The sequence below is a fragment of the Crinia signifera genome, chromosome 4, assembly GCF_055691185.1.
Source record: "Crinia signifera chromosome 4, ASM5569118v1, whole genome shotgun sequence".
Classification (NCBI taxonomy): domain Eukaryota; kingdom Metazoa; phylum Chordata; class Amphibia; order Anura; family Myobatrachidae; genus Crinia; species Crinia signifera.
The window spans coordinates 153,825,144-153,969,322 of record NC_139220.1 but is presented as its reverse complement, the minus strand read 5'-3'; the positions used below and the strand labels follow the sequence as shown (position 1 = coordinate 153,969,322).

The window sequence follows — 144,179 nt, the reverse complement described above, 5'->3', positions numbered from 1 at the left end:
TGAATGTGCTTGCTGTACAAATGGATGTGTACGGCTAGACAGCCATTCGCTGCTGTGCTTCAGGAATCGCAGCACATACACACAAGTCAATTACTGGCACTGTGGTGTATGCTGAGCCAGAATCGGATGATGGCATCATAAGCAATCACTGGCATGATGTCCTTGAATCACCACCACTGTCACCCCAGGGGTATCTGGCGTTCTCCGTTAATTCCATGCTGTATGGGTGCCGCCCTGACACCTGAAATCAGCTGATTTTCAAACACCTATTCATGGCCACTCAGGAGTTGTCATGTGATCCAGGCCTTTTCCCAGCAAGACAACCCCATTTGTCCAATCGGTAGTCCTGATAAAGTCACGTTCACCAGCAACCAATCAGCAGCCACTGGGTGGGATAAAAACAGTAAGTGCAGAAGCCTCCAGTGCCTTGTACTAATGCTGGTTTCTTTAGTGTATCTCCAGCGACTGCATTCTAGGCTCCAGGAATAGCTTTTGCTTCCTGTGTTACCGATGTCCTGCTACTTACCCTGGTCTCCTTCTGCTGCCAGAATCTCCGCTGCTGTTTTCCATCTCCAGTATCTCTGTTGGAAATATCTATGCTGAGTCCAGGAAGTGCCAGCAAGGATTACCATTGGCAAGAAATCTTTGCCATCGGTTCCCAGACCTATAGTTACCATCATTGGCTTCCAGGCCAGAAAACCTTGTTATCGGTTCCCTTTTCCAATAGTTACCATAATCGGCTCCCAGACCAGAAAACCTTACCATCGGTTTCCAGACCAATAGGTACCATCATTGGCTCCAAGGCCAGAAAACCTTGCCATCGGTTTCAAGACCGAAAGTTAATATCATCAGCTCCTAGGCCAGGAGACCACGCCATCGGTTCCCAGACCGATAATTACCATCATCTGTTCCCGGGCCAGAGAACTTCTTAATCGATTGCCAGATGGATAGTAATCACCATTGTCGGAAGACCTCCTCATCGGTTTCCAGAATGACAGTTACACCATTGGCTCCCAAATCAAAACTGACATCAGAGATTTTCATTAATAACCCTGACAAGACTGCCGGTTTCCACCCCCAGATGCCTATTTCTTGTCAATCACCTTGCGAACAGAGTGCAAATAGAAAAAAGTAGCAGACTTTCATTGCAGCACGACCTCACGCAAGCATACTATGAACCGTTCACTTGCTTAGTGTATCGATAATCACCTGCCGGGTGAATTCGCAGCCATCCGGTCTGGATCGGGCTTTTAGTACTGTAGTAATGCAAAAAAAGAGAGCAAGTCACTGTTCAACATGACAAAACCATGTTGCAGTGCAGGTGTGACAGATGAAAAATGTGCAGCATGCAGCGGTGGCTGTGAAACACGTAATGCTGCTGATTCCCAGGGTTAAGGTCCAACTGGTCTGCAGGGCAAGTCGGACACGATTTCCCTTGAACTCCGCCAGCATGTAAAAGGATTCCCGAGGAGCTGCTGGGGGAGTTCAAGGGAAATAGAATGCAATACATGAAAGTGCTAAAAAGCACCTGCTAGGTGTCACTGATGGGTCCAGTTTCGATTTACCCTATGTTCTATCCATTGGATCCAATCAGATGTCAAACATCTGCGATTTAGCCATTGTTTAACCAATTTCTTGGACCGATCCCTAGGAATCGAATGAAAACAGGCCAAATGGCACTAGTGTATGGGGGCCTCAAGGCAGCCAGTACATATAAATTACATACAACCTTACATGTATGTTTATATGTGTTAACTGGCTCGTTCCCCCATATAACATGTGATCGGTGCTGCAGCGCACGGGCAGCAGCTGCTTCAACTTTAAACTGGAAAATTGTCAAACTTACCTGGAAGATTCAGGTGCAGCATTCCTGCATTAAGAGCAAGCAACTGAACTGGTTACAGAACCTAGGGTTAAGTTGACTAAAGGTTGATTTCAAATTCATTTTAAACTGATGAAAATCGATGTTGTGTTTCAGGTGCTAAGTCACACATTAACTAACATTTAATAAAAAAATATCAAAAATCGTTTTTTAGTAAATGTGGGTTTTAGCCCCTGAAACATAACATCATTTTAGATCGATTTCAAATGTATTAACATTGATCTTTAGTGAATTCACCCCCTGGTGTGCTAGTTGCTATAGAGATCAGTGATTTTGTTAGGATGCTGGGTGCATGCACTGCAAGAGCTGTCAAACCATAAAGAAGCACAAGGTACATCCCAGCAAACACAAGATAAAGGTATTGCCTTAATCCAAACCATGGTCAGATACATTAAAATTAATTACTGTATCAAGTTTGGCAGAAGCTGAAGAATTGGCCAAACTTGTTTTCTATTGAAGATTGCCTTATGTATTATAAGAGAACAAATGCAAAAAATATTGGCAATATGAAATTACAGCTTGTTACAGAGAAGATGCAGGAATGGTGATGTATGAGCACATTTATTCAGGAATGCAGTTGTCTAAAGAAGAGTTTTATAAAGTAAGAGACTATCCTGAAGTTGTGGCAAAGACTTGTTTATTTATGTCCAAGAACATATAAGCAGTTAAGAAAATGGAGAATACTGGGTTTTCTATGCTTCATGCCCTTCACTGGCTGTACGTTTGATTCAGTAAAGTAATACATGCATAGGGGGGTCACATATATGTATACAAAATTAGATTGTAGGCAAAACCATGTACAGAGGTTGTTCGATGTTTAGCAAGTTGCTCAGCACCACCAGCTTCCTGGATGAATGTCCGTGCCCCCCGTCGCCGAATCCCCTTGGTAACTTGCAGGGAGATGTACGCGAACAGATTCCCTCGCATGCGGCCGAAGGGGAGAGAAATCATTCGATGGTCACCGGCTCAGTGGATGTTAAATGTTGGCCCCGGAATGATACCGCTACATACTATACAGATGGAGCACCTCACACACCAGGGGCGAAATGTAATAGGGTGCGATTTTTGGACGAGTTCCAAACTCGCCAGAAATCGCACCTTTAAAAATCGCATTTTTTGACGCTAAATCGCATATGTAATGAGATGCGAATTAGCGGCAAAAAAATGCGATTTGCCGCGATTTCGGTCGATTTTTAGTCCTGAAAATGTGCGCATTTTCAGTCCTGAAAATGTGCGCATTTTCATATATGCGATTTTGGTTTAAAAAAACAAAAAAAAAAACGGCGTGCGGTCCCCCCCCTAAGCATAACCAGCCCCGGGCTCAAAAAGCCGGTGCTGGTATCATAAAATCAAAGGAACAATCAAGTTGGGGTTCCCTGGATTTTATAAAACCAGCACCAGGCTCAAGGTCCGGCACTGGTTCCCAAAATACGGGGGACAAAATGACTAGGGGTCCCCCGTATTTTAAGAACCAGCACCGGACACAACCAGCCAGCAGGGTAATGCCACAGCCGGGGGAAACTTATTATATAAGCTCCCGCGGCCAAAGCATTAACCCCCTGGCTGGTCAGCATGGGCAGGGGTCCTGGGGAAGTGGGGACCCCCCCAATGAAGGGGTCCCCCCCCTCCAGGACTTACCAGCCCATGCTGATAGTTCGGGGCTGTCCCCGATGCCCCTGGCCGGTGGGCATCGGGCTGATGACTTGTGTAAAAAAAAGAAAGAAAACTATTGTTTTACACTGGCGAACTATGAGTCCCAGCAAGCCTACCCCGCATGCTGGGACTTGGGGAACCACAAGTCCCAGCATGCGGGGCATTAAAGGGCCCGCTGGCACTTGTAGTTCTGCAGAGAAAAAAATTGTGCACAAAATCCCACTGACACCCTGTAAAATAAAACTTTAATACACACAAAACACACACACACTGATACTTACCTACCTTGAGCCCGTAGGTCGGTCCCTGGATCCTTGGTCCGTCCTCCGGGGCTCCAGGGCAGATGAGTCCGGTTCCGGGGCCTTGGTCCTGGTTCCGGGGCTGGTCCTGGGGTTCCGGGGCTCCTGGCGTGAAGAATCCGGGGTCCGGGATCCGTGGTAGTCCCCAGGGGTACCTAAGGAGGCAAATCCTACTCACCTGCTCCCCGGCGGCGACCTCCGGTGACAGCGCTGCTCCAGACTGGTACCCGGCTTGCAGGACTTTGCCCGGCGCTGAGATGTTTCCTCCTCGCCGTCTCTGCACAGAATGATTTCTCGGCCAATCAGGAGCCGAGAAAGTCGGCTCCTGATTGGCCAGAAATCATTCTAACTAGAGACGCAGACGAAGTAACATCTCTGCTCTAGATGCGCTGAGATGTTACTTCGTCTGGGGACTACCACGGATCCCGGACCCCGGATTCTTCACGCCAGGAGCCCCGGAACCCCAGGACCAGCCCCGGAACCAGGACCAAGGCCCCGGAACCGGACTCTTCTGCCCTGGAGCCCCGGAGGACGGACCCAGGATCCAGGGACCGACCTACGGGCTCAAGGTAGGTAAGTATCAGTGTGTGTGTGTTTTGTGTGTATTAAAGTTTTATTTTACAGGGTGTCAGTGAGATTTTGTGCACTATTTTTTTCACTGCAGAACTACAAGTGCCAGCGGGCCCTTTAATGCCCTGCATGCTGGGACTTGTGGTTCCCCAAGTACCAGCATGCGGGGTAGGCTTGCTGGGACTCATAGTTCGCCAGTGTAAAACAATAGTTTTCATTCTTTTTTTTACACAAGTCATCAGCCCGATGCCCACCGGCCAGGGGCATCGGGGACAGCCCCGGACTATCAGCATGGGCTGGTAAGTCCTGGAGGGGGGGGACCCCTTCATTGGGGGGGTCCCCACTTCCCCAGGACCCCTGCCCATGCTGACCAGCCAGGGGGTTAATGCTTTGGCCGCGGGAGCTTATATAATAAGTTTCCCCCGGCTGTGGCATTACCCTGCTGGCTGGTTGTGTCCGGTGCTGGTTCTTAAAATACGGGGGACCCCTAGTCATTTTGTCCCCCGTATTTTGGGAACCAGCGCCGGACCTTGAGCCTGGTGCTGGTTTTATAAAATCCAGGGAACCCCAACTTGATTGTTCCTTTGATTTTATGATACCAGCACCGGCTTTTTGAGCCCGGGGCTGGTTATGCTTAGGGGGGGGACCGCACGCCGTTTTTTTTTATTTAATTTTTGTTTTTAACTATTTTTTTTACAACAGAAGCATGCACAGATCTCAATGATCTGTGCATGTTTCTGTAAAAATCGCCAGCAAGAAGCTGGTCTATTTTTTTTGCGCTTTTCGGTAAGGTCCCATATGTGACTTTAGAACTCGCATCCTATTACATATGCGAGTTCTATAGTTTCCTATGGGAAAACATCTGGATGCGATTTTCAGTGTGACTGAAAATCGCATCTTTTAAATGTGCAAATTCACGGGAAAAAATGCGCTTTTTCCCGCGAATCGCACCCTATTACATGTGGGATTTTTAGAGAAATTGCGATTTTGGCCGTTTTGGACCAAATATCGCAAAAGTCTAAAAATCCCACCCTATTACATTTCGCCCCAGGTTTCTTTGTATTCAACCAGCTATTGTCCTTTCTTGATGGCTGTCACACCAGAAGCATCAAAAGTTGTCTCAGGATATTTCCACTTCTATATACCATAATAAATGGCCACTGCCGGGTATCCCCGAATGCAAGAATATCTTTACATAGCAATAATGTTTATATAGATAAGCAAATCGTGCTCAATTTTGCTTTTAATGCAATGTACTAATTAGAAATGGTAAAATACTCTCATATCAATCTATTATTATAATGGATTTTTTTATTTATTGGGACCAAAATAAAAAAATATATTTAAAAATCACACAGGTGCCATAGTTGTTGTTGTCTCCATCACCATACATGCAGCATATTAATAGATCTGCACCATCTTGTTGGTGGTATATCAATTCAACCCAGTGGTGACATTGTGTTGGTTATTATCCCATGTTTGCTCTAAACAATTCAGCTCCATCTTTATGCTTATATTAGATGCAATTGTATAATTTGGTGCCTTTCAAGGGAGCTTATGAAACAATCTGTATTTTTATTGTGAATGTTGCATCTAACGCATAAAGATAACTTATAGAAAAATTGACATACATATTTCACCAATTCATTAAATTACTTCCTGTTTACAGAATTAATATCAATACAATTGATGATGTGATAAGAATCATTCAGGGAATATTCATCCAACTACTGGGTAATTGAACATTATACAGAAATAAAGGCAGTAGTCTTCAGTGAGACTAAAAGGGACCAATACGTAAAAATTTCTGGATCCAAAAAGTTTATATCTCGCAAATTTGTTTAAAAATATATCCTTTTTTCTCATCTGAAACCACATGAGCAAAATGTTATCAACTTTGAGATTTGACAGTCTACAAAATATCTTGGGAAACAATGGGGTACTTGTGTAGTTTCACGGCCGTGCGTCTGAGTCCCCCTTCGCTTGCCCACGCTGCGGGCTCGGTGGCTCGCTACGCTCGCCACGCTATTTAAAATCAACTCCATGCCAACATGGATAGTGGAGGTATGAACTATCCATGTTGGCATGGAGTTAAGTTACTTTTTTTAACATAGTTTGTGGCGAGCGTAGAACCCGGAAGTAGCACGGCGCCATGCTGGCGCTGTGAAACTACACAAGTACCACAATGGTTCTTGACTTTATTTAGAATATGATGCATTTGTTCTAAAGATGGAAGCTTAAGCTGTCTGTTATTATTGTTAATAAATTTCTTGCCACAATGGCATTCAATAATGTATATAACAAATATAGGGGGTGTATTCAATATATATATATATATATATATATATATATAGATAGATAGATATATATATATATATATAGATATATATATATATAGGAACAATAATTTGCGTCACTCAAAGGGTCTTTTATCTTACGATGTTATATTTTGAGTAAACTTAAAATATAACATCATAAGAAAAAAGACCCTTTGAGTGCCGCAAATTATTGTTCCTATATTCATCATCCTTGGAGGCACCTGGCCAAATACATTAGATATAGAGGAGTGCCGGATCACACAAGAATCCTATATATATATATATATATTGTATATAATGTGATGTTTGGTGCTTATACATTAAAATATGTCCTCTTAATTATCTGCAACCTGTACTTACAGGAAAGTTTACACAATAACAAGGAATGGCTATGTAAAGGTAGAAAATATTATTAATTCTGAGAATGTGTTTAAAAAATGGATATTTATACAGCATTCAAAAAAAGTTTTGGAAACAAACATACAACTTTTGAACATAATAAACCTAAAAACTTGTTATGAAGAATATAGTCGCCTTTTAAAAAAAAAAAAAAACATTGTGGGAAGGATTGCTGCAATGGTGGCCTAGATTTGTTCAGCACTACCGTCATGCTCCCCATCATAATCTGCTGTATCACTTTGAATGCCCACCACCACACACACACACACACACACACACACACACACCTCAGTGTCCTGCACATTGCACTCCGGAAGGAAGTGGTAATTTTGAAGTTCACAAATGTTATGCAGCAATTTGCTACTACATGGGGCATAACCAACAGTGGCGTAACTATAGCACCGCAGCCCCCGCCACCGCGGGGGGGCGCTGTGCATGTGGGGGCGCGGGGGGCTGCGGTGCTATAGTTACCCCCCCCCCCAATCCTCCGCAGACTTACCTATCTCGCTGGTCCCGGCTGCTCCGTTCTTCTGCTGAGGACCACCACAAAATGGCCGCCCCCATATAGCACACAGTTCTCTGAAACTGTCTGCTGTATGGGGGCGGCCATTTTGTGGTGGTCCTCAGCAGAAGAAGAACGGAGCCGCCGGGACCAGCGCAATAGGTAATGCTGCAGGGGATTGGGGGGGGATTGGGGGTGCTTGGCGGGGCGGCGGCGCCCCCCCTAATGGCGGGGGGCGCCCAAAACTTAGTTACGCCACTGAGCGCCACTGTCTTTTTAAATAGCCAAAAGCATTTTCCACTGCAATCTGAGCTGAATTTAGGGTGTGGGTGTAGCTGACCTTTTCCAAGGACAACTCTACATGATGGATGTAACGCTTCATAAGCCAATGTTGTAAGGCAGGGGTTCTCAAACTATCTTGCTCTTGGACCCTTTCAGACAATAAACATTATTACAGGACCCCAGCAAGTTACCACAGAATGGCCACCACATGTGTGGTCAGTGAAGTGAAGTGACCGCTATTGTGACAGGGAGGGAGCGGGTAATGAGGGGATGGAAAAGGGGGGAAGGAGGGGATAGAAGAGGGAAGCAGATGGTGTTTACTTAATGAGTTACCCCCTGTCCCCCCTCAACAAACACATTAGTCTGATGGTCAGCAACATGGAGTCGTGACCCTATTCTGAGGTGGTCAGGTGTAAGGGGTATGCCACATTGCTGATGATGTGGACTGGGATCTCCACCTCATCTACGGTCACTGAGTTCTATAAAAAATGATGAGATTTTCTCTATAAATACAGAGAGGCAAAAGTGTATATTTACATTGGGGTGAAGATGAGCAAAATGTCACATGTAAATTACGGCAGAATATTTGTGTTAGCAAATAATACCTGGGTCTATCAGAGTTCTAAGGAGAATGTTTACAATATATTTTTAGCTCTCTAGGGAAATGCCAGCCAAGCTGCTTGTCCTCTGCAATGTGGTACAGTTCAGAGTTAGCGAAGCCTCTGGAGTCATGTGCCCAACCAGGCCACCCTATAAAGACATCTATAAAACTTTTTTTTTTTTTTTAATAGATTTTTTTAGCTAACAATCTAACCTAAAATAACAAACAGTGGATATGAAACAATCAGTATTGGTGGTCCACATACTCATTATAATAATCCACAGGGTTGTCATGGGGAGCAATAATGGGGATGCGGATCCCATCTATAGCACATTGCCGATAACCACACCTCAGGAAGCCTTGACTGGTTTCATTCTGTCCTTCTGGCAAGCAGATGAACCATTGGTACAAGGTATGCACAAAAGTCTGCGTCACCCGGTAGATTATCTTACAGACCATATCAATCAAAACTCCAAATAAACAGTAGAGTGTGCTGTACTCTATGGGGGTAGCATACTACCAATGGGCAATGGCTAATCTCTGGTTTGGGGCAATGGGCTGCCAGTAGTTGGTGGTCTGCATTGTCAGTGTTGGTGCCAGTAGATCCAGTATGTAGTAGAAGGTAGCACGTGAAATCCTGAAGTGGGCAATCCACTGCTCCTTCTGAAGAGCTTCCACGGCCTGCATGAAAGCCGCTGACCCACATCCTGCGATCTAGCATGGTGGTCAATCTCAAAATAGAGGTGATGCTGTATAATATCAGTACTCTCCTCCGGCACAATTATTGGCGTGGAGATCTAGTCCTCTCAGCCAAGAATTGGCTTCTCCTCCTCCAAATCTGCAGTAGGTAGCACGTGTTAGAAGCTGCTTCAAGCTCTCTGTTCTCTGCTCGCTGGATAGAACAGCCTGAACTGAAACACAGCTAATCCATTGGCCATAATTTCTGCAATGCTGGGAGCAGACCCCACCCCTCCCTTTTGTTACCTTTATGACCTCATCTTTATCAGCCCAAAAAGGTAATTTTTAATGACATCCACAGGGAAAAGCAGAGCTGACCCAGGTTCAGTGTAAACAGCGCTGACCCAGGAATAACCTGGGTTGAAGTGCAGTGTAAATGGGGGGACTGAAGCTGTGTCCAATCCGGGAAACTCTGTGTCGATATCGCAGCTCAGACTCTGGGTTTTGGTTTAAAATGGCTATAAGTATAGAATGTAGTGAATAGTAGTCTAAAGATCAGAAATGCATTGAAGTTAGTGTGTTCCTTTTTTATGTAGTGCCCCAATATAGGAAAACTGGAAAAATATAACAGATATCTTATTGGAGAAAGACACTGAACTGAAGTTGCCTACCTGACCCTCTCCATGACGGAGAAAATGCTCTGCTCCTGGACTTTCCTGGTAATGTACTGTATGATTGCCAGCAGCTGTGGTGAAACACCTTTACCTAGCTCACCACAGGTGATAGCAATCATACATTACCTGGGAAGTCCAGAAACAGAGCATTTTCTCCCGCATGGAGAGGGTCAGGTAGGCAAGTATGTCTCACAAGTGTATTTCTAGTGGATTTTGGCCTTACATCCTCTGTGTATAATTCCCCCATCATTGTTTGTGCTGCCTTTAACTTCCCAATTATTATCTAGAAATAGAAAAAATTCTAGCTGCAAGAAGAAGAGACAGAGAAATAAATGGGATGTCACTGTTACTAAGTTATAACTGATGTTATATGCTTCTTCTTTTAACAATATGTAACACTAACAGTGTGTGTGTGTGTGTGTGTGTGTGTGTGTGTGTGTGTGTGTGTGTGTGTGTGTGTGTGTGTGTGTGTGTGTGTGTGTGTGTGTGTGTGTGTCCTTGTGAGTAAGTATACATGAACAATGAATGCTTGCCTTGAAAAGAACAGAATTTAATGTCAGTACATTGTGCTCTGGGGATTTAAGGTGACTTCAGATCATGTTATATTTCAGTAATAACTATCTAAAGCCCTGCAATGATAAATATTTGGTACAAGAGTGACACCATCAGACCAATAGCTAGTAATACATTTCAGTTCAATCTGAATACTTATTTGATACATAGGGTGAGATTTAATGGGATGAGAGATTCAGAAAGTGAGAGATGTGGTAAGAAATATCCAGGTTTTTTTTTTAAAGCAGCAATTATTTACACTGTAAAACCAGTTTGATTTTGCAGTGTAAATGGTTGCCACTTAAAAAAAACCATGGAGATTTCTTACCAAATCTCTCACTTTCTGAATCTCTCATCCTATTAAATCTCACCCATACTGTACGGGCTTATTTCTAAAGCATTGGATTCTAAAGAGGACTATACACTGGGAGATTTGATGAGCGTTCTGAGAGATGTATATCGCTCAGAACGCTCAGCAACATTGCTCAGCACACAGTGATCAGTCAGGGTCAGTGTTCTCCACTGAGAACACTGGCCCTGACCGATTAATATCCAGCATGCTGGATATTAATCATCAGGCGATAGTGACGTGCTGGGCAGCGCATCGCTATCTCTATGGCCCCTAAACTCATTGGATGCTAAAATGATCAATCATGTTTACACCCGAAATATAAAAAGGCAGTACTTTCACTAGCCATGGTTTTTTTTTTTTTTTATATACATAGAAAAAATTACAAACATCACAAACGTACATGTGGTAATGATGGTTACTTGCATACTATAAATAAATAAGATACATATATTAATAAAATTTGTGTGGCACTGCGCGTGTCTCCCAGCCTGATTTTACACGGTTGTGGGGGGCGGTGGCTATCTTCTGTGTCGCATTAACTATCGTATAGGACTCATACTTCGTAGGTTCTCCGTGCCCATATTGACACTTGTCTATGCCACAATGGCTATCTTGATTTTGCATCCTGCTGCATGTCTTGATACAGGGAGACAGATACGTGGTCGGAAATGGTTTCCCCGCGCTTCATGGTTGGAATAACACATTTATTTTTATTTTATTATTATCCCTTTTTTTTATTTATTTTTTATAATACCATACACAAAATAGTGAGAGGTTAAATAATTAAGTATAAGTGCATACATTTGTATATATAGTGCTGTAACTCTACGTGTACTATGTGCACTGTGTGACACAGCCTGGGAGGTGTATCTATTTATGTGACGTTGTTTGTTGTGGAAAGAGGCGGTAGATAGGATCTATGCAGTATGTAGAGTTGCGTCTGTTGGACACGGAGCGCATTTGTGGCATGGTTTTTTAGTGGTAAAATAATTGTCCTATTATATTTTGGGCATAAACAAATACAATAATAACTGCAAATCCAATATAAATATGTTAAGCATATATAAAAACTAGTGTTTGAATTAGGCCCAGACAGACAAATGGACAGACAATGTCTATTTTGTCTCCATCGTTCATAATCTGTCCATAGAAGTGTAATTCTTAATAATCTATGGCTTAAATATTTTATTATGTCTATAAACATAGGGTACGGCTCACACCTGGGTTTCACCTTCCAATGCAGCTGCCTCTATCAGCAAGTGATGCTACCGTCAAGAAATGAAAAGAGATGCCCACCAGAGCTACCGTAATCCATTCACAATTGCATGCGCATTCACAAGAACGGGAATCATTGACCACTGGGTAGGTCTATGGCTGCACCATACCTCCCAACAGTCCTGATTTTATCGGGGCAGTCCCGATTGTCAGGGCCTGTCCCGCTGTCCCACCCGCGGGCGGCAGTGTCCCGCGGTGTGGGGGGGCTGTTGGAAGTGCCCCCTGTCAGCTGCTAAACAGCGGGGAATAAACGCTGTGCGCATGCGCACAGCGTTTATTCCCGCAGCCAGGGGGCTGGGGGCATGGCTAGAGGCTCACAGAGCCTCTGGGTCATGCCCCCATAGCGGCAAAATGGGGGCGTGGCCTCGCGGAAGAGCCGTGAGCATAGGCCACGCCCCCAAATTAGGCCATGCTCAGATGCAAAAGTTGGGAGGTATGCTGCACATAGACACAGCAATAGTCATGCAGGTGCCATGTTTTTGTACAAAGCATACGTGCACCTAAAATGGCTATGACATGCTTGCATTTTAACAATAACTTTCCGCTTACACTGTGCTAACACCCAAAATGGTCACTTATTGTCACTTTGTGGAAGCATCCATATTGTGTGCAGTTATGCAGCGGTATCTTGATGCATGCATAATGGGAACACAGAACATGCGCAACCAGCCGATAATCTCTCAATTACGTGGAACATTAGTTACTGAGGAGGAGCCCGCTGTGCAGAGAGAGTCTCTGGGGGCAGTCCAGCATCTACCAGAATTTTGAGGTGATATGAAAAATATATTATAATTGATGGCATAGCATAGATATGGTATGGCATAGTAAGTTTTTTTTTCCCTGTGTAATAACATAGCTTTTAAATGACAAGAATCATAGAATAATATACATTCTCCTGGGTTATGCTAAATCACTAGTTCATTCATCAATTATTGTGTCTTCACCAAGCAAATTCACTTTATGCCACACGGTGACAGAATGAGACAAAATTCCCACGTAATGAGCCAAAAATCACATTATGCCACACAGTATGAGCCAAAAATAATATTATTCCACAGTATGAGCCAAAATACAGAGACAGAGAGGGACAGAGAGAGGGATGGCAGGCAGGGCCGGTGCTAGGGTGTCCGGCGCCCTCCTGCAAACCATACATTTTGCGCCCTTTCACATTGCCATTGCAACAAGCTGCAGCCCGATTGTTGGAGTGTATGCAACATGGGATCCTATGGAGGATCTCGGGTGCATGTACATGTATGCATATACCATCTCAGTGCTGTATCCGCAAAATGTTGCAGGCACTAAAGGTGCCCATACACGCTGCAAGAATCGCATACGTTATGGGCTAGATCGCATCACACGGCATGCATGCAATGTGTGTGCGATGCGATCCGAAAGCAGTACAAAAAGTATGTGCAGCACTCATGACTGAGGGGGAAAAGAGGGGAGAGAAGGAGAAGATGGAAGAAGAGGGGAGGAGATAGAGGGGGTGGAGTGTTGAGGACTGGCAGCGGCACAGCACACTGAGAAGAGGGAAGGAAGGGGAGGGGGCGCTGCTGCCTGTTCGTCATTTGATTGACAGCTGACAGGCGCAGGGAGCGGATCCGGACATGACATGTCATCCAGGCATTCACAGACAGCGCTACATGCCTCAGCGCAAGTGTCCGTGAGGAAGAGGGTCAGGTCACAGGAGGAGGACAGTGTGTGCGCGGTGCAGGGTGCTGCTCAGCCTCTCCATACTGCCGCCCGCTGTCAGACAGGCGCTGCAGGCAGGGTGCAGGAGGCAGTGACAGTGAGGGCTGAGGCAGCTTTAGCAGAGCAGGGAGGGAGACAGCGCCTTTTCAGCATGGCGCCTCCCTGCTTTGCAGGAGCTGCTGAGTGGGTAGCGCCGGCCCTGATGGCAGGGACAGAGAGAGTGACAGGGACAGTGTCACACCAGGGGGCTTAGTCGACAAGACTGAGACCTCTGGTGGGGACCTGGACCGGTACCTGAACCGGGGAGGTTGGAGAGGACCCTTGCGCATGGACTGCGCGACAGTGCACCCAGAGCCAATAAGCAGTCAGAGGTAAAATACAACCGGAGTTTATTTGCAGATGGTTGTAATAATGACAGACAGTAAAGTATGCAGGGATAATGACAGTTCATGCAGATTGCAAGACTTTACAGATATGATGAATGGTATCGATGGTGGAACATCGGATCCGGATATTGGATATGGAGATGACTGTGGGTCCGGAATGACGGACGGGAGATGACTGTGGGTCCGGAATGACGGACGGGAGATGACTGTGGGTCCGGAATGACGGACGGAAGCAGGAGATCCGGAATATCGGATTAGCGATGAAACATCGATGGTGGATGATGCTGGAGCATCGGAAGGACCAGAGTCCCGGAGCTAGGCTTGGTCGCTGGGCTGAGAGGCAGGATCACAGGCGGTGGAATAACCTGGACTTCACAGGAGATGGAACAACCTGGAACACACTGCAGCATGGAAAACAACACCAGCAGAGAAATACACTTGCACGGAGACAAGGACAGCTGACCATACACTGGAGACAACTGAAGCACTAGCAATGGTTCTGAGAGCTCCCAGCATACTTATCCCCACTGGGTGGCCAGGATTGGCTGAGGAAGTATGACAGGGAGATCAGAACCAACAGGATTGGACAGCACAGACATGTGACTGGGAAGAACATGGCAGCCCCCATGTCTGCTATGGCGGGAAAGTGTGTTTGTGCACACCATGCTGGATACTGGGAGCAATGGCGGCGGACAGGTGGATTGCCGTGCACTGGGGACTGTCACTGAGAGACAGGACGCCGGCAGGGATGACGTCTGGACCGCAAGCTGAACCTGCGGAGGCACTTAGCCGGTAGGAAAGTCTGTCTGACAGCTCGGATCGTGACAGACAGTGATAGCAGGGACAGATACAAAGAGTGATAACGGGGACAAAGAGAGTGAAAGCAAGGACATAGGCCCTTATTCTGGTTGGTGCGGTAATGTCTGCGTGCGTTCATGCCGCCGATGTTTTGTGTCTGCGCATGTGCAGAGGCGTCTCTGCGCTTGTGCGAATGGAACGCACGTCCAAATTCCGCATGAAATGTGTACACTACGAACAGGGGGTGGAGAGGGGCGTGAAGGGCTGTTTGGGCTCATTACCATATGTTTACACCCCGCGTTTCATGGGCGTTCCCATGAAAATGCTGGGCGTACTTATGGTAATGCGGCCGTGACGCACGTGTAGGGGGCGGACATATGACATTGCCGGATGTCAGCTGCCCGCCCAGATCCCTGCTTTTGCACGGAGAAATGCCCGTGTGGTCTGAGGTTGCGGGAGCTGGAGGACCACTCGGTCCTGCATTCAATGGTCTGCGACCATCGAATGATGGGGGAGGTTCCAAGAGATGGAGGAGGTGTATCCGTGAGAAATCCACTCGTGCTCCGTGCGGTCAGCGGCTTACCGCATTCGGACGGAGTGAGCGATCCGTACGAAAGGCGGGGTTTAGGACGCACGGTCCTGCCCGCATATTCGGCTCCGTCCGCACCGACCAGAATAAGGCCCATAGAGACAGCAGGGAAAGAGTGACAGCAGGGATAAAGAGTGTAACAGCAGGGACAGAAATAAGATTACCTAAGGAGGAGGCTCTGGTCGGTGGCAGCAACAGTGCAAAGTAGGCTCTGGGCATCAGCGGCTCTGGTCAGTGGCAACAGCGGTGGCTCTGGATGGTGGCAGCAGTGGTGAGGAGGAGGCTCTGGCTGTGAAGCCCCCTGTGTACAGTCGGCATATGGCCGATGTAATTTCAAATCTGCCAGCGGACCAGCAGCCAGTTAGGAGTGGCCGTGCAGTTATTTATGATTGGCTACTGGTTTGAGAGCTCCAATTGGCACACGAATTGTGCCAAATTTTAAATGATGGGGCCAGGGTTTTTCAGTCAGTGCTCAAAGTGACGACATGCCATAGCGGCACTGATTGTAATTTAATCTCCTCAGTTCTGGTAGTCTGGTTCTGATTATGAGCATATAAACAATTGCATACTGTAAAAGCAGTAGTATTCCAGACTGCTGGGGGAGGGGTGATGAGGACACAGCTGCAGGGTCTAGGTGTCTGAAAGGGGGGGGGGGGGGGATGCATCAGCTGCTGGATGCTGGATGAGGGGGTAGGCAAAGCATTAGCCTGACTGCGTGAGCGTGTATGGGGAGGGGGGGCAGCCGCTGGGTCAGGGTACCTGAGCGGGTATGGGGAGGAGGGGACACAGCCGCCGGGTCAGGGTGCGGGTATGGGGAGGGGGGGGGGGACACAGCCACTGGGTCCGGGTGCCTGAGTGGATATAGGGAGGGGGGGGGGGGTGCGGAGCACAAAAAACTTGCCTTTTTTTGTGCCTGAGCAGGGCAGAGGGAGAGTATAGCAGATGCCTGAGTGGGGCGAGTGGAACCATGCCTTGAAGGTAGGAGAGCTGGGGAGGAGGACAGCTGAGGGGCACCTCCCCCATCATCTTCCAGGTCATGGTGCCTGATGGTGGGAACTAGCTGATAGTACCGGTGCCTCAGCCTGGAAGGGGAGGAGGGTTAATACTGCTGCCGGGTCGGGTGTCTGAACAGCGGGCAGGGGTGTGCGGAGCGAACTCACCTTCTGTGTTGCTGAGCCTCTGCTCCCCCCCAGCTGCAGGCGGAAAGCACATCAGCCCCCCTCCTCTCCACGCTGCACCTGGGAGGGAGATGGGACACACTGCACTTGGGAGGAAGATGGGACACACTGCACCCGGGTGGGAGATGGGATGCTCTGCACTTGGGAGTAGACACATGGCTGTTGTATCAGCCCGGGTTTCTGCTGCTCCTGTGTCTTCCTGTCTGCGCAGCAAGCATCCCGGACCCAGCGCTCCCCGCAAATTCCGGCACCGCTGGCTCCCCCAAGCAGCCGCGGGGTCTGCTGACCCTTTGTTACACCACTGATAGGGACCCCTTGCAAGAGTCTATTATGGTGGCATTACCTGTATGCTACTGCCTGTAGCCACGCTTGCCTTTGGAATTTATCTGTTATGCTGTGACAGTCATTGAAAAATAAAGAACAAAGTCTTCATATGAGTCCCCGTTTGCCATGCTGCCTGGTTAAAAGTGACCTTCTTTTTGTTGCAAACCTGGTGAGTGATTCCATTACCCTTGGATTCTATTATTTCTGGACTATTATTGGTCAGGTATTGGACTGTCACCCCAGCATGAAATCCTGCAAATATGAGTGCAAGCCGATTGGACTATATATATATAAGCGAAAACATTGGACTATATCTGACACAAAGTATTGACACAAAGATTTGTACAAACCCAAGTCAATACACACAGTATTGACACAAAGATTTGTACAAACCCGAGTGTCACTGTTTGTTTTTTTCACCGCAACGCTAAGTCGACGCCACTGCAATGCCACGTCGCCACACTGTCAACATTCGTATCACCTCTTAGACTGTGGTCTCATTTTAAACTGCAGTTTAAGTGCTCCTACATACGCTCTTCCAAGTGCGTGCATACGCAGAAGTGCGGAAATCGCCAAGTATCCATTTTCTCATTTTACCGTCTGAGGCTGAATGAGCCCCATAGACCATTAATGATATTGAATCATCGATTGTCGATGGCCATCCCTATTGTTATGTTCCACAACCTGCAAAACTGATTTATGCTGAGTGCCACACACTGCATATATGGGGGTTTTTTTTAATATAGAAAATTACATGATGCAAATCTCATTGTTGCTGAGTATCACAGGTCACCACTTGTTGTGTGTCACAGACTGCAGAGCTTATTTTTGCTGAGTGTCACACTTGGTAAAGCTGATTACTGCTAAGTGTCATATGCTGCAGATTTGATTACTGCTGAGTGCTTGGTTAGGTTACTATGGTAATTTGGTTTGTTACTATGCTTGGTTTGTTTACATTGCACTAAGGCCCTTATTCTGTTTAACTCGCAAAGATAAATTCCTTCTCAAATGGATAAACCATATGCACTGCAGGTGGGGCAGATGTAACATGTGCAGAGAGATTTGGGTGGGGTTTTACTTCAAAGTGAGATCTATATTGCAGTGTAAAAATAAAGCAGCCAGTATTTTCCCTGCACAGAAACAAAATAACTCACTCAAATATAATTCTCTCTGCACGTTACATCTGCCCCACCTGCAGTTCACATGGTTTTGTATATCTAAGAAGGATTTTGTCAGACAGAGTGAACTAGAATAAGGCCCATGGTTTTGTCCATTTGAGAAGGAATTTGCATTTGCGTGTGTACCAGAATAACCCCCTAAGTCTGTGTTATTTGAGTGATGTAGTTACCATTGTAAAATCTGTCAGTTATCTGGTGATTCTAGGGTCCAAGGCTTGGGGGATATTTGGAGGTTGAGTGTGTGTTTATTTGCTGAAGGTTTTCCTTTTTTTTTCAGATCGTGTTTATGCTCAAAATTTAAACAAATGTATTTTGCTAGTAAAATCATAGCTTTTTAAAATTTTAGATATGCATATATAAGCAAATATATCCCCTGAGCAACAGAGGAGAGTTTGGGCGCTAATTGACCATACAAATTAAATAATTGAGAAAATAAAAAAACTTTGTATATAAGTAGGTAGAGCTGCAGTTCTCTAAAAATGCACTAGTGTTAGCGCAAATAAAAATGTACACACCCACACGTCAGACTGGTATACCTCTGAATGTGGAAATATACAAAAAATGACACTTAATTCCAAAGGGAAAGGGAGACTGCGCTAATTTAATATACTATGATAGACTCTCTTATGCCATGGATGAGTTCAAATAATCAGACACAATGGAGACTGTTTATATTTCAATAGTAAAAAATTCTTAGCAATTTATTAAATACAACAATAATATTATAATAGGCGGCCACCTATAACAATATAAGTACTAGTACATTTATGTCAATTTGTGTAAAATAACACGTTTGAAAAAATATATATAAATACACAAAATGAAAAATATATATAAAAAATGTATATAATAAAAAACACAATAAAAAGCACACACTGGCCTTTGAAACAATTGTGGGAGGCCACGTAGTTTCCAATGGGTATTTGTATAATCCTCTAATGGGTATTTTGTATATTATCAGAGGAGACGACTTTAGCCCGTTATTTGTGAAGGAAAATCAAATGCCCACAGGCAATTAGATTATAGGGGATTCGGCCCTCGCGAAAGGAAGAGTCACTTTCTTACAGGGTTGTATATAATTGTGTGCATTTAGCTCATGAATCTCACCCGTGTTCCGATGGTGACAACGGCGTTGGATTATCCCGCTGGTAGTTGGCGTGGAGTGTCCCGCTGGGAGGAGAGAAGGGGAGAGCAGCGTGTTGGTCCGTGCGATGGTGGTGGCAGTCGGGTCTCTCACACCCGCTGCTGCTTGCTGATGGACAGACGCTGATGGCAGTACGCCGTATCTCTACCTCCCGGTGTTCTCCAGAAGCTGGGTGCTGCGGCTTGAAGTCAGCGTGATATGGTGGGAAGTGATCGGTGGATAGCGCGGCCTGGATGGATGTGTCCACAATTGCATCAAAGTACTCAGGCTGTATCGGCACTGTGTCGGCACTTCCAAAGAATTCCCTGGGTCCAATTCTAACGCGTTTCGCCCAACACGGGGGCTTTTTCTTTGAATTTTTTATTTTTTCTTATTTATTTTGTACCTTCTAGAAGACTAGTATATGATTGGTTGCCCATGGCAACATCCCATCTGAAATGGAACTCCAATCATAGTACATCTCCCCCCCCCCACAGTCTAGGATTCACTGCACATCGTGATATTTCTCATTGCATACCTGCCAGAGACTGCACATGGGCCTCCTTCTCTTTGATGCACCCCCTGATTGCTTTCTAAACTTTCTATTTATTTGGTACTTGTTTAGTTTCACGGCAGCACTTCCCAGCAGATTTTATGTAAATTGCATGCAAATAGCATGCAATATTTGCATACACTTTGCATACGATTCAATCTGTGATGCGATTTAACACACCCCCACTATCCACATCAGCCCGAAGCGTGGTGAGCGCAATGTGCCCCGTGGGGGGACACGGTATGCATACTCCTGACCTGTTCATACCCCCACTATCCACATCAGCATGGAGTTGATTTTATAAAGTGTGGCGACCTCAGCGAGCCACCGAGCCCGAAGCGTGGCGAGCATCCGCTTAAAACTAGCCTGAAGAGTGGCGAGGGGCCGCGGAATACACATCAAGCAATTCATGTGCGCTCACCACGCTTCAGGCTCGTTTTCCACAGCCCCTCGTGGGGCTCACTGCGCTTGCCACGCATCGCGGATCGAATCGTATGCAAATTGCATGCAAATCGTATGCAAATCGTGTGCGATTCAATCTGCGATGCGATTTAACACACCCCCACTATCCACGTCAGTCCGAAGCGTGGCGAGCGCAGTGTGCCCCGTGAGGGGACACGGTACAAATATTCCCGACCTGTTCATACCCCCACTATCCACATGGCGTGAAGTCGATTTTATAAAGTGTGGCGAGCGCAGCAAGCCACCGAGCCTGAAGTGTGGCGAGCATCCGCTTAAAATGAGCCCGAAGTGTGGATACACTTCAAGTAATCCATGTTCGTTCGCCACGCTTTGGGCTCATTTTCCGCGGCCCCTCATGGTATAAAAGTACTCAATAATATCCCTTTTACTTGAAAAAGCTGTGTTTTTGCACATGAACACACATCATCCGAGGCTTTTTTTTCATTGTAAATTATGTTTAACCCTTTATTGCATAAAGTTGCAAATTTGCTACATACCCAAACATCTCACTATAAAACACTTGAATACACTTGAAACTTAGAGTCAACCTTTTACATGTTGTGGACTATTTGCTACAAAGCAATACTATGCGATTAGTTCACAAAACAGCCAGATTTTTTTTCATTATTTTTCCTTGTCAGTACAATACAGAATAAGCATGAAAATATAACAAAAAAAAATCATACAACGAAGGATTGCCTACCCTCCTGCATTCTGTAGGAGTCTCCCTGAAATAACAGCAATCTCCCTCTCTCCCTCATTAGTCTACCAATCTCCCTCATTTCACCTAGTCCACATTACACTGTTACATTTTTTGGGAAAAAATTAATGAGATACAGATACAGTTACATGGAATCATCAGCACCATTTCCCAGAACTTTACCAAGTATAGTAGCTCTTACTAACTGCTTTGGGGCTCATCTACATTTGTACATTTGGATATAAGTCATTTTACAAGATCCCTCTCAGTACATATGTAGCAGTACACACCCACGCTTCTAGGTGCAACGTTCACAATCTCTTTTCACAATCTCTCCATATATGGAACTAGACACGCCCTTTGGGTGAAGCATGACACGCTCCCACAATGGGGCGCTGTGCAAAATTCTATTATCGACTATAATCTTCCTGAAACTAGTTTTCAAAAGTAGGCAAGTATGACTTAAGCAAAGATCGCTCAGCGCACATCAGCGCACACAAGTGATGCACCCACAATGTGTGCTGAGCAGTGTTTTGCAATGCAAAATACTGTGATCTAGAAGTGATAGACATTTTATCGCTATCACTATGAGGCATACACACAGGGCGATCCAGGCTTAATTTCTAAGCGATCTAGTCAAACCGCATAGAAATGGGGCTTAAATCACCATGTGGGTGTGCCCCATTAGTAGTCACACCCAGGATTAGTCACATTGGCAGCTGACACCTTACTCTTAACTCTATTTTAAATGATTATTAAAAGTTAAATTTTACAATTATTTCTTGTTAAATATCTTTTTGACAATTTAAAAGAGTGCCCCCCCCCCAAAAAAATGGGAATACTTTTTCTCCTCTACTTTTGTACTGTATATCTACTCTCGGATCCGATACGTAATGCCGGCGTTTGGAATCCCGGCGATTGGAATCCCGACACTGGAATCCCGACCGCCGAAATCCCGACATGGGGGGGACGTGGATCGCCCCCCCCCCCTTGCGGGCTCGCTACGCTCGCCACGCAGCGGACCCGGTGCCTCGCTACGCTCGGCACGCTATTTTATTCTCCCTCTATGGGTGTTGTGGACACCCACGGAGGGAGAACGTTTCGGGATTTCGGCGGTCGGGATTCCAGTGTCGGGATTCTGAACACCGGGATCCCGACCGCCGGCAAATTGACCACATCCCCTACTCTCAGGGGAGAACCGCCACGTCATTACCTACCATACTATAGGTGGACTATTTAACTCAATTGTGGTCATTACATATATTCAGAACCTATGCATGTATATTTGTAAAACATCTCTGTGTCACTTGTGCTCAGGTCACATCCCCTCCCAAATTCCCCTCCCATCCCCCTTTCCCCTCAAAAATACCTTAGTTATAGAGCTAATATTTGTTATTTGGTGCTATTAAGAAGTTTCTGTGCAAGGACAGTAATTGAGCTGCTGCTATTGAGCTGTGACTTTATTTTTATTTAGGGTTAGGGTTAATTTATTTATTTTTGGCTGTGAATTTATTTTTTATATTAATCTTTCTTTAGTTAAACATAGTTGTTTAATTAGATTATCTGGTGCGATTATTGCGAAAATGGTATGAAACCCAGCACATCCAATATATATATATATATATATATATATATATATATATATATATATATATATATATATATACAGAAAAGGAACAGAGTGCGCTTAAAGGTGAAGGTACACAACTTATTTTCCTCAGTTATAAAATTTATTACATAAAAAGCCAACACTTCGGCTTATATAGTATACACAATACATATAGTCATTTTAACAGTTGACATAATGTATAATTTTTCCAATACAACAGCAGGCCCAACGCGTTTCGTCAGCTACGTGACTTCATCAGGGGCATTCGATGATATAGTTGACAAAGATACAGTTGCACTGTAAATAGTCAAAATATGTCAAAAAACAATATGTATCGCATTTTTAAACAATGACAAAGAGTAAGAGAAGGTTGGAGAGGACAATGGAGAGAGGCAAAATCCAATAGTCTATTTTTTTTAAAAACCATTGAGAAAAAATATACAAATATTTATAATTAATAATTAAAAATCTTACTAGATTCTAGCGAGTTACCAGCTCATAAAAACAAAAAAACTGAACTGAATATAAGGAGAACAAGGTCCTAAGTCCTACACTTATTGGAGACAATGAGGTCCCCAAATGGATTAAAAAAAGACCAACACATTGTTAACCATTTTTACATATATATATATCACGTTTTTACGCCAATTAATAACATATAAATATACTAACCAAACCAAGGCTATGATAAATTAACAAAAAAAATAAGAGTACCTTTATGTAGTATCTCAAAATAAAGGGGGTACAAAGAATGCTTTTTGCAGGAATAGATCTAAATGGAGAAATTTAACAATGTCCGGAAGTTAGGGTTTTATTCCCCATTCAAATGACACCGTCACCAGCACCCGTCATAAGTGGACTACCAAAAATAGGTATAGCGAGACTTACGTTTTACCAGTAACCAGCGCTCTTGTTTAAACTGGCCCATACAAATAAACAGTATAATGTCCCAATAATACTGAGTACACCCACTCAGTAGCAGATAACATCCAGGTCGGCTTTAAATATAAACATAAAGACCTAATCAGTCAAAATACATAGCAAATAAAATTATATAGGAAAGTGATTACAAGCAGGAGCATTATAAGTCCAAAATAATAGTAATGCCAAAAAGTACTTACATAAGGCTGTGTATCCAGGAAGTAACCTCAAGTGTATCCAAAAGCTGAATGACAGCCTATACCTAAGGGAGGCTATATATAGGACTAGAGTTCAGACGTCACTTCCTGTATTAATTAAGATATATAAATATTCCCCTACCGCTTTATAGTGCTATACCACCAACTTGTAATTTACCCGTTTAATGGAACCATAAGTTTACCCACCGCTGACGTTATTTTGGGGGCTTGCAATACAATAAGAATCGCTGCCGCTGACTTAAAAGAGTCAAGCGGCATTCACGCTATGCGTTCCATATAGCCGCCATTTTAGGACCCCTGGAACGCATTCGACGCGTCATACGCGTCATACTTCCGCTCAGCGGAGTTTTTTGCGTTCCAAATGGACGCCATTTGTATATAATGAAGCGCTAGCGCTTCCTGACTCGTTTCTATTGTAGACCTAAGAAAAAAACTTTCTCTTCACAAGATTCTATTACTTACACATTTAAAAGTGATAATATTATTAACCTGGTAACGTAAGCGGAGCGCATCAAGCTTCCATTCTACAAATTTCAATTATGCGTTCCAAATGGACGCCATTTTTTATTAATATGAAACGCAAGCAAACACAAACTGTCTATCTATACCTAATATAAATAACACCTAAGTGTTATACCGCCCACAACTAAGATCATGGGCTTCCAGAACCATAAACTACCTTTATTTTTTGGGGAAAATATTTTAGGGCTCTATGTCAATAAACACCACATGTGTTAATTTAAGGTGAAACCTACATTTTTAGCTATTTAGGAGAAAATATTTTAGGGCTCTATGTCGCCATATATGTTAATTTAAAGTAAACCTCCATTTTAGTTAGAGATTATTAAAGAGTGTATACCTTAATCGGAATGTTTTATAATTTAATATCACCCCATTAGTGCGTATGATTAAATAATTATTATTAAACTATTTTATCTATTATTACTATTATTATTTTATTTATTTATTTATTTATACTAATATAAAGGACCTTCTAAAGGACCCTTCCAAAGTGGTGCATTTAATATACTTAATCTAATTTGCCCCAATTATGTGAATGTGCATCTTAAAATAATATAATATAATATAACTTCAGCAGTCATAACAGACTGGAAAAAAATTCCATTGAAATCCGGACACAAACGGCGATCTCGAAAACCCGAATGCGGGCTCAAAAAAAATCTAGAAAAATGCTCCTGCTAGTACATCACTCACCCATTTCCATCGAGATATCATCTAAAAAAATAACAATAACAAATAAATATTCATCTAGCAGTTTAGTACAATAATAATTAATAAGCCTTACAACAATAATTCATAAAAAAGAAGAAAAAAAGAAGAAAAGAAGAAAGCTGAGTGGATAGAGGAGGGGAAAAGAGCTATAGGAATGCTACTATGTCTACGCCTTCATTTAATCCATTCGGTGTAAGGGAATTTAAGGAGTAGATCCAGAAGCTTTCCTTCTTAATTAATTCTTGGCCCCTATTACCTCCTCTAGGATTGGCTGGTACGCGCTCCAAAATAGTAAATTTAAAATTCTCTTTGGTGACTGAAGAATTGTGTTTCTCCAAATAATGCCTAGGGAGACTGTGTACCTTGACCTTGTTCTTGATGTTACGCATATGTTCTTGTATCCTCAATTTAGTTTGTCTAATAGTTTTCCCGACGTAAATTAAGTTACAACTACAGGTAATCTTGTAGATCACATGATCAGAATTACAGGTCACTGCGTCTTTGATTGTATACTCCCTGCCATTCTCCATCACATGGTGAAAGGGAGCTTTCTCAAGGAAAGGGCAACAAATGCACTTGTTGCATGGTAGAGTTCCAGGTTTTTTGGTTAGAAAATGAACTCCTTTTGAGATAGGTAGAGATTGAGATTTCATTCTGCTCGGTGCCAGAATCGATTTCAGATTCCTGGCTCGGCGGAAGACCAGGTTCGGCCTAGCAGGTAGATGTTGACCGAGAATTGGGTCACGCAAAAGGATAGACCAGTGCTTCTCTAGCACCTTTCTAATTTGATGGTTCTCGCAATTAAATTGCGTTACGAATGGTCTGCTCTTAAATTCTTTAGACGTCTTCTCGGAATTGGAGAGTAATTCATCCCTTCCATGTGAAAAGGCTTTCAATCTGGCTTCTTCAATAAACTCTACTTTATAGCCCCTTTCCACAAAGCGATCGAATAAGAGTTGTGATTGGACACTATCAACACTACAATTACGCCTTATTCTCAGAAACTGCGCATATGGAACACTATTCTTCCATGCTGGAAAATGGCAACTCGTTGCTGGGATAAAGCTGTTAGCATCCACAGACTTAAAATGTGTATGGGTAATTATTTCGTTGCCTGATGTACCCTCCAATTCCAAATCCCAAAACTCGATCTTAGTGGGGTTGGATTTAAACGTAAATTTGAGGTTGAGGTCGTTGTTATGAATATGCGACATGAAGTCAGTAATACTGGACTCGTCACCTTGCCAGATCAAGAGCAGATCGTCTATGTATCTCCTATATAGAATTATATTGGTTTCAAACCGGGACCCATAGACGAACTGCTCCTCCCAGGCCCGCATATGTAAGTTCGCATATGCTGGGGCGAACTTCGTCCCCATAGCCGTGCCTTGTTGTTGAACGTAGAATTCGTCATTAAATTCAAACAGGTTATGGGACAGGATGAATTTCATGCTATTAACGAGAAAAGAAATTTCCGAATCCGACTTCTCTGGATCACTCCGGAGAATTTTCTCAACCGACTCCACCCCCTTGTTATGAGGGATTGAGGAATAGAGGCCCTGCACATCGATAGTTAACCAGCAGAAATCCATAGACCAGATTTTTCCTTTGAGTAGCTGCAACACAGACGAGCTGTCCTTCAAATGAGAGGCGTTCTGTATTACATATGGTTGCAACTTCAGGTCTAGGAAATGGGAAAGATTAGCGGTTAATGAATTTACCCCCGCTATTATGGGGCGCCCCGGTGGCTGGTCCTTGTCCTTATGGACCTTTGGGATGTGATAGAAGATGGGGAGGACTGGAAACTTCACATTGATGTAATCGTATTCCTCCTTACATAAAACCCCATCTCTTAGGCCAGAGAGTAACAATAGCTCCAACTCACCCTGAAACACCAAAGTCGGGTCTTCAGAAATTTTCTTATAGGTGGACTCATCGCTCAAGATTTTATTTGCTTCTGTAAGGTAATAAGCCTTATCCTGGAGCACGACGGCCCCACCTTTATCCGCACACTTTATGATCGTACTTTCATCCTTCTTCAGTGTTTTTAGAGCCCTACACTCTTGCGGATTTAAATTTCTAACCTGACGTTGTTTAGGTTTGATGGTCCTAAATTCTTCGCGAACCATTTCATAGAAAATATTCAGGTGACTACCTCTTGACTCTACCGGGTAGAAATGGGAAACTGGGGCTACCAAGGGCTTCTCCTTGATGGCTTTGATTTCATTGGTCTGGGTTTTTAAAAAATGGCGTTGGACTGTGAGATTCCTGATGTATTTATTCAGGTCTATAAACAGATTGAAGTTATTAACATGGCTGTCTGGCGCAAATTTAAGGCCTTTATCTAGTAACGTGCTCTCTTCAGCAGATAGTTCTTTCGCTGAGTTGTTGATGATTGCAGTCCCTGAAGAGGTGGTATATAGTGTCCACAAGATGCAGACAGTCCATTGTTCACAATAAAATAATATCTAATACACTGAAACACCTACCTACTACAATATACTGTATGCATATGGATGCATTTACACAAGATCAAATTGCATTTGGAATGTATTAAATAGACTACATACACATTAATGAAGTATATTGTGCTGGCTGAGAAAATATATCAGCAAATAAAACAGAAACTTCCCAAAATATTTTGTTACTAATGTTAAATACAAATATTTTGCAACAACCTTTTAAGCATAGACACATTTTTATGGAGCTAAACACACCCTTTGGGAAAAGTATGACACGCTCATTTATGGTGCACGGTGAATGTCCCTGATTCTAGTTTTCCAAAGTGGTACCTATATTTTTCTACACTCTTCTGACTCCGAGCCTTAAAGTGGTACCTATATTTTTCTACACTCTTCTGACTCCGAGCCTACCTACATCTATACCAAAGTACAATCAATGGGAATTGCCGAAACTCTCAGCAGTCTACAACAAAATGTCGCCTGTCTCGCAGACAGGAAGTTACCGCTGTTTTTCAGGACTTGTTGCATAAACTGCTTAATGCTGCGAGCAACGTAAGTGGCTTGTGCCCGTAGTAACGGAGCTAGGAGTGGGGGTGGGCTTAGCACAACGGCCGGCCAGGCTGCTGTGCTGTGTTATGATGCACCGGGTTGGGCGCAGAGAGATCGTCTACATGGGATCTACCTAGTTCTGCTCCGGTCTCGTCCTGCTGTGTCACTGCACGCTCGCTGTACCGGATAGCACAGTATGAGCGCATCGTAACCGCGGCTGCTGCCTGCCCCGTCCAGGGACCTATTCGGAGATGAAGAAGATCTTCGGCTTCGGGAAGAAGAAAAAGAGCGGCCCTTCCCTGAGCGCCTCGGATGCCGGCAGTGCACACTCGGTGGGCTATGAGCTGAAGGATAAGGACCTGAGCAAGGTGCATCGCGCTGCCTCCTGCGGGGATGTGGCCAAGCTCCGGCAGCTGCTGCCCAAGCAGGACGTCAACCAGCTGGACAAGGAGAACCGGTGAGAGGGGGCAGAGGGTGCTGGCAGGTCATCCTTCCTTTATTTACAGGAGATACTGACTGTACTGCAGCGCGCCTATAGTCATCTGCACGGGCATAGCCAGCTTGGGCAGCGTGTTCCAGCACCTGTGCATTCAGGACCAGTGTGCCCTGAAAGCTCCTGGGGTGTTGCGGGCAGGGAGGGCATGCTTGGCACTGTAGTTTCACTGCAGTTGGTGAGCCACAGGTTGCCCACCTTGGTCTGTTCATGCAATGGGAGCTATTCACACTGGTACCAGTTAGCCGCTCCCAGGACACTCTCTAGGATGTGACAAGTGGAAGCTAATGCTACAGTTACACTATGATGGGCATTAGGCAGACTCCTCCAGGCCTCTAAGCTGTCCCTTGCAGCACCAGATCCTCTTTGGTTTGATGTTACATGTATTTGTTTGAAGATAACATGCCTGCTGAGAGGCAATATACATATAGGTGTCTATTTCATCTATTAAAAGTGTTGATTTCATTTACTATTGAGATTAGTGTTCAGCATTTTTTATTTTATTTTTGACAACTAGATGGCTATCAAATGCTGCCACCAAGGTTTATCTGGTAACCTGTCACTTTGTTTTAAGAACAGCAACTGTTCATACCTTCTAATAAGTACATTTTGGAAAAACATTATATGGGACGATTCAGAGGTCTGTTCATAAAAATTGTGTGACAGTAACTTTCACGACACATAACATCATATTGATGCAATATGTTACCAATGAGCCAATGTATCATTAAAAGCATGTGTAGTGCGATCGGTACTCTTTACCTAGAACGGCGACCATCGAATGCACTAAAAAACGGGTGCGATGCGATGGCCGCGATTTCCCATAGGGATCAATGTTAAAAGTGAGATTGGACGCGATTTTAGTGTTCAATGCCTCAATGCCCGCGATTTTTACATAGGAAACAATGTTAAATGGGCCACAGAGCCCAAATAGTCACCGTGAAGTCTGAAATGGCCCCCACAATTGTTAACGCCACCCCACGATCAACGTCAACCCGAAGCATGGCGAGCGCAGCGGTACGCGTCCTCCGACCTTTTCATACCCCTACTATCCACGTCGGCGTGGAGTTGAGAATAGAATAGTGTGGCGAGAGCACCGAGCCCGAAGCGTGGCGAGCGCAGCGAGCCCCGCGGATACCTTCAGTTATACGCGTCCCCTCGCGGGCTTCCCAGGTGTCCATGGCAACGTGGACACCTGTGAAGCCCGCGAAGGGACGCGTTTACCTGTGAAGGTATCCGCGTCCCCTTCCCAGGTGTCCATGGCGACGCGGACACCTGTGAAGCCCGCGAAGGGACGCGTTTACCTGTGAAGGTATCCGCGTCGCCTCGCGGGGCTCGCCACGCTTCGGGCTCGGTGGCTCGCTGCGCTCGCCACGCTATTCTATTCTCAACTCCACGCCGACGTGGATAGTGGGGGTATGAAAAGGTCGGAGGACACGTACCGCCGCCCCTCGCTGGCTCGCTGCGCTCGCCACGCTTCGGGTTGACGTTGATCGTGGGGTGGCGTGAACAATTGTGGGGGCCATTTCACAGTTCAAGGGCACTATTAGGGCGCTCTGGCCCATTTAACATTGTTTCCTATGGCCAAATCGCGGGCATTGAGGCATTTAACAGTAAAATCGCGGGCATTGAGGCATTTAACAGTAGAATCGCGTCCAATCACAGTTTTAACATTGATCCCTATTGGAAAATCGTGGGCATCGTGTCGCACCCGTTTTTTATGTGCCCGCGATTTTTTGCCCTCGATGCCAATCGCGGGCGCCGTTCTAGGTAAAGAGTACCGTGCGATCTTCTGGGCGCAATATTAACCCTCAGGATCGTATTGAGATCAATTAGATTAAATGTATTGCTCGACACGGGCAAGGATAGGGGAGTCATTCCCTGCAATGTAGCCACAAAACAGTTGGATAAATGGGCCTCAAACAATTCTCGCCTGTCTTGCTACTGTATGTACAACAATATATGCCCTTCTCAGTGAAGATATGGATCAACGTGTTTTCTTTTTAAATACTGCATATATCCAGATCCTCAGTGAAGTTCTCTATGGCTCTTCTGAGCACCGTCCTCGCGCTGTCACTGGCCACTGCACTTAGCTAAGAAATAGATGCCAGAGCCCCTTAGGTGCATTCAGGGCAGAAACTAGCAGGGCTGGGAATGTATTGAGTCTCTGGCTGTCAGATTGGAATGTTCCTGAGGACAGAGGTTGTTAGGACAGATTGAGTTAACAATATTTGAGATCTTTGTTACCCATTGATAAATGGCAGAGCAACATGGACGTTAAAGGGGGTGGAGCTACTGGAAAGTTACTGGCTGGTTTCGCTGATGCCCCTTTCACATTGCACCTTGGACCTGGGTTGGTGACGTATGGACCTGGGTCGAGGTGCTGCGTAAAAACACCACAGCTTATATTCTGGGTCAACCAACCTGGCAATTCGACCTGGGTTATAAGAAGGGTTAAACCTGGGTCACCCTCTATTTAATGAGTGACCTGGATTTAATGGAAAAACACCAGACCTGGGTCTGAGCTGGATCAATCTAGCTTTTCTATGTGAAAGGAGTATAGAGGGGTGGGAGTAGCCCGTGAGAAGGCTGAGAGACTGCAGTCTCCACTGTGTTTCTCCCAACACCTTCCTCCTTAGGCCATCCTGCGATGGCAAATGCTTTTTAAGAAGCAATATCTACCCTTATTAGTGGTACAACACTAGAGAAATGTGTGATTTCTCCGCTGTAACCTCTTGTATGAATATGATGAAGCAGGTAAAAGCTCCGTTATCACTAATAAAGGGCTTTTCACGGCTTCATAAATAGACCCCATAACCCTCTGTAGGGATTTAGCTTTCGTCTAAAACACATGGGAGCTAGTCCAATGATTTGAGTGAACAGGGCCAAGGCTGCTTTATCATGAGTTACAGCTCACACTGGGGGTTATTTTGGTTCACTCTTTCTGACAAATTCCTTCTTCAATGGACAAAACCATTTGCACTGCAGGGGGGCAGATGTCACGTGTGAAGAGAGAATTCGATTTTGGTGAGTTATTTTGTTTCTGTGCAGGGAAAATACTGACTGCTTTATTTCTACACTGCAATATAGATTTCACTTTGAAGAAAAACCCCACCCAAATCGAACTCTCTGCACGAGTAACATCTACCCCACCTGCAGTGCACATGGTTTTGTCCATCTTATACCCCTTTTACACCAAAATCCCTGGTCGGACCCTGGTCTTTGAACATGGGAGTTTCCAGGGTTGGACCCAGCTTCATACCCCATTTACACAGCACTGTGACCCAGGTCGGACCCAGGTCTGCACCGTTTACACTGAACCTGGGTCAGCACTGCTTTTCCCTATGGATGACATTAAAAATGTCCATTTTAGGATAAACTGCCATCCAACTTTCCCTCAATGATTTAAAATAAAAATTAAAAGACATGACAAGTTAGCACTGAAAAATGTTTTTTTGGTACTTATGTAGTATCTGGGCTGCCGATTTTGTGATTGTATGCCTTACCTTAAGGCATACAATCAGATGCGATGCGATGCGATTCGATACGATTTTGCATAGGATTAAATGTTAAGAAGGTCCTGTTCATTTCCCCACTATCCAAGTGGGCATAGAGTTGATTTTATATAGCGTGGCGAGCCCGAAGCGTGGCGAGCGAAGCGAGCCCCACGAGGGGACGCATATTTCTTAAAAAGTATTCTGTGTCCCCTCGCGGGGCTCGCTACGCTCGCCACGCTTCGGGCTCGGTGGCTCGCTACGCTCGCCACAGGTTTATATCCAACTCCATGCCCACTTGGATAGTGGGGAAAGGAAAAGGACCCCTTTTTCCCATTAAATTCTATGTTAAAATGGACTCAGACCATTTTAACATTGAATCCTATGGAAAAATCTTGACCATCGCATCGCATACGATTTGGTCGCATGCGATGCGATACGATGCGATCCGATCCGATTTCTAAATCGGCAGCCCAGATACTACATAAGTACCGTTTTTTTTTTTTTATTTAGTAAAATATTTTTCAAAAAGTTTTATTCACTGCTCAAGCATACATAGCGGTATAAAAGTGCAGCATCACCCATGTGCTCTCCCCAGCCCCTTCCACTGCAGCAGACCGAATCTCCCATGTGCTCCCCCCCCCCCCCCCCAAAAAAAAAATATAATAATAATATAAATTATACTGCATCCAATTATGATTTCTGTGTGCACTGCCCGTATCCTTCCTGGCTGCTGTCTTTTGCCACTGCAGTGCACTGTGGAAAGGCGTCCAGCACTTCTGGTATCCTTTCAGCACTACCCAGATGTCCCAACCTGGGTTGGTACCATTTACACCGCCCACGACCCAGGTCCAACCAGTGTTCAACCCTGGTCAGGACCTGGGTAGGAGACCAGTGTTACTGGACCTGGGTTGACCCCTTTTACACCAACGCTGACCTGGGTCCGACCTGGGTCCGACCTGGGTTATTTCTTGGTGTAAAAGGGGTATTAGAAGGAGTTTGTCAGAAAGAGTGAACCAAAATAACCCCCACTGTCTTGAGGTGTGAGCAGGAATCTGCTACAAGTAATGCTTTGAGGCTAGTCGCGAGTGCTGACCGCGTCCAGAAGTTAGCAAGCTGAAGCTACTTAATGTATATTGAATTTCTCCCATGTGCCCTAACTGTGCACATAATAATGCTATAGTAAGTTATTAGCTTGGTACTAAATCATAGGTTACTGGCTCTCTAGAGAAACATATATGTGATGTTCTTTGGTGAAGACATTAGTAGTCGGGTAAAACTGCCTTTACATCAATCACTACTAGGCTGAAAATAGGTCCTACTGAATTGTAATCTGATTACTTTATTATCCCGTCTTCTGTGGTTGTGCGTTAAGGCTTTTTGCTGTTCTTACAGTTTGTTCTCGGTGTCATTGCTGTTAAGTATGTCAACCAATAAATTCCTTTACAGTTACCCTATGTTAATGGAAGATCTTCAAAGTACACTCTGCCATGGTAACCCATACTGCCTCTTTTGTTATCTACAGTATGCTAGGTGGTAATTTATCTTCATTGTTTGACACGTCTTGTCAACAAACAAACCTAATCAGTTGTTTTGTGTGATCACATTCCAGTGTAACACATTCTAAGTACTCCCCTTTGCTACTGATCTTCTCCCCCCCCCCCCCCAATCAATTATTGGGGGTAAATATACCTTTGCAAGTCTAGGTACAGAAAAGTGTTGCTTATTATTAAAACCCTTAATTTAGATTTTATTGTGACTTGTGTATGGCTGCACTTTGTTTAGACAAAGATTACATTTGAATTATCCTATTAGGTCCTGTAAGCGAATGTGTGTCCTACTTTCTGTATTGTATATGGTGTATATACCTATCGTGGCATTATTATTATTATCATGGATGAACAGAAGTAGCATCAGATGTTTGTGATCGTGGTGTAATCTGGTGCATACCAAAAACCAACACTACCACTCTCTACACAATTATGATTATTAACCAGGGTGCACACTACGCAATAGGTTCTGCTAAGCCAATAAACTGTCTTATCCAATTGAGCTGTTATAGAATTGTTGTGCACCCTTTTGACCCCATAAATCTGCAATGGACTGGGGCAATTCCCAGATTGTCTGTCTGAAAACTGAGTAATTTTAAATTCTTTGATTTACCAATCCTTAACACAAAAAAAAATTGGATGGGGTGTTAATCATGTAAAGGCCTCCATACACCAGAACGAGATTGTACCCTTGGATACAATCTCGAGGGGGTTGTAAAATGGATTGCATGCAGATTGTGTGCACACAATCATGCGATGTGTGGTCCCTCGGGTCGAGTGGTTGGTCCTCTAATCAGACATGCTATATGTCTGATCAGTTGTGATTGGGACCAGATTGCATGAGCTTTTAAACCGCCGCCCGCTGCCACTGCCTTCCCCTGCCTGCTGCTGCCGCCACCTTCCTCCACACACCTCTGCCTAAGTGGAGATCGACCTCTAGCATCCGACAGGGAACACAGTGCTATGCGCTCCCGGTACTTTCCGGGTAACACTGCAGTGCTGTGCTACCTTTCAGATGCTAGAGGTCAAATATGACCTCTATTGTCTGTCTCCTCCAAGACCCCCTTGGCAACGAGCACTGACCCCTTGGTTGTATGCAGCAGCTGAATTGTACAATGGATTGTGTGCCTATTGTGGGAACATTCTGTGTCAAAACCAACCAATTCTGGTTTTGAAGGGAAAGCTGGACACAATCATGATTGCGAGTTCTTTCTGATGTATGGCCTTATCGAGGCTAATTAGATCAGCGCTTGTGGGTAATAGAATACTGACGCTAGCCCTTAATCAAGTGATGTTTAAAAATTGTGTGTTTACTGTGTAATTGGTAACATTCAAATTTTAATCCCTTTCAGGACACCTTTGCATCTTTCTTGTGCAAATGGACACCTAGATGCAGTAAAGTTGTTAGTAGAGAACAAGGCCAAGTTAAATCTTTGCGACAATGATAATCGTTCTCCTCTAATGAAGGTATGTTTTAATGACAATTGTTTGATTGGACAATAAAAATGTACAATCAATACCTGTGGGTTTAATGGTTTTATTTAAAATGTATTGTTAGGCTATACAATGTCAACATGAACACTGTGCTGCAATTCTACTAGAACATGAAGCTGATCCTAATGTGGCAGATATTAATGGGAATGCTGCGCTCCATCTTGCTGCTCTTATCCCATCTATGTCCATAGCAGGTCAGCTGCTCGAACATGGAGCTAATCTAGATGCTGTGAATAAGGTGAGCAATGCTATGTTGTAATGAAGTGCGATACAAGTCTTTCAAGACCATGGACTTTTATACGCCTGAGTGAAATTTATTTGAACTTGCTGCTTCTATATCAGTTTCTGTTGCAATGTAACCCTTGTGCTTTCTTACTTTTCTACTTGCTAGATTATAGCAGACCCCTTGCCAAGGGATTAAAAATGTAATTATTTTTAGTTATTAGTTTTTTTTCTCCAGCAGGTTGTGAGCAGTGGAAATGTGTGCTTCTAAAACTAATAATAAACAAAGGGCTGATTACTGCAACAATCTGCATCTATCTTCCAGGGCAACTCACACGATATATATATATATATCTCCAGAAGATAGGATCACACTCTCCACCAATACAGAAAGACAACTGCCGGGGTGTCAGGTCCACCCAAAATATAGAGTGAAATAAACGAGGCCACTCACTGGACTTTGGGGCAGATATATTAAGCCTTAACAAGAGATAAATGCAAGGGTGATAAGGGAAGATAAACATCCAGCCAATCACCTGCTAACTGCCATGTTACAGCCTGTGTTTGAAAAAAGCCAGTTAGCAGGTGATTGGCTGGACATTTATTTCTCTTTATCACCCTTGCATTTATCTCTTGTTAAGGCTTAATACATCTGCCCCAGTGTTTGCAAATTAAGTATTTAAAGGATCATTCCTCCATATCAATCAACATTAAAGTGCTCTGTGCACGACAGGGGGCAATGGGCCACTGTTATGCACAGAGCACTTTAATGTTGGTTGACATGGAGGAATGATCCTTTAAATACTTCATTTGCAAACCAAGTCCAGTGAATGGCCTCATCTATTTCTCTCTATATTTTGGATGGACCTGTGAGTGGCCTCATTTATTTCACTATATAATTATTTTTTGATGAAAGTATATTGGTTACTAAAATATCCTTTGAAGCACATGAATATTCCATACATATATAAATTGATTGGACGCCAAAAACTATTCTGCCTAGCACAAAAACACACACAAGGCTCATAGCATAGAAACATTCATAGGAGACTGAAGACTAATAATTCTTCCAGTCCTAAGAATCTCTTATGCATCATTTATTTGTGCATCATAGACTTCTATATATCCTGGATAGATTCAGTTACAGTGAGCTCAGCTTGAGTCTGCAGTATAAATTATAGATTTATGTTACAGTCCAGATACAGCCTGGTTACTAAGAACACAAAGTGTTTAATTATGACTATATTTAATCTATAAAAAAATTATAATTATTGTATTCGGCATATATTTACATCTGTATCACCATCTAAAAACAAGCCTTGTGTGTTAATGGTAGAATGAAGAGAAATGTGAACTTAAATGTATAGTTATTCACACTAAGGGGGGGTATGCAATCTGGCTCCGCTATTTACGACATGGGAAATAGCGGCGGCTCCCTATTCAATGCTGTCATTAACGACAGCATTGATGTGGGATCACGGCAGAATGGGCCCAACTTCAGAAGCTGTCGGGCGCGTTCTGGCGATAACGGCTGTGTATTGTCGTTATAAGGGCCGCAGATCGACAATCCACGGCTGTTTTCGCGGCCACGCCCCCTTTGCGCCCATCGGCAGGCAGGACATTGAATCCCGTCTGTCATTATACGGTCGATCTGGCCGCAAACGGGCCTGGATCACGGCTGTCTGCGGGTATCGACAGCCGTGATCCCACATTGCATACCCCCCTATGCCTCAACATTGTAGTTATAGCTTTGTCTTCAATTAGTATGAAAGCCAGATGTTAAAATGGTTATTAATATATAAAATGCAAATATGCATGTGTAGATCTTGGGTTACTATCTTAAAGGCCCATACACACTGGGCGACGTTGAGCTGAAAGCCGCTCAAAACAGCCTGTTTGAGCAGCTTTCAGCTCAAAGCTGCCCAGTGTGTATGCCCCAGTGATGAGCGGTGAGCACTGGGGGGGGGGGGAGGGCGGGGGCAGTGGCAGTTGTGGGGAGCCAGAGACAACCCCTGCACTGCTGGGGATCGCTGAAGAGATGCCTGTGCATTGCATCTCTGCAGTGGAGCCCAGTTGCTAGGGAAGTGCTGGGTGGCATGCCCCTGTAAATAATAAAATCGGGGGTGGCGGAGCTAGGCCATGCCCCCTTTACTTGTGACCACTCCCTTCGCGCCCCTTAGCTCTGCCCCTTTTTCGGGCAGGTCCCAATTTGGGCATTAACAAAGTTGGGAGGTATGCAAATGCACAAATTTACATGTCTAAAATCCAAGTCAATTATTCAATTACATTCACAACTCTGTTTTAGCTGTACTGCACTTTGTCTTCGTAAGGTGTGTGCCTTCTTAGTTGCTCATTACCCCAAGAAATAAATGCATCAGCTAATGCTCACTGTATGTCAGAAATGTATGCTACCCAAATAAATTACATTTCCTTGTTTAGAAATGTTCTTGGATGTTCATTATACTTATGGCAGTGATTTAGTAACTACAGGTGTGGTATAGCACACCGATGCTTACCACCTATTCTATTCTCCCTCTATGGGGTCGTGGACCACCATGAGGGAGAATAGCCGCTGGCCATCAGGATCCAGAGTGTCTGGGTTTTAACAGTCGGGTTTCCGACATTGGTGTATTGATTGTCGGAAACCCGACCCGTAATTACAGCATGAATAGTCTCTCAGAATAAAGAAGACTAAGGTGTTGCTTATGCTTAAACTCTGTAATCATAAAGAAAATGCCTTCCCTAGATCTCAGATGGTGGTCTTGCCTATATTGTGGCCATCTCCCTAAAATGACAGTATCCATTGTTTGCGAACATGTAGTAAGTTGGATACGCAACCTCTAAAGAACATTAGGTTTTTGCAGCTAGCTGTAAAATGAACCATTTCTATCATTGAGTGCAGTTTCTACTTTTGTCCTTTCTTTGGTCAATACAAATTGCTTTAATAATAATAACACTATATAATATTTTTTTAGGAGGGCTGTACTCCACTTATTCTTGCAGTTATCGAAAATCATCAAACAATGGTTGAGTTTTTAATTAAAGAAGGAGCCAATGTAAATTCACAGGACAAGCAGGAAAGGTAAAACAGAAGGAAAATTGTACTGTCATTGTATTATCCAATAAAAAGTGTTCCGTTCTATGATTGGACATTATAAGTGCTAAATTTAAAAGCCGGAATCTGTGCAATTCTGACATGATAATCACAAGCTTTAAAGCGGGAATTATTTTCAGGCAAAACAAACAAACCTGGTCTTGCTTTTACAATAAACTGAAGAAACATTGTGAGCAAAAAAAAAATGATGTCTCCCAAATCTCTGTAATGTATTTTTTTTATTTTTTAGAGGGTACTTGTTTAGTTTCACGGCGGCAGCATGCACCACTCTGTGCTTAAATCTTGGCAGCTTGCAAAACTGCCTTACTTCTGTGATCTATGTTATCAGCCTCTGTAAACACGTACCACGTAGTCAGTCAGAAGTAACGTAGAGTAGGCAGTACTGTTCTCGTGACTAGCGTAGTCATCACATTAACTGAAAAGCGTCTAGTTCCACGTAGTCAGAATTAGCGTCCCTGTCAGAAACGGCATCTAGTTCTCGCGGCTGTCAGTCAGCTGGTAGATTAAGCGGTATGCAGGTAGCGCAGTCAGTCAGCTGTGTGATTCCGTGAGAGACACACGTATAGTACAGTCATGGAGAAGCTGACCATCTTTAATCTGCCTTAGACTGAGGAGGAGGCGGTGGCTTTTATACAGGGCCACAATGTCCTACCTGAGACCCAGACCTGCCCCAATGGACACCCAATGAGGCTCAGTCTGAGGGAGTGGATGTGGTGCTGTCATATCCGCAGCTGTGCCAAGAAGGTCAGTCTGAGGGCAGCACAGTGGTTCAGAGGGTGCCACCTGACCCTCGTCACCTTCATACGATTTGTATTCTGCTGGACAGAGGAGATGACCAGCATCAAGTTTTACCAGCGCCATCTCTCCATATCCCAGGCAACCACTGTCCAGTACAGTAATTAACTGCAGGAGGCCTGCACCATCGACCTTCTGTCACAGCCTCACCAGCAAATTGACTGTCCTGGCACCATAGTAGAGGTTGACGAACGCCTCTTCGTCAAGCGCAAGAGCAACGTTGGCCGCATGCTGCCCCAGCAGTGGGTTTTCGGGGGCATCTCTAGAGAGACTGGAGAGTGTTTTCTGATGGCTGCTGAGAGGCGTGATGCCAGCACCCTCATGGCTGCCATTGAAAGGCACATGAAGCCCGGGACCACCATATATTCTGACTGCAGGAGAGCATACCATACAGAGCAGCTGGAGCAGGCTGGGTACCACCGCGCCAGAGTGAACCACCGCTACCACTTTGTGGAGAGTGGGGTTCACACTCAAAATATAGAAAGGCTGCGGGGATCCTGTAAGCAGCAAAGGGGCACTGCACAACATCAACTGGACTCCTACCTCCGGGAGTTTATTTGGAGAAAGACACTGGGTGCAGAAGACCCCTTCCTGCACGTGCTGACCCTGCTCCCCCAGACAGACAAAGTTGTCTCCGCAGAGCCAGAGGCAACAGCGTCGACTTCAACGGCTGAGTATAGCACTTCTTTCTAAAAAAATTGTGTCTTCTTCAAATGAATTGTATTGTTATTTAATTATTTTGGTACTTGTTTCCTTGCACGGCGCCCATCGAATCGCATACTATAAGGTATGCAATGCGATGGCAGCCGATGTTATACAATTTTAAATTGTATGCCATTGTATACAATGGTATACGATTTAAAGTTGTATAAGCACCCTAATGGGTGTTTTCAATGTTAAATGTGCCCCTATAAGATAATTAATTGTATAAGCACCGTAATGGGTGCTTATAATGTTAAAAGCACCCCCACTATCAACGCCAACCCGAAGCATGGCGAGTGCAGCGGTACGCGTCCTCCGACCTTTTCATACCCCCACAATCCACGTCGGCGTGGAGTTTATTTTAGATAGTGTGGCAAGTGCAGCGAGCCACCGAGCCTGAAGCGTGGCGAGCGCGTCCCCTCGCGGGGCTCACCACGCTTTGGGCTCGGTGGCTCGCTGCGCTCGCCACACTATATAAAATCAACTCCACGCCGATGTGGATAGTGGGGGTATGAAAAGGTCAGAGGACGCGTACCGCAGCCCCTTGCGGGCTCACTGCGCTCGCCACGCTTCAGGTTTGCGTTGATAGTGGGGGTGGTGTGGGGGTGCATTTAACATTAGGGTGCTTATACAATTAAAAATCATATAGGGGCTTATACAATTTAAAATCGCATGGCATGCGATGCAATGTCATACAACTTAATATCGTGGGTGCCGTGCTAGAAAACAAGTACCATTATTTTTTCTTCATTCATCTTCTTTATTATTCACAAAAAAACAGTTACCAGTTAACACATGTCGTCATTACTGTCTCAGGTGTATGATATGGCAGGTGTGAATGTGTTCCTGAAACAACCCCACTATCCACGCCAGCCCGAAGCGTGGCAAGCGGACGTTGTACCCGTCCTACCAACCTTTCCATACTCCCACTATTCACGTCAGCGTGGAGTTGATTTTATAAAGTGTGGCGAGGGGACGCGGATAACTTCACATGTATTCCGCATCCCCTCGCGGGGCTCGCTGCGCTCGCCACACTATATAGGATCAACTCCACGCCAACGTGGATAGTGGGGGTATGAAAAGGTTGGTAGGACGCTGTGCTCACCACGCTTTCGGCTGGCGTGGATAGTGGAATAAACAAGGTCGACAGCTGTCATTGTTAACAGGTTTAATAGGTTTTTGCACACTATGTACCCCTATACCCAACAAAATTTAGACACTATAGCGTCTAAATTTAGATACACCCTTTGTTAGCGTCTAATTTAGGACTCTACAGCATCTAAATTTTGACGACCCCATTGTTAACGCGGTTTGCCAGGGTTCCTACTTTAGACGCGCATTTTGTTAGCGGTGTGCCGGGCTGTTTATTTCTCTGTGGAACTAAAAGTGCCACAATGACCTGTCAGTGTTGGGCTACCGCGGAGTCAGCGTAGGATGTTGATAACGTAGATTACAGAAGCTGCCAGAATTCAAACCGGCGCTGCGCTGATAACGTAGCTTAGAGAAGTAAGGCAGTTTGGCAAGCTGCCAAGATTCAAGCACAGAGTGGCGCGCGCTGCCGCCTTGAAACTAAACAAGTACCTTTTTTAGAGGTGTCAAATTTGGTTGACCGGGGGAAAAAAAAAAACTTCTTAAATCACATAGGTTCAGTGAAACCTGTGTTTTTTTTTCCCCTGGCAGCAATCCTGTTTTCAAAAGCAAACTGCAGCTTTCTGGTATTCTTGGGGCAGAAGAAACATAATCCCTGATGAGACGGTTTATCTAGATCAGGGGTGGCCAAACCGGTCCTCGAGATCTACCAACGGTCCAAGTTTTCTAGGTTACCTAGCTGGTGCACAGCTGTAGTCATTACTAACTGTCACATTTTAAAACCTGCTGAATTCATTCCTACTATAGATCCACAGGTTGCCTGGAAAACATGCACCGGTGGTAGATCTTGATAGGTTTGGCCACCCCTGATCTAGATGATTTTACATTCGCTATTGTACGTATTGTACAGCCACCACTTGTATCTCCTTTAGTACAGTAGATTCTTAATCTGGCATTAAATTGCTTGCATCATTACTTTTGAGCCATTGGATTCAGTAGAATTTAAATTTCCTTTAAACCTTAATCCACTGTTGAATTAGTTCCTTATATATGCTCACAACAATGGGTAAAATGCTTCAGAATCTGTAATGAAAATCGAAAGATTGACTCTCCATTTATTTGTGTATGTGTGTGTGTATATATAATTATATAATATTGTATATATCACTTGTACCTGCCTCTTGAGAAAGGGGAACTATCCCCGAAACGAGCCGTTGGGGCTATGTTACAATAAAATCCTTTTGACTTGGATACATGCTGCAGTGACGTGTCTGTCTCCTGGATTCTACCTGGGATACACAGCTCTCTAATTATATAATATATATAATTTTATTTAAACATTTCTGTTTCAGGACATCTCTAATAGTTGCTGCATCCAGTGGTAATACCAGTTTAGTGAAACATTTACTACAAAATAATGCTGACATTTCCATAAAAGATCAGACTGGCTTGAGTGCTGAAGATTATGCGGTTATGAATGGCCATCATGCGTGAGTATTTTTTTTTCTTCATTTGTAGATATTTGTTTTTCTGCATCTTTAGCCAAAAGTGTTTATACTGGTCATTAGCAACATAGGGCCTAATTCAGACCTGATCGCAGGACAAATTCTTTCTCAAAATGGGCAAAACTATGTGTACTAGAGGAGGGGAAAATGTAACCTGTGCTGAGTTAGATTTAGGTGCGTTGTTGTGATTCTGTGCTGGGTAAATACTGGCTGCTTTATTCTACCACCACCCAAATCTAACTCTCTGCGCATGCTACATTTGCCCCACCTGCAGTACACATGGTTTTTCTTATTTTGAGAACTAATTTTCCCTAAAATCAAGTATGAATTATGCCCATAATTTGTTGTGTACATAACCACACTGTTTTCTGGCACTTCTAAACCAGTGTACTGTAAAGACCAGCATTCCCTTCCAGCTAATGATCCCACATATGCTTCAGAGATAATCCTGTTCCAGTGTACAAAGCTGACATTATTATTACGTCAGTTTGAAGAGCTGGTGACTAGTGATACGTAAAATGGAAGTTGCTTAAATCAATGTATAATTAGCAGCAGGTGCTAATTATGGGGATATATTATATAGAAAATAAATGTTCATACACTTAAATCCCCCCTGCACACTATCAACCAGATTAGAGCTAATCGGAATGAATAGGCGAAAGCAAAATGACAAGTTTTTCAGATGGAAAAACACAGGGGGGGGAATTTACTAAAGGAAATTTGTAAAAAATAGGTGTATTTGTATCCAGAAATACACTTATTTTTGACATTCACTATCCTGAAAATACGACAATTCGTATTCGTATTGATAGCACATCAATATGAATACGAATTGCCGTATTTTCGGGATAGTAAATGTCAAAAATAAATGTATTTCTGGATACAAATACACCTATTTTTTTTTACAAATTTCCTTTAGTAAATTTCCCCCAGGATCTTGATAAATTTAAGATTTCAACTGGGATTGAATACGCCCATAAAGGTTATCCTTTTTTTAGTTTTACAGTATTTGCTTCTTTTTATTTACCTTGGTGACAATGAAATGATTGATACAGTACATTGATGATAATATAGTGGACAGTGTAATTTAGAACGCATGCCTGTATGGACATAAATACACATTCATATGTTTAAACATTGTGAGCAGTGAGTGTACAGCACTATATATTATGTTAGCATTGTCTAAATCAGCGGTTCTCAAACTGCGGGTCCAGACCTTCTCAGCATGGGGTTGCGACTCCATGTTGCTGACCATTAGGCTGATGACTTTTCTAATCTCAGTCAGTGATACAAGGAGCCTGAAAAGTCTGTTGAATTGTCTGTTATTTTTGACCCCTCACATCTTGTAGTGCCTCCACAATGCTGCCATTTTTATTGTCTGATGGGGTCCCAAAGCAAAATAGTTTGAGGACCCCTGGTCTAAAAAAAGGAAAAAATAAAATATAAACAGTACCTCCCTTGAAGATGAAGGAAACATTACACAGGAAATGTACATACTCTGTCATACAAGCTTGCTGCCATTACATAGGTTGTTTTATATTGGTTATTTGTTATTAATTTATATATTTTCATATTTGATTTTTTATTTAAAATATATATATATTTTTTTGCAGTTGTTCCCATTTAATTATTGAGCATGGTGAACGGAATAAGCATAATGCCTCTCCTTTTTTCGGAGTGGTTAAAAAGAAAGGTGCCTCCATGTTTAGCAGTCCTGGCAGATTAAAGGAAGGTGGCTTTACCTTGGGCAGTCCAGCTTTAGACAAAGCAGGTAAGGGGTTTAACACTTGCATCTAACTTAGTGTTCCTGCTAGGCTGTTTTAGCGGGGAGCAGCGCCCCGCTAAAACAGCCTGCCTCCTACTCCTATGGTGGTACCAGGGAAGCCCAGCGCTGCAGTAGATAGCCTTGCCTGGCAATGCAGAGCCTTCGGGGCGGCCGGGCCCACCCCTTCGGTGACGACGGCGGACGGGCCTGCCCCTCTTTTTGGACGGCACTGGCCAGGCCCACCCCTTTTTGTCACTGCACAGCCCGGGCACACCCCTTTTGTGACGTCGGCGGCCTGGGACCGCCCAGAACAGTGACGTCTGTGTCGGTCCACCCCCTTCACGCTGGCCCTGTGCAGCATCGCCCTGCCCGCCCCTGTTCCTAGAAGGAACACTATAACTTACGTTACGGTCAATCTAGATGCTGTCGACTATATTTAGGCGTCTAACTAGATGGATTCGACTAAGCATGGTTGACCATGACATGGTTGATCTAGACACCGTCATTTTGCTATACTATAACCAGTATTCTGTGGCAGAGCCATTGTAACGGCATTTATGCTCTGGAGGCTGTATGATTCGGAATCCTTGTTTACTATGTGTGCATCTACCATGGAACATGGGGCTTTTTACTAGGACAATGCTCATTCACTAATACAATTTTTTTAAATGACAAACTCATTGTATGGGCGAGGTTGAGGACTAACTGCAAGTAGCAATCTCATTTCCTCACTTCTCTCTCCCCTCCATATTATTTCATAGTCTATTATCCTTCAGAAATTGATTGATACTCAATGGGTTTTGGCCGTTTGGCTGGTTTTTGGACATCAATTATATAGTTATCATTTTGTACAGTTTTGTTCTAGTTTCCATTTGTACATCTACAGTTTAGTTTTTTTATAATGAACTTTTCATGTATTTATGATCAATTTTTACATTTATGATACTGATGAAATACACTTTAGTAATCTCCAGTTAAGCAAGTACCAACCTGTTTTTGATTATTACTTTGTACCTTTTTCTATGTGGATATAGAGTTGCAAATGACTTCAAAGCAGACATCAAGAACAAGAGATTCAGAGAAAGGTATTCTTTGTGTAATTGATCGCGTTTTTAAGTGCAAAGTGACCTTCTAATCCAGTGGTTCCCAACCCTGGTCCTCAGGTACCCCCAACAGTGCACGTTTTGCAGGTCTCCACACAGAATCAGTGAAATAATTAGCTCCACCTGTGGATCTTTTAAAATGTGCCTGAATGATCTGTGCACCTGCTGGGTGACCTGGAAAACGTGTACTGTTGGGGGTACTTGAGGACCAGGGTTGGGAACCACTGTTCTAATCATAAAATGCTATATGAGAACTTGTTGATTATAAGGTTATTAAGCACTTTACACTCATCTTGCTAAATTACCATTGCAGAGTCTCAATGACAAGTTTTCTTTAGCTTAGTTTGCTTTAGCTCTTCCACAGTTGTCTGGTCATGCTGTATGTGGTCACAGCAGCTAAACAGAGGAGAAAAGGATATTTTGTACATCCACAAGTACCAAACAACACGGCTAAGCAGTAGTTTGGCAATGTAGTTACAGTGTGGTGTGTAGTATAGAATAGTCCTTTTTCTTGTATTTATATACCTTGTCATTGAAAGGTATATTATTCGCTGTTTATCATGTTACCCAGTGGTAATATACTTGACATTTCTTTACACTTTGAGTCTCATTGATGAAGAGCACTGGATGAGAATGGTAAATCCATCTGGTTTTGCACTGGTTCATCTATATACTCCACCCTACTTTCTGGACATTGGAGGCACTTCTGCAAATCAGAAATGTTCTGTAACAAATTATCAATGTCATAAGTTTGAAAGAATTGTGGCACTCACACCAGAAATAAAATGGACCCCCAAACCCTTTTAATTGGCAAGTTTAAATATAAACAAAATATAAACTGCTTTATATAAAAGTACTAGGGTGGCCAATCCCGGGATCGGGATCGGCGGGATCCCGGGATTTGGCCCCCAAAACGCCGGGATTTCAATCCCGGGATTGGAATTTCCAATCCCGGGATTTCGGGATTAAACTGCGCATGCGCAGTTTAATGCCGGGCAGCGTCTGAGCACTCAGACGCTGCCCGGCTTCTCCCAATCCCCGCAGTGCGCAGCGTGACGAGGTCACGCTGCGAGGTCACGCTGCGCAGGGCACAGCCGCACGTCCACGGCTGCCCGCCCGCCCGTCCAGCGCTCCCGGCCACCTGCCCGCCCACCCGCCCAGCGCTGACGGCCGGCAGCACTCACGGCCGGCCACCCGCCCGCTCACCCACCCAGCGCTCACGGGGACCCAGCGGCAGCGGTCCCTGCCACCCGCCCTCCCACCCAGCGCTCCCTGCCACACACCCGCCCCCCCACCCAGCGCTCCCTGCCACACACCCGCCCTCCCACCCAGCGCTCCCTGCCACACACCCGCCCTCCCACCCAGCGCTCCCTGCCACCCAGCGGTCCCTGACACCCAGCGGTCCCTGCCACCCACCCGCCCAGCGCTTGGGCGGCCAGGGTGTTTTTTATTATTAGGGAAGCCAATCCCGGGAATCCCGGGATTGAGCATTTTTCAATCCCGAATCCCGGGATTGAAAAAATGCCCCGGGATTGGCATCCCTAAAAAGTACCTATGCTATCTGTATCAGCTTGTTACCACAGGAATATTACAGGAACACAAGTAGTACCAACTATTTCTAGTTGATCGTGTAGACTGTTATAAGGTAATCAATGCTTATATAAATGTCTAAGAATTTTCAAACATTAACTTTTGTTGTTTCTCTAGTGGCTCTAGTGGTTTCTCTAGAGTTGCAAAATCTTGAGATTACCTGGATGCACATATGACAATGCATTATTGCAGTTTTCAAAGAGAATACATATATCTTTAAGGGTAGACCTATGCATTTATGATGATTATATATGCACGTGTTAGGCAAAACATGAAAAAGTTTCCCTATAATGGGCCAGATGTATCAAGCTTAAAAAGTGATAAAATGGAGTTTTATCACTTTTCCATCCTCCTCTTCACTACATCCGGACTCTGTATTGCATGGCGTCATTCTAAAATTACTAACTACCATAATGAATATCCTTTAGTTATTTTTTTTTTACTCACAGGTTATGCCTTATTCACATTGAAAGCATAATTACATAATTAACAGCATTATGGGTTTTTTTTTTTTGGTTGCTTAATTGACCTTAATTGAACTGATGATTGATTTTCTTCCAAACATTTAAATTAATAGTTCCCTTCTGGTAGGCCTTTTTTTTTTTTTTTTTTTTTCTATCGAACCTCTAGTGCTTAGTGCACTGATGGCTGTCCCGTTTCTAACAACACAGGGATATAGATTTAAAGTATAAAGTGTTACTTTGAACAAATTGAACTTAATGTAAAGTCCACATTTAATATTAACCAGTGCACTGATTGCCAAACTGGGGCAATGTAGGATTACTATTTTTTGGTCGTCTAGGACTAAATCAAATTATTTATGGTCAAAGTAAAAGGCAAAACCAGAGCTTGAAATATGAGAACAAATAGAAGCATAAACCAGTCCACTACCACATAACTGAACCTGAGATTCACAGGCAATACAATTTACTTAATTTAATGTTTGGCGACTTAAGGGGAGATGGCCAAAAAGTGTCCCCAAAGTGTTTTTGCATGTTTTTACGTCCTTTTTTTTACCGATGCATTTTACCCCCTTTTTTTGTCAAAACTTCATCAAATTAATTGGCTACAAAACCTGGCCAAAATGCTATTTTGCCATTTTGGCGAACACATGTGGTTTGGTCAGTAGTTTGCCAATCCATGTGTTTTTTGACCTTGCTTAATTTTTCTCCTTGAAAAATCGTAACTGTGACCTTTTTAGGTCAAATGTTTATTCAACCATTTTCAGTTAAAGTGCCTAGGCGAAAAAATTTGGCACCAATATGAGAAACTTTTGGCAAACAATTCTGAATCTCTATGGCACTGTTATTCCAGAACGTTTTACCACATTTCGTTAATGTTCTACAACTACTATATAGAGAGGTTAGAAAAGTAATCCCTCAAGAAATAAGGACATAAAGGGACAGAAATATTAAGATACACGCTACTTGTGCAGTAACAACTTGGCCAAAGAAGGACTCCAGTACAGATGATGGCAATACAGCAGGTTTATGGTCTTTTCAAACGCTTCTACCCATTATTTTTGGGATACATGATCCTCTACTAACTATTTTTTTTAGACCTCTCTGTACTTCCTCTTAAAGGTTTAATTAATCAACATATGTGACATTTCTCCCTATTGTATGTGTAGTTCCCATTGTAAGAGTTGTCCTATAGCAGGGGTGGCTAAACCGGTCCGCATTCATTCCCAACTGACACACTATAGATCCACAGTTGGCCTGGAAAACATGAGCTGTTGGTAAATCTCAAGGACCGGGTTGGCCGCCCCGTTCTATAAAACTGAAGAAGAAAGTGACAAATTATAATTACTGATTGAGTTGGCAGTAGTATGGAGTCTTCCCACCCATATTATTTACTCTTGGGAAGAACCTCAAAGACACAGGGGGAAAGGAGCAGCTGCATTATATACTATTGGGGGCATATTTTTTGTTTGACAAGCATTGGAATAGGAATATTTGCCATAGAAAAGCTAAAAATATACACATTACTGTATAAATATAATACAAAATTCATGTTCCCTGATTGCAACTTTACCAAATAAATGATTAACTTAGGAAAGAGTTGCTAACCAACAGGACTGGCCATGGGGCTAGTAAAAGCAAAGGAAAAATGGTAACTATTTCCCAGTTATCTTTAAAGATTTTAAGATCACTTAATTTAATATTCCTTTGTTAAATGTAATTATTATTAAATTGCTCACATTATATGGGCTTAGGTTTTCTGGAGCTATCACTGTTATTTAATTCATAAGATACTGATTAAGGGCTATGTTTTTTGTTGAAACTACTGGTCATTTACTAGAATAAATCTACCACAACTTGGGAAATATTTGGGTAACAGTCTAGCTGTAGACTTTTATATATTTACATTTTGCAATATGCGGGGTTGGGTGTCCCATATAGCTGGGTTTTTATGAGTACCTACCCGTTTTGCGAGATGCCTGGCACAATTCTCATGCTCCTTTTTGAAAGGTAAACCGAAAAGCAAAATATGAGTGGTTTTCACTTTGTCGCTTAACAGTGGAAAGATAGAGGAGTGGAAATATTGTGTTTAATGTATCATGATTGTAAACATCAGGACCTACTTTTCTTTGGTTATTAAGCATTTTCTGTAAGTGATACCAAATTTAGATGATTTATATAAATCGTTTCATTGAATAAACATATTGTTTCATTGTTGCTTATTTTGTTGTGTATTATTTATATTTGTTTAGTATTCCATAGAATTTAGCAGTGTGGAAAATCTACAGATGTGATGAAAAATTATGGAAGTGTCCACTGCTCCAACATCACAATATCCTATACATTTTTTTATGTTAAAGGACTCTGGTTGATCTTAATGAAAAATAGTAAAGCAATTATTGTTTTATATTGCAATATCATAAACAGGCTTGTGTGTTATGAACATAAACACTATATCCTAAATTTCTATACTAATAGACTAAAATTAGTAAAAAGCTTAAAGGTTCCCATACACTGTAGCTAGATCGCATCATATCTAGTTGAAAACATCCGATGTGCTAAAGCACTGTGCATTTTAAACTAGATAGGATGACAGGGAATAAATACACCTAAGTTGGGGGTGGGTAGTACAGGGTGGGGGGTCTTCTGGGTGGTTTGCTTTGGGTTTTTTGGGATTTTGTTTTGCTAGTTGAGGATAGATTAGAGTTAGACCATTTACTGGCTGGATGTCTAATACTCATTCGTATTTTGAGGTTTTTGTGCTATAAGAATTTTCTCACAATTATATATTGGCTGCGAGACGGTCGTATGTGCCAACTGTAAAACATGGGACATTGTCGCTATATTCCCTCCTTGTAATTGTCTGCCCGAATGGCGCCTTCGGGTACTGACTTTACCTCTATATTGTATGCAATACACCATGTTCTACTGATTAATCCTGCTAACGTACACTTTTGATCTGTATTGGCTATCATATGCGAAACTTTAATGTCCGATTTATTTTTTTCATATATACACACTGTCATAACTAATGCGTTCAGCCGCTCTGTCTATGTTTATTGGTATGTCAAAACTTTCAATAAAAATTACTGAATTTAAAAAAAACTAGATAGGATGTGATCTAGTTCAAAATGTACCTGCAGCACATAATTTTTGGGCTGTACAATGTGATGTGCACAGGAGCGCGTATCACATAGGCACCACAATACGCTCAGGCACCTTAAGACATCTGTGTGTGTGTGTGTGTGTGTGTGTGTGTGTGTGGTGTTCTTCAGTCTATTAATGATTCTAGAGTTTATTTATTAAATGGCATCTTGATAAACAAACATTTTTTTTTCTTCTTCTTAAAAGGTGGAATTTGTTTTTAAAAAGAACAATGTACTTCATGTATTAACTGCTGCCGACAATTGGTGGCTATTAAATGACTATACCACAATAATAGATTAAGGGTGTTATCTTATGCTTACCAGTACAATATGTGGGGGTCATTTTGGATAACTTTTTCCGGTACTTGTGAGTTATCCGGGCTGCCGATTTTGTCCTTAAGTTTAGTTAACTTAAGGACACCCGACCGACGCGATGCCCGCGATTTAGCCCCAAATCGGGGGCATCGCGTCGGTCGTGGCCGTTATAAGGGGCCGCGACGCGATGCCCACGATTTCCCATAGACAGTAATGTTAAAAGACACGATGGACCCGATTTCCCATAGACAGCAATGTTAAAATAAAATGACAATGTGAAATTGGCCAATATGGGCATTTCACATTGGATATGTTTTTAAAAAAAATGTTTCGTGGCCCCCCACCACCGTTAACGCCACCCCGCTATTGACGCCAACCCGAAGCGTGGCGAGCGTAGCGAGCCCGCGAGGGGCGGCGGTACGCGTCCTCCGACCTTTTCATACCCCTACTATCCACTAGGGCGTGGAGTGAGAATAGAATAGTGTGGCGAGCGGACGCGGATACCTTTACAGGTATCCGCGTGCCCTTGCGGGCTTCACAGGTGTCCGCGTCCCCTCGCGGGGCTCGCTGCGCTCGCCACGCTTCGGGCTCGGTGGCTCGCTGCGCTCGCCACACTATTCTATTCTCACTCCACGCCCTAGTGGATAGTAGGGGTATGAAAAGGTCGGAGGACGCGTACCGCCGACCCTCGCGGGCTCGCCACGCTTCGGGTTGGCGTCAATAGCGGGGTGGCGTTAACGGTGGTGGGGGGCCATGAAACATTTTTTTTTAAAACATATCCAATGTGAAATGCCCATATTGGCCAATTTCACATTGTCATTTTATTTTAACATTGCTGTCTATGGGAAATCGGGTCCATCGCGTCTTTTAACATTACTGTCTATGGGAAATCGGGTCCATCGTGTCTTTTAACATTACTGTCTATGGGAAATCGTGGGCATCGCGTCGCGGCTCCTTATAACGGCCACGACCGACGCGATGCCCACGATTTCGGGCGCTATGAAAAAATCGGCAGCCCGGATAACTCACAAGTACCCTTTTTCCTAATAAAACATATGGTATAGTATCAAGTTGAGCAGTTATGTCCATTTTGTAACTGATGTAGAAACAATAATTTATGATCTACTTGGTAACTATAAACTTTTTTGCTTCACTATCTATATATTTTGTTGGGTACTTGTTTCCTAGCACGGCGCCCGTCGGGTCCCATCGCATACCTTAACTTAAGGTATGCGATGGGACCCAACCGACCCGATTTTCGGGCTTTAAAGACATTTTTAACACACTTTGAAAATCGGTCGCATCGCATGCCATTATAATGGCATGCGATGCGACCGACACGATTTTAAATTGGATCCAATGTTAAATGCCCCCCAGACCCAATTTTTAATTGTAAACCCACCCTGATGGTCAATTATGTCAAATGCCCCCCCATTGTTAACGCAACGCCACCCCGAAGTGTGGCGAGTGCAGCGGTACGCGTCCTCCGACCTTTTCATACCCCCACTATCCACGTCGGCGTGGAGTTGATTTTATATAGTGTGGCGAGCCCGAAGCGTGGGGAGCGGACGCGTAATACGTCGGAAGTAATGCTGCGCTCGCCACACTTCGGGCTCAGTGGCTCGCTACGCTCGCCACACTATATAAGATCAACTCCACGCCGACGTGGATAGTGGGGGTATGAAAAGGTCGGCGGACACGTACCGCCGCCCCTCTCGGGTTTGCCACGCTTCGGGTTGAACGTGGCGTTAACAATGGGGGGGGCATACAATGAAAAATGTGGTCTGGGGGGCATTTAACATTGGGGCCAATGTAAAATCGGGTCTCAGGCACCATTTAACATTGGTTCCAATTTAAAAATCGGGTCGATCTGGTTGCATGCAATGCGATCGACCCGATTTCCTACAATTAAAATCGGTGGCGCCGTGCTAGGAAACAATTACCTTTTTGTTGATTTGTTTTTTGCCCAGTGTTGATTTTAACTCATTTCCTTGACAGAGACTGAGGACCATTCTCAAATTGAATGTGAATCCTGGTAAGAGATTTCAAAAATTCTCTTTTTTCTATTTTCCTCTGTTGTTTATACATTTCCTTATTTGATTCTTTCATTTCTAATATTTTCTTTTGTCAAGTCAGGTTAATCTGTTTGTAATTTGCAGAGTAGCTTTATAGGTAAAATTCTCTCACTGCAACTCATTTTTATTGTACAGAGCTGGTAAATTAGTGTTATGGTTGAAACAAAACAAAGTAAAGAGAAAAACCACTAGATGTAGCGCAAAAAAAATTAATCTGTTTGGCTATTTATTTATTTTTTTAATCCTAAATTTGCCCAAGGGCACATATGTTTCAATCATAGTGCATTGATCTGGTAAAAGATGACATTTGCGAAGAACCAGGTGGTACTTGTTTGCTAGCATGGCGCCCAATAAGCTATTTGCTTAATGGGCTATTCTGCGTAGTGAAATCGCATCGCATGGGCCATTTTAGGGCGATGCGATTTTCATATGTAATTTATTCACTGCTCTCTCAGCCCCGAGACATCGCATCTGCTGCAAAATCGCATGCAATCGCATGTGATTTTATAGGGTGTGTGATGCCATGACAGTAGGTATACAATAATGATTGTATGTCCCAAAAATAGGTTTAACGCACCCCTCCCCCCACTATCCACGCCACCCCGAAGCGTGGCGAGTGGCAGCGGAATGCGTTGACTTTTTCATTACCCCACTATCCACGTCGGTGTGGAGTTGATTTTATATAGTGTGGCAAGCCACCAAGCCCGAAGCGTGGCGAGCGGACGCGGAATACATGTAAAGTAATCCGTGGCCCCTCGCGGGGCTCACTGCACTTGCCACACTATATAAAATCATCTCCGTGCCAACGTGGATAGTGGGGTAATGAAAAAGTCGGAGGACGTGTTCCGCATCGCATGCAGCTATAATGGCCCATGCGATGCGATTTCCCTACGGTGCCGTACGTAGAAAATCTGGGAAATAAGTACCAACCAGGTATTTGTACTAGGTAATAGGAAGAGTTTTGAGGAAAATGATAGCTCATTATATTGCATAGTTGGTGTCCATATTCACCTACTTGATGTTGAACAGTACACAATGGATATTTCAATTTGTGGAGCGAGATTATTGAAATCCTAGATTATTGGAGACACCAGTAGCTCTAATTTTCCCTCACCCTCATGGTGATTTAAAGTAATTACTGAATGTAAACTAATCAGTATTTAGGGAAAAATCTTAAATCTAATGTGTAGCAAGTTGTAGGTAATTTGCATATTATTATTATAGTACATTTAATTGGTTATAAAAAATTTTATTAGCTATGTAATTTTGTTCCTTTACTCTTTGTAATGTGGGACTACCTAGTGTAAGTATGAAGCCCCTACCAGTTAATACTTCCACTGATTTAACCACTTGGTATTTAATATACAGTAGTATTAAGCCCCAGAAAACTATCCACAATTGGTGTCAGTGGGATGTTTATCTAGGAACTACGAAGGCTCCAAACATGGGATACCTGTAAAACTTGGCCTTTTGGATGTAGATGAAGTAATCTTTAAATAATGCAACAGTTCTTTATTTATTTATTTATATTATTTTAGTCTTTTTGCAATGATCCATAATAAACCTTTGCCATTTTTTTTTAGTTTGAACACTTCTTGTGTTCTTTTTCTTGCTTTACTTTAAAAAATTTACTTTTTTTCTCACAATGTGTTTTTCCCTTCTCTTCTTGCAGTGCCTCTGGAGAAGCAAATTCTTGGCCCTCTTCTGATGAAGATGACTTGGACTTTAGTCCAAAGGTATTATTACTATTATCCTGCTTAGATTTGGTCATCATTTATTAGTACTTTATTTCTCTTATATGTTTTTCTGTTGGGGTGGGGGGAGGGGCAGGGTTTTTTGTATTAAAAATGGAAATCTGTGGAAACAGCATTGGCTTTGATTAAGTGTTCTATTCATGAAGCAGTGAAAAAAGAAAAGCGATCCAGTGGAAACAACTTTAAAGTAACTTTTTATCAAGTGGTTTCTATAAAATATACATAGCAGCTGATTGGTTACAATGGGACTGCTCCACTCTTTTTACTGCTTTATGAATTTGTATTTTACTTGTAATCACTTGTATTTTACTTTGGTTGTTGCTTTTTATTGTTATTATTGTTATTATTTTGTGTGCATTAAAAATGTATGGCTATTTATATTAGTATATCTTTTTTATTTATTTTTGTATGGTTAGTTTACTTCATCAACTGATACAAAAAATATTTTAAGACTGCCTGATCATTTTTGCATAAATGTAGGTAAGATATTCCCTTGAAAAACAAGAAATCTATTTAGTTTATGATTCTTTTGCAGAAGACTTCCAAACCCAGTTTGACACAACTACTGCACGCAAAGAAAAATGGTTGGTGTATAAATAATGTAACCAGTTGTCATGTGGCCTGATTTGTTATTTGAAATATGTAACTGACTGACTTTTGTTTCTTTTGATATAGTTAATGAAAAAGATAGTTTTACTACAGCACAGCCTAGAGGCTTTGCTCTGCAGAGTAAATCAGATAGTGATGAAGATTCTGTTCCTAATAGTGAAGATGAAGATGTGAATATCCAGTCCCCTGCTAAGCCTTTTGCACCAGCCCATTCTTTTCCTCACCCTGTGTATTTTACACCTGGTTCCTTTACAAAACCCTCCCAGCTGGCTTCTGCTTCCCTCCTCAACATAAAAAAGGTAAAATGTTTGTTAGTCAATGTCTCATTTTGTTTTATTAATTGATTTAATTTTTTTATTTGTCCTTGGGGTATTGATACTACAAAATGAAAGGCAAAGCAGAACAACTAGCCTGTACAAGTAAATTGACAGACATTGAAGATACTTGCTGTACTGATAGACAAGAGGAAAATGATGATGAAGAAGAAGAAGAAGAAGAGGAGGATGAGGAAGAGTGCGAAGAAGAAGATGAACAATGCGAAGAGGATGAATCTGAAGATCTGGAGGAAGAATGTGAAGATGAGGATGCTGTGACTGAAGATAGTGAGGAGTGTTCAGAAAAAGAAAGTGAGGATGATGTAAGCAAAGAGCAAGAAGAATGTTCAAAAAAAGAAAGTGATGATGATGTAACAAAAAATCACATAGATTGTTCAGAAGAAGAAAGCGAAGAGGACTCTAAAGTTGGGGAAGCATGTGAAAAAGCAGAGACTGAAAATGAAGTAGTTGAAATTTCAGATGTTATTGAAAGTATTGGATTAGAGAATGGAGAAATTGTACAATGTAAGCAAGAAACCGATCATGATAATGGATTTCCAAATCACAACTGCATGGAAGAACCCATTCAAAATTTAGAGGATGCTCAAGCTATTCCAGATAGCGGTGAAGTTCCAGTGTCTCTAATATTTGGGTTACTTGAAAACCCTGATGAACATGACAGTGAAGTAACCTCATTGCCAAGCAGGGTGCAGTCACTGAACCAAGCTGACCAACCAATTAGTATTACCAAAGACCATGATCACAATCCAAGCCATTGTACTGCCGTTAAAGTTCTAACAAATAATGAAGAGATATATGTTAAAGAAGAAAATATTGACCATCCTTGTTTACATGAGTTGAATGCCCAGGTAGATTCAGATTTCAAAGTGTATGGTATAAATGCTAGTAACTACAAAAACCATGTGAGTAAACTTCTTGCATCAACAGCAGTTTTTGCAATAATTATTTCAAGTGGTAAAATATTTAGAATGTAATATAATATTATCATGCTGTCAGTTTGTCTGCCACACACAGTGGGTCTACTATCCTCCGTTTAAAATAAAGGAGGTATAAAAAAAATTTGGTACTGCTTTCCTAGCACGGCGCCCACGATCTAGATTGTATGTGTGGGGCTGATATCTCAAGCATCTCATGCATCTTATGTGTTTGTGCGGCATAAGATGCATGAGATGATGCAATCGACGCGGTCGACGAGATTGACGAGATTTTTACATTGCAAGCATCTTATGTGTTTGTGCGGCATAAGATGCATGAGATGATGCAATCAACGAGATTTTTACATTGGAATCAATGTAAAAAGGCCCCAAAACCCCAATTTTAATTGCTAACCCCCCTCATGGGTGAAATGCCCCCCCCCCCCCCCCCCATTGTTAACGCCACCCCACTATTGACGCCAACCCGAAGCGTGGCGAGCCCGCGTGGGGCAGCGGTACGCGTCCTCCGACCTTTTCATACCCCCACTATCCACGTCGGCGTGGAGTTGATTTTATATAGTGTGGCGAGCGCAGCGAGGCGAGCGGACGCGGAATACATGTAAAGTAGTCCGCGTCCCTTCGCGGGGCTCGCTTCGCTCGCCACGCTTCGGGCTCGGTGGCTCGCTGCACTCGCCACACTAGTGTTCACTCTAGGAGTGACACTGGGCAGGGCGCTGGGGGGCGGTCCGGGCACGCCGACATCACAGCTGGGGGCGTGCCCGGGCCGCGATGTCATGAAAGGGGCGTGCCCGGGCCGCCGACGTCATGAAGGGGGCGTGCCCGGGCTGCCGCCGTAATGAGAGGCGTGCTTGGGCCGCCGATGTCATCAAAGGGGGCGGGCCCAGCCGCCACAGTCATCAAAGGGGGCGGGCCCAGCCCCTCCGAATCCACTGTGCTGCCGGGGAAGCGCCAGGCATCGCCGTCAACGGCGACGCCTGTTTTAGCGGGGCGCTGCGAGACGGGCAGGGCGCATTTTGCCCTTTAAAAATCGGGCAGGGCGCAGCCTAGCGGGAACACTACCACACTATATAAAATCAACTCCACGCCGACGTGGATAGTGGGGTATGAAAAGGTCGGAGGACGCGTACCGCTGCGCTCGCCACGCTTCAGATTGGCGTTGATAGTGCTGGTGGCGTTAACAATGGTTATTGGGGGCTCACGATTATTTATCTCATGCATCTTATGGATGCATAAGATCCATGAGATTAAAAAATCGGGTCCATCACGTTGATTGTATGCCTTAAGTACCTTTAAACTTAAGGCATACAATCAATGAGACGGGCGCCGTGCTAGGAAAGCAGTACCAAAAATTCTCCCCACTATTGGCATCTGTACAGTTTTGGGAATTTTACTTGTGCTTTTAGGAATTCTTGAGCTGTAAGCTTTACCCATGGGAAGTCATGATGGCCATTAAATGACAATTGGGAGTGTTTTTGAAGGTGGTGTTTAATGCTTGAGGGGAGAGGTGGGCATCACCTTCTGCCCATCTCTTATCATCCTAAAGGATGATTAGACTCTGCAGCACAGAGCCTTTGATCTTCCTTCACTCATTTTATGTGGTACACTTTTATGTAAACCTTTGTGGTCTGTCAATTTTGAGGGTCTTTTTCTTAAATTTACATGTAAAAACAATTAGGGAAAATATATATTGTCAGTCTGCCATAAAGGGGGGGGGGGTATTATTCCTCCACACCCCCCCCCCCCCCCCATCCCAACTACTCTATCTTTCCTAAGATTGTCTTCGATGATAATAGAGTTTGGGTTTGCACCCTAATAAGGTTTATAGTTAATGTCATTTCAGCTTCAACAGAAATATAATATAATTTTGTTTCTACTTTTTGAATGCCCTAGGCAGGTCTGACCAGTCCATTCCAAATCTCTATTGTCATATAAAATCTACAGAGTTGTACATTGCCAGTGCTCTAACTTGTGTTTTAGGTCCCTGTACCTGATTATTTCTTGAAAGACCATTCTCTTAGCTTTTTAGGCACTTCACTGGCAACCTTTTCCCCAAAACTTCTCAGAAATTGTCTTATTTTTGATTGAATTAGGCAGAGTATTGATTTAAAAAATATCCCAAACTATTTAAAAAAAAATCACATTCTTCCGGTGTCTGTTCTTCTGTAGCCACTTTGTATACACAGGAAAGGTGAGGGCTGCTTTTTTTTTTCTTTAATTACTCAGCAGTTATGGCATACCAGGCTGCCTGATCAGCTAAACCGTGTCACTGAAAGAGGTTACCAGGAACCAGAGTCACTGGGATATTTCTCTGAGATTGGCTTTTGGAAGTAGCTGATCTTCCAAAAGCCAAACAGAGGGTGTTTCTGATAGGCCTCATCAGATGCGACCATGTCAGGGAAAGCCCTGCTTGGTATGGTCACATCTGCTGTGACCACACCAAGCAATTGCTTAACAGAAAGATTAAATCCATGAATTAACTTTTTTGATGCATAGAACTCATTTCTGTAAATTGCACATATGCATTACCTGAAACATGTCCTGAATATAATATGAAAATAGCCAAAGCAGTTATAAATAATGCTCTGCTGTGCTTGAAGCATGTTGTTTATTAACTTTTTGTTTATTGCTATCCCTTGTTTCAGGAAGACTTGTCGTCTTCTGATGAAAGTGACACGGATGATGTAGATGCTGGACATTCAGTTGGAACAGACATTACTGGGCCAGGAAAAGTACAACCTGGTGGCGAAAGTGTTGGCAGAAAAGGTGTGACTATATTTAGATGGATTATAGTTATGCAATAATTGCTAATGATCATTATTTATTTGTAAAGGGAAATGTTCACTTAAAATATTTGTTTCTCTTCTCCATTGCTGCAAAGCAAGAACTCTGTATAATTGTACTTGGATAACAAAACATGTCTGAGTAGTATTGCAATTTTTTTTTTAATTGTAAGAAACCTGAAAAGTAAAAAATAAAATAATCTGCAATCCTATATTAAATGTAAACAGGACCCTCTCACATGTTTACATGCATTTAGTTTAGGTTTTTATTTGTTGCTTTAAATTAATTATTTTAAGTTACTAAAAGTATAAATACTATGGGGGTATATTCAATGCGGGCGGCAAGCCCTTGACTGTGAGCTATATGATGAGCAGTGCCGATACCTCGCTGTCAAAGTATTCAACGGCTTCCCCTTGACTCGCTGTTTCCACCTTGCCTGTTCCCTGAAACAGGTGAAAACGGTGGTGCTCGCTCCAAAATTCAACAGTCTCACTGCATTTACGGTGAACCTCGCCGTGTAAGGGAATCCTTGCAGTCCTCTGATGGTGAGGATTTTTGCAAAACATTGAATACGGCCAGGGGGGTTGGACGGCGAGGATAGATTTTCCTCGCCAAAAAAGCTATCCTTGCCATACAAACTTCCCTCGCCGACTGCATTGAATGCACTTGTTAGAGTTTTATTGCAGTTTTTTCTTGCGGTTTTCCTTCAGTTTAAAAACTTGTTTGTTTTTTTTTCAGTTTCAAATATTCAGTTTTTGGGCATGAATGCATAGAATCCATTATAAAATCATCTATTTTCTTGAACACAATCACAAAAATGGGGCTAATTATCAGATTTCTTTTATTGTGAATCCCTGAGATGTGTGGCCGCTCTTCGGGGACATTTCAATAGCGCCGAGGTGGTCAATTAGCCATGGTAAATTACCACGGCTACTTATATATAAGAGCCTGATTCAGGTAAACTCCTCCCACTGAACGTCCGCTGCCCAAATCCGCTCACTAGCATGTGAGGGGATGCTTTCACATGCGGCCGCACGGGAGAAAATCATTTGATGGTCGCTCACAATTGAATTACTTTTCTCCCCTTTGCTAATAAGTCAGGCAATGCACCTGTGTTTGCATGGGTATGCCCAGCATTTCTATGGGAGCTCCCACCGTTTTTGTGGAAACGCCTATAAAACGCCGAGTGGTCCCCTGCATCCAAACATCAGTTCATCCCTCACCGAGCGAGTCTAAATCACCCCTTGGTCCAGAGGCAATTTTGCATAACCTTGCAGTCCCATAAGCCCTGTTTATAGGTACTTGTCATGGAGAACAATCTGTAGCTCCTGCCTCTTAAGGCCCCCTTACATTATGCGATTTGGGCACGATTTTGCCCGATTCGGATGAATCGGGCCGTGAAATCGTCCCAAATCGCATATGGTGACATCCCCTCCGACCCGATGCGCGGCCCCGTGCGCATCGGATCGGAGATGGGAGGTCGGACGGGCTGCACATAAGATTTGCTAAATCTTATGTGCTGCCCGGAGCCGTGCTCCCCCACAACAGGGGACCTACCAGAGTCAGGCGCAGGGAGCCGGGCAGCATCAGCGGGAGCAGGGGGGGCGGCGCAGAGTACCAGGGAGTCGGGCAGGAGAAGACGCTGCAGCAGCAGCAGCACTTCAAAAAAAAAAGGGCCATACAAACGCATAGGAAGCCATTCATTGGCTGAGACCTCTCTCAGCCAATGAGCGATTGGCTGAGACCTCTCTCAGCCAATCGCTCATTGGCTGAGAGAGGTCTCAGCCAATCAATGGCTTCCTATTCGTTTGTATGGGGTTTTTCTTTTTTTTTGGAAGTGCTGCTGCTGCATCGTGTTCTCCTGCCCGGCTCCCTGGTACTCTGCGCCGCCGCCCCCCCTGCTCCCTGCCCAGCGGCTTCCTGCCCGGCTCCCTGCACCCCGACCCCCCCCCCCCCCCTGCCCACTCTCTGTTTGCGGGCATATTCCTGCTGCTGTCCCCGCTCCCATTGTCCCTGCAGCTCCCCGGGAGTGGCATGTGATAAATCGCATGCGATTTATCACATGCAAAACTTGGCACATGAAGTGCCATCGCATGTGATCCCTCCCGGCGAGCTGCTGGGACAATCGGGTCCGACTTGTCGTTATGACAAGTCGGACAAATGTAAGGGGGCCTTTAGAGAGCCTTCATACTAAATTGTCCATCTCTTTCTTTGGATAAATAATAATCCTAATGTTAAGCCCTGGGACAGACTGGAGCATGTGTAAATGCCGAAAGGCAAAGTTGCTTTGAATGGCAATAGCATAGCGTGCAATTGATAACTATTTAATTGTTCTACTGTCCTATGTAAATAAATAATATTTTTCTTTTTTTTTTTTCTTTCATTTATTAGTTCTAATGTCTGAACTGGGATTTGAGGAGGATGATGTGGAATCACCTTGGGATTCTGAGGTAGGATTAACAACTTATTGTAAATACATACATATATAGTGATGCATTTGTACGAATATACATTTTGCAGTAATTTGAACATGGATGTTACTTTCATGTGGTGGTAAAGGTTTTCTTCTAGGTTTTCCTTATTTATTTATTTACAGTTTCTTATATAGCTCACACATATTCCGCAGCGCTTTACAGAGAATATTTGAACATTCAAATCAGTCCCTGCCCCAGTGGAGCTTACAATCTGTATTCCCTACCACAGTGGTTCTTAAACTGTGGGTCATGACAATCTCTGTATGGGGTCGCGACTCCATGTTGTTAACCATCAGGTTGATGACTTCTCTAATCTCTCATCCAAGTAGTTTGAAAAATCAGTTGAATTGTTACTTCAGACTTCTCATCATTTAGTGCCTCCACCATAATGTCATGTATGTGCTGTCTGCTGACCACACATGTGTGTGACCATTCTGTGGTAACTTGCTGGGGTCCCGTAATAATTTTTATTGTCTGACAGGGGGCCCAGAGCAAAATAGTTTGAGGACCGCTGCCCTACCACATACACGCGCACACATTCATTCTAGAGATAATTGTGTTATGAGCTAAATAACCTACCAGTTTATTTTTGGAATATGGGAGGAAACCTGAGTACCCGGAGTAAACCCATGCAAGTACGGGGAGAATATAAAAACTTATTATAGATTTCATAGCAGTTATAATAATATTGTGAGTCCTATTCATCTCCTCATTTACATATGCCTTCTAAGGATGGCAATAGTAAAACTGCCCATTGATTGTGTTAAAATCAATGGTCATCCATTGCATAGTTTTTTACCTATCGATGGTAATCCATTTTTTGACTGATTGGCTTTTAGGACAATCAAAACATGGGGGTGGGGCTTTATAGGTGTGGGGGCGGAGCTATGCTTCGTATCACGGCACTTTGAAGGGGAAAAAAGCTAAATATTGATTTCGCTGTGCCATCGATGGAGGGAAACCATCAGGTTCTCCTCCATCGATGGCAAAAGTATTCGATATCAGCCATAAACCATCGATGATTTCAAACAGTCGATGGCCATCCCTAATGCCTCCTAAATCATGTCTTTTTTTGGGGGTTTAATGAAGTACCGTGGCTGTTACTGATTTATTGTTAAAAGGATGAGTGTAAACGGACAAAAAAAAGAGGTTATCTGATGGCCTGCTGGCCAAAAGTAAACAGGCGCCTGTGTTGTCAAGCTGCTCCTACTAGGGGGTGTCAAACCCCTATAACCATAAAATATACAAGAAACAAAAGGTGGAGCGATTAAAAAATTGGATCAATCGATTAATTTATGAGAAGTAATATACACTATTTATTAGAAAATTAAATTCAATTAACAAGGTATAAAAAACATATACGACAATTAAAGATAATACAGAATACAATTAATACTGTTAAAAGGTGTAAGGGTGTTATACTTATTGGTGTGGAGTCCCGTTTGCAGTCCTTATGGAGGTATTATTTTCTTTGGGTTAAGCCATCTTGAAGCGGAGTAACAAAGGGATCCATAAACCTTGCCTGATATTGTTGAATAAAGCTGGAGGATATCTGCAGGCCCCGAATGAATTGGGGGTGTCCTCAACAATAATGCGAAATTGTAATCCACAGTATCCCAAAAAGTAGTTGAATGAAGATGGAGCTTATTTCAGCTGGTTTTCCAAAGATGTAAATTTCAAAGTCAGTCTCTAACACGGGAAGTCCAATAACAACGAAAACTACCCAATATAATAAAATCAGCAGGTGCTCCCTAGGGAGCTACTTTTGGGATACCACCACCTGCATACTGAGGATTACAATTTTGCATTATTGTTGAGGACACCCCCAATTAATTCGGGGCCTGCAGATATCCACCAGCGTTATTCAACAATATCCGGCAAGGTTTATGGATCCCTTTGTTACTCCGCTTCAAGATGGCTTAACCCAAAGAAAATAATATCTCCATAAGGACTGCAAACGGGACTCCACACCAATAAGTATAACACCCTTACACCTTTTAACAGTATTAATTGTATTCTGTATTATCTTTAATTGTCGTATATGTTTTTTATACCTTATTAATTGAATTTAATTTTCTAATAAATAGTGTATATTCTCATAAATGAATAGATTGATCCAATTTTTAAGCGCTCCACCTTTTGTTTCTTGTAAAAGGATGTGTGTGTGTGTGTGTGTGTGTGTGTGTGTGTGTGTTAGGAGATCACTTCTCATTTATCATTTTCTGTGTAGGTGTTATTCCCAGTGCTCTCAATGTATTACATGTTCTTGTTTATCTATTATTCTAAAACAATGTGTATATTAGGTGTTCCATTCTTCTTTCTTTTCACTATTTTTTTTCATATTATTATTATTATTTTGCAAACTAGTCTGCCTCAGAAAGCCCAAGAAAACAGTCTTCTAGTGACCTTCCTCAGCCTGTGGCACAGGCCCCCATGCAGTGTATTTCGGAAGAATCTAACGAAGGTAATGGAGACACTAAATTAACTGATAATAAATAGTGGAGATTTTGTTCATGAATTGATCAATGCATTTTAAGCCTGCAGCCCCCTTCACGGGACCCCAATTTTCTGCAGGTCCTAACACTATCGCTCAAAATGGCTACAATACACATAGCTATCACATCAATGTTTGATTCCAGGCATGCTATCTGATCTAAAGCTCACAGCAGACTATGCTTTTATAGGTGAGCAGTTAACAACACACCTGTCACTAATCATCTAGGGAACTGGTTAACATAAGCTATGCACTATAGGTTAATACAGGGTGCATGAGAGAATGTGACCACAATAAGACTAATTTAAAAAATTAATCTAATAAACAATATATACACTAAACATCGGCACTCACCTTTCCTAGTTTTGGGGTGCCCTATGGCTTGTGACCACATTGTTTAAACAGACATTGTAGGGGCTCTGCACACACTAAATTAACTGATAATAAATAGTGGAGATTTGGTTCATTAATTGATCAATGCATTTAAGCCTGCAGCCCCCTTCACGGGACCCCACTTTTCTGCAGGTCCTAATACTATCGCTTTTCTGTCACTATTCTGTTATATTTATTTAAAAAGAAGGTACTTATATGTTGGGCGCCCACTAAAGTTAGTACGCTCATACCCCCACTATCCATGTCTGCGTGGAGTTGATTTGGTACTTGTTTCCTAGCACGGCGCCCGTCGTATTTGATTGCATACCTTAAGGTATGTGATCAATGCGATGGACGCGATTTTCTTTTAATTACCGGGCTTAATTGCCGGCAATAAGAAAATCGTGTTGATCGGGTCCATCGCATGTCATTATAATGGCATGCGATGCGATCAACGCGATTTTACATAGGGAACAATGGGAAATGGGGCAATGTGCCCCATTTCTCATTGTATATGCCCACTATTGCTTTTGAACTATGTTAAATGCCCTCCCCCCCCCCCCATTGTTAACGCCACCCCACTATTGAAGTGAACCCGAAGCATGGCGAGCGCAGCGAGCCCGCTAGGGGCGGCGGTACACGTCCTCTGACCTTTTCATACCCCTACTATCCACGTCGGCGTGGAGTTGATTTTATAAAGTGTGGCGAGCCACCGAGCCCGAAGCGTGGCGAGGGGATGCGCATACCTGTGAAGTTATGCGCGTCCCCTCGTTGCGCTCGCTGCACTCACCAGACTTTGTAAAATCAACTCCATGCCGACGTGGGTAGTGGGGGTTAGAAAAGGTCGGAGGACGCGTACCGCCGCCCCTCGCGGGCTCGCTGCGCTCGCCACGCTTCGGGTTGGCGTCAATAGTGGGGTGGCATTAACAATCGGGGGCCATTTAAACCATGAGGGAGGGTTTGCTATTAAATTTGGGGTTTTGGGGGGTTTTTACATTGGAATCAATGTAAAATTGGGTCTCAGGGACCATTGCAATGTAAAAAATCGCGTCCATCGCATGCGATTTGGTTGCATGCGATGCGATCGATGCAATTTTTTCACCCGCGATCAATACAATCAAAATCGCGGGCACCGTGCTAGGAAACAAGTACCGTTGATTTTATATAGTGTGGCGAGCGGACACGTAAAACTAAGCATATAAGTACCAAAAAGAAAAAGCAATGATTTAACAAATTGAAAAACTAGTGCTAAAAGGTTCTCGAGTTTTAAACTATTTTGGGTATGGATAGGTAGATTTAATGATTGTCTTGCCGGCATGGTATGATGAAAGTAAATCTGTTGTAACAACTTTTTTCCCCTCAGAAGTGTCTGAGAAAATTACTGCTCAGAAAACAAATAAGGTATCTATTTATCTTTGACTCCTAAAAGTGCCATGTAATTGAATAAGAATTACTGTAATATATATGTATTTATTTTTTTATCCACAGAGTATAGTTTTGCAATTTAACAATGGATCCTCTACCAATTCATTGGCTAAATCATTTGAGAACAATAACAAACAAGGTAATGGAATGTATAATAAATTACTTTTCTGATTATTAAATATCTAAGAATAGTCTTAATCATTGCAAATTATCTTTTGTAGATTTAATGGCAGATTTGGGACTAGATGATGCGGATGATATTGAAGGTAATGTATTTGAACAATATACAGTAAAACAGGGCTCGACAAATATCTTTAAAATCTAGGAGCCAGGATGAAAGTGTAGGAGAACAGACAAACTACAAGTTGGGACAGTTTGCGCCCAAAATTTACAACGTAATGCCTATTACACATGTCACACACCCATTCCATAGTATACCACAGGCCATAATGAGCTGCCTCTTTCGGGAAGGGCATATAGTGTATATACTCAAAATCCTATGTATTTCGGATCATCCTTTAGTTTCCACTATTGCTGTTTGTAAAATCAGTCAGGTGCGTAGCTAGCATTAGAAAGGTCCACAAATGCTAAACCCTATAAGATACATGTTATGCTCCATATACAGGTGACCTGGTAAGTGTATCAGTAAGTAATGAGTACACCTGTGTGTCTGCCCAGTAACGTGGGAAGTATGTCAGTGAGTAATGAGTACACCTGTGTGTCTCCCTGGTGATCTGGGAAGTGTCAGTGAGTGCACCTGGGAACTGTGTCCACATGTGTGTCTGTTCGGTGACCTGGGAAGTGTGTCATTGAGTACACCTGTGTACCTGGGAAGTGTGTCAGTAAGTACACCTGTGTACCTGGGAAGTGTGTCAGTGAGTACACCTTTCGGGTGACCTGGCTCATATAACCTGTTTATAGCATCAGCGTAAGGAGGACCCCCCATGTGCATGGCCCAGATGTCACTATCACTCAAAAGGAGGACCCCCCATGTGCATGGCCCAGATGTCACTATCACTCACCCAATCAACTAGTCGTTGTAGTTCCTACACTTCCAGGGGGTGCCGCTGTAGGAGCCCCCAGCGTTGCCATCCTCTGAGCAGGCCTGCAGTATGCTGTAGTTAAGGCCAGAGATGTGATTTTGGAGTGGTCTGGTCCCTTCCTCCAGCCCCAGGGGCTCTGGCTGAGCGGCTCCTGGTCACCAGGGGAAGGAAGTCTCCCTGCTCTGACAGCGGCTGGGGGTTAGTGGTGGCAGCTTCCGGATAAATTGTGGCCTCGTAGCCAGGGCCATGTGCTGGGGTGGCCGGGCTACTGCTGCTGGGGGGTGGCTGGGCTGCTGGGGCCGTGTGTGGGGGAGAGGGGGGGGTGGTGGCTGGGATGCTGCGGCTTTGAGGGAGGGGTGACCGAGCTGCTACAGCTTTGAGCAAGGGATAGTCGTGGCGGTGTGCGGGAGGCCAGGACTGCTGGGGCGGTGAGGGTGGGGTGGCTGGGCTGCTGCGGCTGAAGTGCTGGTTAGCAATTCCGGCTACTCTTTTGAAATAGCAGCAGCGGACCTGCTCTGGGTTGTCCACTGCTCTGACCAGATTCTGCTTCCTCCACTTAAAAAATATGATCGCCAGGAAGCAGAATCTGGTTGCCTGGGATTTGATTCGAGCACTGCAGTTAAAGGAATTCTAAAATGCTAATTCCTGTGTATTCTATAAGACATATCGCTCTTTAATATATATATATATATATATATATATATATATATATATATATATATATATATATATATATATATATATATATATACAGTATATATATATACAGTATATATATATATATATACAGTATATATATATACAGTATATATATATATATATATATATATATACACAGTATATATATATATATATACAGTATATATATATATATATATATATATATATATATATATATATATATATATATATATATATATATATATATATATATATATATATATATATATAGAGACTACTGAAAACCTTGGGGTACAGAGTGGACAGATGAAAGAAGGTCATATAGGTTTTCAAGGTGGCATGTACACATTTTCTAGTGTGAGCAAACTGTTCCTATTTTTTAGACTTTCAAGATATCTTCTTTTTCTTCAAGAAGGACTGGTGCATCCGATCTGTTCCATGTTTTTCAATTTCTTCTGACTTTTGGAAACAATCCGAAGATGTGAATTTGCAAATCCACGTCATTTTAGGCAGCAACAGAGGCTAATTCGCAAATTTAGCGTCAGTTTCCAGGAATGCAGATTTAACTTTTCAAAGAGCCGACTCTGCAGTGGCGAGTCCTAGATGGAAAGTGCTGGGATTGAATAGGTGCTGGACAGAATTTCTGAGTATCCGAAATATCAGCTAAGATTGAATACCTGCTTAAGTTATCTAAGGATGCAAGTCTCTGCATTATTTGTAGTCTTTCTCAGATCTTTTACAGTAGCCATGTTTTGAACCATTAGAACATGGGTGGCCAACCAGTCAGAGACAAAGAGCTAAAATAATGTTTAGGAGTGTCCCTGAGCCAACATCATGTGTACATAGTCTTGTGTCCACTAGGCCATGCCCTTGGTTAAAAAATACATTGAAAAAAAAACCCAGATTCATATAATAAACGTATGCTCTCCCTCCAGGCTAACTTTGTATCATTCCAGCAGACCCTTATGCGTCTTTTCAGCCTCTTCCTGTCACCCTTCCTATGTCACTGTTCCCTTAATTGTACTGAGCTCAGTATGTCAGGGTGAGTTAGTGCATACTTTGTCCAGAAATCACTGCAGTGCTAGGTCTTAGACCCCAGAAGCCTCTTGAAGATGTCACTAGTCACAGGGACCAACTTAATACCGTGTCCAGTTGGCAGGCAGCCTAGAGCGATGAATGGGAGATAGCTGCATGCTGTTTACTGCTGACTCTTATGGTTGCTACAGATGGAGCAGCTCTCATTAGAGCTGCTCCTGGCGATTCTACCGCCATTCACCAGCCCGCAGAAGGGGGCTTGCTCACAAGATGCTTGCGCGCCCAGTTCCGCTCCCCCAACCCTGTCCATCTCCCTGAAGCTGAGCGGAAGGCTGAGAGGTACTGCATCTGTATCTTTCACACAATGGAAGGGAGAGATGGCGCACAATGTTGCATTTCGCAGCTGACACTGACTAGTCGGCACACGATGTGGTACACTGCTCACAAGGCTGGATACTCTGTGGAGACTGTCAGTGTCTGGAGCCGCACGTGAACATAAAAAGAGCCGCATTTGGTTCAAGAGACGTGTGTTGACCACCACTACATTAAAACTATTGAATTTGATATTCTTGACTTGAGTATTGCGTCTTGCCATTACTTTAATGTGGAAGGTGTTGCAGATAGGAGGTCTGTTCTGAAAATTACCCTTCCTTGTTTTTTTATGAGGATAAGATAGTCCGTGGACTGAACCTTTCTTTGGAAATATACTTGGGAACAGAGTTTGTTTAAATTTATAAATTGTGGGCCCAGTCTTCTTTATGGGGCTACTACTCAGTCTTATATACATATTATATAACTTTAATACTTTTGCATCCATTGATGCTAGGCGGAAGGTGTCTATCTGTGTCTAAATCCTATGTCTATCAGCTACTTTAGGATGTCGCTAAGGTTTCCATTATGGTCCATATTCAATCGCGGATGAAATTTTTGCCATGCAAATCAGTTATTTTGAATAAATTTAAATTTGCCTATTCAATCCCAGTGGGTGAATAATGCAGCATTGAGGAAATTTGTGTGTATCGATGAAATATATATTTATTATTATTTTTTTTGCTTGTCAGTGGGATACAGTCACTAGGTCGACAGTAGGAAGGTCTTTATGCATTGGCTCGACCACTGAAGGCCGACATGGGGTTAGGTGGACACATGCATTAGACCAATGTGGTTTTCAAGTTTTTTGGAGCCGAAATGTGCTGACAGGCGGTGTTTCATGCCCTACCATCCATAAATGCATGGTTGCAAAATAAAATAGTGTGCGGAGCGCATAGCAAGGCCCCGTGCCCCAAGCATGGCGAGCCATGTGTGGGGACACAGTGCACTTTTTTAGGTCCTGTGTCGACTGTGTTGACATTTGGGATTAAAAAAAAAACATGAAAAACCCCATGTCAACCTTTTCACTCTGGACCTAGCCCATGTCAGCATAATGTATGTGTTGACCTAACCCCATGTTGACCTTCAGATATGTCGACCTTGATATGTCAACCTTCAGTGGTCAACCCAATGCATTGTGATCTTCCCCTTGTCGACTTTATGACCCATACCTCTGCCAAGTAATAGTGTGATCACCTGCTGGTGAATTGTCTGTTAACAGAACAGTTATTTTTGTACAATCTTAATTAAGTTGTATCTGTTAGTGATAGAATGCTACTGTATATGAAAATGAATTTATTTGAAAAATGACATTTGTTTAATTATATTCTGGGTTTTTTTTTTTTTTTAAGATGCATCTGATTGGGATTCAACTAGTCATTCCCTTGGAACTCATGGCTCGAAGAGCGCGAGTCAGTCCCACAATAAACTGAATGAAAGCTTCTCACCAAAGCCAGTGCGTGATAATGTTGCACCAAAAAACGTTGCTGCTGTGCCTTCTGTCACCTTACACTCTGTTCCAGAACTCGAACAAGAAGATCGTATGAGCAGTGAAAATGGTAAATGTAATTCATTGTTTCACCTAAGCCTGCTTGTATGTTTGCAGTTGATCAGATTTTATTTGTGGACACTGTGACTGTTACGTGGTTTTGTTTTGGAATTTTCATGCAACAGGTTGATAGTTTTTATAGGACCTAATCTGGGGGCTAATTCAGGTCTCAATGCAGGGCTGTGAATTTGCAGCCCTGATGCTAACTGAAGGACCATGCTTGCTCATGGATCATAGTGAACGTGTGTGAAAAGTCTGGCTATTGACACCATAACGAGGCTATGTAGTAGAAGTGCCTATGTTATAGTGTGTTAACTTTCAATGGGTACATTGTTTGAACTTTTTAAATGTTTACAGATTGCCTGGGGTAATTTTATGCAAATATACTTATTTCTGTAAAAAGAAAAGATTAACATACTAACCATTAATGCACTTAAGATAGTTAGAATTATCCTCTGTTTCTTTTTTCATATAGACTTATTAAATGGGAAAGTATTGACCAAAGACCAGAGTGAAGGACTGGTAAGTTTTATTTGTAGTAATAGCCTAAATCAGTGGTTCCCAAACTTGGTGCCTCTGGACACTTGCAGGGATACCCTGGGTTGGCGGTCCAGGACTAATTCAAATTATTTATGTTCATTTTTTAATAGGCAAAACACTGCTGGTGTCTTCCAATCATAACAAATGGTGACAAATAAAGTAATCTGGCCCCCCACCACGTAACTGAAGACCTATAAACAAAATGGTACTTCCTCATCTTTGCGGCCACCGCTTACGCCAGTTACTTTAGTCGCTTTCAGAATAGCCTCATGGTACCCTCGCGGGTTTGCTTCGCTCGCCATGCTTCAGGCTGGGTGGCTCACTCCACTTCACTAGCCACAACTTTACTAAAGGTAATAGATGGTGGTGTGGACCCAGGGTGGTGTGCCATACGCTATGCAAGTTCTGTAGCATAAGCGCTGGCTGCAAAGATGAGGAAGTACCAACAAAATTTATTTTCAATTTCTTTCCCCTGAATTTGTACTTAAGGAACTTTTGGCCTATGGGATTGCCGTGAAAAAAATGATGACGCTTTTATAGCGCTGTGATTCAAAAAGTTTGGGAACCACTGGTCTAAATGTATTTGTTGTCATAAAGTATTGCTGGATAATTTTCTAAGGGCATATAGGAAACCTATATTTACTAAAGGAGTGTCACAATAATTGTTTCACTGAATACATTTATAAATAACAAATTGGCTCTGTAGTATAGTTTTGCACAGACTTGCCACTTCCTTTTTAAGAACAAATCTGTGATCAATGTTCTGTTTCAAATGTTGAGCACTTAAATTTTACCCGGACAGTAATTAAGAAAAACATTGATTATATAGTCTGCTACTTCACTGTGCACTTCCTGACATCTGGACACAACCTCTATACTACTTCCATGTATGGTTGTCGTGATGTCAGAAAATATGTTTTTTTCTTGTGTTTTGTTTAGGGTGCAAAGGTGAGCAATAGCAAGTCATAAGGTAGAAAAGAACAGAGGTGTATACAACAGGGTAACAGATCTAAAGGCACATGTGAGAGAGAAACACAATGAAGCAGGCAGATATGAGGAAGATGATAGGGGTGGCAGATGTGTGAAGGTGGAGGAGGGGGTGCAGATATGGGCAAGAAAGACTAGTGTAGCACTGAGATGAGAGAGGGGACTGCTGTTGTGGAGCACTGAGATGAGTCAGATGGGTGAGAAGAGGGGGACGAGAATGAAATCCTAGGGGGGACAGATTAGCATGACTGGACAGACGGACAGACAGTACACAAAAAAACCTTGCAATGCTGGTCACAATAGCCAACTGTTTGACTAATCACTGGTCTAAAACATTATTTTATTTACATTTTTTTTATTTCTAGTTAGTATAAAACAACACAAGTTGTTCAATCTGTGCTCTATTATAAGCAGGCATATTTTATTCTTCATTACTATTGAGTTAATGGCAGTCATGTGTGATTGTAATGTATATTTAGCTTTGCTCCTGTCACACACATGCGCAGCATCTATCCGTATAACCAGATTCCCTTCCATTGTTCTACTGGGAAAGGAAATTAAAATGTGCATAAACATTTATAATTGTCCCTGTGAACAATGTTGTGGTTGTTTTAAAACATTGTAAAGTACTACATGGGATAAGCATCGCAGGACTTGATCACAATTTCATATTTTTAAACAATATAGATCTATGGCAAACAAACAAAACCTTACCCCTTTTTTTTTTTTTTAATCGGTTATATACACATGCTGTTTTTGTTTTTTTAAACCAGTGGTGTTGGCTGACAAAACAAAGTCATTAATTTATTTTGGCACTTGAAATGGGGAATTGTGCCAAAAGGGCAGCATCCTTTATAGTAATGTATAAACATGTGCAATGTTCTTTTATGTTTGTGTTCATATCATGGTTCATGAATGTACACATCAGGTAACTTTTTGTGTTTTATGATGTCAATTTGTTTTATATTCATATGTATATTGGAGAATGAACATATGTTAAAGATGCCCAACTTGAAAAGCAATCCTGAAGTGGTTGATCATGTTGGGAGTGAGGAAATCTTACAGCAGCAACACGAAAACCCACTTATAGCACAAAACCTTCAAAACAAACAGGAGTCCTCCTTTGATTCGGAAATATCTTGGGAGGAAAGATATGAAAAGTTGTGGGTTGCCGATGAGAAAAAAGATGTGAAATCTAATTTCAAAGACATAACTGCTGAGCTGAAGCAAAAATTTGGGGAGATTTGTAAAAGTAACAAAAAGACTGTTGCAAAAAACAAAAGTCAAGAAACTCCGGATTGCTCCCTTAGTTTGCATGCTGGAGACAAACATTCAGCACAAGAGGAGCAGACTCCAGCCTCTGTGGAACATCAACCAGTAACTGAACTCCAGAAACCAAGCTGCATAGAAACTGTTCCACTCACTGTACATAACAAGAGTGAAAGTCTTGACGTTGATGGTTCCAGTCATAGGAGCAATAACACTGCAATCCCATCTCAGGAGCAGAATATCCATAAATCTAGCACTGTGGAAATTGGTGTAGATTCTATACCTTTAGTAAAACAAGAAAAACCTCCATCATTTAGAAAAGATAGTTCTAAATTAACATTTGAAGTATCTACTTTTCCCATGCAAAGTCATTTGGGAAGTACATTTTCATTGCCTTGTGAAGGGGTAGAGAAGGATTTGTTAAATCCCAGCTCTGAACAATTAAGTGATAATAATGTGCCTTCTTTGAACAATGGAAGCCAAACCCAGCAATATAAAGATTTTAGCCAGCATCAAAGAAATGATCAACCCCATCTACCAAGCTGTCTTAAAGGGGAAAATGTCTCCAGATCCCGCTCTTTTGAAATGCCTAACGGGAGTCTGGATAAACAACTGCAGCAGGATATGAGAAGATTTAAGAACGAGGTAGGAATGCTACAAATGGTGTTCCAGACTTTAACACGTGAGAAAACACAACTACAGAAAGAGGTAGAGGTTTACGTTCTTCTGACCCTGTCTCTCTGCTTCTCTCTGAACATTAATGACATTTAATGTTTGCTGCTCTTGTTCAATAGACCTTGGTTTTAGTGGAGCCTACAATGTGGAAACTGTTTGGTGGCATCTTTCACTTCCATCCATCTGTCATTAATACTTGACTCAACAAACTACCATGAATCCTAAATCACTCTTTTTAGTGGGCTTTCATTGCATTCAGTGTCTAATTTTTGTTATTCTATAATAAATTGTAGAATCCATTGTCCTCTGTTTTTTGTTTGTGTTGTGTGTGCTGTGCTTTGCTTCATTCATTTTCCATTTTGCACAGTAGCATACGGTCCTTGAAGCACAAGTCATTTTATTTTATGTTTGTAGGTTGAGCATGAAGAAGACCCTAATCTGACCAGACAATTGAATTCAGAGAATTTAAAAAGCAGTGGTGACAGCAGTCCTGATGTGCTAGCAGAACCAAATGTTCAGAGACCAACAACAAATTCAAAATACGGCCTGGGTAAAGGGTTAGTATAATGCCAAATTATATGCCATCAAATGCCACCTACATATGTGTTGATTATGCAGTTTGCACCTAACTCACTTTTTTAAATTGAATCGTATAAAGGAATTGCTATTGAGGAGTGTGTTGCTATAACTCACCATTAGATGAAACCATTTTCATTTGTACAGTAAGATCAAGTGGCGAATGCAATTACGACAGGGGAACATGGTAAGATAATGAGGAAATTCAATATCCCATTCTAAATTACCACAGTGGAAAATGGCAGGTAGCCTCTGGTCTTAAACCCCGAGACCATTAGATTGGACTTAATTAGCCTTGTTAATGTAATGTGTTAACGGGTAATAAATCACAGATTCTTTAACCCCTTCCTGACAGAGCCAGTTTTTGCGTTCCTGACAGAGCCCTTTTTTTCAAATCTGACATGTCTCACTTAAGTGGGGATAACTTTTTTTTGCTTTTACTTATCCCAGTGATTTTGAGATTGTTTTTTCGTGACACATTGTACTTCAAATTAGTGGTAAATTTGGGTCGATACAGTCTGTGTTTTTTTGTGAAAAATACCAAAATATCGTGAAAAAATGGAAAATTTAGCGATTTGCAAAATGTTAAATTTTCTGCTTGTGAGACAAATAATCTTACCACTCAAAATAGTGAATAACTAACATAGACCATATGTCTACTTTATGTTGACATCATTATTTCAACTTCCTTTTAATTTTTTGGGACACTAGGAGGCTTACAATATGAATAGCAAATTCTCAAATTTTCAAGAAAATTTCAAACACTGATTTTTTTAGGGACCAGTTCAGTTCTGATGTAACTTTGAGGGACTTGTATGTGAGACACCCCCATAAATGATGCCATTTCAAAAACTGCACCCCTCACAGTATTCAAAACAGCATTTTGGAAGTTTGTTAACCCTTTAGGTGTTTCACAGGAATTAAAACAAAGTGTAGGTGAAATTTCAAAATTTCTTTTTTTTTGCAGATTTGCAATTTTAATACATTTTTATAAGGAACACAGTACATTTTACTAGAGAAATGTGACTAAAAATTGATTCCCCCAATTCTTTTGTTTTCATAAATATCCTATATGTGGCCCTAGTGTGCACGGTGACCAAACCACAGGCTTCATAATAGAAGGAGCACCTACTTGATTTTGGAGCCTCCTTTTTATGAGATTATTTTTTAGGCACCATGTAGGTTTCAAGGCACCATAAGATGCTAAAAGTTAGGAACCCCCCCACAAGTGACCCCATTTTGCAAACTACACCCCTCAGGGAATTCATCTAGGGGTATAGTGTACATTTCAAACCCCCAGGGGTTTCACCAATTGTGGTACAACTGGGCAGTGAAAATGAAAAATTATTTTTTTTACACAAAAATGCAGTTCTGGCTCCAAATTTGTCATTTTCAGAAGGTATGAAGGAGACAAAGCACCCCAAAATCTGTGCCCCAATTTCTCCCGAGTACGGCAATGCCTCACATGTGACCAAAAAATACCAGTTGGGTGCATGGCAGGACTCAGAAGGGAAGGAGTGATTTTTGGATTTTGCAGCTCAGATTCTGGTGGAATTTTGGTGGGTGCTATGTCGCATTAGCAAGACCCCCCAAGCACCAATACAGTGGAACCCCCCCACAAGTCACCCCATTTTGCAAACTACACCCCTCAGGGAATTCATCTAGGGGTATAGTGTACATTTCAAACCCCCAGGGGTTTCACCAATTTTGATACAAGTGGGCAGTGAAAATGAAAAATTACATTTTTTTTTACACAAAAATGCAGTTCTGGCTCAAAATTTTTCATTTTCAGAAGGTATGAAGGAGAAAAAGCACCCCAAAATCTGTGCCCCAATTTCTCCCGAGTACGGCAATGCCTCACATGTGACCAAAAAATACCAGTTGGGTGCATGGCAGGACTCAGAAGGGAAGGAGTGATTTTTGGATTTTGCAGCACAGATTCTGGTGGAATGAATGGTGGGTGCTATGTTGCACCAATACAGTGGAACCCCCCCACAAGTCACCCCATTTTGCAAAGTACACCCCTCAGGGAATTCATCTAGGGGTATAGTGTACATTTCAAACCCCCAGGGGTTTCACCAATTTTGATACAAATGGGCAGTGAAAATGAAAAATTACATTTTTTTACACAAAAATGCAGTTCTGGCTCAAAATTTTTCATTTTCAGAAGGTATGAAGGAGAAAAAGCACCCCAAAATATGTGCCCCAATTTCTCCCGAGTACGGAAATGCCTCACATGTGACCAAAAAATACCAGTTGGGTGCATGGCAGGACTCAGAACGGAAGGAGTGATTTTTGGATTTTGCGGCTCAGATTCTGGTGGAATTTTGGTGGGTGCTATGTCGCATTAGCAAGACCCCCCAAGCACCAATACAGTGGAACCCCCCCACAAGTCACCCCATTTTGAAAACTACACCCCTCAGGGAATTCATCTAGGGGTATAGTGTACATTTCAAACCCCCAGGGGTTTCACCAATTTTGATACAAGTGGGCAGTGAAAATGAAAAATTACATTTTTTTACACAAAAATGCAGTTCTGGCTCAAAATTTTTCATTTTCAGAAGGTATGAAGGAGAAAAAGCACCCCAAAATCTGTGCCCCAATTTCTCCCGAGTACGGCAATGCCTCACATGTGACCAAAAAATACCAGTTGGGTGCATGGCAGGACTCAGAAGGGAAGGAGTGATTTTTGGATTTTGCAGCACAGATTCTGGTGGAATGAATGGTGGGTGCTATGTTGCACCAATACAGTGGAACCCCCCCACAAGTCACCCCATTTTGCAAAGTACACCCCTCAGGGAATTCATCTAGGGGTATAGTGTACATTTCAAACCCCCAGGGGTTTCACCAATTTTGATACAAGTGGGCAGTGAAAATGAAAAATTACATTTTTTTACACAAAAATGCAGTTCTGGCTCAAAATTTTTCATTTTCAGAAGGTATGAAGGAGAAAAAGCACCCCAAAATATGTGCCCCAATTTCTCCCGAGTACGGAAATGCCTCACATGTGACCAAAAAATACCAGTTGGGTGCATGGCAGGACTCAGAACGGAAGGAGTGATTTTTGGATTTTGCGGCTCAGATTCTGGTGGAATTTTGGTGGGTGCTATGTCGCATTAGCAAGACCCCCCAAGCACCAATACAGTGGAACCCCCCCACAAGTCACCCCATTTTGAAAACTACACCCCTCAGGGAATTCATCTAGGGGTATAGTGTACATTTCAAACCCCCAGGGGTTTCACCAATTTTGATACAAGTGGGCAGTGAAATTGAAAAATTACATTTTTTACACAAAAATGCAGTTCTGGCTCGAAATTTTTCATTTTCAGAAGGTATGAAGGAGAAAAAGCACCCCAAAATCTGTGCCCCAATTTCTCCCGAGTACGGCAATGCCTCACATGTGACCAAAAAATACCAGTTGGGTGCATGGCAGGACTCAGAACGGAAGGAGTGATTTTTGGATTTTGCAGCTCAGATTCTGGTGGAATTTTGGTGGGTGCTATGTCGCATTAGCAAGACCCCCCAAGCACCAATACAGTGGAACCCCCCCACAAGTCACCCCATTTTGAAAACTACACCCCTCAGGGAATTCATCTAGGGGTATAGTGTACATTTCAAACCCCCAGGGGTTTCACCAATTTTGATACAAGTGGGCAGTGAAAATGAAAAATTACATTTTTTTACACAAAAATGCAGTTCTGGCTCAAAATTTTTCATTTTCAGAAGGTATGAAGGAGAAAAAGCACCCCAAAATCTGTGCCCCAATTTCTCCCGAGTACGGCAATGCCTCACATGTGACCAAAAAATACCAGTTGGGTGCATGGCAGGACTCAGAAGGGAAGGAGTGATTTTTGGATTTTGCAGCACAGATTCTGGTGGAATGAATGGTGGGTGCTATGTTGCACCAATACAGTGGAACCCCCCCACAAGTCACCCCATTTTGCAAAGTACACCCCTCAGGGAATTCATCTAGGGGTATAGTGTACATTTCAAACCCCCAGGGGTTTCACCAATTTTGATACAAGTGGGCAGTGAAAATGAAAAATTACATTTTTTTACACAAAAATGCAGTTCTGGCTCAAAATTTTTCATTTTCAGAAGGAATGAAGGAGACAAAGCACCCCAAAATCTGTGCCCCAATTTCTCCCGAGTACGGCAATGCCTCATGTGTGACCAAAAAGTGGCAGGACTCAGAAGGGAAGGAGTGATATTTGGATTTTGCAGCACAAATTCTGGTGGAATGATGGTGGGTGCTATGTCGCATTAGCAAGACCCCCAAAGCACCAATACAGTGGAACCCCCCCACAAGTGATCCCATTTTGCAAACTACACCCCTCAGGGAATTCATCTAGGGGTATAGTGTACATTTCAAACCCCCAGGGGTTTCACCAATTTTGATACAAGTGGGCAGTGAACATGAAAAATTACATTTTTTTACACAAAAATGCAGTTCTGGCTCAAAATTTTTCATTTTCACAAGGAATGAAGGAGACAAAGCACCCCAAAATATGTGCCCCAATTTCTCCCGAGTACGGCAATGCCTCACATGTGACCAAAAAATACCAGTTGGGTGCATGGCAGGACTCAGAAGGGAAGGAGTGATTTTTGGATTTTGCGGCTCAGATTCTGGTGGAATGAATGGTGGGTGCTATGTGGCATTAGCAAGACCCCCGAAGCACGGTGAAATTATGAACCTAATATTCCATAGATGTGTGGTATATTTTAAAACACTCCTTTATACATAGGCCGGGTTTGTCGGGGCAAGTGTCACACTGGAAAATAGTTTGCTTTCTTATTCCCTTTTTATAGCAAACTTTGCACCTTTTTTGTGTCCTGCCCTTTTTTCCAGTGGAGGGGATTTCATCAGGAAAATGCTGCCCTGGTACAATACGGGGGCCAGTACTAGAAGTACTGGGGCCCTCTGCCTGCTGGTTCCCAAATATTAGGCCCTTTATGACTTCCTCTTGAAAGTGCATAAATGTCCCCCTCTGGCCGGTAGAACGGAATAGCACGTAAGCGTTATACAGTGCCATCTGGATGATATACACGGCCACCTTCTTGTACCAGATTTTTGTTTTCCGCAGGGCACTGTACGGCTTCAGTACCTGATCTGAAAGATCCACTCCGCCCATGTACCTATTGTAATCCAGGATACAATTAGGTTTTGAGGTGTGGGTACTGGTACCTCGTACAGGGACGGAGGTGGTACTGTCTCCGTGAATTGTTGTCAGTATAAGGACATCCCTCTTGTCCTTATATTTGACCAACAACATATTTTCGGTGCATATTCCCCTGCTTTCACCCCTTCTCATTACTTGGGCAATGTGCGTTTTTGGGAGGCCTCTTTGGTTCTTGCGCACAGTACCGCAAGCTGCTGTACCTCTTGAACCAAGGGCCTTAAACAGGGGGATGCTGGTGTAAAAGTTATCCACATAGAGGTGATAACCTTTATCCAGGAAGGGGTGCACTAAATCCCAGACCATTTTCCCACTAACACCTACGAGGGAGGGGGGGCATTCTGGCGGTTCAATTCTTGAATCCTTCCCTTCATAAACCCTAAACCTGTGGGTGTACCCTGAGGTGCTTTCACACAGTTTGTACATTTTTATGCCATACCTTGCCCTCTTACTGGGAAGGTACTGGCGGAATTTAACCCTTCCTTTAAAATGTATAAGGGACTCGTCGATACAAATAAATTTTTCAGGGATGTACACCTCTTCAAATTTGGCACTGAAATGATCAATGACCGGCCTGACTTTGAATAGCCGGTCAAAGGTGGGATCATCTCTGGGTGGGCACTGTGCATTATCGGTGTAATGTATAAATTTAAGGATCGTCTCAAATCGAGCCCGGGGCATGGCCATACGGTAAAATGGAGTACTGTACAGAACATCTGTACTCCAATATTGCCTAATTTCTGGCTTTTTTACTATGCCCATATGAAACACCAGACCCCAAAACGTCATCATCTCTACTGCATCTACAGGGGTCCACCTAGCAAATGATGACGTGGGGTTTTGAGCAATAAACTGCTGGGCATATAAATTACTTTGGTCCACCATTAAATTTATAAAATCATCAGAGAAAAATAATTTGAAAAAGTCAATTTCTCTGAGACCTGTGGAATCAAATTGGATTCCTGGCATGGCCAAAAACTCAGGAACCTGGGGCTCAAAATTGTCTGGTGGTGGGGTCCATACGAGATCAATTGTTGGGGGGGGGGGTCTCAGCTGCTCTACGGGGGCGTCTTTGAGGGGGTCCCTCATCACCAGAGGAGGAAGAGGAGCTTAAGGCGAATCCTTCAAATTCCCCGCTTGCATCACTGGCTGTGTCAGAGTCAGAAGCAAGCAGGGCATATGCCTCCTCCGCTGAATACATTCTCCTGGATGACTGGGAGGACATTTGGGAGGACATTTGGGAGGACATTTGGGATGCCATTTTTATTTTTGTGTTACTGGTAGTGAAATGTTTCAACACGTGTATAGTGTAGGGGGGGGGGTACAAACTTTATTTCAATCCGGGGGGTATGTAGTGTGTAGTGTGTATGTGGTGCAGAAAAAAAAAAATACTTTATACCAATAAAAAAAAAAAAAATGAAGGGGTTAAAAATAAAAAATTTAAGGGGTTAAAAAAAAAAAAAGGTCCTGCGCCAAAAATTGAGCACAGATGTTGGTCAGTAACGTCTGTCACTGAACAGCGCTCAAAGGCAACAGGAATTTGATCAAAAAAAAAAATATATAGATCAACCCTGTGCCGAAAAAGATGATCAGTGATGTACGTCACTGATCAGCGCACAGCGGCCACAGGACACGCACAAAATCACAGTGTGTGTAAAAAAAAAATTAAAAAAAGACCCCACAGCACACACACAAAAAAAAAAGGTGATCAGTGATGCGACACTGATTACCAGTGAGGTGCAGCAGGTGCACAACCTTTGGTGCAACTGACAGGTATATATAAAAAAAAAAAAACCTCTGTACCCCCAAAAAAGTTGCTGATCACCTCAGATATAGTGATCAGCACAAAAGGCGGGGGCAGCAGACAAAAAATTTAGCACTCTCTATCACTCTCTGTCACTATCTCTCTCTATCTCTCACTATCTATCACTCTATGACACTGCAGCAGCAGCAGTGACAGGTATATCTATATATAAAAAAAAACCTGCGCCCCCAAAAAGTTGCTGATCAGTTAATTTATACTGATCAGCACAAAAGGAGGGGGCAGCAGTCAGTTATATCAAAAATATATAGCACAATCTGTCACTATCTCTCTCTATCTCTCTCTCTCTATCTCTCTCTATCTCTCTATAACTATCACACTGCAGCAGCACAAAATATAGCACTCTGTCACTAGGCCTCTCTATCTATCTATCTCTCTCTCTCTATCTCTCTCTATCTATAACTATATCACACTGCAGCAGCACAAAATATAGCACTCTCTGACACTATCTCTCTCTCTATCTCTCTCTATCTCTCTATAACTATCACACTGCAGCAGCACAAAATATAGCACTCTGTCACTAGGCCTCTCTATCTATCTATCTCTCTCTCTCTATCTCTCTCTCTCTATCTATAACTATATCACACTGCAGCAGCACAAAATATAGCACTCTCTGACACTATCTCTCTCTCTATCTCTCTCTATCTCTCTCTATCTCTCTCTATCTCTCTATCTATCTCTCTCTCTATCTCTCTCTCTATCTAGCTAGTACACTGCAGCAGCACAATTTCACAGGAAGGCACAAGTAGTAACAGGATCCAGGAAGCAGTGATGAAGCAGCGATCAGGTAAGTATGGAGCAAGCTATGGAGCAAGGTTCTGGTCAGTATGGCGGCAGGGAGGTACGGTGACCGCACTGCACGCTATTCCAGACCGGAATGGCGTCTGCAGTGCAGTCACCGTTAGTTTAAATCCCCCTCCTTGGCTGTGATTGGTCCGTCGGTCCGACGAACCAATCACGGCCTTTGGGGGCGGGCGGGGTGCGGTGGGGTGACACCAGTGTCACCCTTACACCCCGCGGTGATTGGTGCTGTACTTTACAGCACCAATCACCTCTGATCCCGTGTCACCGGCGAACGTTATTCGCCGGTGACACAGGAAAACGCTGTAATTGGCTGTTCACACTGAACAGCCAATCACAGCGATCGCCGACGGGGGGGCGGCATCGCAGCCCCCCCTGGGCATGCACGGACATGTCTGCTGTCAGGGACAGCAGACATGTTGAAACTGTCACCGCGTCTATAGACGCGGTGACAGTTAAATGCCATGACGTACATTTACGCCATGTGTCGGGAAGTACTTCCCGACCATGACGTAAATGTACGTCAATTGTCGGGAAGGGGTTAAAAAAGTTCACGGCTTTGTAAATTAACTTGGTTGCGGCACCTGTTAACTCTCAGCAGACATGTTGAAACTGTCACCGCGTCTATAGACGCGGTGACAGTTAAATGCCATGACGTACATTTACGCCATGTGTCGGGAAGTACTTCCCGACCATGACGTAAATGTACGTCAATTGTCGGGAAGGGGTTAAAAAAGTTCACGGCTTTGTAAATTAACTTGGTTGCGGCACCTGTTAACCTGAGAGTTATCAGGTATTTTATTTCAACCCAGGTGAAATGAAATACCTGATAATTGCTGGCTTCAGAGCTAAGTAGATGGCTCCAGGGGATCAATTAGCCTGTGGTAATCTATTGTGGCTAATTGAATCCCCACCATAATCTTGTTAACTAGAAGTTTCTAATAAAAGCTGTGTTCCCATGGGCGAGTACCCCGGCCGACTCATGCCCCCCTCCCTGCAATGTTGGGTATAATAATAATTTACATTTATTAGGCTTTCTTTACCCATTCATTGGAAAAAAATAAAAATGTACGTGTTAATAATATGTATGTTTTTTAGAAGTGAAGTTGCCAATAGCAACCTCTCCGATTCTAGACCGGATCTACTAGTAGGTGTTAAATTAATTAGTAGTAGATTTGATTGGTTGCTATTGGCAACATCTCCACTTCTATAAAACCTGACTTGAGTAAATATATATTTGAATATATCTGTGAAAAGTACTTTTGTTTTAACTCCTATTTTGGTCAAATTAAAAATGCACTTAAATGGAGTAAAACAGTAGCTTAAAGCATTACTGTATGAAACAACTATACAGTGCATGCAATACATCTTTTTAAAGTATTCTGTATTTTTAAACTGCATTTTGTATGTATGTCATTAAAAATGTTTCTTTAATCCTAAAATTAATCTTATGGAATATGTTTTCCATGACACATGTTTGTACCGTAAACCACATGAATGCCTGCAACCCTGCGCACTTTTAAAGGCAGCTTGGGAACCATTGTGTTCCTTAGTGTTTTTGCCCCATAATCATCATACAGTGTTCCCAACTAATGATTAAAGTGGATTGAATGTCAGTGCTATGTATTCTGCATTGTCATGGGAAATACAGTGTTTTTTTTTTTTGAAAGGTACACATTAATTCCCTATAATTGGGAATACAAGGCAATAACTAGAATTTGCAGTTTAGGGGAAATAGCCATAATGATTTCAAATGTTTTTTTTTTTTTTTTTTTTTTTAGGTTACTTGGTAAACATGCTGATACAAATCACCAGGTACTTTTTTTTTTTCTATTTTATAGATTTTTTTTTCTGAACATGTATTGAAAGGTTATGCTCTGTATTCATTAAACCCTGAATTGTTGGCATTTGTGAAGGCTAGAGGACAAACATAACAATAGGAAAACAATAACAGAATGTTTGTCAACTGCAGATGAATAATAATATGGATGACTCCTCCCATTCCTCGGACTCTGCCACTGAAGATTATAGATTGCCTACTTCAACTTTTCGAAATTCCATGTTACTCATCGAACAACTGAATCTCGATGGCCAAGGTAATAAAATGGGAACTGTGAGCTCTTCTCACACAGGCAGCTGTCTAACCAATAACTGCTATTCAGCCATGTATTGTATGAAAGTTATAAAAAAAATCGGCGCATTTGTCCTCCTTGGTTTTTTAATTTAAACTTTTTTTATTTTAACCTGCAGATTCCCTGAATTTACTGAAAATACAAAATATTATTCATGAGTATGAAAGACTAATCGAAAAAGAAAAAGGACAGCATGCTCTTCTGTCGCAAGAAGTAAAAAAACTACGTAATGAACGGAAAGAAATGCAGCAAGTAATGGAAACAAACAGAGAGCTGAGATCTCTGTTGGAACAGCATAAAGTGGATTGGGAAAGTGATTTAAACAATTTAAGGTTAGAATATTATTTTTCTATTTTCTGAACTACACCAGAGAAGTCCAATATAAATAGTTGGCATAAAAGATACCAAATTTATTGTAATAATGACACCACAGATTATATATAACCACACATACTGTAATGCCCCTTTCAGACCGCACTTTAAAAACGGTATATTGCCGTTTTTTTACCGTTTTAAACCGGTAATGTGTGCGGTCTGAAAGGTGCAGGACCACTTAACCGGTTAGAAAAAAACGTTTTTTCTAACCGGTTAAAATGCAGGGTCCTACCCGTTTCAGAACCGGTATTTTAGGCTCAAAATCGGTTCTGAAACGGTATTTAGGACCCAGCCAATGAGCTGGGTCCTAAATTCAGCACAGTGAATACTTAATGAGCGCTCATTAAGTATTCACAGCACTGGAGCCCCCCCCCCCCCCCTGTGCGCGTGTCGACACAGAAAATGGCTGCCCCCATACGAAAGTTTTTTTAAACAGGGTTTCCTATGGGGCAGCCATTTTCTGGAAGACACTTTTTTCATAAGTGCTTTCCGAGCATACTGAGCTGCAGTGCCGGGATCCACAACGGAGGTACCGGCACGGGGTAAGTCGAGACGGGGGGGGTACCAACACGCGGGGGGGGCGTCGACATGTGCGGGGGGCGTCGACATGCGCGGGGGCGTCGACACGCTCTCGGTCGACATGCGCGAGGGGGGGGAGGGGGGAGCTGCACGGAGGGGAGGGCTGAAGGCTGCACTGGCTTTGACCCTGTATTTGGAAAGTTTCCAAAAACGGGTCTGCCAGTGTCAAAAAATCGGCACTTAAACGGTAATATACCGTTTAAGTGCTGCGGTGTGAAAGGGGTTTTATCTGGCAGACCCGTTTTTGGAAACGTTTCCAAATACAGGGTCAAAGCCAGAGATGCGGTCTGAAAGCAGCATAATTGCTTCTTTTTATACACTGTACACTTGTCTTATTCGGAATATATTAAATCTGTCAATTTTAGAGAAGTTTGCAGATTATGGTGTTCTCAATTGGGGCTATAAAACAATGTATCTCCTACATCTGGCATCTTTTGTGGCCTACAAATGCTAGCTACATTGTTGTATTTGGGGCATTTTTACTAAAGGTGCTAAGAAAGCAAAACACTCTTAATAAATGTACTGTATGTATTATGCTATTGCTTTTATGTTACTTAGAATTCTGGATCAATGTGCATAAAGTGCAAACAAATGTATAATGTCTTGTTAGATTTACACTTAAACAAGAAGAGGAAAAGAGACAGAGTGCAGAAATGCTGTACGATAAGAGCAGAGAACAACTGAGAAAGAAAGATGACCAATGTTGCAAAGAAATGGAAGAAAAACAACAGCTTGAATTCACTTTAAGAAACCTAGAACTTGAATTGAGAAGCCTGAGGAACAGCTTGAAACAGGTAGTGTGTATTTTAGTTTTCTATGTAACTAGGGGCCTTATTCTAGTTCACTCTTTCTGACAAAATCCTTCTTAGATGGGCAAAACCATGTGCACTGCAGGTGGTGCAGATGTAAATGTGCAGAGAGAATTAGATTTGGGTGAGTTATTTTGTTTCTGTGCAGGGTAAATACTGGCTGCTTTATTTTTACAATGCAATATGGATCTCACTTTGAGGTAAAACCTCACCCAAATCTAATTCTCTCTGCACAAGTTACATCTGCCCCACCTGCAATGCACATGGTTTTGTCCATCTAAGAAGGATTCTATCAGAGTGAACTAGAATAAGGCCCTAGGTGTGAGTGCAGCAATGGTAGTAGCTATGTGCAGCTGCCAGTTGCAACAGGAGGGGGTTAGCAGCAAGGGACCCCCCCCCCCCCACACACACACACACACATCACATTGGCCTTTGTTAGTGTGGTCCCAGATGGCAGCATGCAAAAGGAAGGCAGTGTACCAAAGTAATGTGGAGCAGAGTGGGGAAAGATGGGGGCAGAGCTTCAAACACTGCAGTCACCTTCTTGCATTCGTACAATTCAGGAGTTTCACAGCATTGCAGTTCTGCTGTCGGGACTGCTGTTCCGCCACCACTTCAGAGACACCAACTCTTCTCCAGCTTCTGTGTTAGCTTAGTGATTTATATTCAGCTGTATGTTTGAAATGTCAGTATTACTGTATGCTAATTGTTTTCGGTGTACTTTCACAAGAACAAGCTTTTTCTTCAGGAGGCTGCAAATCTTTGCTCCTCTGTTCAAGGTAGGGTGACCATGAAAGGTCAGTCTTCAACAGTTACTTGGCAGAGGTTTGACTTCTATGGCCAGTTTAATATTTGTATGCTAACCGGGACTCTGAGACCAGGACTCCGAGTAAGAGCTATCCTAGTGCCTACCAGGATAGCTCTTTCAATCCAGTCTGTTTGACAGTCGGAAGACAGAGGCTTCTATTCAGAGACCGTTGGGTACTTTTCCTCAATATGTGAGGACTGCATTCAATTTAAACTATACCTTTTCTTGGACAGTGTCCTTACCCTAGTTTTAATGCTAGATAGAAAATGTAAGGTTTTTTAATCCAACTTGTTCAGAAACCGAATGGCGTATTCCAGCCGATAGTTGATCTTCGTTCTTTGCAAAGTGGGTTGTAGGTGGACAATTTTCAAATGGATTCTCTCCAATCAGTGATAAACGCATGGGAGCCATCACAGTTTTCACCTTACTGGATGTCCGTATATTATCACGTTACATTTTCAGCAGGTCATCAATCTCACCTTCCTTTTTCAGTCACTTGCAGTGAATAATCATTCTGCAAAGCAGCAGTTTTCATCAGTTTCACCAAGATCATGTCAGTGATTACAAGTATAGTTCGCAAAGAAGATATCATGGCGATATCTTCTCTTATTTAGACGATTTGGTTGTGAAAGCCATTTCTGCTTCAGTTGCTAAAGTACATGGTTCATGTAAATTTTAAGACTTCAAATGTAATATCTTGTCAGCAGGACCTGATGGAAAACTTATTTGCATTGGTACTGTCAGTGCCTAGTGCATTGATTTTTAAGTTATTGTACACAATTGTGTCTACTTTTGAGACCATTCCATATGCAAAGTTCCACCAAGTAGAACTAAAGTGAATACTTCTCCAAAATTGGACTGGATGCTCATCATCCCCCTCTTACCAGTTTCATGGTCTGTCTGATTACAGTTGTTAATCTATCCAGTGGTGGTTTTTTTCTGGTCATCTCCACAGCGATAGTGCAGGCGGTACTTGTTTCCTAGCACGGCCACAATCGTGAGTGGTCGTGGCTCTTATTTAGTGCACTTTAAGGGCCGCGATCACCCCCGACGGACGCGATTCTCTTGATTTTTTCTAATCCTGTGTATCGTGTACCATGCTTCAATTACCGCGACACGACCGACGCGATAATTGAAGATTTTCCGGAAATCGGGTGGATTACCAGATATCGGTCCCATCGGGAGCACTAAATGACAGCATTTATTGTCCCCGACGCGACCGACGCGATAATTGAAGAATTCAACGATATCGGGTGTTTTACCATATATCGGTCCCATCGGGAGCACTAAATGTCAGTATTCAATGCCCCCGACGCGACCGACGCGATTTTTTTTATTAAAAGCACCCATTTTATGGTTTTACATGGCTGCTTGCAATAGAACCCCACATTTACACCCACAATTACAAGTTGCACCCTATTTTTAACTACACCTCAACTATCGGTCCCATCGGGAGCACTGAATGTCAGTATTCAATGCCCCTGACGCGACCGATGAAATGTTTTTTATTGCAAGCACCCATTTACAATTTACACCCTATTTATAACTACACCTGAACTATCGTTCCCATCGGGAGCACTGAATGTCATTATTCAATGGCCCTGATGCGAGCGACGCAATATTTTCTATTGCAAGCACCCATCTCATGGTTTCACATGGCTGCTTCAAATTTAACCACACATTTACACCCGAAATAATAAATAACACGACACATGATAATAGATTTCAACACTTTTATTGAAAAGTTGTTTTTTTTTTACGTTTATTTTTTTTTAAACGTATTTAAAAAATTTTTTTTTTTTCCTTTGTTACGGAAACATATTTTAGAACATTACATAAAAAAGAATCAATAAATAAAAATATTATGTTTTTTTTTCTTTTTTATTTTTTGTTTTTTTTTGTCTTTTTTTAATTTTTTATTTTTTAACAATATAAATGTCATTTTTGTTATATTTTTTGTCATTTTTCTTTGTTATTTTTTTTTTCTTTTTTAACAATATGAATGTCATTTTTTTTTGTTTTTCACAATTTTTAACAGTTGACACACACAAAATACAAACTCAGAAGAAGTTGATCGATCAGTACAAAGAGAATAGATGCCTGGCTATCACAACCAGGCAAATTGAAATGAGGCGTGGGAAGATCACGGCACACTACAAAACAGTGCCCACTAATGCAAACAATCACATGAATCCGAAAGAAGTTACAAATATGCAGAACAGTGGTTAGTGAAGGAGCAAAACTAGTACAGCCATCGCAAAATTCAGGAAGACCGCACTGCAACGTTCACCAACCAAAATTGTAGTACATGACTAAAAACTCATTATTATAGAGTACTCAGAAAGGAAGAGAAACAAGAACATTGCTGCCAAATTATAAATTAAAAGTCAAATTAGCCAAATTAATAATTAAAATAACGCTCTTCGCCTGGGGTGGGGGTCTGCACATTCCGCAATGCGGAGTACACAGCCCCAGGCAAAGTCGAGGGATCAGTGGGAGGTGGCATAGGGGGTCCCGGCGCATAGTAAGGGGCAGGCGGAGGAGCAACCGGCGCACTGAACATGGGGGGGTGATGTGGGTGTGGGCGTGGTGGCTGTCTGTGCGCATTGCAGCATGACGTTCCGTTGCAGTCAGCACAGATATCATCCTCTGCTGCCTGCAACATCAGGCCATACAGCACACGCTTAAAGTGGTGTTGTGTTGATCCCTTCCACTTTCGCATTTCTGCGCACACATGATTCGTAAACATTTTGCAATCATCTGGGGGATTGTTTACTGCTTCCTCCTTGTATGGGCAGCAATATTCCTGGCCGGTAGCAGCAGGTCTTGTCGCCCGTCTCCTTCTACGCCTCCTGGGGGGAGCTGATGAGGTGCTCGCCACCACAGGAGGCGCCACCTCCGACAACGACTCACCCTGCTGCGACGACTCAGAGGGAACTACTACGTCAGCACTCTCCTGTGCACTGGATGAAGAGTCTTCATCCGTAGCAGCTCCCTCTGCTTCCCTCCTTCCTTGCTCCTCCACAATAAAGAGCATACGGTCGTAGTACCACAACTTTGGCTGGTACACATCTGCAGGGTCAGTTCCTGAAGATCGTGACTGCTGGACCCGATTGTGCTCCTTCACCAGCACTGTCCGCATATTAGTGAACTTCTTTCGGACCCACGTGATGTTTGCATTAGGGACACGTCTCATAGCGTAGGCCGAGATCTTCCCAAAGGCCTCATTCCTCTTTGCCTGGTTGTGAAAATCTATGTGATCTTGTCGCCACAGACATCTATTCTCTTTGTAGAGATCGATCAACTTCTTCATGAGGTTCTTATCAACCTGACGGGCCATTCTGTAAAAAAAAAAAAAACAATTAGGTTTATACTATTAAAATGAACGCACTGCACTGTTATTCATTAACACACTACAAAAAAACCACTAATATTTACCTCAGTCAGTAGCAGGTGTAAAAAAAAAAGAGTTTTAAACTAATTCCCTTAAAGGGCCAAAAAATCACAATCAAACTGAAATAGAATCCGCAAAAAAAACAAAGCTTTTATCTGAGATATTGATAGCATATGATATAATAAATGCAATTTACACCACATTTGACAACACAAGTAATTATATATTTGTGTCCCTCCACTATCCACACGCACCCGAAGCGTTGCAAGCGCAGTGAGCCCCGCAAGGGGACGCAAATACCTTCACAGGTAAACGCGTCCCTTCGCGGGCTTCACAAGTGTCCACATCACCACGGACACCTGTGAAGCCCGCGAAGGGACGCGCTTACCTGTGAAGGTATCCGCGTCCCCTCGCGGGGCTCGCTGCGCTCGCCACGCTTCGGGCTCGGTGGCTCGCTGCGCTCGCCACACTATTATATTCTCAACTCCATGCCGACGTGGATAGTAGGGCATGAAAAGGTCGGAGGACCCGTACCGCCGCCCCTCGCGGGGCTCGCTGCGCTCGCCACGCTTCGGGTTCGCGTGGATAGTGGGGGTGGTACACTGTGAAAAAAAGTCATTTTGGGTACATTAACAAATTAATTATAAGCACAATTTAAGCACAACTTACATTATTGCGTGCAAGAATTCAAGTCTCAATTCAACCTTTTTAAGGGGTTAATTCACCGATAACCGCAACTGCAATTCCACAAAACAAATTAAAAAAACATCAATAATCAAAATGGAATGACATACAAATCCACCCCCACTATCCACGTGAACCCGAAGCGTGGCGAGCGGCGGCGGTACGCGTCCTCCGACCTTTTCATGCCCTACTATCCACGTCGGCGTGGAGTTGAGAATATAATAGTGTGGCGAGCGCAGCGAGCCACCGAGCCCGAAGCGTGGCGAGCGGACGCGGATACCTTCACAGGTAAGCGCGTCCCTTCGCGGGCTTCACAGGTGTCCGTGGTGATGTGGACACTTGTGAAGCCCGCGAAGGGACGCGCTTACCTGTGAAGGTATCCGCGTCCCCTCGCGGGGCTCGCTGCGCTCGCCACGCTTCGGGCTCGGTGGCTCGCTGCGCTCGCCACACTATTATATTCTCAACTCCACGCCGACGTGGATAGTAGGGCATGAAAAGGTCGGAGGACGCGTACCGCCGCCCCTCGCGGGGCTCGCTGCGCTCGCCACGCTTCGGGTTCACGTGGATAGTGGGGGTGGTACACTGTGAAAAAAAGTCATTTTGGGTACATTAACAAATTAATTATAAGCACAATTTAAGCACAACTTACATTATTGCGTGCAAGAATTCTAGTCTCAATTCAACCTTTTTAAGGGGTTAATTCACCGATAACCGCAACTGCAATTCCACAAAACAAATTAAAAAAACATCAATAATCAAAATGGAATGACATACAAATCCACCCCCACTATCCACGTGAACCCGAAGCGTGGCGAGCGCAGCGAGCCCCGCGAGGGGCGTCGGTACGCGTCCTCCGACCTTTTCATGCCCTACTATCCACGTCGGCGTGGAGTTGAGAATATAATAGTGTGGCGAGCGCAGCGAGCCACCGAGCCCGAAGCGTGGCGAGCGCAGCGAGCCCCGCGAGGGGACGCGGATACCTTCACAGGTAAGCGCGTCCCTTCGCGGGCTTCACAGGTGTCCGTGGTGATGTGGACACTTGTGAAGCCCGCGAAGGGACGCGCTTACCTGTGAAGGTATCCGCGTCCCCTCGCGGGGCTCGCTGCGCTCGCCACGCTTCGGGCTCGGTGGCTCGCTGCGCTCGCCACACTATTATATTCTCAACTCCACGCCGACGTGGATAGTAGGGCATGAAAAGGTCGGAGGACGCGTACCGCCGCCCCTCGCGGGGCTCGCTGCGCTCGCCACGCTTCGGGTTCACGTGGATAGTGGGGGTGGTACACTGTGAAAAAAAGTCATTTTGGGTACATTAACAAATTAATTATAAGCACAATTTAAGCACAACTTACATTATTGCGTGCAAGAATTCTAGTCTCAATTCAACCTTTTTAAGGGGTTAATTCACCGATAACCGCAACTGCAATTCCACAAAACAAATTAAAAAAACATCAATAATCAAAATGGAATGACATACAAATCCACCCCCACTATCCACGTGAACCCGAAGCGTGGCGAGCGGCGGCGGTACGCGTCCTCCGACCTTTTCATGCCCTACTATCCACGTCGGCGTGGAGTTGAGAATATAATAGTGTGGCGAGCGCAGCGAGCCACCGAGCCCGAAGCGTGGCGAGCGCACGCGGATACCTTCACAGGTAAGCGCGTCCCTTCGCGGGCTTCACAGGTGTCCGTGGTGATGTAGACACTTGTGAAGCCCGCGAAGGGACGCGCTTACCTGTGAAGGTATCCGCGTCCCCTCGCGGGGCTCGCTGCGCTCGCCACGCTTCGGGCTCGGTGGCTCGCTGCGCTCGCCACACTATTATATTCTCAACTCCACGCCGACATGGATAGTAGGGCATGAAAAGGTCGGAGGACGCGTACCGCCGCCCCTCGCGGGGCTCGCTGCGCTCGCCACGCTTCGGGTTCACGTGGATAGTGGGGGTGGTACACTGTGAAAAAAAGTCATTTTGGGTACATTAACAAATTAATTATAAGCACAATTTAAGCACAACTTACATTATTGCGTGCAAAAATTCTAGTCTCAATTCAACCTTTTTAAGGGGTTAATTCACCGATAACCGCAACTGCAATTCCACAAAACAAATTAAAAAAACATCAATAATCAAAATGGAATGACATACAAATCCACCCCCACTATCCACGTGAACCCGAAGCGTGGCGAGCGGCGGCGGTACGCGTCCTCCGACCTTTTCATGCCCTACTATCCACGTCGGCGTGGAGTTGAGAATATAATAGTGTGGCGAGCGCAGCGAGCCACCGAGCCCGAAGCGTGGCGAGCGGATGCGGATACCTTCACAGGTAAGCGCGTCCCCTCGCGGGCTTCACAGGTGTCCGTGGTGATGTGGACACTTGTGAAGCCCGCGAAGGGACGCGCTTACCTGTGAAGGTATCCGCGTCCCCTCGCGGGGCTCGCTGCGCTCGCCACGCTTCGGGCTCGGTGGCTCGCTGCGCTCGCCACACTATTATATTCTCAACTCCACGCCGACGTGGATAGTAGGGCATGAAAAGGTCGGAGGACGCGTACCGCCGCCCCTCGCGGGGCTCGCTGCGCTCGCCACGCTTCGGGTTCACGTGGATAGTGGGGGTGGTACACTGTGAAAAAAAGTCATTTTGGGTACATTAACAAATTAATTATAAGCACAATTTAAGCACAACTTACATTATTGCGTGCAAGAATTCTAGTCTCAATTCAACCTTTTTAAGGGGTTAATTCACCGATAACCGCAACTGCAATTCCACAAAACAAATTAAAAAAACATCAATAATCAAAATGGAATGACATACAAATCCACCCCCACTATCCACGTGAACCCGAAGCGTGGCGAGCGCAGCGGTACGCGTCCTCCGACCTTTTCATGCCCTACTATCCACGTCGGCGTGGAGTTGAGAATATAATAGTGTGGCGAGCGCAGCGAGCCACCGAGCCCGAAGCGTGGCGAGCGCAGCGAGCCCCGCGCGGGGACGCGGATACCTTCACAGGTAAGCGCGTCCCCTCGCGGGCTTCACAGGTGTCCGTGGTGATGTGGACACCTCTGAAGCCCGCGAAGGGACGCGCTTACCTGTGAAGGTATCCGCGTCCCCTCGCGGGGCTCGCTGCGCTCGCCACGCTTCGGGCTCGGTGGCTCGCTGCGCTCGCCACACTATTATATTCTCAACTCCACGCCGACATGGATAGTAGGGCATGAAAAGGTCGGAGGATGCGTACTGCCGCCGCTCGCCACGCTTTGGGTTCACGTGGATAGTGGGGGTGGTGTTAACAATTGTGGGGGCCATTTCACACTTCGATTACCAACCACTTTACATTCACATTACTATAAAGTAGACACAGCATACTGCCTGCTGCACCATTTCAATAACAAGCACAACACACCTCAAACTGCTCTATTTAACAAATATGTACCAAGAAATCATTACAGTCTGTCACCATGCATTACTATCAGAAACAACAGACTATTCTGCATGTATTATAACACACAGTACATCATTTCCAGGCACATGATATTCTCTGCACATAAACCTGTGTTATCCATATTATCATTATTGCCATGACACTAAAGTCATACACTTCATAAACTACTGCACATAAACACTTTCTAGCTATTTAGATAAGCACTACCCCTTGAACATAAGCATTATCCACTCTATACAGCCAATGATAACCCCCTAATCCTCAAAAAAATGATATATGAAGGACACATGTATAACCACAGTAAGCGCCCCTACCCCTCCAAATCCCCCCCCCCCACCCCACCCCCACCCTCCTAAGCCTGTATATATTCTTCACAAACCCAAAGGCCCACCTATGCTCAGTAATTCTCTAAATCTACTTACTGTTTTGTGCAGGGGCAGGGAGACCGACACAGCTGCTGCGTATTCCTCACTGATTACCATCAAAATGGCTGCTGATGTCCTTCCCCAGAGTGCTTTTGGCGCGTTTTTTCCGGCAGGCAGAAATATCGCGTCGGTCGGGCGGTGATGTTACGCTCACGACAATGCATAAGACCGACCGACGCGATATTTCTTTGTATATTGACGGTGTAGCGCGTAATACGGGGAGTTACTTCGCAATTGGTCGGTCGGAGCCATTGTAAAATGCTCCCGACGCGACGGACATGTTAAGAACAGTATTAAGCACTGTATAGTGCTTATACTGATCGGTCGCGTCGGTCGGAGCCATTGTAAAATGCTCCCGACGCGACGGACATGTTAAGAACAGTATTAAGCACTGTATAGTGCTTATACTGATCGGTCGCGTCGGTCGGAGCCATTGTAAAATGCTCCCGACGCGACGGACATGTTAAGAACAGTATTAAGGGTACTGTATAGTGCTTATACTGATCGATCGCGTCGGTCGGAGTCGTTGTAAAACGGCCCCGACGCGACGGACATGTTAAGATCAGTATTAAGCACTATATAGTGCTTAATCAAGTACATGTCACGTCGGTCGGCAGCATTGAGCTGTTAAGCTCACAGTACATTGCGGCCGACGCGATATGCTTTTAAACATGTCAACACGTGTATCATGTCGACATGTCGACTAAACATGTCAACTTCAAGTTGATCATGCTTAGTATGCTTAAAAAAAGTGGTTCTCTGTGTCCAAACCATGGTGAGGGCCCCAAGCCCCAGAAGCCTATGAAAATTATAATGTTAATAACCCACACACGCTTCTTGGGGTTTGCTGCGCTTACCACGATTTTGACTTAGTGCTCCACTACACTCACCGCACTCCAAAAATTATTTGGATAGTGATGGTGTGACTCCATAGCATTCATCCATCACAAATCATTCACCTGAGACAAGAAACACAAGTGTTTTAAAAGCATTTTTGAAAATTTACTTTTCAAATGAAAATAGAAAAACTGTATATAATCAATGGCAAACAAAACATATGACATGTGCATTAATGGGGGAAACAGAAATGGGGGTAAATCTCAAGAGTCCTTGGGCAATAAAGTCAGGGCAATTAGTATGCGGGCAAAAGGGTTCTCTTGTCCCAGGCTCTTCCGCCACATGAATTCTTCAAGATAACTCTGGAGCATATGCCTGGCGGTGCCCCTGTGGCGTTTATTCCGCCACTTACATGCCCCCCACATCCGTTCAACATTCTGGGTATGAACCCCTGTTGTAGGGTCTACAAAGTTATAACGGTGATTGACCTGGGCATGTTCATATCCTGCAGCATTCAGCTGGGCTGTACTGTAGGCTCTCCAGCAATCAGTGTACACATGAGAGCCCGGCTCCACAAACTGCAGGATAGCTTGCATGAGGGTGTTGGCGTCCCGAGTGGCAACCTTGGTAGCGAAACATTGGCCAGTTTCTCTGCATATGCCACCAAATACCCATTGCTGAGGCAGAACTCGGCCAACATTGGCTTGCCTTTTGACGAAGAGGGTCTCATCCACCTCAACGATCATGCCGGGACCTCCGATCCGGCGCTGCGGCTGCGCCATGAGGTCCAGCAGGCAGGCCTCCCTCATGTACTTATTGTACAGGACAGCCGTCTTCTTAGAGAGGGACAAATTCTTCTCACAGTAGTCAATGCTGGTATATTCCTGCACCCAGGAAAATACGAAGCGGACCAGCGTTACGAAAGGCAAACGACAGCCAGGAAAGAACAGTCCTGCTCTCAGACTCCTCTTCAAACGGCAGTCCCTCACGTTACAGCGCCACATGGTCTCCTTCAAATTCAGCCGCATCGGATGACCATTGTCGCATGTAGCCTCTGATGGCAGCAGATGATGGCGCTGCAGAAACGCCACTGCCTCCTCCTCACTTGTAGGCAGTGAGAACATATTCACCTCAGCCATCTCAGAGGTCTTGAAATCACCCACAGAGCACTCCACAGCAGACCAATCCACAGCTCAGGACTAACGATCAGCACGGCTCAGGGTCAGGATCAGCAGAAATCAATCGCAGAATAATCAGGATCAGCAATAATCCACTGGAACAGCAGCAATCCGCAGCACAAGGCTCACGAACAACAGCAAATAGTATTCAAAGCACAAGATCAATCAGGGAGATATCACCAACAAAGGATCAATCAGCCAAGAAATCACCAGCAACTGAATACACGTCTCACTCCTACCGAGACAAACCCACAAAGGCAGTAGGGGAAAAAAGAACAGAAGGGGCTGTCAAAGTAAGGGGCCGGACTATCACAATAAATATTGACATTGATGCTGTAACTGAGCAGATTACAGAGGGAAGATTTCATATTGACATAGAAACACACACTCCAACACATTAAAACATATGGTACTAGGGAGATTTTATAGGGGGTTGGACTATATAGATTAATTGGGCCTATTAAAAAGGGCCTAAACAGCGGGAAAATCGTTGGGCCAATGGGACAGATGAAAATCGTGTGCATCGTGAGCATCGGGGGGTTTTACTTAAACATGCGACGCGACCGACGCGATTTAATAGAAAGATCGTGAGAAAAGAAGTAAATCGGTAGTATCGCGTCGGTCGGGGGTACACAATTAAAAGGGCCACGACTCAATCAACAAGATGCCGATATGAAAACCGACGCGAAAAAAAGACATCGTGAGTACATAACTATATCGGGGGTATCTTATCGGTCGGGAGCATCGTTACCATACAAAAAAACCACCGATGCGACGCGATGCTCAAGACTGACAAGATTGATATCGGTGTGGCCGTGCTAGGAAACAAGTACCGTGCAGGCAACCAGAATCTTTTCAGTGGTGGTCATACTGGGAATGGGGAAAAAAGAAGCAGACTCACTTTTTCTAATGGCACTCCAGAGGTCTCCCACAGTTAGGTTGGGTACACATTACATGATTTGTACCCAGCAATGGAGGCTGTAGAGGGACCCTGCATTGGCAAGGGAATGCACACTTACCCATGCAAGAAGTGATAGAACGTCAGGGGTGGCCATGCTAGTCTTCTGTCTGCCCTTCAGCAGGGCTGACCTGATATTCACAGGAGCATGCATATAGTTGCCTGAGCTTTCCTTCCCTTAGTGGTGGCTGTTGAATGTCTCCTGGACCAATGTCCCATCAGCCTTTTTAGTCCCTTACCACTGAATCAGTTTCTGTGAAGAGGTCTTCAGGACATTGAGGTCCCTCCCTTATGCTCAGTCATGCAGCGATGCATCCTGAACTGGTCTTTTTTTCTAATGGTTTGTTTTGGTATTCGTTCATAGGGTAACTGCTACTTTTTTGCTGGACTTAAAAAAATAAAAAAAAAGTTATGGAATAATGGGGTGACGGTGCAGGGGGGAGCTTAAAGCTATATTTTACAATAAGTGTTCTCTACAGTCCTAACCTGCAATCCCATGGTCCAGTGCCCCACAGCCCACTTTAGAGAAAATAATACAATAAGTGATTTCCCCCCCCCTCCATTCTCCATTCCTGAGGGCCTACGTCCCCTTACAGTCTTGTGCAAATGTCTCCCATCACAGAATGGAGAGACAGAAGTCTGGATATAATAAACTTAATGTATTTTTATTACACTGCTGTTACTACAGATGTGTCCTCTTTCACCATCGCTGCAGTCACGTTAAACAGCCCTTCTAGTCTTGCCTAGTCGTTAGTGCATTTACTAATGCCGGGCATCTTTGTTTATATTTTCCCAGAAAATTTGTCTGGTACTTGTTTCCTAGCACGGCGCCCCCGATTTTCCATCGTACAGCATTACATTGCATCGCATGCAATATAGCGGCATGCGATGCGATTTTTAATTGTACAAGCACCCTAATGGGTGCTTACAATGTGAAATGCACCCCCATTCTCAACGCCACCCCCACTATCAACGCCAATCCGAAGCGTGGCGAGCGCAGCGGTACGCATCCTCCGACCTTTTCATACCCCCACTATCCACGTCGGCGTGGAGTTGAACTTAGATGTAGCAAGCCACCGAGACCGAAGCGTGGCAAGCGGACGCGAATTACTGAACATGTATTCCGCGTGCGCTCACCACGCTTTGGGCTCGGTGGCTCGCTGCGCTCGTCACACTATCTAAAATCAACTTCACGCTGACGTGGATAGTGGGGGTATGAAAAGGTCGGAGGACGCGTACCGCCACCCCTCAGGTTCGCGTTTATAGTGGGGGTGGTGTGGACAATGGGGGTGCATTTACCATTGTAAGCATCCATGTGGGTTGTACAATTAAAAATCGCATTGCATGCCATTTGCTGGCATGTGATGCTATGCGATATTTAATTGTACAATCAGGGTAATTTTCCCGAGCATCGCATACCAGCTAAAATGGCATGGTATGCAATGGGCGCCGTGCTAGGAAACAAGTACCATTTGTCTTATTTGCATTGATATACAAATAATATGCACAGGCAGTACCTATTGACTAAACCATCTCTGTTATGTTAGTGTTTTCCTGTTTAAAAAAAAAAAAAGTAGCATTTTGTATATAAATACAGCCGCAATCACATACAGAATAAAGGCATGCCACATCATTTTCATTTTAATGAGCACATAATGCATAGGCTAATGCACCCGGTTGCATGGGAAATGCTGGCTTCCTCATGCCAGGCATCTCATTGTGCATGGCATATTGAGACTAGGTGTATGATTACACATCTGTAAATCTTATTTATAGCCTAAATGCTCTGGTCATTTTGACCATGGCACTCCTCACATTTAAAGCAGTGGCAGTTTTGCAGACATGGTGTCTAGGAACGGTCCATAAAGGGGTGCACATAGTCAGCAACAGTCTAGGCACTCAAACAATGACACCTACAGTTAGTATTAACGGGCTAATGTATATCAAGAAAACATCCCCCACATCATTACACCATACAATTGGCCTGAACCACTATTACAAGGCAGGAAGGATTCCTATTGTTTACACAAAACTTTGCTCAAACCATCTTCATTAGGGTGGCCAATCCCAGGATCGGGATCGGCGGGATCCCGGGATTTGTCCCCCAAAACACCGGGATTGGTGTATCCAATTCCGGGATTTCGGGATTAGACTGCGCATGACCAGTCTAATGCCGGGTAGCGATGCTCAGACGCTGCCCGACTTCCCCTGTACCCGGCAGTGCGGCCCTGCGCAGCGAGACCCCGCCTACCCACCCAGCTCACGGAGAACTCTCTCCCCCAACCGGCTTCCTGCCTGCTCCTGTCCTGGACATGCTGGCTGGCTCTGAGACCCCGCCTACCCACCCGGCTCCCTGCTCCTGGAGACCCCTCCCGGCGACCCCAACCGGCAACATCACCATGCCCAGCCACCCACCGGGCTCCATGTAAGTAAACATGTGGGGAATTTTTTTTGTTAGGGAAGCCAATCCTGGGATTGAGCATTTTTCAATCCGAATCCCGGGATTGAAAAAAAAAATGCCCCAGGATTGGCTTCCCTAATCTTCATAATAACAGTTACCAAGATCGATGAGAACAGGCAACATCAAGGGGGAATACAGAGCAGAGTAAATAATACTTTTCTTTCATTAATTTATTACCAGTTATTTATATAGCGCACACACATTCCGCAGCGCTTAACAGATAATATTTCAAAATTCACATCTCTCCCTGCCCCAGTAGAGCTTACAATCTATATTCCCTACCACATGTACATGTGCGCACACACATATATATTCATTCTAGGGCTGAATTTTGTTGGGAGCCAATTAACCTACCAGTATACAGTATGTTTGGTTTGTGGTTTGAAACCAGAGTACCTGGAGTAAACTGGGGCACACAGAGTAAAACCACGCAAGCACGGGTGCTGAAACTCATGCCTGAGCACACTATGAGGGTGATGTATTTAGCTTTTTTTACATGTGCCAGCATACAAGAAGAGTCTTGATGTGTAATATCACACATCCTTCTATTTCAAATATAATTTTCCCTGGTTCTCCTCAAACAAAGCTGCTTAGTGCGTTGCCCAGTATTGCGCCAGTGCTTTGGGGAAGACCACCCTGGACTTGACCAATGCTAGGTAATTTAGGAGTATTATTTTATTGTTCTTTTTATTATTTACTTCCTTTATTTTTATTGACTTATCGGAACGATGGCCCAAACAGCTGCCTTGGAATAGTTTCTGAAAATAAAACAAACTGATGGATTTGCAAACCACTACCTCATAAGTCAAACTCTATGCTTCCCATTTTGAAAATGTAATTGGTAATTGTAGCATTCCAATGATAAAGTACTACAATTTATATATAATGTGTTCTGAATTATTTTGTCAGGTTGAAGACGAACGCAGTGAAACTCAGCGGCTATATGCTCAAGAACACAGAGCATTTCAAGAAGCACTTTTAAATATGAAGAAGGAGGAAGAAAGCAAGAAATTACTGATGAAGAGTTTTGAGGTACATTTGTACATATATACACACACACACACACACACACACACACATATATATAGGCGACAACAGCATAGTAGACCCCTGGGTATAACAATGTATTGGGGCCCCTACCGATCCTCCAGCGGAAGGGGTGGGGGAAGCTTTGACGTTCCCCGGGTGGTAGGGGGTATTATATCAACCGCTCAGCATGTAGGGCCTGGATCAGTAATTTCCACTAATTACCCCTTTACTGCACAGATGATGGGAAATGAGGTGGGAGAAGGGGGCATTGGGCTGAATGAAGGGGCCCTGATACATAACTTCCAGGGTGGTAGAGGATGTTTAATATGCAGAGGAGGGGTGTATAGTGGGCTTATTATTCATAATTTTCTGGTGAGAGGACAGCTTGCTTGACTCCATGCGATACCTCGGTAGCTGCCCTCCAAGAGCCGCGGACTGTATGCAACCCCAACAAGTGCTTCCGGATCTGATGAATCTTATGTGCAGTACTTGCGTAATCAGGATCCGATGTGCACCGATCGGATTCCAAGGTTAGGCACATAAAATAAAATTTGGTCACTTTTCAACCGATTTCTTGCCCAATGTGTCGGAATCGAGTGAAAAGATATAAAATCGTATATGCATATGGACACCTTTACACTAGTTACTAGCCCACCAAAATGACTGAACAGCCTAATCATATTGTTGGCTCTGGTGGGTCTGCACACCCAAACTTAGTTAAGGTGCATACACTATGGGCATTTTTGTGAAAATACAAACTTAAAAGAGCTTGGAATATGGGCAAAAACTGTCTCGAATCCATCCAGACTTGCGGAAAGTCCTGTATTTCATCCTTCTCGCAGGCTATTGCATTTAGCCTTAGATGTCTGTTTGCGATATAGGCCAGTTGTGTTTACCTATTTAATCTAAAATAGTCTACATTCTTGAATTTGTTTTTATACATCTAGATTCCTATTCTCATAACAGGCCAGAAATCCACATACAGCAGGGGCGTAACTAGACATTTGTAGGCCCATAGCAAAACTTTGTAAGGGCCCCCTACTTAACAACTGATGGTAATAAATGTATATAGCACATACAACTTAGACTGTAAAGATGGGCTCCTTTCAGCTCTGGGCCCCATAGCAGCTGCACCCCTTGCCAGTGGCGTAGCTTTGTTTGGGGCGCCCCCCCCCCCCCAGCCCCCGCCGTTAATGGGGGGGGGGCGTCGTCGTGTGTCCGTCCCGTCCGTCCCCCCCCCCCCCCCCCCCCGGCTGCCCGTGCCCCCTCCCCCCCGCGCGTCCCGGCTCCCCTCCTGGCTTCAATTAATTCTATGCAGACGGACCACGATAAAATGGCCGCCCCCATACCGCAGACAGTTTCAGAGAACAGTCTGCTTTATGGGGCGGCCATTTTATCGTGGTCCGTCTCCATAGCATTGATTTGAAGCCAGGAGGGGAGCCGGGACGCACGGACAGGTAAGCCTGCGGGGGATGGCGGGCGGGGGGATTACTATAGCACCGCAGCCCCCCGGCGCCCCCATATGCACAGCGCCCCCCCCGCGACCGCGGGGGCTGCGGTGCTATAGCTACGCCACTGCCCCTTGCACCTATGGTAGTTACGCCCTTGGCATACAGTATCTGTAATAAATATTTGAAAACCAAAAGAGTACCACTGTCTGTTTCTAGCTAAATAAAGAGCTTATTTCACTAAAAGGGAAAAAAACATAATTAATATTTTGTTTATTGACCTTTTTTCCTGTTTTTCTTATATTGCGGCTTGTCTGTTCAATTTGTGCATATTTTGGGTGATTTTGCAGCTTTATATATTTTCATTAATCGTGTTTAGCTCTAATTTTCTGTATAGATCTCCAACAGATCCAAAACTTTCTAATGAGATCTTTCTTAGATGTGATTTGTTTTAAGAGACTTAAGAATGAATTCCCTGTGTGCTTGGGTTGTCCGAATCTGTAATAGCATGCTTGTTTTCTCTGTAATACTAAACTAGATGGATATAATTTTGCAAGTAGTGCAGCACACAGTAAGATAACTGAATACATGTGTGTCTGCTTTTGTCATCAGGTACAAAGCCAACCTTCTGAGACAAGTGAAAAGCTAGCCGCATTAACACAGCACAACATTACACTACAAGACGAAAATAACACTCTTAAACAACAACTGGAACAAGTTCGATCTCTGTGCCAAGAAGAGGAGAGCAGATATATTGACGAAAATGAGATGTTAAAGGAAAAAATTGAAGATCTAAGAAAAGATCTAAAAATGAATGAGGAATCCTTCACCCAAACTGTTATACAATGCAATGGACAACTTAATGCACTAAAGACCGAGACAACTATGCTTTGTTCCAAGTTAGAACATGAGAAACAGGGCAAGGAAAGAACAGAGACTGAACTGGAGACAGTACGTTCACGATTGAACTCTGCTTTACAGGAGCTTGAGAAAAGCCAGACAACTAAAACGGACACCGAGCGCACCTTACAAAGAGAACGTGATGAATGGTTGCGTTCCAAAGACAGACTAACTCACGAGCAGTCCAGCTTGCGTGAAAACAACAACAACCTGTCCCAACAGCTAAGCAGAGCGGAAGCCAAGGCAAACAGTTTTGAAAATGAGCTTCACAGAACAGGGTTATCTCTGCAAGAGAGGGCTCTCTGTTTAGAAAGCACACAAAGGGACTTAACGCAAGCACAATGCAAAATAAAAGACCTTGAACAAGCCCTACAGGTTGAAAAAGATCAGATCAGCAAAAGCACTATAAAGCAAGAGTCAATGCAAGAAAGACTGGCCCAGATTACCAGTGAGAATATGCTGCTTCGTCAGCAGCTAGAAGAGGTGCAAAATAAGGACATCATCAAAGAGAAGACTGTCAGTGAGGCACAGGACAGATTTACAGATCTGTTCAGTAAGCTGCGAGCTGATTCTGAGAGACAAGTTCACATCATGGAAGACAGAAACAAGGATTTAATCAATAAATCTAATGAGCATAGAGAACAAATTTATAAGCTTGAAACTGAAAAAGTTGAACGGGAGGTAGGAGTCAATTTATGTGTTACTAGCGCATTGTCGTAGTAGAGAAGTTGGCAATATTTTGATAAAATCGGTAGTTTTAAATATGTAGGGGGTAATTTATCCTATGCTCTTCATTATAAAGATGTTTAACTGACTTGCACTGGGCAATTTTTAACCATCTGTTTGCATGCTTACCACAATGAAATAGAATCAGACCCAGGAGGCCATGGCCCTTATCTGGTTCACTCGTAAAGGCAGATTCCTTCTCAAATGGACAAAACCATGTGCACTGCAAAGGGGGGGGGAACGGGACGGAGGAGATGTAACGTGCAGAGAGAATTAGATTTTGGTGGGGTTTTAATTCAAAGTGAGATCTATATTGCATTGGGTCGACCATTGAAAGTCGACATGGCTAATGTCGACACAAGCATTAGGTTGACAATGGCTCGTTCGACATGAGTTTTTCACGGTTATTTTTTGTCCCAACAGGCGGAATTTCATTCCCTACCATCCATTAGGATATGGAGGGAAAATAGATTGTGTGTGTGTGTGTGTGTGTCTTGTCTGTATACCGGTATTAGGTACCTCCTATTAAATTTCACCCATTCCCAAAGGTGATATCCTTTTATTATTATCATTTTAATAAACATTTAACCCCTTCAGTGGCAATCCCAAGAATATTCTGGGCTGTGCCTCAGTGCCCAGTCTGGCAAGCCCGGAAAATTCTCGGGATTGCCACTGTTTAGAGCCGGGCAGAGCTGCGGAGTTCACTCACTGATCTCAGTCAGCTTCGGTGCTCCCCGGTTCCCTCCCCTCTGCAGCGCCTCCTCCTCCCCCCTCCCCTCCGGCTTTTGCATTGTCCTGTCCGGCGCCGGCTTATGACAAGCAGGGATGGGGCGGTGGGGAGCAGTGCCGGGCAGCAGCTGATTCACAGTTCAGCGGCGCTGCCCGGACCCAGGGAGAGTGTGGTGGGATTTTTTTTTAGGGAGTGCTCCCCATAAAAATCTCACCCAGTGGGGAGCGCTCCTTTAAAAAAAAAAACACTGATGGGGTTAATTATCTTGAACATCAGTGTGTATATATTGTTTTACTTATCTATACTTTGCGGTGAAATTATGCACAGAAACTTGCCTTTTTATATCGTTATCAGTTTGTGTGGGTGTTATCTGTAGTACACCTAAATCTCAGCAGCTACTTCATACTAACCCGCTTACTCAGCGCAGTCTTTCTTGTTCTTTTATATTGTCCTATACCCACTGAGGGGACAATGCTAGCCCTCGCGATAAAAGCGAGATCTCGCGCATGTCCAATGAGCCGGCCAGGGTGGAGAGAAGATTTTGTTTTTAAAATGAGCAGCGCTGTGGGGGCGCCTATAAGGAGAGCCGTTAATGCTGGGCATAATGGCTCTTCTTGTCGGCGCTGGGGGGGGGTTAATACATTTGGCCATAACGGGCACCCACTTCTCTACGTTATGCAGGAGAAGCGGGATCCGTTATTTTAAAAACGTTAGGGGCGGATTAATACAGCTGACCCATGGTCTCCGGACTGAGCAATCTAAGATTTACCATTAAAATATCAAGCAATGGTGGTTTTGCGTAATGCCGCAATGTGTTATGTGTTTGAATACTTGTACTATGTAAATAGTATAACCTATAAAACAAATGATTTTCCTTAGAGTGCTATAAGACAACTCCAGCAGGAACTCGCTGATGCTTTTAAGAAGTTATCCATGTCTGAGGCATCTCTTGAAGTAATAACACGTTATCGGAATTCCCTTGAGGAGGAAAAACAGTACCTTCTGAAAGAAGTAGAGAAACTCAAAATTAAGGTAGAGAATGTGGGCTTAATTTTTTTTTTTATTTTTTTTTTACTATTTTAGGTTTCTATTTTTCTATTTGTTTTTTTTTTTAATTGCAGCTGCAAGATCTTGAAGACCAATTTATTCAATCAGAAAGACGTAACCATCAATTAAAGAACGTATTGGATGAAAAAGAGAGAGAAGCAAGTACTGCATTTCAGAAGGAGCAGGAATACTCTTCTGAAAGAGCTGCTTCCGAAAAAGCCGTTAAACAATTAGAGGATCATATACAAAAGTAGGTTTAAATATTTTGGCAAGATATATAGGTATATTGCTATTCTTTATGGCCATACACACAGGTCAACTCTTCCACTTGACCTGAAAGTGGGTAGGCCCATCAGCCCATTTGGCTTCATATGAGGAACGATATTGGACAAGATTTGGCCATTTCCCTCTTGGGCAGAGCCAACAGATTTCTTACTGTGGCCTTGTGGTGCAGCTGGAGGATGGCTGCACACAGTCTAATGGTGGTTACTGTCTGACTGCATCTTCCCTCTTGTTTCTTCAATATAATTATTCTTATTTTGTTGAATTTCCTAATCAATGTTCATTTGATAGCTGCAAACACCATATTTTAAGAATATATTTATATGCAAGCTCGCGCAAGCATTTTCTTTTTTTTAAACTTAACATACACAAGTCTATGAACAGGAGAATTCCTGAGTGCATATTTAACAATCTGGGATTACAGCTGTCGATCCCCCACCGACAGCCGTGATCCTGGCCCATTTGCTGTCTGATTGACCACAGAACAACAGGCGGGATTCAATGCCCCACCTGCCGCTCAGCGCAAAGGGTGCGTGGCCACAAAACAGCTGTGGATTGGAGCTCTGCGGCTGGGATTGTGACAACCCATGGCCCTTTTCGGCACAACAGGCCTGACAGCTTCTAAAGTCGGGCCCGTTCTGCCGTGATCCTTCTTCAGTGCTGTCGCTAAAGACGGAAATAGCGGCGGCACATTGCATAACCCCCTTACAATTTTAAGTATCTGCTGGTGCTTTTGAAACAGAACATAAACACTAACACACATAGAATGTGACAGGTGCTCGCCGCTTATAGCAGGTGGTCTACGCTAGTAACCTAATACAATACATAGTAAGACTAGCTGTTATTCCAATTACTTGTAACATTTGACATAGTCTCTACCAGTATAGATCACGAAGCCTTGCCCGACAGTACTAATGTATTTAGCAATTTAATCCAGTCCCCTTATCAGCAGTCTACAATCTAGCCATGCATTCTTAAGTTGGCATAAACAAATTGAGCTGTTAAGACATATGCAAACTATATTTAGTTATAAACATTTTTCATGTTTTGCCTTCCTATTTTGTATATTTTAAGATAACATAAATAAAGGCTATCACCTTACTGTACATTTGCTTGTAGTGAAACAGAGTGGAGATTGTTCTTCTCAGAAAGGGCGGGTGTGGTATGTTTCTCCGACAGTCGGGATCCCGACAGTCATTATCCCGACGTCGGGATCTTGACTGCCCGGACTCAGACAGCGTGGGCAGTGCAACAAAGCCCCTTGCGGGCTCGCTGCGCTCGCCAAGCTGCGCTCGCGGTGGCTCGCTACACCAGCCACCTATTCTATTCTCCCTCTATGGGGGTCGTAGACCCCCACGAGGGAAAATAGCCGTCGGGAACCCGGCCGTCGATGTTTTAACAGTCGGGATCCCGTTCGGCACCCGAAAGGTCTTTCTGACTGATATTGTTCCACTTCCTTGTCATGCATGTTCATGTGAGGGAGGTCTTATGTTTGTGACCAACCAGGTCACATGTATAATAATATTTGAAAGACTTAAGGTGCCCATACACCTACAGAGTTATCTTCAGATCTGGCTGGTTGGAACAATAACCTTGTAATATCTGAATGACAGTTGTCAGTTTTCCAGCATTTCCAAGCAAATGGTCAACTGTCATTTGCTCTCCTCCATAACCAGGTTTTTGTTCCGACCAGCCAGATCGGAAGATAAATCTGTAGGTGTATGGCCACCTTTACACTGTAACCATGAGTTCTTCCCAATACATCAAGTAATGTGGAAAATGTGGCCTATGTTTCTTGGTAGAAATGGAAAAATTAGAAGTGGTAAAACAGTATTCTGGGCACATCACAAATCTGCACTTAATGGTATATGAGCGTGGCATGAAGGAGAATTGCATAGAAGCTCTATTACAGTTTATCAGAATATAAAATGCCCACATACACTGGCAGGTGTAATCTCTGACTGAGGAGCGGTAGTGCTTCCCTCACTGGGGACTGGGCACTGGTGACTACAAAGTAATATAAATGTTGCAAGATGGATAAAAGCTTACTGTAGTTTACTTTTCCCGAAGGTCAGTGACAGAAATATATGGCATTGGAGTATATTGCATACAGAATCAGTAACCCAGTCATACAGTAGACCTTATCCTATTGAGAGACTGTGGGTTGGTTTGAAAGCATTGGTTCACCTATGGTTCCCAGACAGTGTAACCTGATGGACTTTGAGGAACTTTGCAATATACAATGGGTGACTATTGCAGGGTCTAGATGTGCAGAGCTGCTACACACCTGCCAAATTGGCTCCACAACTGTTCTTGCAGCTAATGGTGCCTCTACAAATTATTGGTATTACTGTGTATGTGTATTTTTGGAAAAGCTTTAGTTTTTTGTTTACACATTTTCATGGAAAGTATTTTTTTTTTCAGACTTGAAATAGAAAATGCTAAAATTGAGGCAGCAGCAAAACAACAAATGAACCAAATAGATCTCCTTCAGAAAGAGCTACATGAGGCCGTTTCTGTAAGTCTGTTATTCAGATTTCATCCCCTCCTATTGCTCTACAAATCTAGAATAGAGCACCAGAACCTTCCTCTGTTACCTTATTTAGAATATGGGCTACAAAAGTCAGGTTCTAAAAATATATAATTTTCTTTTGGGTGTTGTGTGTAATTATTAGACCCTGGACCTTTTAGGATTTTTTCAGTCCATGTTTTAAGGTATTATAGGTTTTAAAAATGTAAACTTAGGAATTTGTACATTGTATGAAAATAAGACAAACCATGAGACATATCATTATGATTAAAACACAGTACATATATTAGGGATGTGTCCTGCTACTGCCTTGCGGTTTTTACTCCCATGATGCGAAGGCATCACGGGAGCAATAGCTCGCAGTTGGCTGTAATACATTTTGCAGCTTTGGCTTTCCCATAAACTCAAATGGACCGCAGGTGCACGAGTATGGTCACACGTAGAAGTGTCTGGAGCTGGCAGCCACCTTGCATGCGTAAGTTACGCAGCAAGGCTGAAACAGGACGCTTCTTCATAGATGAATGACATACCTCCCAACATATCCCATTCCAGAAGAGACACAATGCTCTGTTCCTGGACTTCCCTCTGAATGTATTATTGCCATCACCTGTTTTGAACAGGTTAATAAGAAAAGTTTTTCAACACAAGTGACAGCAAGTATACATTAAGAAGGAAGTCCAGGAACAGAGCATTCTGTCCCTTCTGGAAAGGGTTATGTTGGGAGGTATGGAATTATGTATCAAAACTACTGATTCCCCATATTTCCACATTAAATTTACTTTGTTTCAACTTAAGTAACATAGCTAGGCTTGTTTTGGTTCTAACAGATAAAATAGGTGATTGTAGGTACTAACATCCAGATTAAAAGTGACAAACATCCAGTCAATTGGCTCCTAACTGCCACTTGGCTCCTAACTGCCACCTACAGAGTTATCTTCAGATCTGGCTGGTTGGAACAATAACCTTGTAATATCTGAATGACGTCAGTTTTCCAGCATTTCCAAGCAAATGGTCAACTGTCATTTGCTCTCCTCCATAACCAGGTTTTTGTTCCGACCAGCCAGATCGGAAGATAATTCTGTAGGTGTATGGCCACCTTTACACTGTAACCATGAGTTCTTCCCAATACATCAAGTAATGTGGAAAATGTGGCCTATGTTTCTTGGTAGAAATGGAAGAAATTAGAAGTGGTGGTACTTGTTTCCTAGCACGGCCACCACGATTTCTATCGTGGTGGTCGTGTCGGTCGCGTCGGGTGCATACCAAAACGCACACAACGCGACTGACGCGATGTACCCGATTTCTCCATAGGCTTCAATGTTAAAATAATTTAACATTGAAGCCTATGGAGAAATCGGGTCCATCGTGTCCATAGGCTTCAATGTTAAATTTTTTTAACATTGAAACTGAGTCCATTTAACATAGTAAAAAATGGTAAAAGGGCCAATATGGGCCATTTCTCATTGGGTATGGCCCCGTCATGTGTGTAAAAAATAATGGCCCCCCATTGTGGCCGCCACCCCCACGATTGACGCAAACCCGAAGCGTGGCGAGCCCGCGAGGGGCGGCGGTGCGCGTCCTCCGACCCTTTCTTTCCCCTACTATCCACGTCGGTGTGGAGTTGACAATAGATTAGTGTGACGAGCGCAGCGAGCCACCGAGCCCGAAGCGTGGCGAGCACACGCTGATACCTTCACAGATCCCTGCGTCCCCTCGCGGGCTTCACAGGTATCAGCGTCCCCTCGCGGGGCTCGCCACGCTTCGGGCTCGGTGGAAAAGTTTTTCAACACAAGTGACAGCAAGTATACATTAAGAAGGAAGTCCAGGAACAGAGCATTCTGTCCCTTCTGGAAAGGGTTATGTTGGGAGGTATGGAATTATGTATCAAAACTACTGATTCCCCACATTTCCACATTAAATTTACTTTGTTTCAACTTAAGTAACATAGCTAGGCTTCTTTTGGTTCTAACAGATAAAATAGGTGATTTTAGGTACTAACATCCAGATTAAAAGTGACAAACATCCAGTCAATTGGCTCCTAACTGCCACTTTCAATTTTTTTTATTAAGGTACTGTATGATGCATAATATAATACATTCTATAACTATGCAAGTTCTTATTTCCAAAGAAGAAGGCAAATGACACTAATATAAATTGGTTTGTGAACATCCATACAAATACAATTTGGTATTTTACCAGTAAAAATTGTAACATATCTTCCATAGGTGGGACAATATTAAGTTGATTGTCTGGGATAATGGACTAACTGCCAGTTTTTTATCAAATCCTATAACATGACAAGTTGGTTGATTGGCTGGAAGTTTATCACTTTTTCACCCTCACGTTATATTGCCTTTTTAAGGCTTAATACCTATGCCCCTAAGTATGTTCTTTCCTGGTACATAAAATGACATATTTTACATTTTGAGTGTAATGAGATTAGATAACAACAGTAATTATCATTGTCTTGCAAATTACAATGATGCATCCTGCATGTTTTATAGAGTCGAAATCGGTTGGAAAATTTAGTAACTAATTTACAGTCCTCTAAAATTGGTTTGGAAGAAAAGATAAACAATCAGGTATGTAAGAATTGTTCAATAGATATTTAATATACTGCTTTTCCCCATTCCTCTATTTGGGTATAGGTTATAGAAGGTTCACCGACTTAATAGAGCAAAGTTTTTGGCACCATGATTTCATTTTAATTCCATGTACAAAATGTTACCATTAATTCTGGTATTAATTAATTCTAAATGAAAAGCTTGTTCCACTTGGTGTTTACAGCAGTGTGATTTGCTGATCAACATGTATGCAATTTAATATTTGTTTCAACATTTTGTAGCTTTCTCTAAAACTACCTACCCCTAGCTTGACCTACAGAAGAAACATTGTCTGGATGGTGGAATAAGACTGATGTTTGTGTTCTGTGATTCAGGTGCATAAACAAACCGCTTTGAGTCAAAGTGCACACGAGTCTCATAATTTGTGGGAGGAAGAGCTGAAATCAAGGTCACGACTGGGTATCCGCCTAGCAGAGCTTGAAAGGTCAAACACTAGTTTAGCTGATCAGGTAATTATATCATATTAGCTTTTGTGTAGTCTGTTTTTGTGGAGTGATTATTGGTGTTCAATACGGGTGCGAGCGGACGGCGAGGGGGTTAAATGGTGGGGATCACAGAAAACCATCGATCATCGCTGTTTTACCGCCGCGCCGGCAGCTCTCCGTGTTCAATATTCCGGGGGAGTTCTCGCTGTCACAGGACAGTGAGGATTACCCAAAACAGCGACGCTCGTGGCTATTGCAGGGAGCCCGCTGTTTCTGCAGCAAAATACGCTGATTCCCCCTCGCTCCAAAAACAGAGCAAGGGGCAATCAACGTATGTGGGGGGGTTGTCAGTTGAATACTGACAGGGCGAGTGGTAACAGCGAGCAGGCACTACTCGCCCCCGGCATTGAATACTGCTGTTGGTGTTAGCCACATTAGTCTTTGGCTTGTTCATTGATTAGTTTTATTTTATTTTAATTTTTTACCCCTATGGCAACCATAACATGTAAATGAGTTTGCAAAGCCATTTCTACCTCTATTCAGCTAAGTATATAATGTGACAAACTATTCCATTTCGTGTCTTTACACTGTCACAAAGGTTTGAAGCTGGCTTTACACTGTATAATAGGATAGCTGAATGAGAGGAGGACAGTAGAACCTGCCCAATAATGGGAGTGCTTCCATACACTTTACAGCAGCGGAGGGGAACCTCCGGCCCGCTGGCCTTATACGCCCACCCACCTGGCGGCTGTGCAGGGAGTCAAATACAGGGGATATCTCGCAAGAGCTACCGACCTCTCGCGAGATTTCCCCTGTACTTGACTCCCTGCACAGCCGCTGGATCACACAGACCGGCAACTCTTAAACTCTCGCAATTGCACCCATGAAAATAGGTCACATATCAGGGATTTTTTTTAGGAGTAGACCTCAGCCAATCCTTACAAAAATCCCCAATAAGTGCAGGCATTGGGACTAATTGAATATCCCCTGGGATCATGTAAATTACCATGGCAAATTGATTTCCCCTCTATAAATCCTATATGGAATTCAAAAAGCATATTTATTTGTAACAATCACACAAAACATGTATAATTATATTACTTGCACTAAGGATTTAACTAATAATTATAACCTTGTTGGAGGGTTCCCAGGGCAGCAATCTCCCTGCTGCTGCTTTTGGAACCTTCAGGCTCCAGTGTAGATGGGCACCATTAGAGGCCTTACCGGTGTCACCACAGACCAGAACTATATAAGCTATATAATGCATCTGCATACCCCTAGTCATTCACCCAAAAACTGGTCCATGGGAAATATTTGCAGTGACAAATAATGTAGCTGTCAGTCAAATCGAAACGGTTACCTCTCTAGTAAGGTAGAGAACGTAAAAGCACATTTCTGGTTGTTATAGTACTTTTATGGGTTCCAGATTTATTTTTGTTTTTTATTTCATTTTCTTCCATTTAAACTTTATTTAAACCTTTACATAAGCATTATTTATTCAAATGAATTCTCTTTTAATGTTAATTTGGTCATTCACGCTCACATTTGGTTACTGATTAAGGTTGGAACTGAGAAAAAGAAAGTGAAGAAATTGGTTGACATGAAGAAATCCATAGAGGAGCGGTTTGACCAGGAAATGAAAAGGAACAATGAGTTGCAGCGAGAAGTGATGGGGTATGAGCCTAAAACACAATTATTTTGGAGAAAGTTAGCACAGTGAATAAATTGGGGGGGGGGGGGGGGGTGTGGTATAACACACCGACAGTCGGGATTCCGACACTCATTAGCGTGACGTCGGAATCCCGACTGCACAGCGGGGGGAGCGCAATGAAGCCCCTTGCGGACTTGCTGCGCTCTCCACCTATTTTTTTTCTCCCTCTATGGGGATCGTGGACGTCAGAGTAATGACTGTCGGAATCCCGAATGTCGGTGAGACGTCCGGCACCCGATGGGAGTGGGTGTTTTATATATTGTGTATGTCTATGATGTGTATAGATGGGGAGATAGAGAGAATTAGATATCTATAAATAGATTACAATAGATAGATATAAAAAAGGGTACACTCTTAAGAGTTCTGCAGGTTTTATTCCATGGTAAACAAGAGAGTATAATTTAAGCTATCAGCGTTTCGGTCTTCAGACAGACCTTTGTCAAGATAGTCACATACCTTGTTTATACTAAATGCTTGAGCACTTTCAATGTCTGTTGTTCTGAGTAGACTGAAGAAACTTTTGAAAAGCACTAAAAAGAAGCTGAAAGAGTTTGAATCCAGTGCTGGAGAACAGAACAATCTGAAGGAAGGAGCAAGGAGCAGTCACCATGAAATGGACAGCGAAGTTCTCAGACTTAAACAAAAGGTCTTGTACTCTATCCTTAAAATAGTCAAATGTAATGCTAAAATGTTCTTATTTGGAAACTGGCTGCATTTACTTAAGTTTCTTAGATATACTTCATTCATATGTCAAAGCAATTCATAAATAAGATCACTGAAAAATTACTTTGGGGGATTGATGTATGAAAGAAAATATTACCTATATATTACCTATATATTTATTGCTCAATCTGGCTGGTTGGAACAAAAATCTAGTAATATTTGAATGACGGTTTTTGTCAGTTTTCTAGCATTTCAAAGCAAATGGTCAACTGTCATTTGCTCCCATAAATTACCAGATTTTTGTTCCAACCAGCCAGATTGTGCAATAAATCTCCAAGTGTATGACCTAATGGGCAGACTCAAAGTTGTTCTGTTTACAGTTCATAAAGAATTAAGTCAATTGATTGTGGAATATAGGAACAGTGGACTATGGACTTTCTAGTAATTGCACACATACTATACCTACTAATACACTTTGAGTGACAAACTTTGTAATCAAATGAAAATTAAGTGTCTGATTCAATTAGCAGCAATGTCTGCGCATAACCGTCAGAAGGCAAATTTTGCTCGCAAATATGTGAACCCCTACATCAGCAGTTCCCATCCGTGGTCCTCAAGTACCCCAACAGTTCTCGTTGTCCAGGTCACCCCATAGGTCCATTCATTATTCAAACACATTTTAAAAGATCCACAGGTGGTGCTAATTATTTCACTTGTGATTCTGTGTGGAGACCTGAAAACGTGCACTGTTGGTGATACTTGAGAACCAGGGTTGGGAACCATTGCCCTACATCAGATCCACTAATTTAATTGACCCCATAATCTGAGGTAAACATGTTTTCTTTAGTTTGCCATCTTTGGGGTATATTAAGGACCATAGACTCTAGAGATACCATGATCGGTTTGGTGCTGTATTCTATAGTAAAGCCGTTAATAGGGAGATGTATCAAATCTTCTAAAGTGGACAAGTAAAGAGGTTGCTTATAGCAACCAATCGGCTTCTACCTACAATTCTCATTCCAGAATATGATAGCTAGAAGTGTTTTGGTTGCTATGAGTAACACCTGTACCCTGTTCTCTTCAGAAGGTCTAATACATCTTCTCTAACAGTATATTTGTAAAATAGTAGAGAAAGTGGATTGATCTTTTACTAATAACTGCTAATGGGAATACAGGTGACACTAGCTTATTGCTCTAACTGCAGATTAGTCTCCTATACCACACAGACTATTGTACATTTGTGGATGGAGCACTATTGTTGGTGATTCAAGTTAATTGCACTGCAGGTGGGGCAGATGTAACATGTGCAGAGAGTTAGATTTCGGAGAGGTTGTTTTGTTTATGTGCATGGTGAATACTGGCTGCTTTATTGCACTGCAATTTAGATTTCAGTTTGAACATACCCCACCCAAATTTAATTCTCTCTGCACATGTTACATCAGCCCCATCTGCAAATATGCTTTGCGAATGAAACTGAATCAGGCCCTATGTACACTTTCATTCAGCACTAATGTATAACCTCAGATAGTTAGCTTTGTACACTGCAAAAACCATTGGTCTGTATGGTGGACACGACCTTATACCTATGTAAAATAGCAGTATGCAACTGAAATGCATTGCAGTAAGTACTATCTTAGGTTTGTCAATCCCTTTACAGAGTATAGAATTCCTGTGTACCATATAGATCTATAATGATGGCATTTTGTTCTGGGCTTTATTTTGTTTTATTAATACTGTACCTGACTATTCTTACATGGCTGATTAATAACACAGGTGGAAGAACTTTCCTTGCATTTAGAAAAAGAATCCCGAAAATATATGCAGCTGGAATCAACAAATCGTGAAACACATGAACAATTGTCTTCTATGAAGATTTTACAGAAGAGTAATGAGCGGTTAGAAAGAAGCAAAAGGTTATTAGAGGAGGAAGTAGCAGAACTCAGAAGACATATTGACTCCAACAAGATGGATCACGGATACATGGAGAAGTATAAAAGGGAAATTGATGAGAGGGGAAGGCAAGAAGTACAACAAAAACTAGAGGAAGTCAACCTATTCTTCCAGGTATCCATCATATGGGAGTTTGTGTGTGTGTATATATAATATATATTTATATTTGTCATTATGTTGGGGCATACTGGAACCATGGGCACTGAAAGCTGAAGTTTAAAGTCCTTTCCCCTCTGTATGCCCTAGTTTTCTTGAAAAATGTCTGCAGGGCACAGTGCTGCACACAGAACACTCATTTTATATATCATTCATTTATTTTATACATTTTTCTGTACAAGTCATACACTACCATAGTGCCTGTCATACGCGCTATTACTACGTATTGCTAGGAGCATGCCAATTACCAACATCTCTCCTGAGTAAGTCTTATGTAGATCCTACCACCAGCACAGAATAACAGGAGATCCTGTGCTGCTGCCACCAACATTGGGTATAGCACCATGCACCCAATGGGCATATAAGGCAAGTGTCTTTCAATGCCTTTCTGTGGGCTGTTTTTCTTAGACCTAAATTGTCAGGCATTGATACTCAGAGCTGCTCTTCTCCTCTTTCTTTCATGCAGGAGATTTGAACATTTTCTTTGTCTTTACTTTTTGTTTGGTCTTTCTGGTCTCTGCTGATTTGTAGTACATTTGTCCATTTCCCCTCATCTTGTCTGACATGTCCGATAAAGGGAGTAGTTCCAGAGTTAAGTCTGAAATTTTCAATGCTAAAAATACCAGGCAACAGTTGGGGAAGACCTCCTTGGTGCAGTGTGTGAGGCTGAGTGCCAGCAGCTACGTATTCGCTTGGGGGGGATCTGGCTGGGCCAGCCTGGGATAAATCATTAGATTAGTTGGTACTTATATGTTAGTTGGGCGCCCACTATAGTTAGTACGCTCATATCCCCACTATCCATGTCGGCATGGAGTTGATTTTATATAGTGTGGCGAGCCACCGAGCCCAAACCATAGCGAGCCCCGCGAGGGGATGCAGAAAACTAAGCAAAGAGCTTAGTGGGCGCCCAACTAACAAATAAGTACCGATTAGTCTATTGTAGAGCTGCAGCAAGTTATGAAAGCTGACGATTCTTAACACATACTGGAGGTGAACATTTAAATCTTTTGATATCCAACCCTTCCAGAAGAGACTTCCTAACTAAAGCCCTCTATCTTTCAGCCTGCATATAGTGTACATTTATTTTGCTCAAAGATTATGGTCGCCTTCAGGAAGCGACCATCGTTCCTTATCTAGAGGACTGGTTTATTAAGACTGGATCTTCTTTTCTCTAGAGCCATAAACTAATTATGCTCCAAACTTTGACAACTTACCCTGAGTAAGTCCTTACTTACATATGCAGGTTGAGTATCCCTTATACAAAATTCTTCTGGTCCCGAGCATTTTGGATAACAGATAATTCCGAATTATGGAATATTTTTATAATTGAATGAGGTATCTTGCATTTATGTTTAAACACCTCAAACACATGAAATACACAAAAATATATTTTATTTGTGCATGAAACAAGATTTCAAAACATGAAACAAAGTTTGTGTCCTATCTCAGGCACTGAATTTGAATGCCAATCAATCATTTTCTTGCACATATTTAGTGCCAGTTAAATATCATTTCCCCAGTAGTGCTGGTTACAGATGTCCCAGTAGTGTTTTTAGCAAAAAAATTACATTCGGGAAAGTATGGATAAGGGATACTCAACCTGTATAATGATTATTTATATATACACACTTCTTTTGCAGGTAGAGCAAATGAGAGCTGAAAATGATGCTTCAATCCGAAATCAGCTGGAGCATAGAATTGAAGATCTAGAATCTGAACTCAACAGACTGAAGAGCACACAGCAAGAAACTATAAGCCACAAAGATGCCACCCAGTCAGAAATGAACAGACTCAAAGATTTGTATGCAGAAGAACAAAGGAATAGAAAATCTTTGGCCTCAAAACTAGAAAGGTGAGTAACTTTGGTTTTGTCATATAGAACCAAGCTTCAGTTGTTTAATGAAAAGGTAAAAATCTGTGAGTTACTTTAATTAAATATTTCCACAGAGCAAATGAAAGACTTGCAGAATCGAACGCCAAACTACTTAATGAGCGTCAAAGAAGCAAGTCCTTAATTGCAAGCAGTTTTCTAAGTGGAAGCTTGGTTGAGAATCCTGTTCTAGATACAAGTCCACTTGCAAATGGCAATAACCTAACCTTCGGGAGAAGTTTTGGACTTGGCGGGAGTTTTTTTAATTCAGTCGGAAATGATTTAGCTGCAAATAGAGTGGAGTCTTACATTGCTAAGGTCAGTTATTCTTACTTTTCTATACAGATTTCCATATTTACTTTTACATGGATGTAAATACTCTGGTAATACCGTAGTTCAGCACCAAGCACTTATACATTTACACCGATTCTGTGCTAAGTTTCCATTTTAGGAGTATTGTGAAGTCTATGTGTAGTGTCATTGTAGAGCAGTGGTCTCCAACCTATTTTTGGGGCATGAGCTACTCGAGACAAAATAAACCGCCTGACGAGCTACTAAAATAAAAAGAAATCTGCATAATAACCAAATAATGCTCTTTACACATTATGCCACACACTGTAATGCCCCTGACACATTATGCCACATACTGCAATGCCCCAGACACAATATGCCACACACTGCAATGTCCAATATGCTGCATACATACCTCCCAACACTGGAGACTGAGCAGAAGGGACATCTGCAGGTACCGAGGGCAAGCGCACAAAATTTGTGGGCATGACCTACTATCGTGGCACTCCTGCGAGGCCACATCACCCATTTTTCTGCTATGGGGGCATGGCCAACACTCTGAGAGCTGCTGGCCATGCCATCAGCCTATCTGAATAGACGCTGTGCCATATATAAACATGCCACTGTGGTATGCTCCACAGACGTAAGGGGCTGGCGGGTGATGCAGCCGATCACTTCCCTGTGACTGGGCCGTCCACCAATCAAAACTCGCGGGCCGGCTCCTGATTGGCTGCCAGCCCACAAGCTCTGATTGGCGTACGGGCAGCCCAGTCACAGGGATGCAGATTAAGAGATGCGTGATGCGTTCTCCTCCTCTCATGCTCAGAGGGAGAACTTTAGAAGGGAAGCGGTGGCATATAATGAAGGGAAGCAGCGGCGTATAATGGAGGGGTGAGTGGTCGAGCCACCCGATTCGCTGCCGTGTGCTACCGGTAGCTCACAAGCGACTGGTTGGCAGCCACTGTTGTAGAGTGTGTCTGAATATTGTTTTGTTTTTACTTTTGTTTTTACTTTTGTTTTTACTTTTTGTTCTCTACTATGTGTTTTGGTTTAGAGTGCAAGCTGAAAAAACTTGTCTTTTATTTGTGAGACGTGGTTGCCACATTTAATGTACACATATTTTTTGCCATATACAGTAGGTGCAACATACAATTCCTTATGATGATCAGCCTAATTATTAATGCATATAGGAAGAATTACAAATTACTCCAACCTGTGCAGGTAACATGTAGCCTAATGGTATTGCCATCACTCCTGTGTTTCTCCTATGGCCATTGTAACCTAGAACCTTGCCACTCTCACTTCCTGCCATACAGTACTTCATGGTTTAATTTACAAACACTGTACAGTAAGAGTCCAGAAGTATAGCAGCCCTGTGAATTAAACAGAAGTGAATAAACTGATTATTTTACTGCTGCAGTTGTACAGGTGACTGTTATAGTACCTGGTCCTCATTGAAAGGAATAACTGATTTTACCTAAGAACAGAAATGCATATGCGCAGTTAATATCCTTACAACTAATAACAAATACTCTTATATGCAGCCGTATATATCCGCAAGTTAAACTGAACTCATCTTTGGGGTAAACTCCAATGTGAATCTACTGAGGGAGAGGAACAAAAGTGAAGGAAAAAAAAAAATCTGTGAGCGTTTTAAGCCAGAGAGGCAATTTGCAGTAGCAAAAAGTCTTAATTTTTTTTTTTTTTATAAGTATTTTTTTTTTTTTAGCCTTTTAAAAATGATTGCGTTTTTATAGAGCAGCTTTGCGTTTACTCGCTCTAACCCATTTACTCCAAGGATTTCAATGTAGTCCAGTCAGTTGGTCCACTCCATATGGTTAAAATGCGTTAAGTCAACATGGTCAAAAGGTCGATTGGTAAAAGGTAGGCATTGCTTAAGGTCAACAGGTACAAAAATGTTGACATACAAATGGTCCACAATTTTTTTCCAACTTTTTGTATAATTTACGATTGACGTGGACTACGACTGATAATAGTAACCCGTGGCAAGCACGGCAGTACCTAAACAAGCTTTAAGACTTTCTACATTAAAAATGCTTATATGCAAAATGGAGAAAATAGGAAACACAAGCAGCTTCTGCTGATTAAATGATATGCAGCATGCCTATATTCTGTGTGTTAACGCTACTGAGCCATGGCATAACTAGAAGCATGGTATAATGCCAAAAAAAGCTAGATGTAGGTGGACACATCTGTATACCAAACCCTTACTGTAATAGGCGGTGAATATAATTTACCAAGCTGTCATGACTTCACAACAGTATTTGCATTATTCTGTCTGTATACACATGTAAGTGTAACGTAAAACTAACCGTAGCAGTTTAGTTGTTCGCAGAGTGTGAAGGAAGTGGCATCTTCTGTAGATGCTTCAATGCATGATCCTTCTGGACTCTAAGCACATTGTTTGCTGAGAAAAAATCCTGCCTACTCCTCCCTCTTTCCTTAGGTAGTAACCAAGTTTCAATGTCATTATCTATAGATGTTAAGTTCTGTATTATTTTATACTTAAGGCTTTTGTTGAATGTTTTATCCTTATGTACAGCATTGCTTAACCCATCTTGGGCCAAATGTATTAAGCTTTAACAAGAGATAAATGCAAGGGTGATAAAGAGAGATAAACGTCCAGCCAATCACCTCCTAACTACTTTTTTCAAACTCAGCCTTTAACATGGCAGTTAGCAGGTGATTGGCTTGACGTTTATCTCTCTTTATCACCCTTGCATTTATCTCTTGTTAAAGCTTAATACATCTGCCCCATTGTGCCTTATGAATAAAAGTGAAACGTAACGTTAATCTTAGAACACCACTTCTTCACCTTTGTGCGATCATTGTTCATGCAGTATACTTTGGGTGTGTTAATATATTGTTTAAATGCCATAAGGTTTTAATAAGTGGTGAAATATTTAGAGTACAGTTGTATTTGAGTTCATACCAAACAACAAATTTGCCAAGGATTTCTGTGTGTAACTGAAGTGATACATTCTAGTCATCTTACTGGGGGTTATTCTAGTTCACTCGCAAAGGCACAATCACTCTCGAATGGACAAAACCATATGCACTGCAGGTGGGGCTGATGTAACATGTGCAGAGAGAGTTAGATTTGGGTGGGGTTTGTACTTCAAACTGATATCTATATTGCAGTGTAAAAATAAAGCAGCCAGTATTTACCCTGCACAGAAACATTAAAACACCCAAATATAACTCTCTCTGCACATGTTACATCAGCCCTACCTGCAGTGCATATGGTTTTGTCCATTAGAGAGTGATTGTGCCTTTGCGAGTGAACTAGAATAACCTCCACTGTGGCCAGACACTCCTAATATTGGAGACCGTCAGTCCTGGGTAGATGCTAAATTGTAGTGGGCTAAAGAACCTTCCACGCCCAGGGGGAGGAGCAAGGCCTGGGGGCTTGCTCCTTCACTATCCACGCCACCACTGGTTGCCCTTAGTAACCAGGTGGCGAGCTAAGCGAGCCGCCGTGCCTGAACTGTGACAAGCGAAGCGTGCCCGCGAGGGTCCATTTGCAACCCTTCTTCCGACCTTGCTCCTCATCTCTCCACCCCATCTCCTCCCCTGTGACGTCAGGAGGTCCTTTAGGCCACTTCAATTTAGACCTAACTGTCAGTCCTGAGGTGGTGGATGTTGTTGCAATGCTGCATTCTGTGGAGGAAAATGTCTCAAGACATCTCCCCAGGGAAAATGCCCAGAGTGTGCTTCTGCTGTGTCCTGTTCAACTTAGAGACCTTAAATGTATGTGTTATAGTGTAAACTATTTTATCTACTTGGCCTTTGGGAAACTGTTGTGGGATATAGGCACGGTCAAAGGGATTCAATACAGTACCCAGAACCATTATTTTTGTTTCTTTCAAGTATGTATTTTAAGTGGTTGATACTAAGTCATGCATATTCTTATTTCAGATGCAGCAGGAGCTGGAAAAAAATATAACTAAAGAACTGGACCAAGGTATGTTATACTTGGTGAAATGTGTGTTTACTTTATCCATGAAGCCTGAAACAATTAGTGTATAGTCATCAGTTTAAGTAGGTGAGATGACTTCTCTTTAGAATTCTGTCGATTTTGACGCTGGTAATCATCAGAGTATTGTCTTACTCCAGTCCTCGGGAGTGTCTTTTTTTTTGAGCACAATAAAAAAATGTGAAATAGTGGAGGAATCCTAGAAAGAGGATTCCTTTATTATGTTAAGTACTCTGCTAGACCACATGTGGTGGTATATTTAGTGTAGTCAATATGCCAGGCAACACATTTAGGACAGATGGGCCAGCAGATTTTCTAAGGCTGGGATCGCCAAGTCCGGTCCTCAAGAGGTACCAACAGTTAATGTTTTCCAGATCTCCTCACAGAATCACAAGTGAAGTAATTAGCTCCACCTGTGGATCATTTATAATGTGTCAGTAATGAGTGTTCCTTCATATACCTGTAGTATAACTTATTATTTTCCAGATTTCATTCTTAAAACCGTATCTATTACTTTTGTATTTCAGCAAACGCTGAGCTGGATGTGGGATGTACCAGGGTGTCTCCAGTGGGTTCAATAGCTGGTTCTCTGAGAAACCTACATAATGACCAAGACCCAGTTTCCAGAGCAAAACAGCAATATCTAGAGGTCTTAAAGAAGAATTACAAGATTTAAACACTAGTGATTTTTTTTTTTTTTTTTTTTTTATTCACATGAAATGGTTTTTAATATAATGTGAAATATGTGCTAACCTCCTGTCCAGTTTGCTTCATGGTTTTGCACATTGCACTTGTTACATAAATAACATGTAATATAGAATATTACATTAACTCATGACTTTTCGAAGAAGTCGTTTTATACATGTTTGTTATATTTTATGACATTATCTCTCTCTACCAAATGTGCATGTAGCATCATATTTTGGATCCTTAGATCTGTGGGCACATATAATATGACATAATTCTACATTAACTGTACAGACCTCCTACAGATAAACTTCTGTTTCAGATTTGGTACGATACACCGCCTATTTTACTTACATGTTTGAAATATTTGTGTAACCTGCTGTAATTTTTCATATTATAACTGTCAAAATGTGCTTTAATTTTTAGAATTCATATGTTCATCTAATTTTTGTTTTGCCCATCCTGTGACAGTATTTACTTAAAGTGTTAGTGCCAAGAAAGTTTTAGAATGTACTTTTTTTATGCACTCAAAAAACGAAATGTAGACACTGCTGTTGAAAATGAAAGCGACAAAGGTGCGAACCGGTATTGATGTATTGTAAAGCGCAACGGAATCTGCTGCGCTATATAAGAAACTGTAAATAAATAAAATAAATAAATGTATTGAAAGCTACAAAGGTACATCCATTATTTCAGACGCAAACTTTCTCAAGCCTGCCTTTTTTTATTTTTTATTATTATTATACCCTCATATAATTATCAGTGGTTTTCAAACTCAGGGTTATTCAGACCTGATTGTTGCTGTGCGAAATTGCAGCGGCCTATGATCAGGTAGCCATTGTGTCAAACTTTCTAGAAATATTTCATTAAAAAAATCAAGAGCATTTTATACATATCCAGATCTAATTCAATGTCATACATCTGGATGCAAACAAGGCTGTCCACACTCTTGATTTGGTTTATTTTCCCTTACATGGCTTTGTCTCCATGATACGTGACTCCATGCAGAAGGGACATATTGTACATATTTCACTATTTTTATGTTCTAATCAGCTGGGGTTTCAGTTGTCTTCACCTCTGTATAAAGCTAGGGTAATAATTAATCTACCTGTGCTCAAGTGTGGGTATCCTTCAAACCTGGACTGTTGCTATGTGTAGACATCTGAAGTGGAGAACCAATGCTATATACTGTGTATGTGTATACATAAAACAAAAAAAAACAAAAAATAACTGGTTGTATTATGTGTCTGCATAATAAGTACTGGAATGTTCCCCACACTATTATTAGTCTACTATTTTCAAAGTATAAACTGACATTATGAAATTGTGGAGACAGAAGCATGTTTTAAAATAAGTATTTATTTAAAATCTGCCCTGAAAACTGTTTACAACTGTATTTATTCAACTCTGCAGTAAACCTTTCTATATTTACAAGACTATTGTTTTATTTACTAATGTCAAATGGAAGTGTTTTGGGTTGTTCTAGCAAAAACAAAAAAAAGCTCAAACAGATTTCGCCCTGGCCAAACGGTACTGTTCCCCATATACTTGCGTTTGGGTTGCCATCAGTCTGGATTCTCACACCAGTCTGCTGGCAGTAGCTGGAATGACTGCGTCTGTATTCTGACTGTCAGCATGCTGAATGTATGCCATTTGCAAGATCTAAACTGCAATGTATAGCAGCAGTGTATGGAGATCCAGCCCCATTCCCCACTGCCATGAGAGGGGCCCTAATTCGGTAGTCAGACAGTAAGCCCAACTTCTGGTTCAGGTTCCGATGCTCACAGGACCACGCATCAAACCTGAGGGAAACTTCTAACATCCCATTTTGCCTGATTTCTCAACCTGATCCATCGGGATCGGGTAAAATTGGACTAGTGTATGGGCACCTTAACACTGTAAATTACATATTTACTTTCTTAAATATTTCTATTGTAAAATAGCTAGATTACCACTGGTTTTCTTTTGTACAGTTTGTGCATCCTGGACAAATTGTGTGTTTTACTTTATTACATGTACTTTTGCGCTGTGTTTTGACTTTACCAGGCTAAAAAATAATTTGTGGTAAGGTATCAAAATATGGATACTCATGCTGTGTACACACGGGGGAGATATATTGCTCAGTTTCTCCTGTTCATCAGCGACCAGAGATGGTCGCTGATGAAAAAGAAACTGCCTGGGGAGCCCGGCAGTGGTAATCAGCTGGTCGCAGGAGCATGTTCCTGCGACCAGCGATCACCACAGGGGCAAAAACGGGAGCGTGCACCTGGCGATATATCGCCGGTGCACACTCCCATTGCGGGCAATATGGTTGCTGAGCGACCATATTTCCCGCGATTTTGGACAAAATCGCCCCCGTGTGTACGCACCTTTAGCGATGTCTATTTTAATAGCTTCCAAATGTTTCTGGAAGCCATTCTTGCAGATCTCCTTTAGTACAGTAATATTCTTCATGCCTTGCCTGATCTGCGTGTGAAGCCATCTCCCCACAAATGAACAATATTTAAACCTATGGACTTTATGGGGAAAGACTTGTTATTGTAAGTTAACTTTTGCTTCATTTTATCACCTCACTCAGCAATTAGTTTATACAGCTGTTAATTCTTCCAGCCGAATAAGTCCTATGTCACACAACGCTAAAGCAGACCACCTAGGATTGCTAAGATTTTTTTTCTTTTATTTTCTTATAATGCTGGAATGAGTGACATGATGGAGTGGAAGAGATTCTTGACATAGGGCAGCTACAAATAGGCAAGCCTTATTATTTATGGTAAGGTTTTAGTAAAGCAAGTTACTGGTCGTTCTAGATCATTTTTTGATCAACCTTTATGCTGTTAAGTGATTTATCGATAGTTCACTGTAGTGTCTCACTGCAATGTAAATAGATTCAAAATGAAGAAAAATTAGGTATAATGCACCTCTTTGAGCAGGAAGGGTTCTCTCCTACAAAGAAAAACACCTTGTACAAGGGTAAAATAGGGCCAAAAAAATTACGTTTATTAACGTTTAGATGGCTCATTGTGCAATGTAAGCAAGATTACAGCTTCCAGTGTAATTTATGAGTACACTTTCACTACGATAGTGGGTTATTCTCCCCCCTCCCTTTGGTTTTACAATAAACTGTTACCTCTGTGGTAGTCCTAGAAGACCAATACAGCCTCATACAATGGTCAACCGTGGCTTCATCTAAGCCATAAAAATGCATGCGAACATTTGTTTCAAACTGTATCAGAGGGATAATGTAATGTTGATATAAAATAGAAAATATTCTGTCAGAACTTTTGGTTGAAGTAAAAATCTGAATACATAAACTACTTTCTCCTAAAACCTGCAGAATCGGCACAAATGTTCAATCAGATAAATCAAATGGATTTAACAAGTTTGTCTGTTTTCCAGTGTTTGTGTAATGATTGACAATTGTAATTTGCCCTCATACATTAATCTTTATGCTTGGAACAAAACAGAATCTTAGTGTGTATCCAGTGTAAGTGCTGAAACAGAACTTAAGTCTTGCTGTGATTAATGTAGGCTCTAATCTTAATTTATAAAAGTATTACCAGTCCAAACCACCTCCAATTACCAGTTCTTAAATATCTTGCGATTAGGCCAACAAATACAGTTTGAGTATCCCTTATCCAAATCATTCCGAAAACCATAATTTCCAGAATGAGATTTTTTTTTTTTGCTAAAAGTACTACTGGGGACAAGATATGGAACTGGGACTAAATATGTGCAAGGTAATGATTGCTTGGCATTCACATTCAGTTCCTGAGATAGGACACAAACCTTGTTTCTTGTTTTGAGACCTTGTTTTGTGCACAAATAAAATGTGTGTATTTCATGTGCTTGATTTTTCTGTAAACCATAAATGCAAGATACCCCATTGAAATATTTAAAAATAAGGAATCTGTTATCCAAAATTCTTCTGGTTCCGAGCATTTTGGATAAGGTATTATAAACCTTTATCTAAAAGTTTCTTAAAACCGTATCAAAGAGCTCCTTTAGTACCCAACCCAGACAGAATAGTAAATACATCACCACAGAGAGAGTCCATGACAACCTACCGCTTTGCTTTAAAGTCTTTTCCTCCTGGGACATTTTTTTTTTTACTTTAAAGTGACTGTATCCAGCGATAGTCGGCTACACTGGGTCTTCTATGCAAGGGAGAGATTTTTATGTGGGGGGGGCAATGTTTTCACTTGTTAATTTTCTCACTTCCTTTACACCCTAGTTTGGTTTTTGGATTGTGTGGTCAATTAAATCTTGTTCATTTAAAGCCGGAAGAAGCAAGCTGACCCTATCCAACCACTGTGAGGTTACAAACATATTGGATGGTTAGGCGTTTGAGAACATTTATAGAGTTATGGTATGTACACACTGTACAATTCAGCCTACAATTGTGACTATATAGTTAATCACATTGGATTTGCACAGGTATTTTTAACCTTGCGATCCTGATGCTCCCGCACAGCACAAATCAAAGCCAGATAGACAGGGCTGAATTGACTATATAGTACAGATCTGTACTATATAGTCAAAATTGCTGGCATGTCTTCTGGCTTGCCATACAATTCAATCACATCGGGATCGACTAATGAGGTTGCCAACCGTGTGTACGGCTTGCTTTATTTGATGGCAGAAGAACACGTGTGAAATGTATCTCCTTATTACAATTCTATCGAGTTTGTTTCTATATTCCAGATAACCATTTGTGAAAGTGTTTGATTAGTACAATATTTATTTCAGAAAGAATACGGTCATTTGCTGAAACAAGTATAAAAATAAGACTGGATTAATAGTCATTCTAGTATGGTATAAATGGAATGTCAAGTTCTAATGCTGGTGTGCATAAAGAATCAGGTCTTTCAGTAAATAAAAATGTACAAACTTTTTAATTTTACATAAACTAAAACACATTCACAATAAAACATATGTAGAATATGGCAATAATCCAACTGCTATAGTTCATTAAAACAAAAATATCAATTTCTTCAAATCATGTACAGCTCAAGATTTACACGCTTTCAATTTACAACAGAATTCAAAGGTTCTGCTCTAATATTCCCCAAATCCAGAGCCGAGTCCGTCTCTTCATCAATTTCTCCAATAACTGCCCTATTGATCAGATAGAAAAAGTTAGATATAAATAAAACGTGTTAGAGGATATTGTAACAAGCAGATTTTACTTGTCCTATAAAGCAAACAAAAGCGGCTCCATTAATCCTGATATGTAGTTTTAAATATTACACATTTACATAAATTAAAGGTGGCAAAATACACAAACCATTGCGTGTCATACAGTGCAAGCCTTAATAGGGTTACAACACACACGTGGCCCTATTATGTACTATGAGCCTTCTTTGAATTATTATTCATGCAGAAGATATTCCGTTCAATTGGAGTGTTAATAGCAATATGCATTAAGCAAACATCATGGTTACTTGCTAGGGTTATACCAGCTGAAGAATGGTAAGGAAATACAGCTAAAAGCTCACCTTTACAAAAAAATAAATTATTCAAAAATCCTTCTTCCACTGTAGAAATATGCTGAATGTGTATAATAGATAAATGAAAAGGATGTATGTTGCATATGGCCACAACAGTCTCACTCGAGCAAATTCTTGTGCTAATCTCCATTAAATGTCCATCATCTCTAGGTGATGCTGCAATACTATAGGCTACAGGTTCCTAAGCGCAGCCCTCAAAGCACCCCAACAGTTCCGGATTGAAATATATCCATTCTTGGCCACAGGTGACAGTTTGAACCTCTGTCAATTTGATTTAATAGCGTGTGCGGAGCTACGGATATATTACTAATCCTGTTACTACACATGCATTTGTCACCATGATAACTAAAGGGGTTGCATGCAACAGCAGAGACAGATTTTATTCATGCCCCAGGGTCCGTAGTTTATTCCCTGGTATGACATACAGAGGTGTGGACATAAATCTAGCTTCCTTGTGCGTTACACTAAACCAGTGGTTCCCAACCCAGGTCCTCAAGTACCCCCAACAGTGCATGTTTTCCAGGTCACCCAGCAGGTGCACTCATTATTCAGTCACATTTTAAAAGATCCAAAGGTGGATCTAATTATTTTGCCTGTGATTCTGTGTGTAGACCTGGAGGGTCTACACACACTGTTGAGGGTACTTGAGGACAAATGGATGCAGGTTTTATAGATTGTATTGATTTTATGTAGTTTATATGTGTGTTTATTTTTTATATAAAATATATACCGTATATACTCGAGTATAAGTCGACCCGAATATAAGCCGAGGCACCTAATTTTACAACATAAAAACTGGGAAAACTTATTGACTCAAGTGGGACCCTCACTCGAGTATAAGCCGAGGGGGGGCTTTTTCAGCATAAAAAATGTTCTGAAAAAGTAGGCTTATACTCGAGTATATATGATTATATATATATATATATATATATATATATATATATATATATATATATATATATATATATAATCACAGATCACATAAGACAAAGCATATATCAAAACTTGTGCAAGTTTGCCAACAGAAAAAGACAAAACTTCTCAAAAGCAATAAAATACAGTATTCAGAGATTACTGCTGCACAAAGCTTCTCTTACTAATGCCATTAATTTTTCCCATTTCTTCCCCCCACTAATTCAGGAACACCCACACTTAAAAGGGAGAGTAGCCTTCATAAAATGAATTGCAGATGTAACCATACATGTGACAGAGCCACACTTGCTGAGCCACTGGTGCCCCAAGCTGCCAATAAGTATGCCGCCCATTCATACTATGGCTGAGCATATGCATACACACACCATAGGCACAAGCACCGTGTCATCTTTGCCGGTAAGAAAAAAAAAACATTGGCGCGAAAGATAAGCATGGCTACATCTGTAGGTCTTAGCTGCTACTGGAGAAGTGTATTAACTGTGCCCCCATCTCCACCATACTAGCACAAACACACATAGGATACTGTTGATTTCAACAGGAGACTGCATGTAATTAGCAGACCTTTACACCAAACACTAACCCAAATAGTACATTTTCCACAGATTGAAAAATGGTGTGTGGGGGAAATTAATGCCCATATCTCAGGTGTTAAAATAAAAACAATTTTTTTAAATAATTAAATACACTTTCTGGGTCATTTTGGGGAGATCTAGAGGGTGCAAAAAAGAGCAATGGCATTTTCTGAAGGAAAAAAAAAAAGGTCGGCATAGGTTAAACTGTACTGTTCCATGGGGTAGATGGAAGAAGCAGTGATAAAGAGTGTGTAATGGCAACCAATCAGCATTAAAATATTTAGCAGGTACATTCAATGAAGCAGATTGCTTGCCATAGACAAAATCTCCAGTCGAGTTCATACATCTACCGCCATATGTTTTTAGTAAGTGTCCCTTGGTTGAATTTGTATTTTGCTTTATTTTACAAATATTACATTTGAATGTACTTTCATTATTCAAAAGTAAAGAATCTTGCATAGAAATGGCTAAAGGAACATTCACTTGAAAAAGAATTGCATGATTTTCTTTTCGGAGGTATATTTAAGGGGCCAATACATGCTTCTAATTCAGCTCCAGACAATATGTACAGCTATAGAAAAATTGCAAAGTGTTAAAAACAGAATATCCCATATCAATAATACTCACACATTATCTCCTCTCACAATGTACAGTCCCAACACCACTTGTTCCACTCCTTGTGAAGAGCTAAATACTCTTTCATGACTCTCATCCAAAATAAGGTTAATTGTTTGGTCAAACCCCTTTAGTGTTCCCTAGAAACAAAACAAAACACATTAAAAAAGACAATATCTGTAAAACAAGGGGCTCTCCCAAATATTTCTCAAATTACACATTGTGCTATTGTATAAACGGTCAACCGATCGGATTGTATGCAAAGACTCCTCTTGCAAGGAATAGTTTCTCAATTTAAAAGTAACAGGAAAAAAAAGTAGTATAAAATAACACATTCATTAAATGTATGACTATTAATTTGAGTGTATCCTAGATAGGTCAACACAAGCAAAATGTCAAAATAAGAGTTTCACCTTTTTTGGTGTCAATTAGTAGATTTGAGCACATAGATCTCCAAATAGTGTACAGTTTCTCTTACCATGCTTCAGGGCAGGTGCCTCTGTGCTTGCTACACTTTACCTTTATAAATCATGCTGCACATGGATGGTCAACAATGAAAAAGTTTAGAGGGGAATCAATCATGTCAACATATTAACCATGTCCCAGTTTTCGTATGAGTGGAAAGTGATTTAAATTTATAGAATTATATTGCATGCTGAAATCAATTAGTACTAAAAAGTCCAAAAAACATCTATATTCAATTGCTTTTGAGCTCTGGCAATAAAGAGTCTCTTACCACAATCATCCTCCCATCAGCTGTTATGACTGCAACCGTTCCTGAAATATTGGTCAAGGAACCATATCCACATATATGCACACAGTCGAAACAAAGTAACCAGAACTTTAAAAGCTACAGTTTATGGTGTATTATGGTTATAAAACAGGACAATATGTTAACATTTTTCAGTGATTTATAAACAAGAATTTAGTTATCAAATTCCAATGTACCCTCCTGACCCCTTACACAAAACTGACTAATATGCTTAGCACATAAGGGCAAATTCAATTGTGGCTCACGCCCCATGCTGGCTGTCTAGATGAAATGGCATCCATCAAAGCTATTCAATTGTTGCTCCAATCAAACAAATTTAAGCCACAGCAGTCTCACAGCCAGAATAGTCCAAACCCAGTCTTTGAATGCCCAACCGAGCTCTGGTTGGTTTTAGCCACTTGGTGTCTAATCGGAGCAACAACAGAATAGCTCTGATAGAGGCTCTACATGCCAAAGGCCCATGAGCCACAATTGAAGTGGCCCTATAGAAAGGAGGAAGACATTTAGAGAAATGAGCTAAATAGTTTTCAAACAGATACAGAAAAGTCACAATTTTTAAACCTCATCTCCTTTAAGCAGCACAACTGCAATAACAACAACTTTATTTTAAAAGTTCATTTTCCACTTCTCCATGAAAAGATGGTAAAAAGATTTGGTACTTGTGTACTAGCACGGCGCCCACGATTTCCATCTTATTGCATCTTATACAATTTAAAATTGTATACCATTGTATATGGCATACAATGAGATGAGATACGATTTTAAATTGTATAAGCACACTAATGGGTGCTTTCAATGTTAATTGGCCCCCCTATAAGATTTTTAATTGTATAAGCACCCTAATGGGTGCTTACAATGTTAAATGCACCCCCACACCACCCCACTATCAACGCCAACTGGAAGCGTGGCGAGCGGCGGAGGTACACGTCCTCCGACCTTTTCATACCCCCACTATCCATGTCGGCGTGGAGTTGATTGTATATAGTGTGGCGAGCGCTCTGAGCTTTGGGCTCAGTAGCTCGCTGCGCTCACCACACTATATAAAATCAACTCCACGCCGACATGGTTAGTGGGGGTATGAAAAGGTCGGAGGACGCGTACCGCCGCCTCTCGCGGGCTCGCCACGCTTCGGGTTGGCGTTGATAGTGGGGGTGGCGTGGGGGTGTATTTAACATTGTAAGCACCCATTAGGGTGCTTATACAATTAAAAATCTTATATGGGGGCCAATTAACATTGAAAGCAACCATAAGTGTGCTTATACAATTTAAAATCGTATCTCATCTCATCTCATTGTATGCCATATACAATGGTATACAATTTTAAATTGTATAAGATCGGGACCCATTGCATCGCATCTCATCTCATTGCATACCATATTAAGCCTTATGGTATGCAATGCGATGGGCGCCGTGATAATACACAAGTACCAAAGATTTGCTACACGGCGAAAAGTGCACATTGAATAGGGTGATTCGCTTTCTGACCCCCCCCCCAAAAAATCACCTTCCAACGCGAAAATAGCACAAATTCGCCGTGAAACAGGGTGAATTATCCTCATTGAATACTGCCCATTGTCTGGTGTGTGCCTGTAACATCAGGGTTAACCCATCTGTTCTGCACAGCAGTGGTACAACCTGGTAGCCGAATGTGGCTATTGAACGGTATATTGGGTCTGATTTGACCTGTTAGTAAGGCTGCAATTTTTGAAGATGGACAAAACCCATGTTGTGCAGCAGCGGGGGGGGGGGGGGGGGGGGGGAATGTAATCCAGACACTGAAACCGCTTATGGTCCACAATTGTAGAGTCTTATGTAAGTAGTTCTAGTATTGCTATACAATATAGCTGGGAAAGTGGTCCTTCACTTGTGTCTTCACTTGTGTCTTTGTAGGGAAAGAATTGTGTTTTGAGCAAAAGATACATAAGGGACAATGGGGCAGATGTATTAAGCCTGGTGAAGAGATAAACTGGAGATAAAGTGGAAGGAGATAACGCACCAGCCAATCAGATCCCAACTGTCATATTTCAAACACAGCTGATTGGCTGGTGCGTTAACTCTTCCAAGTGATCTCCAGTTTATCTCTTCTCCAGGCTTAATACATCTGCCCAAATGTTTGATTTCCACCATCACCTCCTGCTTGTTTCTTATTCAACCAGTGAAACCTGATCATGCTGTTACCATGACAACGAGACAGGTCTGTGTTTACAATCTAACCCTGTAATCTGCTTGAAGAGATCCGCTGAGGGTATGATGAGCTTGGACAATAGGTCATATGCAGTGATAGCAATCCCCATAAATTTGCCCATACATAGTGGCAACTAAAGCTGGATAGACACACTACAATATCCTCCATTTGCCCTGCATGCAGGAAGATATCACTAGTGAAGTCAATGTTGCCGAATGCATGTACTTTGCCAATGCATTCTCCCACAATGTCGTTGGGTAAACACATAGTCTAGTGTGTATCCAGCCTATCACACAATCCAAACCAGAAAGAGCCAAATACTATAGGTGACAACTAGTTCCTCTGAACAATGACTGGATGCAGACAGACTGCAGTCATTCAAAGACCTAATTTTTTCGCCAAATTCTTACCAAAAGATCAAACAAATATTGATCAATATAGGTATGGTTGCCATAATATTCCTTTAAACTGAATATGAATAAACACATGTTCAGTGGCTAGTAAAGTCAAGCATGCATTCCAGCTGGTTTTAATCAGCCACAAATCCTGTGTAAATAATAGGTATCCCTGGTTAAAAGGATATTAGGTAAAAGCCAATTATTATTTTGGACATGATACGCTGCAAACTTCTAAAGGTCTAAACTGCCGTAGTGTGCAAATGGAAATACACCTATACTCCTTATCTTTTGGGAGGTACATAGTTTGCCCAATAACATAGTCAGTGAATCTGCTATTATTTTTTGACATTTGCTTATAGAGATCTACTGCACACATGATTTAACACTCCAATATCCATAGACCAGCAACACAGAAGGTAATAATTCTATTTCAGCTTCCCAATGACCACGCACTACAAAGAAAAATCTACTGCTACCCTTCATAAGCCCACCAACAAGGTATATGACAGACAGAAAAAAACAGAAGCTGGTGTGCAGGACAGTGACTGCGCTTCACTGGTGGGAACGGACGGGCAGGCTGTTGTAGCAGGGTGCTTTTTGCCCTTTAAAAAATAAAAAAAATTATCCAGCACAAAACATGCGCATAGCCCCTGGGTTTTCACCATGGCTCCAAAATTAGCATCAGATTGCAAGATACAGGTGCAACTTAAGGTGGCCATGCCCTTTTCTTTTGATACATGTAAACCATGTAAAAAAAAAAAAAGTGTCAAATCATGTAATTAACTTAAGGTGCCCATACATGGTACAGTTATTGTATTCAATTTGAACTAGATCATATAGCATCGCATACATTTCGCAATGCAATGCGATGCAATCTAGTCCAAACTGCATACAATAATTGTACCGCGTATGGGCACCTTTACAATTCGATCTGATGCACTGTCCCGTGTGTCATACGTAGTATCCACAGACTACCAGCATTGCAATAAGAATTTATCCTTCCTGGAGCACTAAATGGGATTGCATGCAATACATCATATGCAAAATGACCACATAAGATGTATTGCATATGATCCAGCAGTCAGGGGGCTGCCAGGTCAGTTGCCAGGGTATTGCATGCAAGGCTAGCATGGGATACCTTATCGTAGCGTATGGGGGGCCTTTAATCTGCACAGGGTCGACTCTGTATATAAATACACCACTTAACCCACTGTGTGTGTGTGTGGTGCAATGTAGTGACACCACCCCGATCACCCTTTCAACGAAAATGTTTATTGCTGCTATTAACCCCCACACAGCTATTAACACATGCAGCTGCTCCTGCCACACACAGTGCAGCACCTATCACCGCTCACCTGGCTGCTCCTAATTGTGTCTTGTGATCGAATATAGATTGGCAGCTGCTGCTCTCATTACCTAAAGCAGCCCATACACGCTGCTATAAGTGCTGACCCGATGTGTGCTTTGAGGTGCGCGCTCCCGCGCACCTCATCGCACAGTACAAAAAGTATGTGCTTGCACATACTTTTTGTACCTAGTTCTCATCAAATCGCATCGCATGCACAACGTGTGCACATGCAATGCAATGCGATTTGATCTGTGCTAGTACAGCACGGAAAGGACGCCCACAAAGCAGCGTGTATGGGCTGCTTTACCCCCCTGCAGCGCTCTGCACTCACCGCACAGTATAATGGCAGTGACGCTTCACTAGGAAATAGCTTATTTCGGTGATGGGACCCTGCTTATATATGTGACCTTCCAGCTGCAGCTTAACTACAAGTCTCAAGTCTACAAGCAAGCGCTACGGCGGGGTGAGACACAGGATGCTATGGACAGCAGCCCGCCAATCGGGAGCAGCCCGGTGCCCTTACCCATACCGGCACTGCCCCGGTGACTGCGGAATCTCCGGTAATGCCCGCAATTTAGGAGTCATTTTCGAGCAAAAGAGACACAGCCTGTGCCTGCACGTGGGGAGCCCGGCGCAGGTAGGGGGTCACACGCTTCCGGCCCCTCACACATCCAGCTAGCCCCGGTACCGGCATATAAGGATACGGTTGATGTAGTTCTCCAGCGCCGACGTCATGTCGGTTCACCTGTGTGCCAGTAACCGCGAAACTGCAGCTGCCGGTAACGGTAAGGGAACCAGGAGAACAGGCGCACCTAGACGTCATCACTCCGCGTCCACTATAAACTCCGCCTCCTTGGAGGAAACTGGATAATTAGCTGCCGAGAGGCCGCCATTTTCCCCATGATGATGACACTGGGGAAAAAATGGACTACAAAAAAATGGCTTCTGTATCCTAGGCAGGGACACGCTCCATAAAACCTGTCATAGAAATGCTGGATCAAATATGTCAGAAATTAGCCGGGACTGAAAGGAATCTCCTTATATTAGTCCAGCAAAATGAAATAATCCAATATGCAAATCCTCCTTTTAACAATGTACACAGTCTCTTTATTAAAAATATAAAATTGACATGAAAAATGTGTGCCTACCTTTCATTAAAGCCCATACACACAAGGTTATCTTTCCAATCTGGCTGGATGGAATGAATATCTGGAAATTTTTGGGAGCAAATGACAATTGGCCATTTGTTCCTGAACATGGAAATAGACAAAAATAGCCATTCAGACAGTTAAATCCGTGGTACTTGTGTATTTTGGCGGCGCCCATCGCATCGCATACCATAAGGCATACGATGGTATGCGATGTGGCGCGATATCGCGCGATATTGTACAATGCCATACAATTTTAAAATTGTATGACATTGTATATGGCATACAATGCCATACCATACCTCCCAACTTCTGGCCGGAGGAAATAGGGACACTCGCGAGCGCCCGAAAAGGGGGCGGGACGTATGCAAATGAGGGCGGGGCTTATGCTAATTAGCCACAACCTCATTTTCATACGAGAATAGACGCTGTGCGCATGCGCACAGCGTCTATTCTACTAGATTGGGGGGGTCTCCCAACTGCCACCCCCCGCAGCGGGACAATGCCTGCCGCGGGTGGGACAGCGGGACAGTACCCGAAAATCGGGACTGTCCCTCTAAAATCGTGACAGTTGGGAGGTATGCCATACAATGCGATGCGATGCGATTAAACATTGTATAAGCACCCTAATGGGTGCTTACAATGTTAAATGCACCCCCCCGCCACCCCCCCACTATAAACGTGAACCCGAAGCGTGCTGATCGCAGCGAGCCTGCAAGGGGTGGCGGTACGCGTCCTCCGACCTTTTCATACCCCCACTATCCACGTCGGCGTCGAGTTGAGAATAGAAAGTGTGGCGAGCGCAGCGAGCCACCGAGCCCGAAGCGTGGCGAGCACAGCGGATACCTGTGAAGGCCGCGAGGGGACTCTGATACCTGTGAAGGTACCCGCTGCGCTCGCCACGCTTCGGGCTCGGTGGCTCGCTACGCTCGCCACACTTTCTATTCTCAACTCCACGCCGACGTGGATAGTGGGGGTATGAAAAGGTCGGAGGACGCGTACCGCCGCCGCTCGCCACGCTTCGGGTTCACGTTTATAGTGGGGGGGTGGCGTGGGGGTGCATTTAACATTGTAAGCACCCATTACGGTGCTTAAAAGCACCCTTTAGGGTGCTTATACAATCTTTCATCGTATAGGGGGCAAAAATCGCGTCGCATCGCATGCCATCGGGTGCATGGCATGCGATGCGATACGATTAAAAAATCGCGCGATGGAAATCGGGGGTGCCGCTATAATACACAAGTACCAAATCCGTTTATGCAGATGACTGCTTCTGTCTGTTTTCCAGCATTTGGGAGCAAACGATTGATTGTAATTTGTTCCCAGATTTTTATTCCAACCAGCGAGATTGGAAAGATAATCTTCTAGTGCAGGGGTTCCCAAACTTTTTTGAATCACGGCTCCAAATGCTTCTTATTGAGAAAATCAGAAAAAAAATATTGTCTGTGTTTATATGTCACAGTTATCTGGTGAGAGACAGGATTTGCTTCTGTTTGTCCACATATATTCTGATTGGCAGCCACAAGCACTGGTTTTGCCTGGTACATTGTCCATAAATAATATGAAATGATGCTGGTCCACCAACCCAAGGCACCCCTGCAAGTGTCCTGAGGCACCCCTGGGTGCCTAGGCACACAGTTTGGTAACCACTGCCTTATTCCCTTGACTGCAAACGTTGTTGTGATAGAGTTTCAAAATATCCATTAAAAATGCCAGCGTTGCTCACAGGGCCTTATTCTGATCGGTGCGGCCCGATCAGAATATGCGGCCGCAACCGTGCAGTCGAATCCCCGCCTTCCATACGGATCGCCACCTGCCGTCCGTACGCGGATATGTGGCGATCCGCATGAAATTGGACGGGGATACACCTCCTCCGTCTTGGGAGCAGCCCCTGCATTCGATGGTCGCCGAACATCGAATGCAGGGCCGCACGCTCCACCAGGTCCCGCAACACAAGACCACACGGACACTTGTCCGTGTGAAATCATGTATGGGGGCGGGCAGCTGACATCCGGCGATGTCAGATGCCCGCCCCGTACCCACGCGTCACGGCCTCATTACCATGCATACGCCCCGCGTTTGCATGGGAACGCCCATGAAACGCGGGGCGTATGCATAGGGTAATGAGGCTAAGTAGCCCCTCACGCCCCTCTACGCCCCCTATGCGGCGTATAAAGAATCCGTTCGGCGAAATCGCCTGCACATGCGCAGAGTGACCTCTGCACATGCGTAGACGATCAACATCGGCGGTCCGTCCGCATGCGGGAATATCCGCACCGATCAGAATAAGGCCCACAGTGACTGTTCTTTTAGTATAAATATATACAAATACAACCAAGTCAATTAACTGAAGTTTAGTTACATATTGCACCCACAAAAATAGTCGCTGTGAGCGGCTGTGGCATTTTTGACAGATATTTTGATGATCTCTTACAGCAACAGTGGTTAAGTATTATTTGTTTGCAGTGTGAAAACTTAAGACTGGCTTGTCAGCTCACAATGTACAGTGTATCAGGGCGCAGAGGCTTACCGCAGGTGGGGGTCACGTTGTCTGCCCTGTGGGCCGATTGGTGTGATCAGGATGCCGGGGAGCAGGTATACACAGGAGGCAAGATCCGGGCAGCGCAGTGAGGCAGCTGAGGCCGCCATTGTAGCTCAGTGCAGTGTACGGGCAGACCTGCTGCTTGTCTGCGGCTGCGAGAGGAGGCGTGCCTGGTTCTCTGCAATGTCTCCAGTGTGGGGGCAGCCATGTTGGAGACAAGGTTTCTCCAATCCCCTGCCAGGGGTTTTCTCCAGCCAATCCCGTATGTCTTTTCCTGATAAAAGGGGTCTGTCCCATGTCTCCCCTCCAGTGCTTCAGTCTACCTCCTAGAGAGTGGTTCAGTGGCTTGCGCTCCACAATTATTCCTGCCTAACCTGCTGATGCCCCTGTCCGGTGTGCCTTAAAGGTACAGTGCCTCAGTGACCCAACAGCGTGCTGCTGAGGACCCACCTCTCTCCTGTTGGGATTACCTACTAGCACTTCACAGTTCTCCAAAGCTCCCAGTGACACTCAGCTATATTCAAGTTACTGCAGTTATCCTCAGCTGTATCCATGTGCCTCATGCCTCAGTTATTCTCAAGCTGTATACAAGTGCCGCAGTTATTCTAAGTTGTATCAGTCGTTCTCAAGGGCCACAGTTATTCCTGTGTATTCCTGTGCTACAAAGCTGTACCCGAGTGCTGCAGCTAATCTCAAGCTGTTTCCAAGTGCCTCAGTTATACAAGTGCCTCAGTTATACAAGTGTCTCACTTATACACAGTTGGCCCCAAGTACCACAGTTATCTTCAAGTGTATTCCAGTACTGCCGTTATCCTCAGCTGTTTCCAAGTGCTAACCACAGCCACAACCAAGCCTTCACAGCTCCCGGTCCGCACAGTTACAAGTTCTCACAGTCAATTACAGATATTCTCCAAGTTCTTCACTCATTTCTACTCGTTACAGTATTCTCCAAGGTCCTCGCCATTGTCTACAAATTCCTACAGTAGTCTCCTAGTTCTTCAATCTTCTTCAACTTCTGTACAGTTCCTCATCCAAGTTCTAAGCAACGGACCGTCCTGTGTTATACAAACTGCTACTGTATTACTGTTGCTTAATGTCTCACGTTACCAGTTATTACTGATTGATGCTATTCCAGTTTATTCATTGACTGTACCACAAGACCTTATTATCATTAAACCTTCTTAACTCTGCTTAAACGCTCTTCCATTCATCCAGCACTTAGTACATAAGGAAACACTATATCCGTCCACCAAGCTTCCGCCGTCCAATCCCCATCTCCTCTAAGGTTCCTCCCCATTTGCCAGTCCCTACAAATCTCCAGAGTGTGACACAGTGGAACTGAAAGCCCAGGCCTGAAGTTTGCATTCTGCTTAAGCCCTGTACACATGGGAGCTCTTAATGGTTGCTGGTCGCAGGAGCATGCTCTTTTTATTATGGCACTGTGCACCAGCGACCAGCAATTTCTTGTCAAAATAGAATAAAATTACAGACAGAATTGCTTGTAATTTTCAACCAAAATCACTAGTCACTGATGAAAACGGTACACTGGGTAAATATGGTCACTGAGCAATATATTTCTGAGAGATATTCAGCCAAAATTGATGAGCAATCAAATTGCACCATGCATACACACCATTATTAGGTCAAATAACGTCCCCGTCCCCGTCTTTGCAGGTAGAAGGGCACTTCAGGCGATGTTAGCAATGCTTCGTATACTCTATCTTAATGGGTTTATGTGCTTCCTTATCACTAGGTGGAGATAGCACCTCTATTTATGCAAAGATTACCCATAGAAGAAAATATATTTATATTTTAAATTAAGGGCTAAATTTACTAAGCTGTGCTTTTCAAAGTTGGATGCAATGTGTTGCGAGTCCAGCCAAACACTGCGGTTTTATTCAAAAGGGGAGTCATTTACAAGGCAAAACCATGAAGCAGTAGCGCCTTTGAAAAGTGCTGCTTAAAGTCCTATTATTCTACCTTTTGTTAAATATAGTTTAAATCTTAAAAATATCTGTTAATAAACAAATTGTTTATCAAATTGTCATATTCTCTAAATTCAAAAAATGAAACAATGTAAAATGCAGTTTGTACAGTAAAGACGGCCATGCACAGTTAAATAAAATACCTGTCAGGCCAAAAAGCATTTAGTCCAGCAGCCTCGGACAGTGCAGATACCAGGGACATATACTATGCACTCTGCCCCCGGGTAGAAGACATATCCCCGTTCGTTTTCATGTGAAATATCTGTCAGTCAGCCATGGTAGGGCATACAATGCCCCATGCCGGCGACTGTCCAATTTCAAAATTTTGAATTGGACAGACATGCTGTACAATCCAGCATATTTGTCCAAACAATATTACTGAATTGGTCCCCAGCACATGCTTACCTACTTTAAATTTTGCCCCTTCGGGAAAGGAGACTTGCAGGGAACATCCGAGAGTGGGACCAGACCTCTGTCATCATCTACCCATACCCTGATTTCTAGGTGCACAAGAGGTGGCAGAGCTCAATGATGGAAATCATTGCATTTTAGCTAAGCCCCCTCCCTGCCAACATGCGAGTGTCCACAATTATCTCTCGGTCCTGCTTGCTTCACTAGGGTGTTGGCAGGTTGTGGGAGATAAGCTTGCTCTTGCTGGTTTGCAGGGGGCTCTACAAAAAATCAGGAGCCTTCCACAACTTTAGGGAGAGTAGGCAAGAATGCTCCAGATGGTACAAAACAAGAACAGTCTTACTGGTGCTATAGGTATAAAGTCCAATCAGTACATTGGGATCTCCTCTCATCCTTAATTCAAAGTATGACAGAAAGTCCTCACCTGGTTCCAATGGTTATGACATAAAATGGAAAACATTAAAGACAAAACATAGTGTAATCCTGTAACAATTTTTAGAAAGTCTTAAACCCCAGGTCAGGGGAAATATGATGGAATTCGATGTGATCCACTCCAGATTTTCCAAAGTTCCCAATAGGATATAATGCGATGCCTTTTTCAAGATTGGAGTCAAGGGCCTTTCAGTCCTGGTGAAAGATTTTGCAAGCTTAAAACAGATGTACCGTACAGCCAGCTTCGGCACACCAAATTTCAAGTTTGAAAATGTCTCCATTGTGAGACGAATAAAGGAATTCTATCTATATCTCAAGTATGCTCTAGCATACTCGCTACAAGAATGGTAGTGTATAGAGAACGAGGGGTTTGTACCTGCGCACTGAATCTATCTTTTTGATAATCTTTAACTAGCAGCTGCACCTAAACGGGTGACTAATCCCGTTTAAGAAATGGGCAAGATATGAGAATAATTTTGTGGTGCTGCGCTCCGTTAATGAAAATTCTACAGTCTGTTTTAAAATGAATAAATTGTTGTTCTTTATTTGTAATTAATAGAAAATGTGTATGCGGCAATAGACCTTTTCAATACAAACGCCTGACTTGAAAGACAGAAATATTGTATTCCTTCAAGGTTCTTACAATTGCTCGTGGTGAATAAATACAAGAAAAGAATAAATGAAAAAAGAATAAATGAAAAAAATCAATCAAAAAAAAAATGAAAAATGAAAAAAAATGCAGAAAAAATCAACACAAGTGTGTCGTCAGTTATCTGTCCAATAAATTGGACGGTGTGTACACAGTTGTCACAATATTTTGCAATAATTGCAGTAAATTCAGGGTTCCTTGGTAAGAAAAAAAGGTGTGTTTGTACTTAGTCTGTGCTTTAGAACAATGTCAAGCGGCGTCCCGCTATTTGTATTCCTCCTGTCACTGAGTTACCGGTTAATGCTGGTACCTGTAGATTGGCGTTCGTGTTCGGTCGCGGTTTTTCTCGTTTGGGAGGTGGCTTGGGATCGCAGGGTCCTGGACTTGGGTGCTGCGCCCGTCTACTACGTGGCACCGGCAGGTCCGTGCGTAACACGGCTGACCGGGCTGCAGTGAGGCAGACGCTGCTCCCTGTCTGGAGATGGAGCGGCTCACCGTTTCTGGATGGAGATCCTTCACGGTGACCGTTCGGTCTCCTTTACAAGACCCTGTATGACCTGCCTGGCTCACCCTCCTTTCGATACTCACCACTGCCGGTACACTTGGTATCCTTCAGTTTCGCTCAGGTCTCCGCTGCGTGGCGGTGTGTGCACCCACCGGCCGCTTCGACGTGGGATCCTTCCAGATGCTGCTAGCTTGGTTGCTAACAGGTATAGATGTGGTAGTAGTGTATATCCTCCAACACGTTTCGGCTTCTGCCTTCTTCTAGGGAGATTGAGTGTGGAGTCAGTGGTGTTCTTTAAATGTCCCTCCATTTCTCTTTTCATGTCCCTGGTTGGTTCAAATTTCTGGGTCTCTAATTGGTCTGGGTCCTGGAATGGTCCCTGATTGGTCTATGCTCTGCACATGTCTTTTGTTTA

General features: G+C 42.9%; 2 protein-coding genes across 7 annotated transcripts; one reads left to right on the top strand and one right to left on the bottom strand.

The window, feature by feature from the left end:
• The first annotated feature begins 28,025 nt into the window (after positions 1–28,025).
• ANKRD26 (ankyrin repeat domain 26) lies at positions 28,026–125,196 on the top strand. 6 transcript variants are annotated; one of them, XM_083182810.1, is made up of 39 exons: positions 28,026–28,469; positions 34,902–35,016; positions 35,108–35,281; positions 38,241–38,347; positions 42,319–42,456; positions 44,085–44,242; positions 45,271–45,321; positions 52,850–52,886; positions 54,599–54,662; positions 55,219–55,264; positions 55,356–55,588; positions 59,202–59,322; positions 61,732–61,790; positions 64,182–64,278; positions 66,044–66,081; positions 66,169–66,244; positions 66,327–66,371; positions 70,586–70,792; positions 71,258–71,304; positions 73,294–74,286; positions 74,668–74,810; positions 84,411–84,444; positions 84,602–84,725; positions 84,880–85,093; positions 86,326–86,509; positions 101,606–101,728; positions 103,786–104,754; positions 106,409–106,561; positions 106,651–106,826; positions 109,283–109,376; positions 111,893–111,970; positions 112,327–112,461; positions 113,999–114,111; positions 114,656–114,794; positions 116,585–116,875; positions 118,558–118,769; positions 118,865–119,105; positions 123,018–123,063; positions 123,603–125,196. In XM_083182810.1, the coding sequence occupies exons 1-39, from the start codon at positions 28,264–28,266 to the stop codon at positions 123,749–123,751; spliced, it is 6,630 nt and encodes a 2,209-aa protein (XP_083038936.1). In that variant the 5' UTR covers positions 28,026–28,263; the 3' UTR covers positions 123,752–125,196. The 6 variants fall into 6 exon arrangements, with proteins under 6 accessions (XP_083038936.1, XP_083038938.1, XP_083038935.1 ...); XM_083182812.1 differs by having other exon boundaries at positions 55,216–55,264; positions 73,294–74,223; XM_083182809.1 differs by having other exon boundaries at positions 55,216–55,264.
• A 3,435-nt stretch (positions 125,197–128,631) lies between these two features.
• LSM8 (LSM8 homolog, U6 small nuclear RNA associated) lies at positions 128,632–136,944 on the bottom strand. The gene is made up of 4 exons (XM_083182808.1): positions 136,797–136,944; positions 132,126–132,166; positions 131,402–131,529; positions 128,632–128,877 (listed from the first exon to the last, which is right to left on the bottom strand). Exons 1-4 carry the CDS (start codon positions 136,825–136,827, stop codon positions 128,787–128,789), a joined length of 291 nt encoding a protein of 96 aa, XP_083038934.1. The 5' UTR covers positions 136,828–136,944; the 3' UTR covers positions 128,632–128,786.
• Positions 136,945–144,179: the final 7,235 nt, after the last annotated feature.

Coding starts and splice junctions, on each gene's coding strand:
- ANKRD26 (XM_083182809.1), top strand. CDS start 28,264: ATGAAGAAGATCTTCGGCTTCGGGAAGAAGAAAAAGAGCGGCCCTTCC. Junction 61,791..64,181: donor AATCACCTTGGGATTCTGAG/GTAGGATTAACA, acceptor TTTGCAAACTAG/TCTGCCTCAGAAAGCCCAAG. Junction 66,372..70,585: donor TGATGCGGATGATATTGAAG/GTAATGTATTTG, acceptor TTTTTTTTTAAG/ATGCATCTGATTGGGATTCA.
- LSM8 (XM_083182808.1), bottom strand. CDS start 136,827: ATGACGTCGGCGCTGGAGAACTACATCAACC. Junction 132,167..136,796: donor GCTGGAGAACTACATCAACC/GTATCCTTATAT, acceptor CCAATATTTCAG/GAACGGTTGCAGTCATAACA. Junction 128,878..131,401: donor ATTGTGAGAGGAGATAATGT/GTGAGTATTATT, acceptor TCTGATCAATAG/GGCAGTTATTGGAGAAATTG.